Source organism: Saccoglossus kowalevskii, chromosome 8, assembly GCF_978046115.1.
Source record: "Saccoglossus kowalevskii chromosome 8, keSacKowa6.1, whole genome shotgun sequence".
Lineage (NCBI taxonomy): Eukaryota > Metazoa > Hemichordata > Enteropneusta > Harrimaniidae > Saccoglossus > Saccoglossus kowalevskii.
Window position 1 is genome coordinate 33021241 of NC_140648.1, and position 125778 is coordinate 33147018.

The window sequence follows — 125778 nt, forward strand, 5'->3', positions numbered from 1 at the left end:
AAGTATTGAAAACAGGGTCATTCGTGTGCGTATGAAATTTGTGTAGGACGAGTAAATTAAATTGCGAAAATAAAAATACTTGTTCTATCCAAAAGTGCATATAAATTTCATCTTTGTGCCTGTTTAGAACAAAATCAGTCGAGGTAAATTGGAAATGGTAGACAAATAAAACCAACATGGCCACCAATCGGTCATTTTGACTTGAACTTCAAACTGACATACATGAGTAACTCATCGTCTCACACTAAGTTTAGATAACATTACAACAACTAATCACATTTTTTATTTTCAATTTCTTTGCGGCCAATCGGTTAAATTGCACACTCCAAATAGAACTGAAATCCACTATGTCTTGCCTTTGTACCAAATTTCAACACAATATTTTAATGCGTATCTTAGAAATAGATAGAATACTTGAAAAGAAATGGGTTTCAGTCGACCATTCTTAATTGAGTCACGGAGCAAAATGATGTACATCTGTAAATGCTAAGTTTGAATGAAATCAACCAAAGCATGTACGATGAGCAGTGGATGACATGTTAAAATGTTAATTCAGGGCGGTTTTTCTATGACAAAAATGGTAGCCAGCCGCCATTATAACTTGTACCAGCTGTGCACAAATTCAATCCAGCCATGTCTGAGAAATGAAACCTGAATGACGAACACAGACTAACGTAACCCAATACATAGATTCAGACTTCATCCGATGAAGAATAGAAATAAGTCATTATGATGCTCATAAACTAAACTGTATTATATTTTGTCTTTATTCGGGACACTTTAGACACCCCGAATAACCATTTGCTCATGTACCAAACCTTAAACGCTCCCAATAACGTATTTCTAGACACCCTTGTACAGTGCATTGTATTTTACCTTCTCATCACACGCCCTCTAGAGTTCAAACAAGTCGAAACACGCTCACAATACTGACGTCAGTGTTCTATATTTAGGTCATTCAGGCACTTCGGCCAACACGTCGCTGCTTGTCGGTAATAACACAATAGTAGGTAGAGCCTATAAAAGACGTGTAGCCTATCAGAGTTAAATCACAACTGAACTGAATTCAGACAGTGAAGTACTAACTAAGCAAAGTGAACTAGAAACCCAACAATACCCCGTTAATATCAACATGCCTGGCGCTATCAAAGTACCCGACTTTGTCCCCCAGCCTTTACTGAAACAGCACGATGCATCGGTTTTAGATTTGGCTTTCGTCATGGACTGCACTGGCAGTATGGGCAGCTGGATCAATGAGGCTAGAAAGGTGAATGACCCCCAAACTAACATACTATAAAATATTACTATGACAGTATATTTAAATGCTTTGGAATATTTTGTTGACATTGAAACTCAAAAATGATACTAATATAAAGCTTTGTGTACCCAATACAGAATATTCAGAGTATCGTTGATGAAATCGTTGCCAAGGAGATGTCCGATATCCGACTTGCCTTAGTAGAGTACAGAGATCATCCTCCACAAGAGAGTACTTTTGTAACTCGTGTGTTGGATTTCACGCCTTCTTTGAAAGACATGCAGAAACAAATGGACAATATGAAAGCAAATGGAGGTTTGTGTAATATATTTCAACACCGTCGATCATAATATCAATATTTTTCCTTATTTACGACTATGATTTCATTGTAAATAATAATTACTAAATAAAGTCCACATGCCATTGCAGGGGGAGATGGTCCAGAAGCCGTCGCTGATGGTCTTCATGAAGCTTTAAATCTCAATTGGCGCCCGCTAGCGACTAAAGTATGTGTACTGATCGCGGATGCACCTCCTCATGGGTTACGTGACAGCGGTGACGGATTCCCAAAAGGTGAGCTAATTATTTATAATCCGAAAACGTGAAGAAAGTTCAATCTATCAGATTATGCATTATTGTTATGTTCTTATTAACATAATTATGCACAATATTTACAGGTTGTCCGGCTGGTCACGATCCAATGAAAATCGCACGACAAATGGCGGAACAGAACATCACTTTATACAGCGTAGTTTGTGGTAGTTATGCTGAAGGTTTCAAAGATTTCTTTATGGCTATCGCACACGTAACTGGTGGCCAATACGTGTCATTGAAAGATGCCAAGTTATTGTCCAAAGTTATCATTGGTGGCGCTCGTGAAGAGATGTCTTTACAACAATTATTAGAGGAGGTGAACCATGAAGTGATTAATGAATATTATGCAAGAGGAGGAAGGGTTGATGAAGATGCCATGGCGGATAGAGTGGAAAAGACATTGACCAAAAGAAGTAAGTTTTTAACAAAATATATTTGAACAATTGTTATGAACATTTCGTTATATATTAAAATATCTGTATTTTTCGAAAACCCACAGATACTAATATTATAATATTTAATTTACAGAACGCACCGCAAAAACCATGATGGCAGTTGGAACAAGTGAGGAACCATCGGAAAGATCAAAGAGGATAGCCGAATTTGAGAGCATGTCAGAAGTTAAAAGTGAACTTGCCAAACCAGAAATTAACATAGATACAACAGCTGTGACGTCACGAATGAAGAGAAAACGAGATGACAGTGAACCAACCGCCGCAGTGAGTACTGTGCGAAGCAAGAAACGAGCATTAATGATTTCAAGACGTCGAAGACATGTTAGTGACGATGATGCATGGTAAATCTAAATTAAGTATTATTCAAAATGGCTTTACATGTCCCAATTGAACAAACTGCAATAAATAACGAATAAACAATAATTGTACATTCATTTTCTTTCATCTGATTATTTTTTAGCGTTCAAACGAGAGCCAGCTCAACGTGCCCTGTCACCGGAGTGTGTGCTGTATGTAACCCATCTTCATCGCCACGTTCATGTTGTTCTGGTAGAAAATCCCCAGTAGTGTTGACGACATCACCTGTGGTAAAGCGATCACCAAAGAAAACAGTCGTACTTGCACCGACAACTGCCACATCTACGCCAGCTATCAGTATTACCGATCCGAGTGACATCAAAGTTCACGAGGGAAAGTCAGTCTCGAAAACACAAGTCAGACGTCTTGTGAAAAAATCAATTGCGGTAAACAAACTCAGGAAGTCATAAAAGGACTGAATCATGATGTATTTACTCTTGTATATTATTGTACGTGAATTGCACCTTTATTTATTATCTCATGGAACTTTGAAATTGTTTGAACATTTACAAGAATTCGTATTATCATATTATTTGCCATTAGTAAATTTTACGTGATCATCAACATGACTTTACGGTGTCGAGTTAATTTTGCAAAAAATATGTCACATGACTTACGCTAATGTTGTTAATGTTGGGTTACTTGTGGATTATGCAGAAATAAATGTAACTGTGTTATTAATTATTAATGAGGCAATACGTTATTATACCATAGTAATGTCCCTACCGTGTACAGCATATCGCATTAAACAGCACAAATCTGACAAATTACTCTTAAAACGCTCTGAAGGACATAATTTAATACATTCCCGCCCTCTATTGTTCATGGTGAGCACAGTGACAGTCAGTAATTCGCACAGTATTAGAAAAACTATTTATTTAAGTAGCCAATAAATTAATGAGAGGCAAGCCATGGTGTTATTAGCCTTAATTCCCATTACAAACTTCTGCTGAAAGGTTCAATTAGTTTTTGAGTGGATGGAGTTATTTCAAGCATTGAAGTCGTAAAGCAGGGGTGGTTTTGTGTGGTCAGTATCAAACGATGGTGGAAATTAAGAATAATTTTTTAGGGGGAAAGTTTTTTCGGGCTACACCCTCACAGCAACCGTTTGTTTGTAAATTGGGTTATAGAATGCATATAAATTTGGTGTTTCGACAAACGTTTGCCAAGGAGTATTCTGTAACCACTGGCGATGTGGAACCATTAATGCCGTACAATAGGATTGAATGACTATACAATATATGAAGAAACGAGTGTTTCGAAGTTGAAAGATTCTGTGGATACAGCAAGAGTTAAATGTTGTTGCTTTCTTGAAGAATAAATTGAGGTTAAACAAATTGGATTGAAAAATCGTTGCTTGCTTGAATTACACCTATTTATAGGTTTGTATACAATATTAAACTAAACTATTACAATACGTATTGACTTGCGGCATGTCGTAGACTAGTGTTGAACCATTTGTTCGGAATAGTAATCTTCGTCATAAGTCTGCCTTTTGACTATTGAGGTCAATGACGGTGATTGACCCTAACTGAATATATATATAAATAATATGAAGATCCACTAAGAACTTTGGTATTCACATTGAGATGCTGAATTGTTCGAGCTTACGTTCATTTTTGTTTTTGTTGAATGTCAATATTTTCAACAAAAACAAATATATATATTTTGCTCGTAACTCGAAGTTTTGTTAATTGAACATCGGATACAATTTGGGCGTGATTTCACAAAAGTGGGAGTGATTTCTAAAATATGGGCGTGGTCATTTGTATAACTCGATATTCTCGTAACTCGATGTCCGTAACCGACCAATCCAGCAGCTCATTAATATTCTTAATTGTTGAAATATACATCCATCATTATTTGAAAATGTAATCATGCTTTTTATTTCATACAGAGTATACTCATGAGTGAAATCGTTACCAAGGTGATACCAGATATTTCGTGGAATACACATAATAATATTTGTTAACTCATATCTCCCGCAGAAGATAAAGGAGTCATACATAACAAAACAAATAAAAAAAGGAAAACAACAACAAAAACACAATTAAATCTACAAACCTAAAACACAGTTACTGACTAGTATTTCGATTGGTCTTAATGAATTGAGCTATAGGTAGTGGCATATATTTGTTGCTCATAATTAAAATACATTTATCAAACAATTCTTATTATTTACATTTCAAACTTGATGTACGTATAATCACTGAGTTCTCTGAATTAACAATCAGACCTTTATTACGAAAGGTCAATGAACTGCGTTGGATATGACTTTTATATGGTGTGACGTCACGACACAGTGTGTTTAATAGCGAGATGTGCGGTCGCAGACTATCACCACGAACATTAAATCTTCCAGGGACAGAACATAATTTTGTTATTGTCACGCTGGTTAGGATAGAATTACGAAAACAATGCAGTGAGTGAACTTTTGCCAACAGAATCTCTTCTAAAAATAATCTAAATAAATCGTGTTCCTGTCAAAGTGACGTTATTACTGAGATGACTTCGCGGAAAGAAATTGGAGTTGGATCAAAATAAATGTAATGCATATATGTTGGAGGTCACGTCAGTGTTTTAAACCTTTGAATCACCACATACGACGGGACAAATACGATCGTAAAATTATTTAGTGCCCTTGTCTAGCGAATAAAATTCATCACAACTTGAAGTATACATTTAGTGTTTTTGGCATCATATGCACGGACGCATCCAACCGATCGTCTTCTTCGGCATTGTACAACATGGAACAATTGGGAAGGCGAATAATTTGTCTAGCTGTGTTCGTCGTGTTACTCCGCACAACTGTGAGTACTAACATTACGACTAATATTGTATCTTCACATCAGCCAACAGTGTTTTTTTTTCTATGTCAGATTTCATGTTATTTATTGTTTGACAAGAATCAAACAAATCAACCGTAGCACTGGGGACATTAATGACATTTGAATCGCACCAAACGCTAACTGCTCATTCAAATCACATTGTTAAGGATATGCTCTCGTATTTCTCGTATATTGTTCAAGTTTACGATTTGAGTAGAAGTTTCTGACTTGTCTTCACCTACTCCACGTATTATTGTGCATGCTATTGGTTTCCAACCCCTCGAGGCGATAATTCAGCTTTGTCAACAAGATGTGTGTTTATCTGTTTGTTATTGAGGAAATGACACATGTTAACATGGTGTTAATTACAGTGATAGATGAAACTCATATTTGCAGGCGTCCTATAGCATTTAATACGTAGCTTGTATGTCCGGAATAATACATGACATATTTTAAACAGTGCTAAAGGAATTGATGATTTGAAACGCCAGCCAAACGTACAGCCATCACTCAAACAATCTTACTCTACAATCGCAATTATTCGATAATCTATAATCAATTTTCGAATAAAAAGTTTTCTTTTTTCAATGTACATATGAAGTGTGTAATAGGAGTGGAAAACTAATAGTCTCGAATACATATTTTAAAAAGACTGACGTACAAATGATACTGAATTTCTAATTAAACGGTCTTGTTACACTTATTTTGTGTGAAAAGAACATTTCACTTTGTTTCTTAAGAAGACACAAAATGAATGGGGGATGCTGGAGCGTTTGTTGAGAAGAGAAAAGCAATGTGTTAAAAACATTTTATCTTTGTGCTGAGGTAGCGACATATTTCATTAAACTTACAAATATTGTCATTATCGGATGGATGACGTCATCTTACTTAGAACATTGGAGTACTTGTGATTCCGACGCAATCCTTTGCCATAGATTTCGGATAAGTAAAAAAATAACTGTTACTGTATCCTAATAAGGCCCATCACTCGAAACATCGAAAGTAAACACATGTGATATTGTATCAGAACTAAAAATAATGTTTTTGCTAGGAATATAGCAGTAGGCCATGGTATGCGTTCAATACGAATACCGAAAAAATAAGTTTTTAATTACCTGTTTTTAACTTCCTGTTCTGAAACTGAATTGTCGACAATTAAACATGTTTCCAGTTTATCTTTGGTCATAACGACTTCCCATTGGGCATATTGGCTCGGATTAATACCGTCCGAGTGAATTCGTAAAATCTTGTGATAATAGTCATGTCTAAAATCGTCCAGGGTACTAGTAATGTAACGATGCACGAGCAAAATCTAAATGCAGTAGCGAAAATGTACACTGGATGACATCTACACTGAGTACAGTGTACTGTACTTTATATGATAAATAACAGTCCCTCTGGGATCAAGGGACTGTAGATGAATGATACAAATAATGCTATGGATTACGTATAAGTCTCAGTATCACTGGCGGATCCAGAAATTCGGTAAGGGGGCGCTCCTATTAACATGGGCTGAGTTTGTCAATTGATTTGTCAGCTTTTTTTTGCGGGCTGAAGAGAGGGGGTGGCGCGCCTTCTCTAAATCCGCGCGTGAGTATTATTCAAGTTAACCTACGTTGATTCCGAAGTACTAAATGGTAATATTTTAAGACGAGTTTCTGCAAACGTCTCTCACCATCACCATAGCTATATGTGGGCACTTTGCTTGTATATGTAGGACATATGACTGTTCTGTAAAATCAAAAACAACTTCTTTCTATTGATTTTTAATTACAAATTTACCCCTCCCCTTTTTGATAAAATGTAGACAAAAATCAAAACACTGTTATTTTAAAGTTATTTTAAAGAAATACCAGGAGGATACCCTGTCTTCTAGTTCTGTTCAACCGTCTCTGTGTATTTGATGTGTTTGGTTCAGGTGGAACTTTCAAAACAAGTTCTTCCACTGCCCAAATACTGTCTTGTTGTCTTGTCCTCCTGCTTGACCTGCAAGTAGTTGTAAAACAATTTAATAGTACCTCCTTTTCATCTAGCAGTGACGTCACCACGCTGACATTCGAATGAGCTCAATTACTAATCGCAAAACTTGTTGGTTTCCATGTTTATCAACAGATTGCTGCATATCCGGGACTATACTGTGACACTGTGAGTAATCGTTGCCAAGAAATACCCGGATGTTACGATCAGCTGCAGATGGACATATTCGCTCTGTACAGCCAGTGTTTTGATTTGGATGTCGGTGTTTCCGAGTGTCCCGCCAAATGCTATCGTGCCTTGCAAGAATTTGTTGCAAAGAGTGAGACACATTATCAAATAACTGTCTGTGACTGCAGTCAAGAAGGCCGATCGGGTATCTATCTCAACACCCAAATGTGTCAGGCTACCCGGGGACTATACCAGCCGTGTGTTGGCGCACTTCAAGTTGAAGAGTAACGTTCGGCATGAACAATTGACTATAATTGCACCATATATACTTTTTTTTTTGTATTTGTATATCGGTCATTTTGTCAACAAATTATCATTTCTTTGTCTTAAATAATGAATGGTTTGAATTTGGTGTTTACACGAACACTTTTCAAAATAGTTTCCGTCGCGGTCCAGTGGTGCGAACCTTCATATAAGGTACACAAATGAAAATAACCAGAATTTATTTTGCAGTCAATATCGAGGATACTGACATTAAAAAGTTGAAGGTCACTAGCCTATTTATCAACTTTAACAACTTGTTGGTTCAATTTAAGTGAATGCCGCCAATGTTGTCCGTATTTATAACATTTTATTATTGGTTACTATGGTGGAAATAGTACGACATTTTAGTCTCAAATTGTAGGCTGGTGGGATAGGGTGAACACATGGGGTATATTTTGTTGTCGTGAATTATCATTGTTTATGAGAAAATCTTGGTTCTAAAAAGTAAAAAAAAATACAATTTTTCTTCAACACTGTTTTCATTGATATTGTTTTAAATATTAGAAAACATTTCTCAAAAAATCACAAAAGAATGCTGTTTCATGTTACCACGACTGTACTTACTAATTGCTACTGTTGTCAGTAACCATGTTTTATTGGCACATTTACTTGTACTAGAAATCCTGCTCTAAACATAATTTTGTACATTTCGTTTTCTTTCGAATTCTTTAGTGACTTTTGAAACCACTGGGGGCAGTGTTTGTTATGTATGAGTAATGGTATACAGGTTTTTATTCATGTAATTTAACTATAATAAACTACACTATTATATGCTAATTGGTGTTTTCACTAGATTTGTGTTTTCACTGAATTCTGTACGCTCGTTGTCTTGTTATATTCCGTTGTATTTAATTAAAGTTGAATAAATTGAATCCACCGTTCCATCAATTTGATCAGTATGCCTGAATCATAAAGTATTAATATATTATTATATTTAACCAATGATTTGTTGAGAGGTAGTTTTAAATAGAGGCAAGCCTGTCTAAAATATATGATATATCATGGTTTTCTGTGTTTGGAAGTAGGCCCCAAACGTGAATACCGCACAATAAGGTTAAATATTCCTGTCAACTGAAATCGACAAAAATATTATTTTGCGCTACTGACATAGCCAGTAATGAAGAATATTGCGACGATCCGGTACTTTGGGCGCAAAAGAGAAGCCTGGAAAAAATGCAGAACCACGCAAACGACGACAACAAGTTGTATCGTGTCACAGTTCCTCTATATGATAAAGCACCGTCCCTCTGCTGAGGGACGGTGGATAAAGGGGCTGTGATAGTGTATAGCGGCTCGATCGTGAAGTTGGAAGCGTTGACGGTCCTCAAAACGCAATATGGACATCGAGCTATCGCAGGTGTGTATATGTCGTGAAACTGGTTCAAATCTCGTGGCATACTGGCCTCTGGGGAGAGAGGGTATATAATAATGATACGGCACTTGAGAAAACATTCATTGCAATGTGCATGGCATTTAGAATTGAATACAACACAAGGTACTGGGTGTAAGTATTTGTATAAGCGGGAATGGGGCGATGGGGCATTGTTTAACAATTGTGATAACAAATTAGATTAAAGGCAATGTCCAACATTATATTACCGTAAACAGACAAACAAACAAACAAACAAACATGTCATTCACTAGTGACTTCTGACCAGTACGAAACCCCACACAATTCTCATCAACTGACTTTCTCCTCCATGTCTTCTATACATTTCACACTGAGTGTTATCGCCCCAATCAGCCTGGAATACAACCATTTTTTTTAGTGGAAATCGATTCAACGTTTTGTTTTGTTTACTGAAACAATAATTGAAAGCTTATCAAAAGCACACTGGCAGTCGATAAGACTGGTCGTTTGGTCGAGTAACACCAGACGGTGACTAGTCTGATTTTATTTTAGTCAGTGTGTATAATACTTTTTTTTGAGTCACAATCAAAAGCGGTATCTAATCGAGCGCCCTCAGTGGCAGTTATTGATTATATTATTTGTGATCACCTGACTTGTGAAATTGATTGACTTTCACGTGACACAGTAACCCGGAAGTTTGTTTGCATGCAAATTCGGCGCGAGTTGGGCCGAAAAATACTAGTATCTTGAAAAGTATTTTGACAACTCCTCGACATTGCAAGGTTGTACTGTATTGTCAGAATGTTTCGCGTTATCTTGCTGAGTATTGCGCTGCTGTCGGTTGCCGAGTCTGGTAAAGGTAGGTATTTTGTCTGTATACATGTGCGCTTGAAGTTGAATGAAGGTGTGAACGTTTGGCTGCTCAATGTCAATGATAACATTTTGTAGGTAATAGACTGGTCACGAAACACACAATTCTTCCTTGATAGTATTTTTCAATACGACCAGCAAGAAGTATCCAGCGTGAAATCTAAATTAAGCTCGGGACAATGGGATGGTGTTGAACTTGAAGTATGACAGTGTGGTTCCGGGAGGGAGGGGGGGGGGGCACTTATTGGTGCCGCCCAAATGGGTTAATTTTCTCTGAAATTTTCCCAGATATTGGAACTTTTTCGGGGAAAAAATCTTCAAACATTGGTCAGATTACTAAAAAATTAATATTAGATTTCCTTGGGGCCCCTCACCCGTAACTTTAATACTAACCCTGCCCCTCCAGTACCTTTCTCCATTTAAATTGTATAAGCCCCTTTTCGGAACACTATGGTTATTTGAAGGCTCTTATTAAATCGCATTAGGGGGCTGCAGTGTAAACTCTGTATTCTTGTTTTGTATATTGCATAGACCATACAAATACAGCAGAAACAATTCATACGAAAGTAAAAGTGCTATGTGTTGACTGACTTGCCGTTGTTGTAAAGCAGTCATGTGAGGACTCGAAAGGGGATTTTTATTTGTCACTCCTTGGACAGCTTTCACTTCTGTTGCTGTGATGCAATGATGCAATGAATTATTTATGTGCAGAGTGTAGTCTTGTTCTAATGTCATGGTTTTCAAAAAAAAAACATGTCTTTGGAAAATACATATACTGGTACATATTGCCAGTGTACAGGAACAACTATAACCATTGCATGATATTCACTGAATTAGCTAATTAAATCGTAATATCATTCACAATCCAGTTTTATAATGGTGTTACTAGCGGAATCAGTACAATTATTATTCTTGTTGTCATGGATACATGTTTAATTGCAGCTACATTTTACAGTATCTGATGTCTTGAATTTGAGACGTTTTTTTTTAAATTCATTGCAAAACACCCATTAATTACTACTACCCAATAGCAGACCTTTTTTCTAAATATATTGAAATGCTTTTTGTTTTCATTTTTACTTCAACACTAGTCAAACTCGGAGACCGTGAGTAGTTACAAATAAGCGAGGTATTAGAATTATTTCTTTTCATACAAAGGTGGTATTTAGTTTCTTGAAATATCCAGGCACCAGTCAAAGATGGCCACTTCAATTGCACAATCATTAAGGTTGAACAAGCACATGCAAGGAAATGGCACCACATAAATTATCTGGTCGGGTCGAGTTGGATGGGGAGGTGGGTGTTAGACTCTGTTGTCCAAATTTTAGTGATATACGGATTCCATGACTATTGATTTGTTCTGAAATTTGTAAATTCAGTCTGGATGGCCTATGCAATGAGTATACTGCATGTAACTACTATATAATTAGCAAACATAAGAACCCTGTGAGTTGTAGTAATCAAATCACAACTCTGTGTTCTCTCAGAAATTTCACATATTTGAGCTCAGTGGCTTTACCATGCTCAAACTCTCTCTCAAAAAAAAATGGAAGTTATTCTTATGCTAATGATATCATTAAAAAAAACCTCATATTTTTATGCAAATGAACCACCATGCTGGAGAGAACACTGCTCATATCAAAAACAGCATAATTTTCCACATAAATAAAAAACCTATATACATGTAAATGGTTTTTAATTTTCATATATTTAGCATATATGTTAACTAATAATTTGTTATATTTGCATATGTAAAGAACCTGTGGAAAGATAGGTAGGTGGATCACCTGTGTGTGTGTACAATACACCCAACTAGTTATTTCAATTTTAATTAGTGTTTCAACTAGGAGCTTGGTTATTTGGGGGAGGGGGGTGATTTCAAGATTGTATTGTAAATAATTGGAGAATAAATCTATATATATATACCGGTAATTTTTTTTGTTTATTTTGAAAATGCATTTTTTATTCTAGTCTTATTGTTTTTTAATTGTTACTGTTTATTTACATATTTGAATATATATTTAAAAAAAAATAAAAATAATGGAAATAGAAAATCAAATGAATTATTATTTAATTATTACATAAGACATATATAATTAGTTATTATTTAAATACTGATATAAGCATGTTATATATATGTTTTTTGGCAAATGTTGATTAATATGGATATTTTATAATTTATATAATCTGTATCTACCGGTATATCAGTTGTATTTTTGATATTTCTTCTCAGTACTCATTCAACAGAGGATTCTATTTACTGACCAACTAAGGGACGACGTCAAAAGATCGATGTCGGATAAAAAACTTAATTCCTTTACTTTTTATCCGAACCCCCCTACCCCCCACTGAAACTTAATTGATAAATATTGGTCATGGCGTCAGACTACATTCACCATTAAATACAAATTGATAATCAGACAGTAGTATTGCATAGCAGTTGGTTGTCGGGTGGGTGTAAACAAATTTTACAAATGCACCTCATTTGACGTACAGATTTACACTCGAACCAAACTATTTTTCTGTTTTTTTTTCTTTTTTCGGTTATTTCTGTCCATGATTGGATAGAAAAAACGAACTAAAAATACTCCAAGATTTTTTTGACTTCATTAAAAAATAAAATCGTTTTTGTAGGATGGGAACTTTTTGAGGTCAAAACCCCCCACCCCCAAACTAAAGGAAATAAGTTTTTTATCCGACATCGATCTTTTGACGTCGTCCCTAAAGGTTGTACAATGTACCTTGATTTTAGAGTGAAGATGGGCTTCTATATCTAGATTGATATGATTTAAAACAATTGATCTTTAATTAATTTGTTGGTGGCATGCGTTGATAATTGTTAATAATTTGATTAGTGTTTATTGTCTACATCTTTGAAGTGTTAATTCTCTCATACTTGATATTTTACTTCTGGATAATTCGGGTTTTATAACATTTTTATAATTATTTTTTGCTTTCATTCCAGCTCCTGTTTATCAATTAGACTCAAAGACATTGATTGCTGATGAATACATTGTGGTATTTCAAAGCAACACTTCAGTTGAAGCAGGTAGATGAGAAATTGACAGTCTGAATGGATGACTCATACACCAACCACATGATCAGATCAAATTAATGAGCAGCATTCAATATTTTTCCAATGTTTTTGTTTTATATTTTATGAAGAAATGGGGATACTATTTGTACAGGATTATATTTTTTAAAACTATGTTTTGAAAATAGCATTCATTTCATACAACATGTACATGTGGTTTGAATTATTTTTTGTACCCAGTAATTAGCAGTGCCTTCAATTTGAATTATTTTTATGTAACCAATAATTAGCAGTGTATGAGATTTGAATTTTTTTATGTAACCAATTATAAGCAGTACTTGTGATTTGAATTATTTCATGCATTGTATGCGATTTGAATTATTTTTATGTAACCAATAATTAGCAGTGTATGCGATTTGAATTATTTTTATGTAACCAATAATTAGCAGTGTATGCGATTTGAATTATTTTATATAACCAATAATTAGCCATGTATGCGATCGATTTGAATTATTTTTATATAACCAATAATTAGCAGTGTAGACGATTTGAATTATTTTTATGTAACCAATAATTAGCAGTGTATGCGATTTGAATTATTTTTATATAACCAATAATTAGCAATGTATGCGATTTGAATTTATTTTTATATAACCAATAATTAGCAATATATGTGATTTGAATTATTTTTATATAACCAATAATTAGCAGTGTGTGCAATTTGAATTGTTTTTTTGTCACCATTAATTTAGCAATGTATGCAATTTGAATTGTTTTTATGTAACCAATAATTAGCAGTGTATGCGATTTGAATTATCTTTATGAAACCAATAATTAGCAGTGTAGGTGATTTGAATTATTTTTATGTAACCAATAATTAACAGTGTATTTTGTATGTGATGCAATAATATTCAAATCTCTTCTTGTTTCAGTTGTAAAGCACTTTAAGAATGTCAATAGCCTCATCTCAAACCAGAACACGTCTTTTAAAATACTACGAGAATTCAAGATGAGTCATTTTATGGGTTATTCATTTCAAGGTTCTCTAAGGTAAAAATATTATTTCAAGTATAGAATTTATATATGTGTAAAAAATCACAGAACCAGTTTTGATTTTGTGTTTTTCATGGATAAGCAAGATTCGCTATCAAATTATTCACTATTAAATGAGTTGTGTGATATTGATGCAGTTCAAATAGAAAATAACTCAACTAGAGATAAATGCTATATTATTATACATCTGTCATCGTAACGCCATAAGTTACAGCGTGCTGTAATTTTTACAGGGTATTTTCATCCTACCATATTAGGAAATGAAAATTCCAAATATGGAATGATTTACCCGTGTAAGTTTCCTCTAATAACAAAAACAAACATGGCTGCCGCCAGAGTTTGACCGGACTCCATACAAAGTAGTTTGCTGATTTTGTTCTAAACATTTTTGATTGCCATGGTGTATTCTTGCAAGGAAAAGATGTATAAAAATAAGGTTATTGCGAGAATACCTCAAAATATGCACTCAGACAGTACGCCGCACATCCACCTCCGCTGCGCGTCGTTTGATATCCAGCTGTACTGTCTTCGTGCATACTTTGAGGTATCCTCGTAATAACCTTATATTATTTTATTGAAAACTGGTAAATTGTGTTATTATGCAATTTAATTCAAACGAATGTTATTATATATACAAGGTCATGGGTAAACAAAACCTCCTTTTAAGATATATGTGATAATACTGTGTGTGGGTTACACAGATAATACATGGGACTTTATGAAGTAAAATGCATTCTATTCATTAGAAATGATTAAAAAAAAATTTTCATATAAATTAGAGGATAATGCATCAATGCAGTTGAGCGAATGTGTTCTCACTTGAAGACTCTTGCACGTCGACTTCAAACCAACCATGTTCTAGAAAACTATAACACAAGTTATACATAATATACATGTATCACTCTCAACAAAACCTTCCACATCATCCGAATAAAAGTAACGATTTCTCTCTGTATGAAATCTAGTACTGTGAAGAGATTGCAAGAAATGCCGGAAATAGAATTCATTGAAGCTAACCAGGTGTGTAGTTGTATGGTTTGAAGCAGAAATATTGTTGTGTATTGTTTCATTGGCAAGCTCATGTGTTTATTTTTCACATTATTAATAACCTGATATTTCTCTTTTGTTGAGTTAATTGTTACCAGTAGCGTACCTTGCGTGATAATATAAATTGTTGTTTTTTTGCAAGAGAAAAAATTTTGTAAATTTCGCATGTCAATGAGTATCGTAAAATTTTTTAGCAGTGACAAATATAGAAAAAAAAGTATATTTGCTGGATTTTATTTTCACTGAATCATTTGTTCAGCGAAAATAGCGAAAATTTATTCCAAGCGAAAATAAAGTATTTTACAGTATATACATGTAGATATATCTATATGCTGCCAGAAAGGGTTCCTTCTTGTGCAAAATTGTTTGAAATTATAAATATAATGTTCATAAATTGCTTACAAGCTTCACTCAAGACAATGAAATTGGTTAATTCTGGTGGACTTGTATAATTCATCTCTAGTGTAAAAAAAAAAAAAACCAAGTCTGTGAAAGGGTGTACATTTTGAGAAAATTACATGCATCTGATATTAGAGGTATGTTTTGTCATGTTTTGGCTGTCTAGAAAGGTGTAAAGGTTTGGAAGTACTGCATGGTGACACATCTCTGCCACATTTTTAGTCCCCGTTTCGACGAAGTCCGAAAACAGGGACTTATAATTCGGTCTCCGTCCATGCGACCGTGCATCTGTGCGTCCGTCCAGAGTCATATTTCAGAATTTCTTGGACCGATTCTGTTCATTCTTTGCATGTGCCTAGTACTTTATGTGGGACATATGCACATGCAGTGGTTTAGCGATTTGATTCAAAATGGCTGATTGGCAGCCATCTTGTTTTTTGAAAATGTTGTATTTTGGACATGCTTTGTCAGTTGTCATTCAAATTTGGCACATACATGTACTTTATACATGTTAGGATGCATGTTCATGACAATTTGTTTCAAAATCTGGTCAAGGATGGCCGATTGACAGCCATCTGACTTTTTGGCCTTACTGCTATATTTCCACAATTTATGTACACATACATCATACATATCAGTGTGTTTCATAATCAGATCAAAGATGGCTGAATAATGGCTGTTTTTATTTTTGGCCATATTACTACTACAATGAACTCGTGTTTTGATGTAAATAAACAATCTGTTGTATACGCCACTTGGAACTCAAGTTTCAAGGACACGCTCGCGACAAGCACTCCGCTTTATTATGACGAGCACAAAGAGAACTTTCCAAAATTTAATGGGGACTGTGTCATTTTCAATGACTTGTATGGTAAGTAAAACGGGATGAATGTATAGGATTTTTGGAGAATTTTTTTGAAAATTACAATTTTGCCCCACTTTTTTGCAGATAATGAGAGCGTCACAAAACTGTATTGATCAACGAAATGCTGAATGGGTAAGTGACAATATATTCGCAATGCACATTGTTTCAATTCTCTAATTTCATCAACTATCCACAGTGTATATTCTAGCCAACTTTCTTTTACTACATTATACTAGAAAGATGTTTCTCCAAATAATTGCTAACTCATTCAACTCAAAACTCATTCATCCCATACTTTGCTATTGCATTAACAGTTTCTGATGTTACTGTGATTTCTATTTCAGGGTCTTGTTCGTACTACGGAGCGTGCCTTACGACTGGATGGAATTTACTCATATGCACGTAGGTATTCAAAACATAGTCACCAGTATTGCAATGACAAACAATGTTTGCAATTGTAAGGGTGAAAGATGTACACTAATATTTAATTTAATTTTATTTTATCAAACTTACAACTACAGTGTAGGGTAGGAAATGTGCGAGTTGTGATTTCCATATAACATATGGTCATATAACACTGTTGTGTATGAAAAAGTAAGAACATACACTAAATTTAAAATATGTTTACAATTTAGAAGATTATTTGATTGATTGTGTTAAATTCAAAACAAAGAATTTTAGTAACTATTGAAAAAGGAAGACACACCCAACCAAAAACTGTTAGAAAATAAGATTTATAGACATTGTTCATTGCATGACATAAAAGATGAAATACACTTTCTTTAAATATGTAAAAATCAAACCCAACAAAAAGAGGTACTTTTCAATATTATATTTTCCCCCCAAACCAACACAAATCTTCAGAAATTCATTTATTTAATGAAAAATACACTATTCATTTTAAGAAATGAATATTCACTTGATTTATAAAATTGACATCCTGTTTTTCTAATCCATTCATTTATATATTCATATAGCTATAAACTGATAGAAAAATTGTATTTTTAAAAATGTAATAAAGATATTATTACATTTGTATTATGTTTTGTCTAGGTGATGCTACTGGTGATGGTGTCGATGCCTATGTAATTGACACGTGAGTATATTGACCACTATTGTGCAGGTCTTACTCTATTATTAGATTCCCTATGAAATTTTATGAAATCTCATTATAGAGAATCTTGTACTTACAATTTGAATAAATGGTATCATAACTGGTAATATTGTAAACAAATTTTACCCAGTTCTTTAGATGTTTTAGTCCACTATTTCAAAACAAAATATTTATGTGTCATTTAATATTACCTTAAAATACTATTTAATAATATATTATCATTTGCAATGTTTCTAAAAATAGAGGGTTGTAGACTTGTATCATTACATGTGCTAGCACAATGCAAGTAGGGTGTTTACTGCTGTACATGTATGTGTGATCAGTATTTGGCTACAAGGTTTAATAGCTAGGAACTTTAAACTTGGCACACAGGTTTCCTATGTAACCCACATAATATGTCAATTTTTAGGGACTAAAGCTCAAAAGTGTCAGTATATGCATGTTCACAATAAAGCTACCGAATTTGGCACACATGTTCCTATCGTAATCCCAATACTTACACTTTAAGGTCAAAGGTATATTTGTATATAAGGTCAAATCTGTGGTTCTTAGTGTTCAAATAAATATTGAAGAAATCTAGCGCAGGTCAGCATTTTCAACAGATGTCTTGGTATAACAGCACAGATGACATGTACATGTGTGTGAGAAATATAATGTTGATACAGTACAGCATTTGCACAACTTGTGATTAATTTCGTTTTTCATTCACACCACTCATTTATCACATGAAGGTGTCGTACATTTATAACTATTGCGCCACACATTCAAGTACCATATTTTATTCATCACGCTTGCATCGCACATTTTAACCACCATAATGGCGACATAACCTCACTATGGGAAACCACAAACAAGACGACCTGACTTTTAGGATTGCCTACGTCTCTGCAACCATGTCTTTAAACAAATAATCCAGTAAAAAGTTTTCAGGACCCAGACTGATGTGGTAAAATGCATAATCAAAATGTGCGACACGAGCATGATAAATACACTACTCGATTGTGGATGGATCAAAAGCTGTACATTACATTTGTACGTGAGAATGCTAAATGACGTGTACTTGTGTTTAAATGACGTGTACTTGTGTTTAAATGACGTGTACTTGTGTTTAAATGATTCCATATATGGATATGATATTTTTCCATTTTTTTTTGTTTTTTTGTTAGTGGAATCTATTTGGAACATACCGACTTTCAAGGAAGAGCAACATGGGTAAGATATTACAAACATATAAATTCAATCAATGAAATTTTTTGTTTCCATAGATACTGTTTTATATAAAGAATTACAGAAATTACATATTCGTAGGTCGAAAAGAAAGTTAGTTTTTATCACTATTCACAAAATGAACCCAAGCTATCAATATTTTTTGAAAATTTTCATCTGGAACTGTTTGTGGTGAATTATTTGATTAAAAATTAGCAACTATTTTACAGAAAAATACATTCAAAACTGTACCGGTAATTACAAATGAATCCATCCTACCATTTTTATATTGTTTTATAATTAGAACTGATTCATTAAATGGCAAGTAGGTTGGCAGAGATTTGTACTTCTAGGTTTAACTACTGGTATGAAAAATTATCTTATGAAAATTAGTTTTCAAAATACATTTCCATTAAATACAAGTAAACGCTTCCCTACATTAGAAGGAAGTACTTAAAATGGAAAAATAAATACATCGTTGGTGGAATGACCATAGCTAATTTGCATAGAAATCAATATTAAAAAAAAAATTGGGTACCTACCTACCTACCAGGAAAAGTTTCTGGAGCAGAATCTGCTCTTTTCTGTGTGGACTGATAGTTGTTTTGAATTCTTATATGACCATTAGTGTTCATTTGTGTTTAGGGCATTGACACCATTGATGTGCCATCTCCTGAGACAGACGAAAATGGACATGGAACACACGTAGCAGGTAGGTGAAGTATTGTACAGTCTAACCTGTGTATAGTGACAACCCATGAGACTTCATTAAAAAGGTCTTTTATAGAGAGGTAGTTTTTATATGGAGGTTGGATTATTGAGTAGAAACCACTTAAAAAAAGAAACTGTTAGGTAACAACTATTTAATACTAAAATCTGCATCAAATAAAATGGTCAACAACTGATTTCAATATCAAAATTTATCATTTTGTGAGAGCGTCGTCTCCTCTGTACGCTAACCTGATTGACTGGGTCGCCTGACTGTGTTGATGAACTAAGGTAAGGCTGGGGGATTTATGCAAGCAAATGTGATAAGCAAAGTGGGGGTATGTCTACAGAGCATGAAGACAGAGAGGTTGATTCTGTTTTTTGTAGTACTACACTATTTATTGTTATAATAATAATGATACTTATAAACTATTCTTTGATTATCTATATAAATATGAAAATAAGAATATTGTACATGCAGTTTTGTCACATTTGTTTATTTTTTTCCCCAAGGCACCATTGGTGGCGCCATGTATGGAATTGCTAAAGATGTAAATCTGATTGCTGTGAAAGTGTTAAACAGAGATGGAGCTGGATCAACAGAGTAAGTACTGTAGCATTGACTCACAAAAAATACATCATCCATCTTGATATCACATGTAGGATACGAATTAACAGAACTTGTATTTATTGTGGTATCACAAGTCATATATCAAGCTCATCAATTATGAGAAATGATGAATTTTTAGGTCTCAATTGTTCAAAAAGAATGGGTGCGGCTTCTAATACAGATTTTACGGTACCTGAAAAATCATTGTAATTGTTTGAGAGCATGTTTTCAATTATTCAAGGCATGGTTAAGACGATAGATGATATACCTGGGTTTACTGTGTTTACAAGGAAGGACCTAAGTTTGCCTTTGGTATTTTGGTTTCAAATGCATGAGCATGAAAAAAATAATTTTTCAAATTTACCCGAAAGAGGCAAGAAAATGACTGCCATCTCCTCATGAACCCAGAAGATTAAATTATATCAATTGAGACAATTTTACATATACAAATGTATCATCAAGACTAAAATCAGTTGTATATTTATGTCACTGCTTGTTGTATCTGTAATCAGCGTATGCTAGTTTAAGAGTCAATTTATATTTATCACAATTGCAAGTGGAAAGTTTCACATGCTATCGCATGTACATGGTTTTTAGAGCTTTGAAGTTATTTATGTATCTTTCATTTGCATTTGCATTTTCTATTTAGTCAGTGATATTAGCCTTTGGCTAGGTATTTCAAACTGACTTTAAATAAACGAATTTAATTGAATTGATCTCAGAATTACCTCTAATGGTCGGTAGTCATCACATGAAATATTTGGTTCTCGTATGAACAATGATGACAACTTTGATCAACCAAGGTATCGAGGGAGTCACTAGTGGTAATTAGTGCAAGTCGCGCCCAGGTCAAACCTCATATTTGTGATTTCCATTAGAAGAGCGCATTGGATTGTGGGAAAATCAATGTTTATCAACATGGTATGTTTTATTATTTGTATCGTTTATTCTTGTGTGCAGTGCCATCATTGACGGTGTAAGATGGGTAGAAGACAATCACTTGACAAAAAAGACTAAAAGCACAAATGCTAAGGGGTCAGTAGCAAAGTAAGTAAACTCCCTAGTTTTGTTGGATATTGTTAGTCCCCGTTCGGACGGAGTCCGAAAACGGGGACTTTATGTTTTGCCCTGTGTGCGTCCGTCCGTCCGTCCGTCCGTGATCACCTGTATCTCGAACATGCATGGACCGATTATGTTCAAACTTCACTCATACATCACACATTATATGGGACATATGCACATGCATTTTTTTCATGATCCGATTAACGATAGCCAAATAGCGGCCATTTTAAGGCCGAAAATGCATCAAAATCGCACATTTTCACCATTCTAGACCCGGATCTCAGTTATGCATGGACGGATTTCGTTCAAATTTGGTACATACATTAAACATAATAGGACCTTGATGCACGTCATTTTTTTTTCGGATCAAGTTCGAAATGGCCGACTGGCGGCCATTTTGTTTTAAAGAATTCAGTTCTGGATCCGTATCCGAGACATGTCTGGATTGATCAAGTTCAAACTTCACACACACAAGGTACATCATGTCACAAATATGTATGTGCATTTGTTTCATGATCCCATTAACGATAGCCAAATGGCGGCCGCTTTAAGGCCGAAAATGCATTGAAATCGCACATTTTCACCATTCCGAACCCGGATCTCAGTTGTGCATGGACGGATTTCATTCAAATTTGGTACTTACATTAAACATAATAGGACCTTGATGCACGTCATTTTTTTTTCCGGATCAAGTTCGAAATGGCCGACTGGCGGCCATTTTCTTAAAGAATTCAGTTCTGGATCCGTATCCAAGACATGTCTGGATTGATCAAGTTCAAACTTCACACACACAAGGTGCATCATGTCACAAATAGATATGTGCATTTGTTTCATGATCCGCTTAACAATAGCTGAATGATGGCCATTTTAAGACCGAAAATGCATTAAAATCACGTATTTTCACAATTCCGGAACCAGATCTCAGTCATGCATGGATGGATTTTGTTCAGATTTAGTACAATGTGTTGTACATATGCAGGTGCATTTCGGTCATGATCTGCTTTGAATGTATATGTCACTCAAATATGAATGGAACGGGGACGTGTCATTGACAATGACTTGTTAATATATATTTCTATGTTTTCTGGGCTAATATAATTGTGGTTAAATAAATGTCCTTTTCAAATGTGGGTTTTATAATAGCAGCTTCTATGTATGACACTACAACCTTTAATAAGGATTGCCATATCGCAAAAGAATTGTTTCAAAATGTGGGTTTGTATTATAAAACGTGATTGTTTTTATGCGAGTACCAGTAGTAGGGAATTTGACAGTGAAATGACATAGTGTCATGATGATGGCTGACAGTGAAATGACATATGTTGACATCAAATCTTCCAGCAAAACATTTAATGTTAAAAAACTCATATATAAATGATCCTATTACAGCATGTCATTAGGAGGAGGGTTTTCTGTTGCCATGAATCGTGCAGTAGAAAGTGCTATTAGCAGTGTAAGTACCTTGCATGTATTCTGGGTGGGGGAGGAGGGGGGGAAACTGTGCAGGAGAGCTGTACTCCACAGCCATCTAATAATTGAAGATTTTGTAAAGCAAACCTGAGGGAAGTAATCATGCAAAAATAAATGTGTAGGTATTATGTATTAGAAAATAATATTAACAATTTAGAAAAAGTTGCACCAAAACTGTGGTTGAAATAAATGTGGTGCTCAAGAAGTATAAAACTCTTGAAGAAAACTTTAATTTCTCAACATATACAACATGTAATTTTCTTTTTGATTTTTGTCATCGGTGTGTAACACTTGTGCTAAATCACTTGAATATTCAGGTTTACTGAAGTTGTAATATTGAATACTAATAGATGTTACTTCCTTTGCAGGGCATTACATTCATTGCTGCGGCTGGCAATGATTACGGAACTGATGCATGTCTGGTTTCACCCGCCAGTGTGGACAAAGTGTAAGTTAATTAGTACACTCCACATGAATCATGAATTGTCATGGAAGTTCAGTCAAGTGTAGAATGCTAACTCAAATTTGATTGGTTGTAAAATTCATTCAACATAAAATGCACTTCTTGAGTAGATTGTTGGATACTGCCTACTCCAAATAAGAATATGATTTTTAGAAGTAATATCACTCGTATCTGATAATAATATTTGTGTCATGTGTGCTAGAACTTTTTTAAAATCATAGCATTTTTTTTTTCAGGATTACTGTTGGGTGTACAACAAACACTGACCAGTTCTGTGTTTTCTCCAATGCCGGAACATGTGTGAATATACTGGCACCGGTAAATATCATGTGTATCTTGTCAATTTCAGTGTCATTTGGTCAGCATTGTATCATGCATACCTTGGACTTTGAGGAGATGTGCAACAATGCAGCTTTATTTTCTGATTGCTATTGTGAAATATGTGGATCCGTAGCCATTATATGTGGATCCGTAGCCATTATATGTGGATCCGTAGCCATTATATGTGGATCCGTAGCCATTATATGTGGATCCGTAGCCATTATATGTGGATTCGTAGCCATTATATGTGGATCCGTAGCCATTATATGTGGATCCGTAGCCATTATATGTGGATCCGTAGCCATTATATGTGGATCCGTAGCCAATATATGCCTAATGACATTTTTTGTCATTTATGCATATAACATTCCCACCCAAATGTCACTATATTAGAAAAGATTTTTGTATCACTGTGTATTTCTTACATAGGGTGAGGGTATCACATCCTGTGGTATTGATGGACCCTTTGCTGATATCACTTTATCTGGTGAGTAAATTGTATGCACGTAATCTGGTAGTAAATATATGCAGACATTATCTTCATAATGCACATATACAAGTATACAATAGTAAATACCAAGTACAGATCTAAAATACACGAACAATCATCATTGTGTGCAAGACTCATTTACTGATAGTTAACAAACTGTTAAGGATTAAGGAGTCAAGAATCAAGACCATAGGTGACTATCGTTAGTGTCTGAGTTGTCAAATTACTGTAAAACATGTCTTTTTAGCGAATTTAGCGAGAGAACTAATTCACTAATTCAAGATGTCGCTAATGACTTTATCATAAATTCAAAATGGCCGCCAAACAACGTCTTTTTTCTCCACACACACTTTGTAACAATGCAAAAAAAAATTTTCTTTGTTCTTAGTAATTTTTGAGACCCAATATAAAAAGTCAATATTCTGGATGTAACGCAGCAACGATACCCGCTTTTTCAAATCCCTGTTGAATCAGTTTTTTGTCATTGCAAACAAAATCAAATAACACTTGACATTTTTTCTTTGTTTTATGGAGGTGATAACTGCGCAATTGTTTTGGCGAGCGACAGACAAGTATTGTGAAAACAGGAAATCAACAATGACAAAGATTCGCTAAATCAACATTTCGCTATTACGTCATTTTACCACAATTTGCTAAAATTACATGTCACTTTTTCAACATGTTTTAGTGAGTTAATTTTAGTCGTTTCTTTTTGCAGCCCATCATGAGTTGTTTTGTCACTTGTATGTGCATTTCATAGCTCCTCTTTTATAACAATGGGGACAATGGGTCAAAAACTGAATGAAAACTGTTATTGAATGTTAGCACACTGTTAGCACAAAGTAGTACAATATTACATAAAGTTTACAAAGGCTTATTCGAATTCCGAAAGTCTAGTTATTGTATAGGCAATGTTGCCATGGATACTATATGTAAAACCAAGTGAATCTTTCCATTCACACCAACATATTGTTATTTTCTCTAGGAACGTCCATGTCCAGCCCTCATGTGGTGAGTAAATATTTAGCTTTGGTGTTTCTAGCTTATGTTGTTGATGTTGTTAACTATTTGTTTGATTTTACCATGCTTATCTTTTGCTTAATGTTTCATTAGGCTGGTGTGGCTGCCAAGTACATCAGCTCGTTGAAGTCAACACCTACTCCAGCTGAAGTGAAAAAGTGGTTGGATATGAAGTAAGTCACATACCATGATATCTCATCTCATCTCATCACATCTATCCTCTTCATGTCTTCTGGCACATAAGGCCATATGATATGATATTGCTGTAAACCTCAAGCGAGTATGTTGGTTTCCATGGTATTATATTAACTGTGATATCTGAATTTCTTGGAAAGATAATTATGTAAATTTTTCTGACTTTTATCATTTTTATCATTAATTAACCCTAATAGGCAAGTTAAATAATACTCCATGTATATTGCCACCTGAGCTATTAATACATGGATATCTAATATTGTTTTGTTTTACTTCATTGTGTGTGTAGAAATGAGAAATATACTGTAAAACATGTTAAAAATGCGAATTGTGGCAAATTACGTAATAGCGAAATATTGATTTAGCGAATCTTTGTCATTGTTGATTTCCTGTTTTCACAATACTTGTCTGTCGCACACTAAAACAAATGCGCCTTTATCCCCTCTAGAAAACAATGAAAAACTGTCAAGTGTAATTAGATTCTGTTCGCAATGATAAAACACTGATTCAACAGGGATTTGAAAAGGCGGGTATCATTACATCCAGAACATTGACCTTTTGTATTGGGACTTAAAAATTACTAAGTACTACTAATATATCAGTATCACTTAATTTATTTTCATTGAAATAATGACCACAATAAATAATACATTTATTTTTTTGTGACGATTTACTTTTCAATGAAGTATATCTATCATGTCAGTACGTTTTTTTGTGTGTTGTTTACAAAGTGTGTGTGTAGAAAAAAGACGTTGCTTGGCGTCCATTTTGAATTTATAAAAAAGTCATTAGCGATATCTTGAGTCAGCGAATCAGTTCTCTCACTAAATTAGTGAAAAAGACATGTTTTATAGTAGTTTCCATAGTTTATAAACATTTGATGATGATGAGAATCACTGTTGTTCAAACAAGGTAAGCAAAGAGAAAACCTTGACAACCAGAAAACCTTGACGTCTTCACTTATACCATAATTTATGATTTGTATTACAGTGCTACCAAGGACAAGATTACAGAAATACCTGCTGATACTCCAAACAAACTCTTATTCATGGATTGTTCCTAAGTCAAGCTCTATCACGTCCTGTTGTCTATTAATCTACTCAAGTCCAAATTCATATGTGGCACAGTTGTTGTCTATTAATCTACTCAAGTTAAAATTTCAATGTAACACAATCATTGTTCTACTCAAGTCAAAATTCACATGACCAGCACATTTTTTTAATACATTTTTGTTGTTTTATGTGTTTATGATTAATTTTTTTCATACAATTATTTCCAGTGTAGCTGGGCTAAAGGAATGTTGGTTTGTTTTACTTTACTCCACTATATGCTTGGCAGGTTTTAGTACATAAATATTTTTTTTTTTAGAAATATTTTATCTTGTTGACATTTTGCCGTATTTGAGGATGTGTTGAGAATGGAAAGAAATAAAATCAAATGACTCCCAAGTCCCAAGTTATTTATTAAAAGTCATTTCTCAAAACTCACATTTCAAAAGCGATTTCTCACAGATCATTTATAACAAATCACATAATGTGTTCTCAGTATAATCAAATCAAAATAAATGTTTGTGCTGCATTATTTTAGGTTACATATGTACATAATTATAACTGACGACAGAAATGAAAAATTCTTTTTAGATCTCAAGCTAACACTAATATTCAAGTACGTACGTGTACCGTAATACATTTGTCAATGTACAGAACTTGCTTTTGCCATGGCGCAGTCTATGGCATGTATATAAATTGTTAGTGGTATAAATACTACTCAAATCAACCACTATGTAAGTGTGATGGCTACCATTTTGTTTGCAAGGTATCAACTGAGTTTTCTATCAATATAAAAATATATCAATTACATCTTCACATGAAGCACCTGAAGTGAAGGATGTGCTGCTTGGTCTTTTTACACGTTTTTATGTTGAATCAGTAAACAGATAGTTTATTTTTATGATTGGTTTTAATTATCTCTTATTTATTCAGATTTCATGCTAAGAGCTGTATTCAGTTTTTTGTAATGCATAATTGTCCAATAAAAACTGTATTTTTCTAGCGTAGAACTGTAAATGTGTTTGGTTTTTGTTGCTGGGTATTTTAAGAATGTTGTTGACAAGATAAGGTACATGTACTCACTAAAACAAAGAACCAAACCAAAAGGGCTTAAATGGGTATGACTATAAACCACTGATACAAATAACGTTGTTGAGTGATGTATTTGACCACAAATTATGCAGTAGCGATTAAAATTACAATAATTTAATACCCATAGCCAGGTAATAGAATATATATATATATGCATTACATGATGAATATGAGTGAAGGACCATGAACACTTGCGTCTCTATTCGAATGATTTCGGCATTGAGTAGTACGTATACATTAAACGAAAAGCACAAGATTAATAAAACCACATCTACAAATCAGACTGATGCTGACACGTATAATATGCCACAAACGAAATATTGGTAGTAATTATATATTCCAAGGGCACTTTACTGGACATTTGCTTGTTCTACAAAATCAAAAACAGTTCGTTTCAACTGATTTTTCAATACACATCTAACGACCTTTTTGATACAATGCAGACTTCTTGAAAATCAAAACACCACAAAATATGCCCGTCTCTGTGCCTTTGATGTGTTTTTATGGTAATGCAAACTTTTAAAAGTTTACTTTTCTCTCCACGACATTTAGAACACGCATGTGCATATTGTCTCGCATAGTTGTAGGAAAGGGCTTCTGTAAGTCTGAAACTATTCTCTTGCATTGTTGTAGGAATGTGTTCACGAGTTATTTGCTTGCTTCAGTGCCAGCAATTAAGAATTTGTGGGGGATTACCCAACATGTACAAAAGTTTTTTTAAAACAAATTTTTACGGCTACAGAGGTTTGATATTTATAAATTTGACTGGTATGTGTGAGAAGGGATCATCACCTGCTCATGTGAGAGAAACTAGTCTTGAACGATAACACTGCACACCAAATATAGTAAAGGCCTATGGGTAGACACTTGTTTGCGAGGATGAAAAGACATCTTCATTAGTATAGTATTTGTCACCCTCACATTGGTCGGTGTGCAACGCCTTTGAAATTTATGCAAATAACCATGTATTTGACATGTCTTATATGCAATGCATCTACATGTACCTCAACATGCTACGGTGATCAATGCACATCAAGACAATGTCAACATTTTAACAATGTATATTGTAAACATCGATATAGGTTCTACAATGAGCATGACAACCACTTACAAGGAAATTCAAAATAAATAGACATTGCATAGAATTAGTCTTTTTATTTATGAAACCAAACATAAAAAATCCACTGCTTAGAAATAAAATATATGAAATAGCTTTAATTTTGAGCAAGTACCACGAGGGCAATGGTCAAAACCATTTGTCATGCATTGTAACTCACTATCAAAAAATTGTGTTTTATTCTTGTAACAAAGCAATTTCCTTTTTTTTTTTTTACAAATTTCAGAATTCAAACAGGAGGTTTCTATAATTTGCAAATGGAATAACATTTGAAGACATTCAATTCATGCCACTTTGTACTGCATTTACCAATTGACTGGTTGGATTCAACTGCCATTGAAATTGGAATACATTTATAAAATAAATGAATGGATTTGCTGTGTTTGATAGCACTAGAAATATGCCGCAATCATAAACAATTTTTATATAGAAGAAGCCATGCATGACACAGTCTGTTAGTTATATAGTTTTGTTTATAGTAATATATTATTTGTCCATATTGAAAGTTATTACTCTAGAACAGCATTAATTAAAACAAAATGGCTACCGGTCAGCCATTTTGATCGTCAAACCAATACATCTGTATATCTATGACATGATGTATAATGAATATATAATATTTGAACATTAATCAAAGCATGTCAGAGATACATGTATGGCTCTCACTCAAATCACATTCATTAAAACAAAATGGCCACTAGTCAGCCTTTTTGAATCTTATCTGAAAAACAAAATGACATACATCAGGGACCCATGATGTCTAATGTATGTACCAAGTTTGAATGAAATCCATCAGTAAGCTAATGAGATCCAATTCCAGAATGACAGAAATGCTTGACTTTGATATTTCAACACAAAAATGGCCACCATTCAGCAATTTTGAATCAAATCGCCAAACCAATACATCTGTATATCTATGGAATGATGTTTAATGAATATTTCAAATTTGAACATAATCAGTCAAAGCATAGACCTTAGAAAGAGAGGGACAGGCAACTACATCATTTCTTTTGTTTTAACCTGGGTTATAATCCTCCAAATAATCTCACAATCCTATTAACGAATAAACAATCATCTGTTTATTTGTACTGTCGGCAGCACTCGTGAAAACGCGCGAGTTTCCCTGCGTGACTACTGAAGCGACGGTCATGTATATGCTAACTGTATGTTAATGGTTTTCCACTTAGTATCACACGTCTCCAAATAGTTTAGAAAATTCAGAATTTCGACTTTTTTTAAAGCAAGTAATCAAATTAAAATACCCAAATTATTTAGTAAACGCAATAATTTGAACAACGGATATTTTTATTTTTAGAAATTGGGCGAAAATACAGCGATCTAAAACAGACCAGGTCAGCCATTTCCAGTGTAAGCTGCTGACTTTCACGGTTTCAAACAGTTTAGAAAATTCGTAATTTCGACTTTTGTATAGCAAGTTATCAAAATAAAATACCCTAATTACTTCAAAAATAGCATGACTCAAGTAAAAAATGCAACAATTTGAACAATAGATGTTTTATTTTTGAGAAATCGGGTGAAAATAAAGCAATCAAAAAAAGATCGGGTCAGCCATTTTTGTTGTCGGACGATTGTCACACGTTGGAAAATTCAGAATTTCGACTTTTGTAACGAAAGTCATCAAATTAAAATACCCTAATTACTTCGAAAATTATACGACTCAAGTAAAAAATGCAATAATTTGAACAACAGATGTTTTATTTTTGACAAGTCGGGCGAAAATACGGCAATCTAAAATAAACCGGGTCAGCCATTTCCGGTGTAAGCTGCTGACTTTCACGGTTCTCTTTCTAAGGTCTATGGTCAAAGCATGTTAGAGATATGGCACTAGAACCACATTCAATAAAACAAAATGGCCATCAGTCGGCCATTTTAAATTTGATCTGAAAAACAAAATGGCATGCATCGTGGTCCCATAATGTCAATGTATGTGTAAATTTTGATCAAAATCCATCTGTGAACAACCAAGAAATGCTCGATTTTGACAATTTTTTCGTACAAAAATGGCTGCAATTTGGCCATCTTGAATCAGATCGTCAAACAAATTGATGTGTATATGTGTAATATTATGTATGATGTGTGAAGTTTGAAGTTTGAATGTAATCAGTTCAGACAAGTTTAAATCCAGTTCTATATAAAATATAAAAAAATACCATTAGCCTCTACTGAGTTAATAATCTGTATATTAAGTTTCTGTTACTTGTTAAAAAATACTATAAAGCCTCTTACTAAAACAATTAAGACTCTACTGAGTTATTGTGTACATTCAGTTTCTGTTACTCCCAGTGAAATACAAGAAAGCCTCACTCTGATACAAGATAGAATGCCCTCCACAGAGGTTATTTATACTTTACGTTACTGTTAATCTCAGTAAAATACCATTGAGCCTCTCTCTGATACAAAATAGGGCACCGTCTGTTAAGTATATATATATATATATATATATATATATATCAAGTTTGTTACGCTTCGTAACAATACCATAAAGGCTCACTCTGATACCAAACATGACACCCTCTAGCTACTGTAACTAGATACCATAAAGCCCCTTTCTCTAATACACGATAGTTAATCTGTATATATTAAGTTTCTGTTACTATAAAGCCTCTTACTAAAACAAAATAGGGCGCCCTCTACTGAGTTAAAATGTATATTAAGTTTCTTTTACTCTTGGTAAAATACCATAAAGCATCACTCGGATACAAGATAGGGCACCCTCTACTGAAGTGTATATAAAGATATTGTTATTCCTCACAGCACACAATAACACGCCATAAAACTACAAACGTTTGAAATGATAGATAATACGCGAAACATTGAACACAATTTTTAGAAGTGACATCAAGCTATTATCCAAATCAAGATTTAGTGACATCAAGCTATTATCCAAATCAAGATTTAGTGACATCAAGCTATTATCCAAATCAAGATTTAGTGACATCAAGCAATTATCCAAATCAAGATTTAGTGACATCAGGCTATTATCCAAATCAAGATTTAGTGACATCAAGCTATTATCTAAAGCAAGAGATTGTGACATCGAGCAATTATACAAATCATGATTTAGTGACATCAAGCAATTATACAAATCATGATTTAGTGACATCAAGCAATTATACAAATCATGATTTAGTGACATCAAGCAATTATACAAATCATGATTTAGTGACATCAAGCAATTATCCAAATCATGATTTAGTGACATCAAGCTATTATCTAAAGCAAGAGATTGTGACATCGAGCAATTATACAAATCATGATTTAGTGACATTAAGCAATTATCCAAATCATGATTTAGTGACATCAAGCTATTATCTAAAGCAAGAGATTGTGACATCGAGCAATTATACAAATCATGATTTAGTGACATCAAGCAATTATACAAATCATGATTTAGTGACATCAAGCAATTATACAAATCATGATTTAGTGACATCAAGCAATTATCCAAATCATGATTTAGTGACATCAAGCTATTATCTAAAGCAAGAGTTTGTGACATCAAGCAATTATACAAATCATGATTTAGTGACATCAAGCAATTATACAAATCATGATTTAGTGACATCAAGCAATTATCGAAATCATGATTTAGTGACATCAAGCAATTATCTAAAGCAAGAGATTGTGACATCGAGCAATTATACAAATCATGATTTAGTGACATCAAGCAATTATACAAATCATGATTTAGTGACATCAAGCAATTATACAAATCATGATTTAGTGACATCAAGCAATTATCCAAATCATGATTTAGTGACATCAAGCTATTATACAAATCATGATTTAGTGACATCAAGCTATTATCTAAAGCAAGAGATTGTGACATCGAGCAATTATACAAATCATGATTTAGTGACATCAAGCAATTATACAAATCATGATTTAGTGACATCAAGCAATTATACAAATCATGATTTAGTGACATCAAGCAATTATCCAAATCATGATTTAGTGACATCAAGCTATTATCTAAAGCAAGAGTTTGTGACATCAAGCAATTATCGAAATCATGATTTAGTTACATCAAGCTATTATCTATGTTACGTCAACAAATCAATTGGCAGATATAACTATATCTTCTTCGTAATACGCAATAAGAACCATGATAACAATGCCAAGAATGATTCCCATATTTTGTAGAATGAATGTAAGAACTGGTTTGTCACTTTGATAATGCAATATCTCTGGCATCTGAAAAATAAATTAAATAAGTATTATATAGTAAATAATTCGCTGGTTTCAAATTGTGCAATTTTGTTGATTAGTAAAATCCTCTGAATTATATCTATGTGAACATGTAGAAACAAGAGATCTCATTTGAAATGCTAAAAAAAACAAATGTAGTGTCATTGAAAAATAAAAAAACAAGCAGCATCTTGACTGAGATAGCTCCGCTTTTAGCAAAATGCACAAATCTAAGAGAGGTGTGCCCAAGGTACATATACACCAAGTATCAAAGCAATAAGGATTGTAGTTTTTAAGAAGGAGTCGAAAAAGTAAAAAGTTGACACGAACAACGGGCAATCACTCATATAATAAGCTCCGCTTGACAGCCGACAGCAGAGCTAAAAATAAATGAAATTGTGCATGATATGAACAAAACAAATTCATGGAAGAAAATGACTGATTCATGTGATACCTGTAGTTTGTTATGAAAGCCATGACAACACAATTCAAAGATTGCACTGAAAATATGTCATTGTTCACTTACCGTTAAAATCCTATTATAAACCGCATACCTAATAGTAACCGCACCCCCGATTTCGGCTTCAGTGTTAAAGAGTTCTCAACAAAAATTGAAAACATGAAAAGTACATATTACTAACCGCACCCCCAATTCAACAAGACCGTGACTGACTTTGTTTCAACCAGCTGGTACATTGTTCCTAATCCTATTCATTTGTTTCGACAACGTGCCTAAAAATATTCACACCTCTTTATTGTTCAGTAGTGTTAGGATGTCAAACACGCAGTGAAACTGCTTTTGTCTTCTGACAACTTATGAATACGTCCGCGTGTCGCAAATTTTCGACAATGAGCTGTTCTCACCGAAAAACTGTTAAATTCTTTTTCAAAGCTCAGTTTATCTTTTGAAAACAACTAATTTCTTGATTTAAAAAAAAAGTCATGTCGTTTTCCCATGGAAATCAAAGCCAAAAGATCACACAACATTATCGGTAAATCGCTTCCGGGTTTCTTTCACCATGAAATCGGTGACCTGTCATTAACATATTTAAATGAACTAAGGTAATTTGAACACGTGGGCACCATCCAGCATTTTGATTGGGTAATTAGCGACTTGACCTACCCGGTCAAGTAATGTCTCGTGTGCATTCAAACTACATAGCGGAAGTCGTATCGCTTCGATCGTTTAAATGTGACCAAAATAATTCGCTTACGGTGAAACTAAGTTGAATTTTACTTGCATTTGATAACAATTCAACGAGTTTATTTTTCGTGCGTTGTTATAATCACTACTGAGTAATAATCAACAATTTCAACAGTTTGAAAACAAGTAAGTTATTCACTTGTGAGCCGAAGCATGGCCAGATTGCGTTACCGTACCCACGGTACCGTACTTTTTTATTGCCGTACCATGATCATTTTCTACTAAGCAATGCATTAATGTTTGCTTTTATTTGAAACTCCTGTCAGAATATACTTTCCGTCACGAAGAAAATTTTAAAAATAAATGCATATTACATTAAATATACAGAGTATTTTTTTTTCATGTGAACATTTTTTTGGTGACGTGACGCTTATCACTCTTCCCTGACATCTAAATTGGAGTTAGCTTATATTCAAAAGATTGTACGGTGCATTGTTTGTTTTGTGCAAGTGACGTGGGAAAAAAATGACCACGCCCATTTAGTGATTGCAATATGTACCTAATATAAACCGCACCCCGAACTTGAGCTGTTGATCCCAATTTTTTATTTGATACATTGTAATATAAACCGCGGTTTATAATAGGATTTTAATGGTAATCATTAGAATATTCCAGCCAAGCTTGCTAGTCCTTCCTACTATACTGTCTCGGCTTTTAAACAAGTGAACATTATAGTAAAATATTACCGACTAGATCCAAGATCTGCTGTGATATCTTAGAGTTTTAATGTCACATGATCTATTCTGTGACCTTTGATTGGAGGTGATGGCACACGCCTGAACTTTGTTATCCGTGACCTCTGTGGGTACTTTCACTTACCAGATCTACTAGGGCTATGTAAAGGAATATTCCGGCTGTTATCGCAAATATCCACTGTCTTGCCGATTCATCAGCTCCGATTGAAAGACCAATGTACAAACCAATAAATGCACACATTGCAGAAAGGGAGTTACACAACAAAGCCATTTTGTAATTAAGACCACCATTCATTAGGATAGCAAAGTCACCTGAAATTAATATTAACAATACTAATTACACAAGTTGAACACATGAAATGAACATTAACTTTAATTTGTTATCATAAATATCCACCGATGGATCAGCCCCAATTGAAAGACCAATAAATGCATACATTGCAGAAAAGAAGGTAAACAACAAAGTCCACCATTCATCAGGAAAACAAAGACGCCTGAAATTAACATTAACCTTATTAATCTCACAAGTTGAACACCTGAATGATCATTAACATTATTAGTCACACAAATTGAACACCTGAAATTAACATTAACCTTATTAATCATACAAGTTGAACACCTGAATGATCATTATCATTATTAATCACACAAGTTGAACACCTGAAATTAAAATTATTAATCACACAAGTTGAACACCTGAATGATCATTATCATTATTAATCACACATGTTGAACACCTGAAATTAAAATTATTAATCACACAAGTTGAACACCTGAATGATCATTAACCTTATTAATCACACAAGTTGAACACCTGAAATTAATATTAACCTTATTAATCACACAAGTTGAACACCTGAAATTAACATTGACCTTATTAATCACACAAATTGAAAACCTAAACTCTAACTGTGTACAACAAATGTGCAATACAATATAAAACAAACATTATAAACCAGTTAGAACCTGACTCACCTAATTCATGAGGTAATTCATGGCAGAACACGGCTATAGATGTGGAAATACCGACAAATACGCCAGCAGAGAAGGCGGCACCGATAGCAAGTCCATCACTGATATTATGTAAGATATCACCAATTACCACCACAAATATAACAGAAGATACTAAAACAAAAGAATTAATTGTAAATAAAGTAATAAATAACTAGTTCAACCTTTTCACCATCACCAGACTTTCTTGCTCAAATTTTTCTGTACTTTTTTCATATATTAGTCTTCTAGTAATGAACCATAATTTTGGAACCAACATACAGTTCAAAATATTTGAGTATTTTTGTCTAGTGCAGACTATAAGTAGGACTATTTTGTGAATTTGTGGTGAAAAGTATATATGTCCATCAGTGAAATAATAAATTAATAATTTGGCGATCAAAAAAATCTATAAGAATCATAACATTATCAGGGTTCGTTGTTTCAAAATGGCTGACAAGAAAAATAAAATTGTCATTAATAAATTTTCATTAAAACTGTGAAATACTTTATTTTAGCTAGAATTAATTTTTGCTGAAAAGACTTTTGAAATGTTTTGTATGGAATTTATTTTCACTGATTTTTGATGAGTTGAATGTTAAATATAGGAAAAAAGGTATATTTCCTGGATTTTATTTTCTCTAAATCATAGGGAAATAGCAAAAAATTACAGTACAATGATGAAATAAAAATGATCACAAAATATGCAATACACAATACGCACATTATATTACATTATCATTTACATAGCACACACATTTATGGTGTAACAATTATTGTGATCTGGTGGGAAACAGCTTTTAATATTATTTTCATTGTTAAATGTTTTTGATTGGACATAAACTTTGGATGCATTAAAACAATTTCCACCTGGATGTATTTCTGCATCATGTGACCTAACAGGTAAAGTCTGTTTTTAACCAATCAGAATGCTGTGCCCTACTGTGTGACCTAACAGGTAAAATCTGTTTTTAACCAATCAGAATGCTGTGCCCTACTGTGTGACCTAACAGGTAAAATCTGTTTTTAACCAATCAGAATGCTGTGCCCTACTGACCAAATTTTTAGGGGGATCACCGAAAATTGGCGATAGCATTTTTTCATAGAATTACTGATGTTTATTGAAAAACAATCTGTTGGCATTGATTTTGGTATCTTGATTGTATTAACCCATGATAATGAAAGTAGGAAGAAAAGGATATATACATTATATATAAACCATCATTAGGCCAGGAAAAAAAACCCTCTGTTTCCTGTTTCATGGACGATTTTTTTTTTGAATACTGAGTTAAAATGGGGGAAATTTGAAACAAGTGCAAGCACTAGTGCATTTTGGAATGCTTTAGAAGGAAAAAAAACGTTCGAGGCACATGGTTCAAAATGATGCACACGTAAACGAGAAACAGAGATTTTTTTTTTTCTCAGCCTTACCTTGTTTCTTTTGTGGTTCATCTTCCTTGCTTTTCTGAATATCACCGTTGCTAGTGGCAGCCTCCTCTGGTGTCTACAAACATATATAACAATGATTTCAAACTGATAAAATGAGCAGAATAAGAAATTTACAACTTGACACAGTGTATCATCAGTTAAATGAATACACATGGTTTAATTTTGACACTTTTTTTTTTTTTTTACAAATTTCACCTTATATATATATATATGAAATGTAAATTATAATCTTTTGTAGCAGTGAAAACAAAATTCTACGACAGGAAGTGCTGTAACTTTCGAATATTGTGTTCAAAAAAACGTCAAATCGCGAAAATTTACCTGTTTACAGTTTCCAACCCACAAAATGACACACAAAATACGCACATAACCAATGTATGTATCAAGTTAAAATGCAATTCATACTTGACTGAGATCTGGTTTTGAAAAAAAATTTTTTTAGCCCAATATGGCCACCATTCAGCCAGCCTTGATTCAGATGTCAAATAGATCCCAAAATGTATCCCATGATGTATAATATGATGTATAATATGAAGTGATTTGTGGGGAACACATAAATTTTTAAACTTACCAAGTATTGCTTTGACTCTGATGGCTTTATCTGGTCTAGTGGTTTTGTTGTGTCAGCTTTCTTTGCATCTAATAGTGACACAGGTTTCTTTGTATGCGAGTGTCCATGTACGGAGTGTGGATGGTTGCCATGCTCCTCATCACATATATCCTACAGAGAGATAGATATAAGTCTTTTATATATACTGTAAATGCATTAATTATTCACTGGGTTTTAATTTCGCTGATAATAATCCACTAAATTAAATCTAACATGTAAAATAACGGATGCTAGTTAAGAAAACCACGCTCACATAATTGTAACTCGATGTTTTGTTTCCAGTAACAAAACTTTATCTTTAACTTTGATCAGGTTATATTAATTTTGGGCGTGGTTTTGTTGTTGTCATTTTTGTAGCTTGATATCCCTAACTTGAACAATTCAGCATGATTCAGTAATAAATACAATTTTGAGTAGTTTGAATGCTGTTTACAAAAACTGATTAAATTGAATGACACTTACATCAATCTTGTGTAATCTTGTCATATAGATAGTAGAAATCTTCTCAAAAAGAAACAATGCATACACCGATACCATAACAACCACACTTTTCCATATATGGTCAGTTCCTTCATTCTCACTTTCATGACTATTTGAGCCGTGGGAGGAGTGGGAGTGAAGACCATATGCCTGAAATAACAAGAAACAAACAAGAATGAAAACAAGTCATTGAAAAAGATACAGTCACTGTTGGTATTATCAACAATCCTTAACAAAGTCTTGCAATTGTTCCGTATATGCAAATTTTTCTAATTAATCGTTAACCAATTTGTATCCAAACTCATCAGATCTTGTGATTGTTCTATATGGAAATGTGATACATAATGGCTTGAACATGCAGAAACCCTAAAATATATAATTCATTACTCTACTGCTCAATAAACTTTTATAAAATTATATTTCATATTATATTGTTCTATATAGTATATGACTCTTAAGTTTCATGTGAATCTGAGCATTGGTTCTCGCAATACCAGTGAAACAAGAATTTCATTAATTTGCAAATTTCCTTAATTAATTGTTAATAGCATATGACTGCTAATTTTCATCTGATTCAAATTCTTGAGAAATCGCATTCATAACTCAAAATTGATGCATAAACAAACAGACGGCACTACGACATAGGCCCCTCTTTACTGTCAACATGGACTTAAAAATTAGAGACCGATTCTATGAGATGCAGCTACAAAAATTGAAACAACCATCATTGCACATAATACAGACAAGTATACAGGTATACAAGATCATGAATATTATTAACAGAATTTATCCCTCTTTATTCTCCTATTCCTTTTACCCTGCTACAAGAGGTCATTGCCAAAAAACTCACTAAAGTTGATCACTGTAAACTTGAAATATTTCCCATCAGTGCATCTTAAACTGAAATTCACCACCAGACAACATAATTACTCGAGAAAAATTTCAAATTTCATCACAGGCAAAAATAACATTAAAAGTTGTAATTTCAAATAGAAATATTTAGTTTTATTACCGTTTTATTTATTATTTAGTTTTATTTAGTTTTATATAGCGCCTCAATGAGTCACAATATCGACTATGTTATGGACAAACTGACAAGTTCCATTACTTTTTTTTTGTGGTAGTATTCACTTTTGTGACGTCATCTCTGGTTTGCAACTCCCTGCACAGATGTAACACTCTACGCTTACAATACAAGTCACTTAGTACCTATACCGAACATGTAAAATCTCCATGACGATGGATTTTCAACCATTAACTACTGCTCACCTGAGGCATAAGATGTATGAGAGCGTCGGCCGCCAGCGACCCAACACCGAGTGCTATAAAAAATTGCAAAACTTCTTTGTACACACGGTTATTTAGAAATGGAATAAATACTAAACCAAGAACAGCAAGTAGACTGATAATGAAGACAGATAATGTTCCATAACCATATTCTGTAAGCAAATAAAGACGGCAGATTTAGTCTACTGCAGAAAAAAAAAAATTTATTAAGCTGTCAGGGTCTGGCATATATTACTCCAGCAAAATAAAACATTCACTTTATTAGGTTGCACAAGACTGGCATATACATCACAAATGTGCATTAAAACATCATTTTTTTCTAGTCTGCCAAGGTCTAGCAAACATAAATACAAAATATAAAATTAACTTTAGTAGACCACCAAATTCTACATTTCCAATACCTTTATATTGGGTTTACTTACTTTGTGCTGTGGTGAGTTGTTGTTTCTCTTCCTCATAGTGGTGTACACAAGCATCTGACAAAACTTGTTGCAATAACGCAGGGCATATTGATATGAACTGAGACGCTGATATGCCAGTGTCATGGTCAATGTCATATATAGTCATCAAATCTTCCCCCGAATAACACTGCAAAGAATGAATACACAAATTTCTCACCCATATTATTATGCATTTTATGCATTCAAAAATTCCACCAAAATATTAAAATAAAGAAGAAGAAAAAACATAACCAAAATACCAGAAACAAATCTTTTATTTTTTTAGCCTCAAATCTCTGGTGGCCACGGTTCAAACAGAGCTTATTTATACATAAGAATAAGATGAAATTAATGATGATAATTATAGTCACCTCAGTAGTTCTTTTTTATGAAAGTCAGTTGGAAGACCGCCAGAACTGTACTGTACCAGTAGATTTGAAATATTTAAATTTGGGAAAAAAATACAGTAAAAATTAATAAAAAATTGATACTTACATCAAGTTCTTCAGCTTCATGATGATCATGATGATGATCTTCGATCACGGTAATGTCGTTCCCATGATGATAATGCTCTTCATCTGTGATGTGACGTTTGTGACGTGATGATCTAAACACCGGCATATCATCCATGAATCGTTTTTTACGATCGTGATCATGATCATCGTGATCGTCATGATCTTCATCAGTGTCCGGAGTCCCAATTCCAAGCTTTTCCAGAATCACCTCAAAATCTTGACAAAACAAAAGATGAAGGGTATTTGATTTACAATCTGTCTATAAAGAACAGTCAGTAGACTAAGCCAAAAAGTTCTTCATAGACAGGTGTTTTTTATAAAGAGTTGGCCTAATTTATTCATTTAATCATGAATAATAATTAGGGTGGGTATTTTAAGGGAGATCAAAAGCTAAACAAAAAGGCAAACCTACACATTGTACAATGAATAGGTCATTTTTAATGATAGTCACTTATTTTCATCTTGATATTACACAGCTTTACTTTTTTACTGTAAATTATATCATGTAAATTCACTGGAACCAAGTGATTCTGCCCATGGACTTATTTGAACCATGAGAACAATGCAACGATTGTTAACAATCAGCTGCATTGGTGTTCCAATTCTCAAGTCCCTTACACATATTCCATGACAGGCGGTAATCAGTCCAATCATTAGTATTGCTGATTGTACACTGTGACAAAATGTACGGGCAAAGTCGCTGTGTTTAAAAAAACAAACAAATAAGCAATATAAAAGGAGACGCATTGGTGATAAACAAAATTTACCAAACGTGAAACGATTGCTGCAACTCTCGGTGTTGAATCAGAAAGTCAAACGAAACAGAAATTAACCACGATGACAGTACATAGTTGTTTGTTGCAAGCAACAACGTGTAAAACTAACCAAACAAAATGACTTTTTCTCATTTTGATTATGTTGCAAATTTAACAATAGGTGTTGCCTATGCACAAGCCAGATTAGCATAATTTAGAACAATCAACAACAAAAACATGGCAGCCAAAATTGATCAGAATTTGCAACCCCACAATAAAAACTAATGTTTTATTATTTTTTTGGATATTTCATATCAAAACATCTTTCATTATTATATCTCTCATCTGGTCATATTTTAACCTTCTCACCACCAGTTCCCTCTTTTCATCACAAAATTTTCCTTTTTAAGTTTGTTAAGTAAAAATTGATCAAAATAATGAAGAAAATGATTCAATTCCATTAAATTCAAATACATTATTGTCGCAGGCCATCATGTTGTAATTGCCAGTTGCAGGACAAGCGTTTTTTACTAAAATTGGCATTTACATTATTTCCAGAGTGTACTAAATGGCCAAATAGACCGATTTAAATTGCATATCACCAAGTACAGTGTCAAATATTAGTTTAAGCCTTTGAATGCAGGTGAGAAGACGTACAGTACAGATAACTTTTTGGCTTGCAGTCTCGCAGTGTGTGAAAATCTTGGAGGGCAGTCAAGTAATTTTTTTCAGTGAGAATAAAAAAAAAATGCGAATCTTGCAGGTGTGAGGGAATCAGATAATATTTTGTGTCTGGCCTAATGGTGCAAACGTGATATATGCAAACTTACTGTTTTCATCAATGGTTCCATTAATTCCATAACGTTGATATAAGTCATCCAGGAAAGAATCTGGTTCCGGTAATTCCGATGTCCCAATACAGTGTCCTTGTAACAGACTCCATATGATTAATGTTGACAAGCTTTCTACCTCGTGCCAGTCTGTCACTTCAGTCACTCCAATATTATATAGCAAGGAATCAGCGTCAAAACACTACAAAATACAGACCCGCCAGAAAGTATTTATGCACATGTCGTTTTCGTAATCAAAAATAACAGTTCTGGGTAACATTACATTTTGTCTTTAAAATATACTGAATTTAAGACAGACTAGTGCATTTTAGTAAAAATAAAATGATTGATTTGTGTTTAGTTTTTATGCACATAGACGTTTTTTCAGTGAGCAAAAACCCATATGGTTATGTGCTCTATGGGAGCGTGCTCATTTGAATTTCATTAAAATTTTGCACCATAAAATATGTGGAACAGTCGTGTCCTTTCTCATGCGAATTTGAATCGATTGAAAAATTGTAATTATTTCAAAATGTGCTTCTGGGCAGAAATACCTGTCAGTTGTTGTTCATGAATATTCCTACCAAGGTCATTATCAGATGCTTAATTTGGTATTTACAAATATTGAGACATGCCGAAAGTTAGGATTGTGGCAGAGTTGCTAAAACGAACCTAAACTACATCCTTGACACATTACAGCAGGGTGGCAATTTGCTAAGCAACACATCGACTGGACTCCGGCGCAGAGGGCTCAAGTTATCTGGTTAGATGAATCAAAATTTACAATGTTTTGTAGCTATGGAGGATTATTTGTATGTCGTAGACCAGGTGGAGAGTATGAGATGAAGTGTAATAAACCTACGATAAAATTTTGTGGTGGAAATGTCTTGGTGATTGAGGAGGTATTTTCGGCTACCAGCTTACGATCGCAAGTCCATGTACATACGACCATGAATTGATGGCAATATTTGGATATCCTGCAAAACTCACTGTTTCGTTCAGAATGTCGTTTTTATTCAATCTTGCACAACAATTGCAATTTTTTATTTTTATTGTGTGTAAGAACCCACATTTTATTCGATATAAATATATTTATTCAAACCATTATTGAGTTTATTTTGTTGAATAATATTGTAGGTAGTAACTGCATGCAGTGTGGTGCATAGATAATTTATAGAGGGTCTGTACGATACCACATTATAGCATTTCCAATATCTATGGTCTGTAGAAAACCTCTCACTGACCACTGTAAGCACCATAATAATAACTTTCGATTAGGTATGCTGTAAAATATTTCTGCTAGGAATTTTTAATTATTATTATTATTATACATCTGTCACCGTAACACCATAAGTTACAGCATGCCGTAATTTTGCAGTATTGAACTGGGTATTTTCATCATACCTTTAGGAAACACGAATCCCAAATACGGAACGATTATGCACGTAAGTGTCCTCAAATAATGAGAGGACATACATGGCTGCCCCCAGGGTTTGACCGGTACCCACACAAAGATGTTCACTAAATCTGTTCTAAACGTTTTGGATTTTGACATTTCCATGATGTATGTATATATAATAATAAGGTTATTATTAGGATACTGCAAAGTAATAATAATAATCTTTATTGATAATTGTATCCTTAATTGAGGTATTGTTCGTGATACAATAAAGTTAAAATGAAAAAAAAACACAAAAAAAGCAAATAAGTTTTATTTTTTTTACGAGGCAGCTGATAATTTAGATTTAATGACATTTTCTCTCATTAAGAAGTCTTGGTATACAAATTTGTCTAAATTAATAAACATGTTTTTGTCTTTTGTTTTAAGTAGTACTAGTTTTTCTTTTTTGTTTCGATTGGTCGGTGCTGCAAGAAATTTGTTTAGGCTGTCTTGTCTTAATGCATCATAGTGTGAACATATTAGGAGGAAGTATGCACTCAGACTCACACACCTGTGAGATTCATTTACCCAGTTCCATTACGTCTTGGCATTGTTCCAATTAAAACATAAGTCTGTGAAATTTCGTCTGAGAAAAGCGTAGGAGTGTTGAAAATACACAAAAAGTAGGAATTATTCAAGTTACATAAAAAAAAAAAAATATGTGCATCAGTAACCCAACAGGAGTAATGTTACTACCTAGTTAACCAAGGTACATCTGAGAAATGGTAAACAAATAAAAACAGGTTACAAAAATTAATAAATATGTGGATGTCTTGTCAAAACAATTGTTGGCTGTTAATTTGATAGTAGCTGACTAGTACACTGCTAAGATATTTGATTGCATACTTTGTGTAGCCATGGTATTTTTATGATTCATGTGGGGTTAATGGCCTTATAAATAAATCATGGCGCTGAACTCAATGTCCAAATTGTCCGATTATTAATTGCATTGCAAGTTTTATGGAGCTCCTGACGTCCACTTTAGATAAATATTATAGGGCAGCAGTCGTCGTGCCGCGTCCTGTTCGATATGGGACTTATTAGCGACGTATACAACGCGTGTAAAATACATTGTTTATTTACGTGAAATTAGAACACGCGCTGCGGGGCGACTACCGCGCTTTATTTATCAAGAAAAATGTTGCAGCCTCCCTCAATTAATTCCTTCAAATCTAGTTTATGGGTCAACCATTTAAAAAGGATAGAAAGTTAGTTGAGAAACAAATTCAAGCAAGAAAGAAGAAAAAATGCACACCAGGTATGCAGGAAAAACATTGCTATTCAAAACATCACCTCATTGAGTTTAGTGAAAGGACAACTCTAAGTCACGTCATGGAAGGCAAATGGTCACGCCCACTCAAAGCTCGTTTGATGACGCAGGTAAATTCTTTATGAATACATAATGAAACAGGAACAAAGAAAACATGGCGGCTACCGCGCTGAACTTTCCTTGTTAAAGTATAAAATAAAAAATGGAACAAAAGCTAGATATTTTTTACACTGCCTTACCTGCACTGAACTATCCGATTTATAGTATACGCTGATATTGTGCAGAATACCGACCAGCTCCTCTTCGTTTATACCGTTTTCCACCGAGTTGTTGAGTAGTTGACCCCAGTACCGCTGGGCGAGTTTTGCACTCGGATCGCTCGAGTCTTTGCACACGGACTCGATGTTAGCAAACTTATAAACCAATACGACGAAGGCATTACGCAGGTCTTCATCGCTCAAACTCGAACTTGTTCCCAACGATGCGGTAAAATTGTCTGCCTTGAAACACTGGAAAAAGCAGAAATTTCGTATTTGCGTTAGTGTTTGTAACAAAAGACGCCATTTTTGTTACTGTTAGTACGATGTCTTTAATTCACGACGATAGAGGAGTTTGAGTCGACTACGGAAACTTGGGTGCTAGTTACCGTCGGCGAATTTCTTCAAATTTGCGAATGTTTCCAAGATAAGTCAATAAGAGAAACAACATGGATTATAAATTATGTGGAGACTCGGTTTAAAAAAACAAAAAAACAGCAACGACAGGTACAGTCCCAACCCGGATACACTGAGAATATCGCAATCATGGCGCAACAAATCAGTTTTCAGGATTTGAGAACTGAGAATGTGATATTTTCGCAGACTTCCCCGCCATACAAAATATCGGTAAAGTTACAGTCCTTTTATAGAGGTAAAGTACGCATTATTAGGTCGATTTTAGGCGTAATTTGGTTACCTGCTCGCAAAACTGGAGCAATCGTACGTGTCTTTCTTACCTGCGTACACTGCGTCATACTTTCGAATGGGCAATCGAACTTCGCCACGAGGGTATCCAACATTAAGTCAACCAATTCGAAACTAATCGTTCTATTTACACCATTTTCCTGGCGTATCCTCCGCTCCAAGTCGTCCAGGTACGAAACGATTCCGTCAAAGACATCATCGGCGTCGTACGGCTGTCCGTCATGGTGTTCGTCATCATGCGGTATCGGCGTTGTTTCGCCGAATGCAGCTGTGAAATGAGAGGAATTCACCCAAATGGCAACGAGGAAAATGTAAAAAAACAACCGGGCCATAATAACAATTGAGAAAAGATCGATTGCCAATGTCGGGGAAATTTCAATTATGATCTAACGGTGACCAACTGCCAAATAGTAATGAAAGCGGAAAGTGAAGGGTCACGTGGTTTCAGGGAGAACCATTGCAAAAATAGGGGTAATCGTTAAAATCGTTTACTTTTTGGAAAATATTGTTTTTTCTCCACTTGAAATATTTTTTGAGTTAGATATTCTTTCTAATGTTGTATTATTATATTTTTTCTGTGCGTGTTAATCTATTTTTACCCCAAGACAATTGGTTCCTGCGTTATCGCCATCGCTAACACACTTGTAAAAAATGGTCTGGGGTAATATACATTTTTTCATTGTCCAAAGTCCTTGAGCTGAATAATATTATTTTACATAAATATTTTATTTCAGTGAAATTAATAAATTTATGAAAAGAATTATAACTTGTGATACTTAATCAAACATCTCTGATTAAATCTACTAACTCTGAAAAGTGATGTTATCTGAAGTATTCCAAGCGTCAACCAAACGTTTTATCGTAACACCATATTACTACTTTAGGGTTCGGACAGTTACTTCGGCCTTTTCGGTGGATCAGTAGGTGTGGTTACTCTGTTTTTGATTTTGCAAATAAGGGGGTCACCGAGAAGAGACTTGAATGGGATCTTGGCATGATGTCACCATACAATACTATGTGCGTTGCAAACCTCAAGTGATGTACCTCTGCTATTACCTATATTGCCTATACATTTGTTGATGAAAAACAAGTTATAGGCTAAATTTTTTGGGATTGAAGTTGCCAAATAATTAACAGATTATGCAGATTGAACCCCAATTATACTGTTAAGTTTTAAACACATCCCAAGTGCATGTGCTGCTGATATTAGATTATTTTATTTAAAGTCTGAAGTAACCATTGTATACGATATTTACTGGATTTATCCAATTATAACAGGAGACGGAAAGACAACACATCAATTAGTACAAAGAGCAGTTTTTGTTCAGCAAATCAAAAAAGTTAAATTTGCGAAAATGCTGATATATAAATTAAAATAAATGATGAAAAAATAAATATTTGTTTTTTTACTTTTAAATATGCAAATTTTGATCCGTAAAATGCAAAAATCAAACACAAATTTATGCAAAAATCAAAGTTACTTTTGTTTTCATAAGCACAGACTGTGCTTCGGGTGTAAAGCATTTCTGGTCTATAAGATATACATTTTGTAATCATTTTTCGGGGTCAGAATGTTTTAAAATATAATGATGGGGTGGGTCAGCCACTTTTTTTTTTATTTGATAGGGGTGGGTCAACAGATTAACAGCTGGCAAAATAGAATCTGCCGACCCCCCAGGCCGAAGTAACTGACCAATCCCTTACTGTAACTTGAGGCCATTTTGCCTTTGGTTAAAGCGAAGGGGTCGTCATTTGCGCAAGGTCGAGAATCGAGTCCCAAGCGACGATGACAAAACACGCTAACAACGCAAAAGCTCATGGGTAGACGGTTGTTTGTAAACAACGAAGCGCTAAATATGGCCTTCTGCCCCAAGCGCGGGGGGGGGGGGCACTCTATATTAAAACCTTACACCATGTGCGTTTTTGCTATAAATGCTATAATGCTATAAAAAAACACCCCCTATTCCAGACATATATTGAGAAAATCCTACCCCTATTGCGAGCATTCACTGCCGTTTTTTTGCATTCAAGTCAGTGCCGGTGGAGCGTAATCAACTCATGTTGGTGTCATTTGTTGTTGACATGATTGTGAATATGATCATTTATTTTATAGTTTAAAACACAATGTACACGACTTTGCCAGGATTCTTATTCCATCAGATATCATTACGCAATTTTATGTTCAGCTCCAAGTGACTTTGGCATGAATACAGGGTAAAAAACCCAGAAAAAAAGTGGGAGCTGGATGCAAATGAGACCGAGGCGCGAAAGAAGTCTCGGAAGTGTGGATGACTCTGGCGAATGACTTTCTGTATGCGGCTTATTGTAATCGACGAAACGAAATGAACAAAACGGGATAACACACATAATAAAAATTAAACTGTAATCAGTGAAAATGGGTTTTATACGCACAATATTTACAAAATATTTGCCGGAAATAATAATATTTTATACGTATATGGCTCGCTTCGCTAATTACAGATAATCAAAAATCTGTAATCAGCGAATACACGTACAATATTAACAGCAGTCGGTTGAAACTTAACCAGTATATTCCGTGACCTTTCAGTAGTGTATATATAACAACATAAAACATATTCAAAAATCTGTAATCAGCGAAACAATGGTCTGACACGTACAGTAACAATTGTCGGTCAAAACTTGACCAGCATATTTACCTTTCAGTCGTGTATCAATGAAACATTTGCTGAAAATAACGTGATTTTATGATTAGTGATTGGCTCGTTTCGCTAATTATAGATAATTGTTTTATGAAGTTTTATACACGACTGAAAGTTAAAAATACTGGTCAAGTTTCGTCCGATATTTGTGATTATTGTATCTGTAATTTAATAAGACCCTGTTTTCGATTATCTGTAATTAGCGAAACGAACCATTTACTGATTATATTGTTATTATCGGCAAATGTTTTATTTCGTTATATACTTTTACTGAAAGGTGAATATACTGGTCAAGTTTCGTCGACAGTTGTGAATATTGTACGTGTCAGAGTGTATATAATAACATAAAACATTTGCCGAAAATAACGGGATTAAAATTACTAATTAAAATCCCGTTATTTTCGGCAAATGTTTTATGTTATTGTATACACTACTGAAAGCTAAATATACTGGTCAAGATTCCACCGACAGTTGTAAATTTTGTGCGTGTAAGAACCTTGTTTCGCTAATTACAGATTTGTGATTATCTGTAATTAGCGAAACAAGCCATATACGTATTAAATATTATTATTTTCGGCAAATATTTTGTAAATATTGAGCATATAAAACCCATATTTACTGAATACAGTTCATTTTTTATTATGTGTGTTATTCTGTTTCGTTTCGTTTCTTCGATTACAATAAGCCTTCTCCGTATGCTTGTGTTGGAAATGCCGGGTAGATCCCAGTGGGAAAGTTCGGGCGGACGTTTGCGGCCTAGTCGGGGCTATGGGTCCGCCAATTCGGGGCCAAGGGCGTTGTATGAGAATGGTTGTTGCGAGAGAGGGCCTACTGCGGGCGCATCAACCCTGTGAGTTTATTTCTGGGGGCCTATTGCAGACATTAGCATTTTAAAGGGGCCTATTTGCCTCCCGCGCGGGCTCGCTCTGGAAGGTGAAAAACACCCCGCTTTCCCGCTAAATTTGGAACGCACATGGGGTAGTAACAACATATAGAGTGAACCCCCGGGGAGACTACTCCCCCGCTTTAACAAAATAATGAGTAATAATATTCGAAACATGTACATTGTTTTATTGGGCGACTTTATCTCAGTTGCTAAGGGGATATCATGGCTGCAATAGACAAATCAATTCAAATCATTCTTTTCATACATTTTTTGATTTTTGGCAAAAATAAAATTTCCTTCTGTTCGCAGTATTCTCGGGCGGAAATCCGGGCATTTTCACCGCATAACCATCACAGTGAAAACTCTCAGAAAACGGTACTTTGGGATGATAGCTGAGACTCCTCTGAACAGTGTAACAAGATTACCCCTGCGTGTGTAACGTATATAAATTTGATTGTTCAGGATTACTTCAAAGTTGAGTTCCTGTTGTTTTCTCGAATTTTCATCGGCTCTTCGCTCGGCCACAGTCCCTCAACACCGGGACTGTGGCTCGGCGTTCCGCGTTCATGTAGTCCCATCTTTATGTTAAGCAGTGCCGTATTTATGTTATGTAGTCATGTATTTATGCCATGTAGTTGTGTATATTACGCAGTCCAATTTTAGTGTTATGCAGTCTTGTATTCATGTTATGCAATCCCATCCTATGTTGGAACTGCATAACATAAAGGTGGGACTGCATAACATGAAGGTGGGACTATATAACATAAAGATGGAACTGCATAACATAAAGATGGGACTGCATAACATGAATATGGGACTACATAACATAAAGATGCAACTACATAACATAAAGACGGGACTATATAACATAACGATGGAACTACATAACATGAATACGTGACTATATAACATGAATACGTGACTACATAACATGAATACGTGACTACATAATATAAAGGTGGGACTATATAACATAAAGGTGGGACTACATAACATAAAGACGGGACTATATAACATAAAGATAGGACTACATAACATAAAGGTGGGACTACATAACATAAAGGTGGGACAATATAACATAAAGGTGGGACAATATAACATAAAGACGGGACTATATAACATAAAGGTGGGACTACATAACATAAAGATAGGACTACATAACATAAAGGTGGGTCAATATAACATAAAGACGGGACTACATAACATGAATACGTGACTACATAACATAAAGGTGGGACTACATAACATAAAGGTGGGACTGCATAACATAATGACGGGACTACATAACGTAAAGGTGGGACTATATAACATAAAGATAAGACTACATAACATAATGACGGGACTATATAACATAAAGTTAGGACTACATAACATAAATGTGAGACTATATAACATAAAGGTGGGAGTACATAACGTAAAGACGGGACTATATAACATAAAGGTGGGACTACATACATAAAGGTGAGACTATATAACATAAAGGTGGGACTACATAACATAAAGGTGGGACTACATAACATAAAGGTGGGACTATATAACAGAAAGACGGGACTACATAACATAAAGGTGAGACTACATAACATAAAGGTGGGACTACATACATAAAGGTGAGACTATATAACATAAAGGTGGGACTACATAACATAAAGGTGGGACTACATAACATAAAGGTGAGACTATATAACAGAAAGACGGGACTACATAACATAAAGGTGAGACTACATAACATAAAGACGGGACTACATACATAAAGGTGAGACTATATAACATAAAGGTGGGACTACATAACATAAAGGTGGGACTATATAACAGAAAGACGGGACTACATAACATAAAGGTGAGACTATATAACATAAAGGTGGGACTACATAACGTAAAGACGGGACTATATAACATAAAGGTGGGACTACATACATAAAGGTGAGACTATATAACATAAAGGTGGGACTACATAACATAAAGGTGGGACTACATAACATAAAGGTGGGACTATATAACAGAAAGACGGGACTACATAACATAAAGGTGAGACTATATAACATAAAGGTGGGACTACATAATATGAATACGTGACTACATAACATAAAGGTGGGACTATATAACATAAAGGTGAGACTACATAACACAAATACAGGACTGCATAACATGACAGAACATCACATAAGACAGTTACAGCGTTCCATATTATCTATACTATATGCAACTAAAGAGCGGCCATTTTGGAACATTCCAGCATTGTGAACTATTTTAAAACGCATTTTTCATCGATATTTGATGCCTTTTTTTTTGAAAAAATCGATGACCCTATATTTTTTCAGAATTTTGAACATTACAGTAACCCGACCCCTTACTGGGTTTCTGAGTATTTTTAATGATAGCAAACTAACCCAAGTGGGCATTATTTTTTTACTCCGCCCGGAAATCAATTATCCAGGGTACTTAACTAAAATTAATCTTGATAGTACTATTACTATCTGATAAATAAGCATGTTTCTTTCAAGCATCGACAATAGTATACTATATTCTGTTTATACTGAGTATATAAACAGGTAATAGCGATGTATACAAACATTTGAATTACAAATGTACTCACACGAGAGAAATGAAAAGACTCACATTGACATTTTATTTGCCTCTAAACTCGAGAGTTTACATATAATGAACTATATAAATTGTCCAGCATATTAAAACCTCTGAACAAATAATCAAAGTCATTCACTGCCAAGTCAGCTAGCTACAATCAAACAACCACCAACCCAACTTACTGAACCAACCAACATCGTGTTGTGCCCTTTAAAAAAATATAAATTTTAAAATGTTAAATAAATATAAATTGATAGCTTGTGGAATAACTACATGTTATGAGATAAGCATATAATACGTGAATATGTAATGATTTCAATTATTGACGAATACAAGGATGACATGTCTTTTTAAGATCACTTGGTTAATTAAATAATTGAAATGCTGGAAACGGTTTCAATATTTCAGATATTCTGTAGCTTCCATGTCAAATAAAGTAAATTAAGTGACGTTAGTTGGTGGTTTGTGTCATACCGGCTTTTAATGAAATGCGGAGCGACTTTACTCTAATGGAATGAATATATCGCTTGGCTATTTATGTAATTGAAATGTTCAAAACGATTATATAATACATGGTATTACATCAATTTTGAAGCTCCCATGTCGAATAAAATAAATACAGTGACGATAGTGGGTGGTTTGAGTCATACAGGCATGTAAGGGAATAAACTTCTGTATATTCATTGATCGGGTGTCAGGTAACTGTTTTACAATTTAGGTAGCAAATTTGATAGGTATCTTGCCAAACTACACTTCATGCGCATGTGCCACACCGGTAACTCTGTGACGTCATGAAATGACTTGTTTTGCTATTACTTGCACACTAGCTGACGGTAACATATTGTTACACATACTAATAGTTTTCATTTTGTATGATTATGAAATATTTGCTCAAATGTATGCCAAGCACGCTGTATGTTATCGCCTTGAAACAATACAAACTATCGGTAGAGGATTGACGTTTGTGTCCTTCCCTGTATTGATTTTCTTCTTCGGAAATTCATAATTGCCAGCAGAGTTGTTAATGGTCTATCCTTAAAGAGCGCTGATCAACGCGCTGCGCATGTGCGACATTTTTGTTGATAAACATTCATTTTCCCACAGTCCAATGCTCTTCTAATGGAAATCATGTAGAAGCTTGCAATTATTACCGCCGGTTACACCTTCGATACCTTCCAATCATCAGAAAAATACTTAATTAAAGCTTGGAATCGTCTCAGTTTGTACTCGTTGATTTGCAGTCAAAGTCGCCATGTTTGTTTATATGAGACACATATATCTCGCGCATGCGTGGCGCGACGACTACCGCGCTTTAAATATACAGACTAAACGAATAGTTTATACTCGTACATTGCTCTATATAATCATATGTACCCGTGGTGGCGCTAGAGCAGTCGCTATCTGTATCAGCAAGGATTGCATATGAAATGGCGAGCAAAATTTTAACAGAAAAAACTATGAAGTAAAACCACCTGAATTTGTACTAAGATTGAATCATATGACATACATTTTATGTCACGTCCCTGGTTACCATTGTTAAGTTCAACAAAAACAAACGAACATATTAGGAATAAGTATAAAGGAAATGTTATACTATAACCGGCTACATATTCTGCTTTGGTAACTTTTTATTGTAACGTTTTCTCGTCGAATTTCCTGTGCAAGCACTTATTAACCGTTTGACGTTTGCGATTTTTTGGCTTTATTTAAATGCTGCGTGGACAAACTCGCCATATGTATTTATCCTATTTGCCACTTGGTGGCGCAATATAGTCTCTAAAAGTGACAGGAGTAGTAAAGTTCCCGGATGTGAGCTAGCAAATCCACTGGGCGCAAGACAAGTACAACGTGTAATTACATCTTACTGAACAGACATCTCGTATACAAGAATGATACGCACCGTTTTCATAAGCTGTGTCTTTGTACTGGTCTTTGGAAAGGGTATGTCATTATTTAGTGTGCTTTGTTTTGTGTGTTTTGTTTCTACTCGAAATAAAATGGGGGGGGGGGTGCTGATGATACTCGCCATGTAACCGACATGCTCACACAAACTTTCAAAACAATTGAACGTCTAATTATATGTTGGAGGTGGAGGGGGCATGATAAGAATAACTAATTTCGCTAAGATTTGAAAAGTAAAATAAAAAACGTGCAGTCGGATGGCTAGGAACGGATAGCGTCGACATTCGAATCGCTTCTACTGTATCACAACATATAGTCTTGAATCATCCTGCGTTAAGACATATTATCATCCATGTCATCAAGGTCCATTTTACTGTGCGATTTGTCCATATCGGTAGTAGTACACCTCCTGCCTAATTCACGCATAGTTGACAGACATGCTAATAACACCATAACGTGACTAGACGAGACAGTTCAGCGGGAAGTCGTGTACTAATGATAATCCGGAATAGAATTCTGTAATGGCAACAGCAAAATGTCGTAATTAAAATTAATTTGATCAATTTTTTTCTAGGACATTCCATTAAATTACTGACCCGGCTAAAATTGAATGATACCACAAATAATATAAAACAAACAGCAAACATAGATATCCAACCTGATTAATATCTGAAGTATTGTACAGTGTAAATTTAATTTAATTTTTACTATATATATATAAAAGTATTTGTAATTGTTACGTACACGACAGTAGTAGACACCCTTCAGTAATGAAATATAATATGTATAACACTGTGAATGCATCTTCCGTCATTTTGTTTGCATTTTGTTGTTATCGCTTCATGACGTCGAATAATAATAATACATGTATTAATATAATAACACAATAAACATAATAATAGCAATATTAGTTCGCAAAAAAATATTTAAAGAAGTTCAGGATTATCCACTTATCCTAAATTATCTGTCATCATAGTTACCAAGTTGTGATGGTTGGTTTAAAAAAAAGTGATCCATCCTCGACAAAACACGTACATTATTTATATATACCTCGTGACCCTTGACTTGAAATTAATATAAATTAATATAAATTAATATCGATTAATATTGACATTGCGTCACAATTTGAAGTCGTGTTATAAGACAAGTGACACCGTGCATTATAAATGTTATTTTATACTTCTTTGTTAATATAATATTGATTACATATCTGACTGATACGGAGTCATCTTCATTTACTTATTTCCCTGTATTCTTCAATATGATTGCAAGCAATAGAGATGAAAAAAATATGTTTCATATGTCACTTCTGTAATATAATACTCACATATAATATACAATCACTGTTCACTGTATGTTTGCTACTAAGATGGGTGTAAGTAATATTCCGATTCAAGGTTAACTACCAAACAAGTATTTTCTGACAGATTGTTATTAGTTATCGACGATGATAATAAAAATAATAACGCAAAATTCAGTGTTGAGATAATTGATACTTTAAACCGAAATATAACTGCGTCAGTAAAATTCAAATTATAGTACTTGAGTCTGTGTATGTATATCTAAGTCGGTTTAGACGATAAACCCATTGTGAAGCTACTTTATAATACATGACGTGTTCCATGTGAAAATGTGTTTTCTCTATTGTAGCAACACAACAAAACTAATTCTTTCTTCGCCGAATAACTTTCAAAGGAAAATTATGAAATTTCGGAATTTAATTTCCCGCCTCCCATTATATTATTCTGTATCTGTTCCTAGCCGTGTCATGCTGTGCAGTCTGTATACACCAAATCAAATGTATATTACACTGTGCATTAATAGTCATGCATGCAGTCATATGTATTCTGGTAGGCAATATTTCTAGTGCACAAACAAACAAAATGTGAGAAACAGTACAACTGATAGAGCATAACATTCAACCATGTCAGTACTTGACTTATCCAATTTTGTGTAACGTACAACTCCAATGACGTCATACCACAAGGTCAGATTGGTAATTTATTTCACAACGAAAACATTTAATACACGAGCGAAATGTTTCATCAAACCACCCGTCGTTTGGAGTTTATAGGTTACATTTTGTCTCGATGTTTGCGCTTCAGTTGGTTAAGATGCCATACATAAGCAGACGACATACAAGATCTGATGCCTGCTGATTTCTGCCAATTACCGCGTAATGAACATCTTAAAATTATGAATTGATGTCATTGCATTGCGATGAACCAACGGACATGGGGTCACGTTTGCACGGCTAATTGTTTAAGAATGATGTTGATAAATCTTATAGCATATTTTATATCAAATGGTGCATTAATAATGATATGTTATGTTTCCCATTACTGACCTAGTATGCGAGTCAATTTCAACTTTTAACTGACATACTTCAACGTCAAAGTTGTTATTTCCCAGTTTGCATGACACCATTTTGAAAGTCACCTACACTAAAAGGTGTAATATACTTTTAGGTGTAATCTCGAAATTCAATTCACATAATAAAATAGAAAAATCGACATATAGATAGCTATCGATAGACTGAAGTATGTCTTTTGTATTTTCTGGGTGGTAAATGTGTATAGAATAAGTATAGAATAAAGTCTGATTACTATACTGGTCCGACCAATGATGATTTTAGCGAATACTGAAATTTATATCCCAGAAGACTCCGACTTAAAACCATCATCACAAACCATCTATAGATTATTTTTTGAGAAAAGTCTCATACTTTTGACGGAATTCGCTGAGTTCTGCAACTTTCTACATAAAATTCGTATTGTTAAAAGGAGACAATGCCCCCATTGTATAAAAATACACGTGTGCGTATAATGTGGAATGTGTCATTTTAGTCATAAAATGTGTATAGTAGCTGGTGTATCCTAAGGCATCTACATAATAACAACTTATGAATATTCATGATGTAACTCCTAAATTCATCTAGCCCAAATATGGTAAATGATGCTCATCTATATCCAGGTAGCTCAATGTCCGCCTGGCCGATGTGTGATCCTAGTGCGATACCCAACTTCTGTGTTTTTCCCCTAATAGTTCTGATGTCACATGATCTGTATACAAGTTTAAGAATGTTTTAAAAGCTTATAAAATACTCTAAAACGTTTATATAAAAGTTCTAGAATTCTTTATGGAAACAAAGAGCTTTAAATCGAAACAGGCGATTCAGTGTCGATGAAGAAGCAGGAAGGGGACAGCGTTATTTTAAGTGATGTGTCTGCACCAGTATCCACCATCGGTACCAGTGTACTGTGTGTTTGATCTACGCATGAACCTGCTGCTCCTTGGCCCAACCTAATCTGAACTTCTGAAACTGCAGCAAAAGATGACGAGTAACGGGATAGACACATTGTTAATCATGACCGTTTTAAGCAAAACATATATTTCCTTCACTTTATATTCGATCTCTGTCAAAATATTATGATGACCTAGTTTCCTTTTTTTAAATGTCATTAATCATTACTTTTAAATTCTTGTCATCACTAAAAACACGGTTTTATTCAAATATGTGTCTTTGTAATTTGCCTTCCTCCATCTCAGTCACAAGTATTCGCTGGAATAGTAGTATTCATTGGCTTCCATATTTGTCATTTCTTCAAAATTATGCACTTTCAATTTTGTGCTTCGTTCATTGCGATATCGTCATCATAGAGTCGTAGTGGCATAAAAACATCGCGTTAGATTCGATAAACAGGTAACTATATTGGGGGTATATTCACACTTAACAATGTACTATACACATATAATGATAGTCAATTTTGATGAAGTAAAGAGGTCTTAGCGCCGTATTCCTCTATGTAAGATAGGAATTGCGACACTGAAAAAGAAAAGAGTTCAAAATCAAAGCATTCGATTTTGTCTTGCATGCATTACGCAAATTCTATTGAAGATATTATCAGGGGGAAAATCCTTCTCCACGAGGTTCTCCACACTTGCCAGGGGGGAATCTCGTCTCGTCTCTCTGTCGCGTCCCCTTGAGGTACGGGATCGGGAAAGTCACTTTAACTTTACAGTCAAATAAGACACACACAACGAAATACGTTTTAGCTCTCGTCTTAGTCGGTCAATCGAGCACTCTATAAGACACGGCGCCCTGGGGAAAAATCCCCAAGACTATCGCAAGGCTGACCCAAGACTCTCTTAGACTGCGTCAACACTCGCCCCAAGGCTCTCCAATACTGCTCTCGACTCTTCAGGACTGCGTCTATCGTGGAGTACTTGCCAAGACCAACTCAAACTCTCTTTATTCATTTTCAAAACTCTAACCAATTACAAAGCAGTAAAAAGACTCTAAGGCGTAACTTTCAATCATAAAGCCAATCACACTAAGTACTGAATACGTCATATCTTTTGATTAATCGTTCACTACATTAATAACTATGAATATAAACTGTCAGAATGAGTAGTTTGAATAGCGGCGGTTATCTGGTAATTAGTTCCAAATCACTGAGCCAAGTTCCGTCCAAAACTTCAAATAGGCCTAAACGATGACAGACATAACACAGCAATTCAGCTAATAATCAACTAATTTAGTCGGTTAACAGATACGCAAAAACAAATTCATGACAATATGACCAAGTTTATAACGCATTATCATTGGTAGTTGATGGATGGATAATATTTTCCACTTATGCAAACTATAACATTTAAATCGAAGTGTTAGAATTACGTTTCAAATGCGTCTAATTGATGAGACTTGGAAATAAAGTGTGAAATAAATGCATTGGAATTATATTTATTATCATTTTTTTTCCAGTAGTTGATGAGTAGATGATATTTCCCGCATTGAGAAACGTATTTGTTAAAACGCGTATGTTATGATTTTTCACGAAAGGCTTAACATTATGGACACCATTCACATTGCAATGCATACACCAGCCTGTTTTATCGTGAATTATTTCCTCATCAGCTCCTGTGTACCAACTTGATTCCGACACAATTATTCCCGATGAATACATTGTGGTGTTTCACACCGACACTTCGTCCAAAACAGGTGAGAGATTGTTGTTTTAAAATTACATAAAGTCCGTTAATTTTAGACGCTGTTTTTTTCTTGTAGCCAAGTGGGTGCGACACGAGAAATGCCACAACTGATATATTTGATAGTTTTGTTGTTTTCTTGTACAATGTTTGATTTTGATCTCAGAGTTCATCTTTCGTAGCGATTTTCGAACAGTTGTCTTGGCGCATTTACTGTGAATTGTTGTGATCCTGATCGTATGTACTTGTATCGATGCCATGTTTTTCAGAAGGTTTATAAAATAACCGCATTTTCGGCGAAAAAACACACACAAGCATTCCGAAAATTTCTTCAAAAATAAATAAATAATATTCCTTGCTAAAAGTATTCTGGAATGAGCTCTGTTTTGTATATAATTGTCTTTTATGTGTAAAATAAAATAAAAGAAAAGATGTGTTCTTTCTCAGTCGTGCAGCACATGAAGAATTTTGCCGATTCTTTTATCAAATCTAAGAATTCTTCAACTGAAATATTAAGTGAATTCAACATGAAGAACTTTACCGGATACGCATTCCGTGGTCCAATCAGGTAAATATGTACCTACATATTAAGATGACAAATGACGACCTCTATATCAAGGAATACAATTTTGGAGAATACATTTCGAATCTTAATAGTGTGAGAAGGAAGTATAATGTATTTTAAATCTATTCAGTGTGTGATATAAATATACTTTATATTTGTCCCAGTTAGCTTCACCTAAACCAACTTTCATTGTTATTGTTTGTTTCTACGAAGAGGATGCCTTATTTTTGACAGTACGTCACATGTGAACCGTGGCGATTCAATTCATTGCTAATTCTTATTTTTAATTGTAACTTTTTTTCTTATGTATTACAGTGTTGTTGAAATATTACAGGATATGCCAGAAGTGGAATTTATCGAAGCTAATCAGGCAGGTTGTTATTACTGTAATATTGTGTAATACCTTGCATTGTTCCTGCCCTCTGTGGCTATGTGTCTATGTTCCAGCCCTCTGTGGCTGTGTTCCAGTCCTCTGTGGCTATGTTCCAGCCCTCAGTGGCCATGTTCCTGCCCTCCGTTGTTATGTGCTTATGTTCCAGCCCTCTGTGGCTATGTTCCAGCCCTCTGTGGCTATGTGCCTGTATGTTCAAGCCTTCTATGGCTATGTTCCAGCTCTCTATGGCTATGTTCCTATGTTCCAACCATTTATAGTACAAATCTTTGTGTCAGTGTTCTTATGGTACATATTTTTTCTCTATGTACTTATGGTACACACTCTTGTGTATGTGTTCTTATGGTACACACCTTTGTGTATGTGTTCTTATGGTACACACCTTTGTGTATGTGTTCTTATGGTACACACCTTTGTGTATGTGTTCTTATGGTACACACCTTTGTGTATGTGTTCTTATGGTACACACTTTTGTGTATGTGTTCTTATGGTACACACCTTTGTGTATGTGTTCTTATGGTACACACCTTTGTGTATGTGTTCTTATGGTACACACCTTTGTGTATGTGTTCTTATGGTACAAACCTTTGTGTATGTGTTCTTATGGTACACACCTTTGTGTATGTGTTCTTATGGTACACACTTTTGTGTATGTGTTCTTATGGTACACACCTTTGTGTATGTGTTCTTATGGTACACACTTTTGTGTATGCATTCATATGGTACACACTTTGTTGACAGACAGACCAATGTGTATAACCTGGAACAATAATGGTTTGAACATTTCAGGCACTTTTCTCGAAAATAATCAGATATTCTTAGATAAAAACTGGGAACACTTAATCAGAAGAGTTGAATCAAACCTCGAATGGTGCACAAAAAACGCCCCTGCCATGTCTTACAGAGGACGCGCTTTAGTTGTGAACTAACTAATAGCATCGCCGATTTGTTTGTCTTTGTCCACCCAAGGACAAAATTTATCAACTTCGACAAATGTTTCTGAAATTCGTTTGGCAAGGTCGCCATTGGGTTACTGCCGAAACGGTTTACTTGCTCATAAGTGAAGGTGGTCAAGGTTTGATACACTTGCCCACACGTATTGCTACTTTCCGTATTCTGTTCATCCAAAGGTATTTGTATGCTAATTTGAAAAACAGTTTCTCATTCATGGAATATTTTCTCAGGCAGGTACATGGTTTGAATTATGATAAACAGCTATTTATCACACGTCTTAACAAACCCATCGTTGGCCTTCCAGCATTTTATCATGACATTCTTAAGACCTGGTTCTCTCTTACAACATTAAGAAAGGACAAACCATCCACATTTGTGGAAGTGTGTGCAGAACCATTGTTTAATAACCCACTGGTCTTGCATCCAATTCAAAACACACCACTTAATTTGTTACATTTCCGTGAAGCTGGCATCACCAAAGTTGTTGATCTGATAGGTTACGGTAATAATAATTGGCTACAAGTTGATGATTTACATGAAATAGTACCCATATATTCAAAGAGACTGCTTGGTATGACCCTTAATGTCCCATGATACAAAACTATGTGTCTTAGTTTCTATAGTACAAATATTGGTGTAAATATGCTTTTAGTACACACCTTCGTGCTTATGTCGTTATGCAACAAACCTTTGTGTATATGTTTTATAGTACAACGATGTATGTATGTGGTCGCATGCTACTAATCTGTGTGCATACGTTCTTATGATACAAACCTTTGTGTATATGTTTTATAGTACAACGATGTATGTATGTGATCGCATGCTACTAATCTGTGTGCCTACGTTCTTATGATACAAACCTTTGTGTACATGTTTTATAGTACAACGATGTATGTATGTGGTCGCATGCTACTAATCTGTGTGCCTACGTTCTTATGATACAAACCTTTGTGTACATGTTTTATAGTACAACGATGTATGTATGTGGTCGCATGCTACTAATCTGTGTGCCTACGTTCTTATGATACAAACCTTTGTGTATATGTTTTATAGTACAACGATGTATGTATGTGGTCGCATGCTACTAATCTGTGTGCCTACGTTCTTATGATACAAACCTTTGTGTATATGTTTTATAGTACAACGATGTATGTATGTGGTCGCATGCTACTAATCTGTGTGCCTACGTTCTTATGATACAAACCTTTGTGTATATGTTTTATAGTACAACGATGTATGTATGTGGTCGCATGCTACTAATCTGTGTGCCTACGTTCTTATGATACAAACCTTTGTGTATATGTTTTATAGTACAACGATGTATGTATGTGGTCGCATGCTACTAATCTGTGTGCATACGTTCTTATGATACAAACCTTTGTGTACATGTGTCTATAGTTAAAACCTAAGTGCATATGTTTTCGTGACACAAATGCTAGTGTATATGTACTGATGTTTCAAACATTTGTGTATATGTTTTATAACGCGCATATGTTCTCATGGTACACGTGTTTATGTGTACTTTCATGTGTACATTTATATGGTACGTGTAAATGTTCGTGTTGCACATGCCCTTATGTTTATGTTCACGTGAATGTTCTTGTAGAACAACTTTTTGTAAATATGCCTTTATGGTATAACCAATTGTGTATATGCTTTAATTGTGAGGTTTGGAGAATAAGACTACATGTCTCATAAAGCACAATTGGTCGAAATGACACACTATTAACATTTCTATTTCGAATTTAGAAAATTGTAGTTTCTGAAGTTTTACAATTATAAATAAAGTACCATTTTTATTGAAGGTAGCGAGTGTTATGCAAAGCTGCATTGATCAAATGGAGGCACAATGGGTAAGTAATTTCCTTGTGCTTTGTAAACTTCAACGCATACTTGAGTTTGACTTTGTATAGAAAATTATTGGGATCAAAACAATAGTTGAGAAACAAACATAATATTGGGAGTGGTGTCGGGGTCATTACATTATCTTGAAGTTGCATTTACATATTGAAATGTCAGAATCTATCCTTTTGTCAATAAAACGCCATAAATAAACATATTCAGTCGGCGGCATGGAATACTGTGTACTGAGTAAAGCATGAAATATTTTTTTAATATTAGCTATTATTTTAAAATAAAGATTTGTTAATATAACTATACAAATCACTACAACGATATAATTACCACAGAATATAAAAAAACAAACATGATATGTACACCCAAACTCTCGAACAATAGTTGTTTTAAAATACATTTCGTTTTTTTAAACATAATTTCAGTATATATTTTCTAAAAAAACTTAAACGACTGACAGCGACCCCTAAATAATGAATGTCTAGTGCAAACTAATTGAGAGAACAAAGCCTGTCAACTCATCCTCTATAGTGCCACGCTTTCAGTGCAATGTAAGCTAAAATAACGTGTTAGTGTTGAAATAAAGACACAATATACCCGCGAGAATCATACAACTTAGTAATCGATATTTTAGAACAAAATGTAATTTACAGGGTCTGTTGTTTACTTTTCACACATCAGGGTCTTGTTCGCACAACAGAAAGAGAGTTGAACCTGGATGGCATTTATTCCTATGGAGGTATGGTCATCTTCATATTAGTAACACCATCCTTATAACAGTTTTCCATTTACAAAAGATGTTGCAGGGTTGAATGTTCAAAACATAATATCAAATTTCTAAAAGAAGTATAAAATGAAATTACTACTAACTACTGACGTGCTCAAATGTGACATATGATAACAGAACAATGGAAAGCAAGTTAAGGTCACATTTTCACTTAATAATAAATATTATTCTTTTGTCAGTATTATGTTACCTATACACATACCAATCTCAGTATCCAATTCATTGAATTACAAGTGAATTTCTATTTTCAATGTATTTGTTCAGCTTGTTTTCGACCTGTTCGCACTGTGGTTTATTTGGTGAATTCAAGAACTGAGGCTTTGCATTTCATCATGTAATAGGCTAATCGTAAATTGTATTGCATATACTCGTAGTCCTATTATTATTGAAACAATGGAGTGAACACTCATGTATTATTTTTATCCAGCTAATTCGGTGGGTGATAATGTCGATGTGTACGTCTTTGATACGTGAGTATAATCAATACACTAAGGGAACTTACGTAACTATTGAACTGATTTTAACGTGTACCGCACAAATTGTATTGTATGTATTAATATGAAATCAAACAATGTTGCAGTGACATTACGTAATACACCCAGGTTGACTGACATATTATTCAAGAGTATTTGTATTGCTTTATCAGGGGGATTTATTTGCAACATAAAGACCTCGGAGGAAGGGCGAAGTGGGTGAGTGTTGTCCATTACATGTACGTTTCTTAAGTCATACTCTGCTCATCGGAGATAAAAAGAAGTACAGAATAGTGTGACAGTTTTTTGACTCGTAAGAGTAGGGCTGAGAGTAAATAGCAAAACACAATGAGAAGTATCAACTTGTGTCTCCAGACTGTTGGTGCAAATGCAGAGACATCATTATTTCTTTTGTTGTACGCATACCACATTTGAAATAATATATTATTGCCCATGAAAAGCATCAACTCTAGGAATTATCAATTTATGATCATAGGTGACGACTCGTGAGTTCTTACATTCAAGCACAATATAATGATTTTCTTATTAATTCATGTCTGCTGTCATGTTTTCATATTTAGGGCACTGACACCATCGATTCACCATCCCCCTTAACAGATCAACATGGCCATGGTACACATGCTGCAGGTGAGTCTGAATAGTACATCATAAGTTAAATGTCCTACGTCACTTCCTGCTTCTGCCAATATACGCGACCTAGGGTATACAATTAAACTAAATTTTCGAAGATGCTGCTGTCAAATCCTGAAATCTATTTTTTTAGAACATAATTCAAATATATCATTGTCGATTGATATTCAGTGTGTACATATTTTGTAAGCATTGCGTGTTCTTTCAACAAGGTACTATTGGTGGTGCTATTTTTGGGATTGCAAAGATGGCAAATCTAATTGCAGTAAAGGTATTAAATAGAAGAGGAAAAGGATCGACAAAGTGAGTCCATGTATTTACAATCTATTATGAAACTAATATTCGTTTCAAGATATCGATTGTATTTTTAATAATATTATTAATGCTGTTACACACTATGTTGAAGGTCTATAATTAAGGGTGCAGTATGGGTTGAAGACCAGCATCTTAAAAAGATGTCTAAAATTACTCGAGCTAATGGATCAGTTGCTAAGTAAGTGATTTTTCGTCATCTTACACACAGTAAAAATAATTGATTTTACCATTTATGTGTATATGTGAGATGTGTGGGCAGGTGTATGCCTGTGTTTTATAGTTTATCGTCGGATTTCAAATCACAGTTGTACATTTTTCTTTCAATTGATGTAACATGCACATCAATAACCGTTATATTATTTGAAGACCATGTTAAATATATCAAGCTAAGTAAGTTTTACTTACCTTATTGACCTTATACTTTTGCTGTCGAGGTTTCGTAAAAACATCTGAACCATTTAACCATATATGGTCAAATTCTCTAGACACACTCTTGTCACGTATAGGGGAATGTACAATGCAAAGACCAACTTAAAGTTGAACGAATTGACCACGATCATTTCCATATAATATTAACCAATTGTCTTCAACCTTGGTCACAATTTGTGTGAGAAACCACGCAATATTGGGTTATTTGATGCACTTCCGTCGAAATCGTACTCGATTGACAGCATCAAGCCTTTCAATGGAAATTCGTTTCTACGAGGGTTCATAATTTTTTACTTCTTTTGGTCATGTGACCCGTCTGGACTTTGTCCTCAATTGTAGAAAATTTGGAAATGGAAGGTTTGGAACCCACAACAGCAACCACCTCAGATAGAGCCTCTAATCTCCTAATTTCCAATGAAGGTGTCGAGGAAAAATGGGTTTTAGGAAGGTCACATGAATTTCAATTGCATTGAATTATTCATGAGCAAATGACAAAGCTGGTGTCGTCGTGCATTTGACTCGACTATGAAAGTTTCTCGTGGTATTTTTAATACTTATTCTCCTTAACATTTTGAACAATTGTAATTAAGTTAAAATAATACCTTTTTTTAATTAGAATATGAACTCAATACAAATTTAAATAAACAATAGGCTAGTTTTTGTTTTCAATTATGTTTGAACTTCATGTGTTTTTTTAAATCTAGCTCCAGTCTGCAGACTTCCTTTAAGCTTTTTTTGAAATTATTATTACTTACGTCGAATACTGTGAGGTTATTATGATGATACCGAAAAATATGCTCGAAGACAGTACAGCGGAAGTATCGACCGACGCGCAGCAAACTTTTCGGTATCCTCGTAATAACCTTATTATTATATACTTTTCCTCCCAAGTATACATCATGAGAATGCCGAAATACAAACAGTTTAGAACAGAATGAGCGAACTTCTTTGTATGGGGTCCGGTCAACATCTGGGGGCTGCCATGTTTGTTTTTATTATTACGCTTACGCGCGTAATCGTTCCTTATTTGGAATTCGCATTTCCTAATATGGTAGGATGAAAATACCCAGTGCAATACCGCAAAATTACGGAACGCTGAAGACGCTGTAATTTATGGCGTTACGGTGACAGATGTATAATAATATCCTATATTAAAGAACATTGAACATGACGTGCCAAGCATTACAATAATAATATATTTTAATAACGCATATTTTTCTCACAATTATAGCATGTCCATTGGTGTAAGACGTTCGCATTCTGTGAACCGAGCTGTAGAAAGTCTGATTGGCAGCGTGAGTTTCTTAGATAGATAGATAGATAAATAGATAAAAGAGTTGAATTTTCGGGAAATGTCAGACTTCCATACTTCCATATGTTACGTATTATGATAAACAATACATGTATAGAGATTATAGACTGTTTAGATATTCAAGTATCGTTGACTCGTATAGTGACCATGTCAATAATAAAAGTCCGTCATTTGGATTTTATTTTATTTTATGTTTGCTTACGTTCTTACTGGATTACCTATACTATTGAACGTAGTGGGTATTCGCTCGTCTCGTCTAGAGTGTTGTACATGACACGTAAAAAAAACACGGCAACTGTGTCGTAAAGACGAGTCGACTCTATACGTACTGTGACTGGGTTCGCCATAAGACGCCGTAGCATCTTCTAACCAGAATAATCACTCACCGAATGATTTGCATTAACCAATTTCTATCTTTTCGTCGTAGGGCGTAACAACGGTTGTGGCAGCAGGCAATGAATTCGACGATGCTTGTAAACTATCACCAGCTAGCGTTAAAACAGCGTATGTATGTCTAACAGTATATTCAACAATTAGTGCCTGTCAGATAGAAAAAAACAGACAAGCTTTTAAAAATGCATTTATAAACAACCAAATTAAATTGTATTGTTTTTTTAATTAAACAATACGGGAGTTGCATCGCTATGCAGTCCGGTTGTGTCTAAACATTTTAATTGACAGATTAATAATTTTACGTCTGTGTCGTGTTGTTCATAAATAATGCGTAAATACTTAATAGAGGCATATAGTTGTGATATGTTTATATATGTATAATGTAAGTTACATATACATTGATACATGTATCTTTCTACTCGTGAACTTCTGGACAAAAGAATATATTTGATTCTTGTTTTCTATTTTGATTAACGAATTTAAAATAATATCAAATTGGTATAGCCATATTTATTACAAATATCAACATATTGTTGCAGTCCTTAGGAGACTTAATTTAACAGTAATTGTAATTATATTATATATTATATGCAAATTATCGTCATCATTATACGATGACCAAACACTGCTATCTATAATTGTATGGCGGACAAATTGTGTTATCTACGATTGGATGACGGTTAATCTAACTGATCATCATTGGTTGACAATCAAACTCCACTATTATGTGATTGGATGACGGCAAATTTTCGGGGACCAATGTTTGTTTACACGAATTGGAACACATGCATTGCGACAATTGTAGCATTTCAAATATGCTTTATCCTCGGGGGCGGACATCCGGGCATTTTCTACCGCCTGGCAACCCTCGCGGTGAAAACAAAGACAAAAAACTCGCAGAAAACGGTACTTTGCAATGGTTGTTGAGAGTCCCCTGAACAGTGTTACAAGATTAGCTCTACGTGTGTAACATATATGAATTTGGTTGTTCGGGATTACTTCAAAGTTGAGTTTGTGTTGTTTTCTCGAGTTTTCACCGGCTCGACCGGCGTTCCACAGCAGCGCGCACAAAGCCCATAGAAATACGTGGTACAGTGGTGCGCGTCTTAGCAACGTAGAACGTCCGTGACGTAGCTCCGCCCCCGAGGATAAATACTTTTATAGAATTGAGCACCCACAAAAGCATTATTTGCGACATATTAAACGTCGTCGCATCGCTTCTTGATCGACACGAGTCCCACGCGAAGTATACAACGTTATTCGCTTTAGTTGGGCATACATATCATACAAATTATTATAAAATAATATTGTATGTGGTGCATAGGATAATGTGGGTTTTAGATTAATTTAACGCTAATAACGCTATACGTCGGCGTTGAGGACGTTTGAATTAGATTCGTATAACGGATATTTTTTTCTGATTGCAGGATAACAGTTGGCTGCACTACGTCTTCCGATCGGTTCTGTGTTTACAGCAACGTCGGCAAATGCGTGAATATCCTTGCACCGGTATATTGAGACTTTCTACTTTTCTCGGTGAACATTTCGCAGCTTATAGCGGCAAAATACTTGAAAAGTAGTCGAAAAGCAAAATATATGTTAATAAATAAATTGCAATTCCATTGTGCATACTGCATTCAATGGGTGTGTTGCGTTCAGGCAGCTATTTCTCTAAAAATATTCGTCCAACCAAATAGCGCGTCTTAAGTTGTAAGAAACAGTTTATAACACGACATTTGATTGGTTACATTATTTGGACTGTTTAGTCATTTACACACCGAGAGATGAGCAAAGCCTCTACCGTGTTAAGACGTCGAATTCATCTCTTCACTATTTTCCCCTTCAGGGTCAAGGCATTGCGTCATGCGGAATACGTGGTCCAGTTTCAGTCACCACTAAATCTGGTAAGAGACATCCTTGTATCACAATGTGTTGATGTTTCTGAACAAAATAACGCATCAATAAATCGTTTATTAGATTCTTAATAAACTTATATTGTTGTATGTTGCTGAATGTATCTCTAAAGTAAAAGGGGTTCAAGATCTCTCCGCTAAGCGAATAATTCTTTTATCTGGACAATCGGTAATTTTCGGATGGTTTCGGTATATGCGACGCATGACGTCATATATGTGCAGGGCTTCACATGCATTGTACTCCTAAGCGATAGTATAAAATTAAGACAGTGGATAATTTGATTGATGTTTTAATTGTGTGATTTTTGTCTTCTAGGAACGTCATTCTCAGTTGCACACGTGGTAAGTAAAACATAAAGAATCGTATTCTTGGGATTTGTTTGTTTGTTTGTTTGTTTATAAAAGCTGGGATGTATGTGAAAGGCTAGTATCAATGGCTTAGGACTTTTTGTATCTACTTACCACATAACCACATAACATAACCCACATAACCTACGAAACTACTTCCCGTAATATGGCCTATTCAAATATGGTGGCGCAAAACAGAACACATGAGAAAAGCAACAGTTAGAAATTAACATTGACCAACATGTCAATTCTGCGTTCGGTTTATTTTTTCAGACCGGGGTGGTAGCCAAGTACATCAGCTCGCTGAACTCACTACCAACGCCAGCTGAGGTGAAAAAGTGGATAGAAAAGAAGTAAGTTTAGACTCTGGCATTATTTATTATTGTCAATATTTTCTCTCTACAACGCTGTGGTAAGTTGTGACCGTGACGCACTCATTTTAAAATTTCATTTTGAAGTTTTAAATTTATAAAGTTAACAAACTTATTTTGTCGCGATGTCGACAAGGACGTAGTTACTCACACCGACCTTATCAGGCCTAACATTTAGAGGAATCACCCAATGTGCGATGTTATGTAATATGTTGATATATTGACGATTTCATAATATTTTGCAAATATGCAAAGTTTTTCATATGACATCATAAATGTAAAGATCTGATATTCAAATTTGTGGTGGGGTAGTTTCCAGGAAAACCACGCTTAGTCACACCTTATGGAGCTAAGAAATTAAATATCTGCTAACATGAAATTTAATTGTAGATAATTATTTGTTTAATTCGATAATTAGTCATTAAACAATTAATATTTTGACATAAACCTCACCTAATGGTTTGGCATTTAAATATTTTTAAGACTGGTTGTCTGTATTTCAAATGGGCATGTTGCCATGGAAACAAAACATACCCAATAAGGCGGCCGTGTTTATTTAGATATTCCATCTTTTCGTGTACCAGGAAGCATTGCGATAATCCATGTCCAATGTGTGTTTTTTTTCGATTGGTAGTCACAGTCGACTACGTTTGCTGTAGACTGTGAGTTCATTATATCATGTTTAAATTATGTTATTGTCGTTACAGCGCCACCAAGAACATGATTGCCAAAGTACCTAAAGGAACTCCTAACAAACTGGTGTTCATGGAATGTTACTAAGTGACGGACTCCTCTCAGAGAGAACGTGTTATTATTATTGACGGTCACTTCTTAGACCTGTTTTCATTATTTGTTTCATTTATCTCAGTATTTACCTGTATCTTTTACAAAATGAATTGAATTATATTCTTAGCTGGCTCATAATATATAGTGACTTGTTTTAGTATTACGCGCATCTCTACTGCGCACTTGACGACAAGTTATGCTGCCCTCTAGCAGCGAATTTCTTGAAAGATTAGTATATTCTAGATGAAAAACGTCTACACCTCTAATACAGTTGTTGATTGACGACATTACCTTAACCTGTTGTTCACCACCAGTTCTTTTCATCACAAATTCACAAAATACTCGCGTTTATAGTCTACACCTTCTTCCATCAAAACATTTGGACAAAAATAGCCATTTTTTTAGGGTTCATTTCCAAAAATTATTGAAGATTATAAGAAAAAAGTGCTGAAAAATTTGAGCGTGAAAGTCTGGTGGTGAAAGGGTTAATAATATGAGGTTATTACCGTGACGAGGATACCGAAAAGTATGCACGAAGACTGTAAAGCGGGAGTATCGACTGACGCGCAACGGAGGTCCATGCGACGGCGTACTCAGGCTGCCAGAAAAATGCCAAAATCTAAAAAGTTTAGAACAGCATCAGCGAACTTCTTTGTGTAGAGTCCGATCAAACTCTGGTGGCAGCCATGTTTGTTTTTATTATTAGAAGACGCTCACACGCGTAATCATTAAATGTTTGTAATTCCTATATCCTTATATGGTAGGGTGAAAACACCCCGTAAAATACCGTGAAATTACGACACGCTGTAACTCATGGCGTTACGGTGACAGATGTATAATAATAAATAATACTAATAATTCTTATATAGCGCATATAGCGATAGTTTCAAAGCGCTTTACTGAATCAACCAGGAACAAGGAGGAAAAACAAATAGATAATGTTTTTAGTTGTGACTTAAAAATAAATAGAGCTGTAATAGACTGGGTGGCTGTGGGAATTCATAGTATTTAGTTCTTGAACAGGATCCTCGGCTTAAAAAGAGTTGATTAGAAAAGCGAGATGTATATAAGATAATGGGATCAGTAATACAAGCCTAATACAAGCAGGGAAAATGTTGTTATAGGCATGAAATGTTAGCAGTATAGTATCTGTATTTTGTATATACAATCCGTTTATGGAAGTGTTCAATGTAGGTGGTGTAATATTTTAGTTATGGCGTGTTCTGGGTACGTTGTAGAAGTTCAAGCTGGGATGACGGTAACCCGTATAGAAATGAGTTAGTTAATGAAATAGTATAAATGAGATGTAACAGTTGATTTCTGGTCCAGATAATTGTGGATTTTTCCAATTTTGCAAAAGTTAGCTGACTTGCAAATGTTTTTGACGTGCGTGTTTAATTGCACACTGTTGTCAATAATGACTCCAAGATCTTTGACAACTTCAGGCTAAGACATAGAGATGTCAGTGCGATCTGTATAGATGGTTGATGTGGTATTTGGAGCTCACATGCTCAAATTACTTTTGTTATGGCATCGTTAGTCATAAATTTGTTTATGACAGTCCATGTACGGATATCTGGGATGTATTCCTCCAGTTGTGTATTATCTTCACTCAGAGGTTCAGTGTATATAATGACAGCTTCTTCCCAAGGAAGCGAGAAAGCGTCAGAAGCACATTTTCAACTTGTTTGTAGTTCTGCACATAGGGTTTATTCACTGCAGAGACGTTCCACTGATTTCTTATCTATTGCGCAGTCGTAGTACAGAATGTCATGGTCGATAGTGTCGAATTTTGACTGTGACGTCACAGAAACGTTCCGGCATTAGGTATTTAGAGATATTTATAGGAAAAGAGTACTAGTATTATATATTAGTAATTGTGACGATAGCCAGTTTGAAATACTGATGGCGCTGTAAACAAAAAGATGGCTTGAATCCAGTGACCATATACACGTTAGTAGTTTAGAGTTATGATTTAATTCAGGGTGTTTAAACACGCGTCGTGTTTGTGGGTCCCATGCGACATTTGTTTGCAGGAAATTCGACGTACTACATGGCTGCATATGGATATTTTTATGTTTTGCGCAATGAATTGTAATTTATTTTGTTTCTAATTCTTAATCATTTCCCTGGCATTCACTTTGACGAAGACTATATCAGGGATGCCCACTGTTTACGTAGGTTGACAACAGGCCTAGGGACAGTATACGAGACAACATATACATGTAGTACGCTGCGAGCCTCACTACTGATGGGGGGGGGGGGTCGGAAACATAGTCAACAATCTCCCAGTTGCTAGGCAGACATGCTAACCATTATGTCATCATTATGTACCAGTTATTCAGTGTTCAAGTCATTCTGATTTCGATATTTATTATCATGCTTTATGTATGCGCGAACAACACTTTTTAGTTTTCGATAAACCATACCCAGCGCATATCATCATTTTGTTTTAAACATACACATGTTTTATTTTTCTGTACGGTACATCCCATCTTCACGAGTGTGTAATGAGCTTATCCCTAATGTGTATTACAGTTAAGACGTTTGAATTTTCCCGTTGTCATGGACTCTGATACATTTCCCTCATTTTTCATTTCCCATAAATAAATTAATTCGTTATACAACGCCCTCTATCAATTACAACAATATACGATTCGTTGGACCAACCTCTCGAATGCTGGAATAGGAGTTTACGTCAAGGCGGATTAGTATTTCTGTTGCAGAAATTGGTACATTGCCAGTCAAAGGAATTTAATTGATATTCCTCAGAATATTTTGTGCTTTTTTTAACGATTTACAATTATTATTATGTTATTTCTCTCGTTGGAAATGTCTGACAGATAGAGGAAGTTAACTGGTTGATAGTATATACGAGTTAAAAACAACATGACCGATTTAAACCTTGTGGTGAATTCCATTGCTGTATTACGTATTTTCTACAATATGTCGATAGAGGGCCTCGAGGGGGCTGCAGCTAAATGTTGGCACATGATGCAACAGCATAGTTTCGATATGTTATATTTATTTGTGACGCAGTAAGTTCACGTGATAGAGTACGTTCTATGTAACGTGAACGATGAATAGTGTGAGAAACCTGCATAACACCTACCCAGCCACACCAACTCATGATTAATGATCGGTGAGGGCGCATCAACTCGCGCCAACCATCCCTCCAGCGGCCAATTATAAATACAGCGCAAATGTGTGACAAAAGACGACCAGTTAATAATAATACTTTGTCACCTCGTATAAGCAGATAATGTGAATACAAGCTAATAGGGGAACGAGTATTATAGAACGCCGTATTTCCAAACACTTCCGCCTTACATCCACATCCACCCCCTGGCGTGGTGCGATTGGGGTAATAGAAACACTGTACTACAATTTCCAAACACTTCCGCCTTACATCCACATCCATCCCCTGGCGTGGTGCGATTGGGGTAATAGAAACACTGTACTACCATTTCACAACACTTATGCATTTAAGTTGATGTCTGTTTATTTTCTCCTTCTGCCAATGCCACCAAGAAAACAGATTGACAATTTTCGTACATAATTTCAGAATGGACAAGCGTAATATTTGAACACAATTGCCAGGCGTTCAGACCGTAAAAGCAACAGAAATCCATACACATCGGCAACAACACGGGAAACATATACCATTCACACAACCAATATCCGCGATGAATAGTTGTGCATTCGCAGAAAATAAATATACTTTCACGGGCTTTAAATATTGTATTTCGATACACATATGTGAAGTAAGTACCATGTAAGCTCAGGTGAAGTGTAACAATTATACAAATCAACGCTGTTGTTACACTGCACAAATGTATAACAAACAGATTGATGCATGGCAATTCACCTTCCAAGTTACCCGGAAATCAGGTACGTTATAATTATCAGTACATTATTGTATGATGCATTGCTTAGCCGTAGTTGTTCAAGTTGGCTCGTGACGTCATTTCTGGTCATTTGACAATTTTGACGGTCTTTCTATAAGCACGACTCGTTTCCATCCGGGGTCTGTGCGTATGGTTTTTTTTTTCAAGATCACTCACAGGTTATATTCAAAACATATGTTAATACATTTACTCTAATACTTCCCATTGTCCGTCCATAGAACTTTGCAGGTTCTTTATTGTATCCCAATTATATGTATTTTAAAAGAAACTACTCGGAATACATCGTTTACATTACACATATTCGTTTAAATTAACGAGAACGTGCAGTCTTTTCTCACTATCCATCCAACTGATTCGATCCCGCGTGTTTCAAAATAACAAAAAATATATATAAAAAAAATATATAGGTTTCTGAAATATGGTTATTGTTTTTGTCTCGCACATTGTATTTGTGAGTAATAATAATAATACACCGTCCAAGCAGTGACTAGTTACAACGCCAATTCCCACCACAACCAATATCGCGTCAAACATATCAGGCCGTTATTGTTATCAATGGTTTACAAATTCAAGGCCATCAGCCCATAAAAGTATTTACATGTACAAGTAGAATATTCGAAAAATAAAAACACTTTACATGTACAAGAAGATACTTAAATAAAATCACATATCTCGTTCCCAAGTTTCAATGCATGAAAGATGTATGTAGCCAGTGGTTGTAAAATGTCAGAATTTTGAGAACTTGAAGTAACAAGTTCTATAAATTTATCAAAAGACTGGGTATTATAAAATGTATTGGGTAAGTACGAGGTTCGCAATTCATGGTAATATGGGCAAACACGGAGAAAGTGAAACTCATTTTCAATTTCATCTATGTCACAAAGAGGGCAAATACGTTCGTCTCTCTCAATTACACCACGATCTCTTTCAATGCGAAGGCAGTGTCAAATATATCAGACCACACTGTTTGTTTGTGAAATGTATTTACTAAAACAAGCCAGCCTTGAAACAAGAACTGATTTCAATGTTATATATATAAGTTATATGCATAAGTTATATGCCTATGACATCGAAACATTGGAGTGAAAATACAGTTATAAAAGTATACAAAATAAAGATAATTATGAAAAATATAAATATACATGAATTTAAAGTAGCGGAAAAATACATTTGGATAGTAGCATAAAACAAAACACTAAGTTGCTTTTACTTTAAGTATCCAGTCAAATTGGGTTAGTTTTTACAGGTAAACACTACGATAAAGACTTTCCGTTTTAGACATTGTGAAATTCTTTCGTTTTTAGAAGAAAATCCCGAAAAACCTGACTTTGACAAGATTATTCAGAAACTTATATTAAGAATAACTCATAACGAAATGTATTCCCTGTGCACGAGTGAATAATTTCCATAATTGCCGATTACACAAAACCATTACAGAAAATAAGGTAATTATATTCTATAGCTACATTCTCTATATTTTTGCCTTTTAAGAAGCTGAATAGAATTACAAACTATGTAGAAGGTTCAACAACACATGCATGAACAATAAGTTTAATAAATATGATTTTACTTGTTGAAAATACGATATTTTTCTGTATAAAAACAAGACAGTTTCACAATGTCGAAATTAACGCAGTTGCGGTGTTAGGCACGAGAAGTTGAACAACTAGAAATCCACTTATTTGTCCTTTGGGATGTGTAGTATAGTACATGTACAATTGACTTGACATTAGCAAAACGATATGACGGCAAATGTTCATTATTATTTTAAAATAAGTGTATGCCTTGCGTAAATCGACTCACACTTTACTTGATAGCCATATCATTCACACTGGAGAATAATCGCGGCATAATATCGCGAGATCATTTACGAGACGTTGGTATTATGACGCAAATGATCACGTGATACCTGAATTCCAAATGACAGTAAACTCCTTGAACGTGTGTGATATACAATTGTTGTTATTGTTGTATAGACATCACTTATAAATCGTGGACTAACGTCACCGATGATTTGGATACTGAATGTCGATTGTGTCGACTTTTTAAAGGGACTGGAATCTAGAAAATTGAAACTGGCACATACCTTGACGGTGCGTGCCATGATCACGCTCACACACAGCCTATGCATGTCTTAATGCCAAACACCGCCAATTTGAACACTCATTCATTAGTATGTACTGAAATAAACATGATTATCAGGAATGTAAATCATGTCGGTTTCACTCGGGCTAGACTGTTTCCATTCCGTATATAAATCTCTATTCGAACCATGATTGCATATAACTACGTGCATTTTTTTGCAAATTTGAGCTTGTGACTTAATCGTCACTAGTGCTCCGGTGTAAGCAAAGATCTTCTCTAGTGCCAATGTGTCAGTGTATATTTTAGCTACTGTAACGCAAAATATAAACACTAAATGTGTGTGCAATAATTCCTTCAATTTGTCGGAATTTTTGAGTGAAAACTACTTTTGCAATGATCAGAAAACAATTTTTGCACGTAAATTGAAACTATTTTAAATCTTGTTTAAGACGAGTGCTTGATCACCCGATAACGTGTTTTCCTTATGCGGTATGCGAGAAAGAAATGTACGTGCAATGCCAATTCAAGGCGTACAGAAACACATATTGCAGTCGTTGACCGTGAAGACCCCAGTAATACAAGCACACAATGAGGCTTAAGCGTATTATGTAGTTTACAAAATACTTGAAACCACCTTTCTCCGATAATCTAACTTTACCCGGTGCGTATCGGTCTACAAATTATCCAATTTCAAACGGCGAAACGAGGTGTAAGACAAGGCCGCTACAGCGTTCATACACATGTAAATTCGTATCGGCCAACGAGCCTGTTTTCACAAGAACACAATTTCCCATGCCGAGCTGGGAATCTAAGAAGCAGGGTGTCAGTGCAGGTGGATGGATTTGGGTTACCTTCGTGTCCAATCGCGGATGCTCGTACCGGGTCGGGTTACCGTGTCGTTTCTATTTGCGTTGTTTTGCTGTCACAGGTAAATGACATGGATGGGGAAACCGAACGCCGTATGTAATTATATGGCTACTGCTCCGCGGTGTCACTTGGATGCCAGTGACCAGTGAATAGATGGAGACGTAAAGTCTATGAATGCGAGTGGGCAGTATTATGTGTCTATGGTAACCCGGGTAAATTAGACACGAAATCTAACAAGTGTCCAATTTGGAAAGTAATCACCGCGTTTGGCAGTTTAAGATTTACTCTTTAATCTACAAGTAGCATCGCTTATGTTTGATCTGTGTTATAATATGACTGTATCTGAATACACATTTAGGGACACAATGTAATATTCCTTTAAACACGTACATTGCATATGTTTCAGTTAAAATGTACGAGTCGTGAAGATATGGTTTTACTTTCCTAATGAGATCATCAAATGTTGTCATTTCCCTACGATAGGAAGATATATAGTTATTGACAACTCAATGCAGGTGGTCGGTGAAGCGCTTGAAAAAGCTACAAGCAATGAATGGTCCGGTGCCCAATTTGGTATTATCCCTCGATGGTGATAGTTGCGAATGATACCGAATTCACAAAAAAACACTTTGTGAAAACCGCTCTTATCTGACAGGTCATTCTTCAACCAATCTTATACTTGCTGGTATTTACCACTCAGCTCCGCGTGGGTTCCGAGTGTCCGAGACCCTCCACTCTGTTTACAGTGTTTTCATTTACAGGGCCTGGCAAGCGGTGATCGGGTGTCGCTACTGAAAGCCTAATTAAAGTTAATGTTACGCGATTCCTTTTAACTTATTGTTGCCAATTTGGAATAAGTCCCAACCCAAAACATACGTTGCAGTGCATTGAGGTTGTTCTGAATCTCGTGGTTGGACGGAGCGCAGTGTAGTAGCCGTAGGTGTCAGTCAGGCAAGCAGCAGTCCATCGACGTTATAACGTAACCCCAAATTCAGCCGGAGAGAGAAAGGCAGAAACATGTTTTGTTATTGATCATGTTCTTCTGAATGTTGTTTCATGTGAATGAATTTGATTTTTTTTAAAGAAAAGACATTGCTTGGACAAATCTATAATATAGTTTACTTAGGACATACCTGCAACGCACTGCCCCAAGGGTACTGATTGACAATCGCGAGAAAGACAAACAAGAACCCTTTCGCTAGTGAAAGTAGTATGAAAGTGACTTTTCGTACTTCGCCGTGAATTACAACGTCACAGATATGCGAGAGCTGGTGCTTACCGTAAATACACCATGGACTTTATTGAAAGAGATACCGCTTGTCGAAAGTAATGACCCTTCACGCGGTTACAATACTCCGCATTTTCAAATTGTTTACATAGGTACTAAACTAATGAGAAAATAGTAAAGGAATAGCTGTCAGATTTCTCTGGTATACAAATAAATCGTTCAATGTCACTCCAGCGGAACTGAGCAGCGGGGAAAATACGTTTCGAAATCCGATCAACTTTTTTTTCTTGTTTGTGCGCCACGAAGAGCGTCAATCTTCGCATTCGCATCCATCTCGGGTTGCTCGTCCCTGGGTGGCCTTACTACCGTCATTGTTGTTATATTCTGTTAATTTTTTAATTGGTGTTGCAACAAAACTGTATCAATTTGTTTAACTGAGATGGGTGGGTGTCGAGTTGCTGTTTTTGACGCGGGCCAGGGGGTTTTCCAAACTGACTCGTTCGATGACCATCTACACAACAGAGGCTCGGAGTATCGGCTTTGCGACCGTTGTTTAGTAACACTGTTTCCCACAAGTCTATTTTGCGGTATTACACCGGCTCGAATTGCCGCTATTAATCAACCTGAAAACACTGAACCCTTTTTTTGTAACAGAACCAATCTATATAACAGGAGCTTTTAAGTGGGCTTTGTCCAGTAATTAGCTCTACATATTATTGAGACAACCGAAATCCGTGTCGTACCAGGACCTATTCATGGTTTCAGTTGCAGATTGTCCTTACTGATTTGTTACACTGTGTCAGTCTAGTGACGTAGTCATAGTAGTTAAGTACATAGTTGTGTTTGCATCATGGACGATACTAATGTATAAGCAAGGTCCTGAAAATAATAGTGGTAAAACAGAAGCATTTATCCCCACGGCCGTTCATCGAATATGACCGCATCTTACGAAGTATTGAACACTAATTCTACGCCACTTACACGTTGTACTTTTGAAAGCGACACTGTTGAGTCGCGTGTTTTTATGAATTTACGGTTCATTCGTCGTCATTTACAGTAGCAAATCGAAAAGTTTAGTATAATGATTACAGTTGAATGTTAACTAAAATGTATGTTGCGTGCGACCGTTGCAGTTCAGTCCATGGAGGTATAATGTTTAGTCAAAGCTACAGTGGTTACAGAAGTCACAGTTATAGAGTTAGCATTAAAGTTCGGTGTGCGGTATTGCATCGTCTTACTTGTTTTTGATAATCCAGCTGTTATTAAGAATGAACATTTGGGGAAAAATGTGTTTAACCATTCTTTGCTGTTATGGTATTCAAAATCAAATTTTGGAAGACAATATTTAACAAAATTAAACAATCCAAAAAACCAAAAATATGCGCACAATTTTGAAAGCAAAGAGGTGTATTTTATATAAGGTCACTGTGTTTCCGGCCGTCGAAGGATTAAAGCATGTGAAATTATTTATAAAATTAGCTCAAAGTCCTAACTGAAAATTTGAATTGAACTTTAAGAGAAATTTGGAATGAAAGTCAATGTGTCTAGAGAAATTACATTAGATGTCAACGGAAAGATAGGGAATGAAATCTAGTGCGATAATTAGGTTTTCTTGGCCCACTACTTTTAAAGATTATAAACACGTGTGGTACCAAGAATACCTGGTTGAAATGCTGTTGTTGGGAGACATTTTTAGAAGACACACGTATCCAACAAAACACGGTGTGGTTGATACAGAAGGAAAAAAAGCCCACGAAACAGACACTGTGTATATATTCACAGTCCCTCTATTGTAAATGAGTGTGCATTGCCTAAGTCCTGACTTCATTATATACATAGCCGCTTCGTATTGGTCGTTACATAGAGGTACACTCCACTGGCGGATCCAAAAATTCTGTAAGGGGGCGCGCGCTCCTATTGACGTGGCCGAATTAGACCTCCGGTGGGCTAGGTGTGTCAATTGATTTGTCAATTTTTTGCGGACTGAAAGGGGAGGGGGCACCTGGCGCGCGTGCACCCCTGAAGAGAGAATAGTATAACGCGTTTTTTTGTAATAATTTGGAATTCAACTCAGAGTTACCTGTTCGAACTGTTAGTCCTTTCTCCCCGAACAATGAAAACATTAGATCAAACATTTTGTGCAATAAATGTCCTCACACTATCTTTAACCGTTCGTTCGTCCGCTTTCGATTTCACGAAATTTGGTCCTCGATCTCGGGCGATTTGCCCTCCCTGATCGCTTGGTATTGTCAAATATTGATAGTCCTGTTTTCTTGAAAAAAGAAGAAGAATTGATGTATTAACTTGCAACTTGTTTGACCGGCAACTTTGAGTAAACTTTATAATGGTGAAATGTATTCACTTCTTTTTCAAATACCGCGATGCCTCATGGGTTAATAAATAACACTGAATAATCATGAAAGATCCTGGTTCGAAAGTTAAAAAGTAACAACACAAATATTGGAACGATCAATCAAAGACCGCGGGTAGTTCAGTAATACCTATTTGATTAAGGCTCGATATAGTAATCCTATCTGCGAAAATCCAGCGGCATTGAAGAGAATTTAAATAAATAATCCTCGTACTAAGGACAAACACACCGATGCGATAAGCAGTTAGTGGGACACCCGGCGGAATGTAGCTGGACGAGCGTACGTCTCTCCTCGCCCGCAAAACACACGTATCTCACTGAAGGCCAATAACAATTACGCTATACTGAGATACTTGTAATAGTTTAATATATTCATAGGCAATTATTATTTTGAATTATTTCTTTGTAGAATTACCTTGATTTATTTATTTCCAGCTATATAGTTATTGTATTAGGCACAATCCATTTATGTCCTAGGGGCAAGGTAGAGTAGGAGGGACGAGGATTTTGTGACCGTATGTTGAAATTTGTGTGAATATTAAGTTTTCGAGCTAGAATTTAAAGTAGTACAAACACAGAGCCGCGGACTGAAGATGTCCGCTATTACTTGTTACGGGAACTTTTGTCCCACATCACTCGTACTTTCAGAATTTTAAACTTTTGAAATAAATTTTTTCCGCAATCTAATTTTAGTATGTTGATTTCCCACTCCGCATTTTCAGAACTCTCTGCGCAACGATACGGTATGCACACCAGAAACGTTAGTGTATCACTTTCCACCGTTAAGCCGATACCTTTTTGGTGATGGATCACATTTTTTAAAGTTAAAAGACCAACACAACTAGAGCGTACCAACGACTTGATTAAAAAATCCGGCGATACTGGAATGTCGAATGTCCCCCTCATGTTAAGCAATGACTTGGTGTACAGTGTTACACCAGCGCAGGTTGATTAATTGCATACTCTCGTCGGCTTCGAGTGTCAATCTTAACGCGGCGGAATGGTGCCACTGTGAAACATGGGGCCATAAGCCAATGGGTATGTTCAGCGCACCACCTGTCACTGGCGTCAGACCGACGGTAATCCGGACTGCCCTCACGGTGGTTCACTGCTAATCAGCTGAGAAAGGCCGCACGATCATCACGGGGTAGGCACGATAAACGTGAGATTTGGACGTTTTGATCGGAGTCGGTCGGTCGGTGAACTATGTTCCCGTCAAACTGAGTACTGACTGTTGACGTTTGAGTGAGGTCACGTGACCACGGGATCGCCACCGTTGCATTACTTATTTTAGACGGTGTAACAAAAAATACGCATTGTTTACTTTCCTCCACTGAGACCAACCACCGAGACCGAGCGAAAAGAGTGTTTGATGTGGGAACTACAATATCACGGCAAAACTATCAAGATGAACCCGGCCATATTCGGCAGTCCGCCATACACTCCGCCACTGACGGCCAATTTTCAGTCATTCGCCGCCTCTAACGCTTTCGGTCTCCCCATTGGGACATTGGCCAATGCAGCCAGATGTAGCGCCGATTTTGACATCCTAGCAGCGGCCGCGGCCACATCAGCTCTGTATTCCCCGGGGCCCATGTGTCCCTACCAGAGTATGCTGAGCCCTAACTATGTACCGTCGGAACCTTGTCGACAGGCGCTGATGATGGCATCCCAAGCGGCCGGTCTTACCGGAGCAACCGAGTATTCAGGTGAGAGGTTTGTTTATCGCATACACCGACGATGGTAATTAATTTAATTACACGGGTGGGTAGATAGTGTGTAATTGAAATGGACACTGAAAACCTACAATAGAACCTGAGGCAAATTTGCTGATTTAATTAACTTTTGTTTATGCTTTTTCTTATGTTATTGTATTTTCCTGTAAACTTTCTTCCACATACGTACACACGGTGACGACATCCGTTAGTTACACCGGACATGAGTTTCATCACCTCCACCGACTCATGTTATGTGCAAGTTGTCGGTTTCCCACGGATAACTGTGTGTGAACGCAGTCTTCACGGCTGGGATCGGTCATCAACGGATCTCAACCGTGTCGTTTTAAACTAACGTTTGCGTTTCATACACATGGAAAAAAAATTCATTCAAGCAAAACAAAAAATCGTATAGAGGGAAAAACACTTTCGCCAAGTCAGGCAACAGATTAAATGTAAAGCCGTAAACTTATTTTGTTTTGGAAATAACAAAAAGTAATTACTTAAACAAATCAATTATGCTAATTGCTATTGTTCGTTTCATTTTAATAATATACGTATGTAATAAACAGAGAAAGTATCATACGACGTGGTTACAGGTTATGATGTTGTAACTTCAATTTGATTTAATCTTTAACAATTTTTTTTCAGTAATTTTTGTTGAGTTAAAGAAATTAAAATAGCGGTTCCACGGAGGCCATACCTCGTTCTTTATTATTTTTTAAACAGTAAGGTACACAATGAACGCTGTTCATAATTCGAATATTAATATGTACGCTGGTGACACAAATTTTGATTATACTGCGACCTCGCAGATGAAGTGCAGCATAACATTACGTAATACCTTATAAATTTGTCACCGTAATTTGATAAACATATACCAAGTTCAAACGTAGCAAAAACGGAATTTATGATGGCCATTGCGTAAGGTAGAAACAAATGCTAGTCTACGTGATTTAATAAAACATGCAAGGGAAATTCCATAACAGAAGTTGAAAGTTTTAAGTGTCTTGGTCACTTTATTATGAAAACATAACATACATATGATATGTAAGACGATTGTAAGTAATAATTGGACGCTTTGTTCCGCGCTCATTTCTTTCAACTGTTTTAGTAGATTTGTATCAGTGTGATAGTTAATTAATATTACCGATGCTGGTAGCCCTCACAGGCTGAAGGTACTCCTGAATCAAGCAGGTTGAATAATTCTGGGGTGAATATAGTCACACATAGAAACGACATGTTTAACAATTCAGTTGACATGCTTAGTTTAAGTAATAGAAGACATTTGCACCAGGCCACACTATAAATTCATGAATGGGGATGCTCCATCTGTTAACAAGATTCACAACCAATGACCAAATGCACAGATACAGAGATCTTCATCTCAAAACCACCCTGTTGAAATCAGAACGCATTATATGATATATAGTTTTAGCTACACCGGTCGCACTTATGGAATCCATACCCATCTAATATTAAGTATTTCCCCACTGTCACGTCATTTGAAAACCTGTGTATGCGAAATACTTAAATTGAATTTTATATTTTGTGTAATTTTATATTTACAAGTACTGCTATTTTGTGTATGTTGTCGTGTAAAGTGTTGTTATGTATATATTGTTCTTTTCTTTCGGCCTTCTTGTAAATAAGTACTAGCTACTTGAGGAGCTACCGAAATTAAATATAATTAACTGGAATAAAATTGACCTGAGTTTGTTTCATCTAAAATGAAATGCCCACGCATCTTGTGGTGGTGGTTGTGGTTATCGTGCTTGTGGCAGGGGAGACTATTAAACTCCGTTTCACAAGAATATAACATGTAACATCATAATCAAAGTATACCTGGCGGAAAAAAACAGCGATCAAATAACAGGAAAATTAACCTTAACAGTGTTGTTGAACATGCACTAGTATCAGGCCACATTCGAATAACGCAATTACATGGATACTAAAACATGTAATAATATATATATATATATATTACATATAGAAAACTCTAGTAGGTAATCACAGTACTTGGTAATTAGTTAACATAACCAGACGGTTGGAACTAAGTTTTCTTTCAGTCTCAATGATAGATTTTTAAAATTAAAAAAAAAGTATATTAATAAGATAAAACAAGACTCGTGCAAGCATATTAGCAAAGCCGACCGCCCTACATTGCAAAATTAGGTACGTGTACCTCTATATTAGGCATAGTTTTTATGTTGCCGTTATGATACAGCTGTTAAAATGTAATGTTTACATCTAGTAAGTTTTCACTTAACTTTCATTTGAAACATGTTTGATTCTACCATTATCGAATGTGTGTTGCACTTTATTTGTTTAATGTTTAGTCGTCTGATTCAAGTTGACGACGAAATGCTGCCGTGTTCCGTTGTTTGTTCAACGTATATTTACCTACCAGTGATAATCGGAAAAAATGACAGTTTATTCTCATTATATATATTCTTGCTATATTCCAGAGTGTCGACGGTTGTTAGGTTGAATAAGTGGGTAGCACATACTAGTATTGTGAAAAGACGGCGTGTTCACCGAAGGCGTCGTCTTGAAAATGTGCGATCATTTAACATGAAATAACTGCTTTCAAGCCCTACCCTGTGTTGACAGCGGAGACAGTTCCCAAGTACCCTCTGTCTGACATAGTGTAGACATTCGTAAGATGCGTAATGATTGGCTTAGATGAATGGCTGTCGATGAATCGAGTGAGAAGGGGAACGGAGAGAGACATATTTGAACAATGCTTTTATGAGTTTAATAATTGAGGAAATTAGCTTGCATAGTAATTCCATATCTCACAGTGGCAATATCCAGTCTTCTCGTTAAAGTCGGGTATACCACCGTTCCTTACGTTTCACCACTTCGTCTCACAAGGCGACGTAGCCACACTGTACGACTCAACACATCTCTAACTATATACGCGGCTTTCGATCCGCATTGTGTAATATTTTTTTTCGAAATTACCGATATTTTCCAAAATCAGCCCCTGGTCCGAGGCATTCATCAAATGTCATTAGCCCACCTTATCCCAGTTCAGACCCGAACCTACCCGTCCCGTTTAGCTTTTGTGGACTTCTTAGAATGGAGCTGCACGTGCATGTCTCGAATGAGGTTGCTTCTCGGTTATTCCTGACGCCATCAATTCCTGTTATGTTTACTCTAATATGAAAAGAAACAACCTACTATGTTGATATTTGCTAGAATCTTAAGATATTTAGATAATTAAATCAATATACTTGTTGATGAGATTACACTGATAAGGGTAAACTCTCTGAAACTGATGATGACAGATACAATACATCATATGGGTTTTAAGGCAGACTCCGTGGGAACTTTTTGCTGTCGGGATTGCCTCCGGTAACACCGAACATATTAGTGCAGACACGACGTTACTTGGGAATATTGCTGGCAAATCTAAAAACAACCCCAATCCCAAAGACAATGTCACAAATAATAACACTACTCATTTTCAATAGAATATGATATAAAATTTTGTATAAACTGTTCCGAAGCATACGTCGTTCTTTTTTATCTCAATATGTACTAATTTATTTTTCAGTTGACTTGTTATTCGTGTACAAACACAGCGATCGTTTCTCATTGCATTCTCCCCGGAGAAACAAACACTCATCTTCTCACCCCGCCTGTCAAAATAAACTTGACTCACTCTGCAGCGCTCGGATGATGCCTTAAGTACTTTTAATTTGAAATTATCTCGATGTTTGTTATTTTGCTTTCATTGGGCGACCTCTGTGTTTGCCATGGCGGTCTTGCATTGACGTCATATCAGCCCACCGACGTTACGTTACTTTGGTAGAATGCAAATACACGTTTGTTTCTGCAAGATGCACTACCCTACCCGTTTGTAATAACCACTCCATGTTTTGTCTTCTTGATACCCATCTAATGCAGTACCCGTAATTGAAATTATCACAACCCCTACCCATCGTATACCCATCGCAATTTCCAATCACTGTGCACGACGGAGAACACCTACGGTGGTATCAATGGTGCTGGAAAAACAGAAACATCCTCGGCGTTAGTGTGATAGCTCATTTCACACTGTGGGTGGTATTAATCGATAGTGCTAATAAAAACCATATTGTCGGTATCGTTACAACAATACAGTAACATTACCCCATTAAAACTAACGATTTGTTCTACGACAGCCTTGGCGGGACATCGACATTTGACTAATTCTCCCTAGTGCGTTTCTCACATCCTTTAATTCACAGGCGTTGTTGACACTTGGCTCTACTCGAGACGAGTGGGCTTGTGTGTGTTATTATATTTACACGAAACCTGGGCGTGTTGGGGTAAGGGAAACTCAACATGTCTGGTGTATGTTTCAACAGAAAACAACTCGAGAATTTACATCACCTCACTCAAAATAATCAGAATTTTTTTACACTTGCATGCGTTATCATTAGCGTTGTTTTCAGTGTAAACTCTTTTGTTAGTACGGCGGTGTGAAATACAGACATCATGGGGGGGGGCATCATGGGGGGGGGGGGGGGCAACCGAGTAAAAACATTGTACGTAGCTTTCAAAACTGGCACGTGTCTGAAACAAATTTGATATATATTCTTAAAGAATTTAAGACTTGAATCAAACTGCAAATATCAAAATTTGATTAATGAGTGCCCTTGTCGTTGCAATTTACAACCAAATGTTTGTATGCTACCTGTCCATCCATTAAGACATCAACCCCGTCTACTAGTACGTTTATATCATCATACTGGCGTGTGTACATACGGGCACTAACGCATTTAGTTAAATATTATATAACATGCACTGAAAGATATTGATTTTTGTCACTTTTCTTACATCATTTCAGCGGAGGAGAATAAGCCAATAAAACAACGCAGAAATCGCGCTAACTATAGCGCATGGCAACTAGAAGAGCTAGAGAAAGCCTTCCAAACTACACACTATCCGGACATATTCATGAGGGAAGCATTAGCGTTGAAGTTGGACCTGATTGAAGCACGTGTACAGGTAAGATAATGTCACCAACTAATGTCGTTTATATGTATAACACTGTACAAATAGCATTAAACTTTTACGAATCTTTCCGAATATATGCTCTTTCCACGACTCCAATTAGAAGGTGATACTCGATGTGTGGGGACGGTGTGTAATTTTACTATTACCTGCCGATTTGTATTCACTAGTAGTAAGATAATATATATATGGAATAAACGGTACAAAGCGATTATTTATATATATATATATGTTTGTGGACAAGAACATATTCGGCGAGCGTGATCAGTGCCGCCCGAATCATGGTAAGCAATTAAATTCAGGCGATATTGGATTTTTATTGACGGAAAAGATGAGAGCTGTTTTAAAACTACCGCTACTGTAACAGTTGAAGCGCATTAACTAGATTCAACGCTGACATGGATGGAGTGCAAGGAGCTAAAACAGTTCAATGCGATACCGCCAATCAAACTAATTACGAAAAATAGCATAAGCGAATGTGAGAGGATCGTTCCCACATACTGGTGGTTTAAATTTATAACCGTTCTTTCCCCGCTCGAAATGTCTTTCACAATTCATACGTTTCATGATTGTGGTTCCATTTGTCAGTACCGTGATGAGATCAATACGAGTTTCCGTCGTTACAAGTGTTTGCTGTTTACCCAACTGATTAATAACAGTTTCCCAGAGTTAATTAATCTCACCCTCAAGTGGTCACCGGCTAATTCGCTTTCTCCGTCGTATTTGCTTGTTTGCTCCGTCCCAACCGACGGTAGTAAATATTTGTTCGTCCCATGTTGGGCGCGGAGAAGGATCTATTGTCGCGACTGTTCTAATGCCTTTGATGAAAGGAATATATAAATTGGCGGACTTAGAGGTGCCGAGAGTTTGTGACAGATTCAAAAGGCTATCCTCACGCTGTTATCTTAAGGACTTTATAAATTTTAGTTCAACCAAAAAGAGGAGGTATGTTTTTTGCCGCGTCGCACGTTTTCCCGTGACAGGCCATGCGTGTTTCAAAAGAAAAAAAAGTATACGACGTACAGTTCTAATTTTTAACATTCGAGTATCTGTAAACACACACTTTGCTATCGACACGCGCAGATTTACTGCATTGTAATTTGACAATAAAAACTAGCTTTTGGAGGTAAATTATGTCTCTTATTTGACCCCTAGTGTCATGGTCGAATGTCGTTTTTTGTAAGTATACAGTTACAGTCTGGATGAAATGCACAGTGCTGAACACTTAGGCACTCCTCGTTGGTCAGAGTGTGGTACTCATGGAAAGCCGAGTAGTATTTTACACAGGTGCAAAGGTACGCCAGTCACTGAATCGGAGAGATGTCAAAGACACTAGCAGGATCCTGTCTTCTTGTTTTTTATTAATGTGATCACTTTTCTTAAAAATTAAACTTTAACATTGTTTGAATAGCATCCATTTGCGACTTTATTAATACATAAATCATCTCCGCCCCCACCCAGTAGAGAGTGCGATGTCGTTATTTCCACTGACGGAATGATTGAATGACCCGTAATCAGCTTACTATTAGAAGCATTAATTATACGGAACTTTCCCGGAATACAGTGGCAGGATTTACTTAAGTGCAAAGTTACACAACTATGATGCAATATGACTCTCTGTTAATTTAAAGATCACAGTAGATGTGAAACTAGAATATGTGCTGAACATCCCACGGAAAACCATGAAATAATTTTGTAAAGAAATACTAGTACTAATGCAAGTGTATTTAAATGAGTCCGAGTCGTTTCAATCGTTTGTTAAACTGTATCATCGGAAGCTTATGTTTGACAGCTTTTCATTCATTCATTCATTCATATTCATTCATTCATTCATTCATTCATTCATTCATTCATTCATTCATTCATTCATTCATATATTGTTTTTTAAATAGACATTCGAACGCGGAAATGTTAAGCTATAAAACAGGACACACCAGAGCGATAAACACTTACATAGGATAGCCGTTGTTTTCAGTAAGCGAGAAAGACCCCCCCCCCCCAACACACACATTGTATACTGTGAATATAGCCGGTAATAAAAAAAACAATGTACGTATAGTAAGAATCACGTAGTTGTGGTCCAAATTATACGAAATTGAGAAAAGTTAGTACGACCATGTAACTTTGTGGGTAGCCAGCTGAGGATTGAAGTTCACACCATCTTAACATGATAATGCTGTTTTGTTGTAGGTGTGGTTTCAAAATAGGAGAGCAAAAGAACGAAGACAAATGAAAATACAGGGAAAAGATGTCACATCAAAGACAGGACCATCAAAAATTCCCAGGCCCTTAAAAGAAGCCTGCAGCGAAAAAACGACAACCCCAAAAGAATTTCCATGGCCGGGATCCAGAAGCGACGGCGAGAAGCCACACTTAGCGCCCCCATTTGTCGATATTTTGAAAGCATCTGACAATTGCAGTAAATTGGAGGAAAGAATTAACCCGCTAACAATAGAATCCGATGATCGACGAAACTCAAGTATTGCCACTTTGAGGCAAAAAGCGAAACTGTATATGTCTGAGTTAGAGACACACAATAACCGTGACGTCATAGGGTCATTCAGTGTGGAGAATTTGAGTAAAGAAATAACGAACGTTGCCGAAAATAAAGACGACAGGAACAGAACATCGCCGATTGTCGTAGTCTGCTGATAATTACAATATCACTTACTCATTATGTGGTAAATTGGGTTCCAGTTCCACGTTGTTAGTTCAAGGTCGTAAAAGTTTGAAGACAATAATAATGCATACTATGGTTACATTCAGTCGAGTACTGAAATTCGAAATTTCGCCATACATTGAATATTTAGTTTCGAAACTGAAAAATAATGTCTGCTGCGACTCCATATTATGTTAATTTACATTAGTAATATCAGGACGTTTAATTTTAATCAATTTCCATAAAAACAAAACGAACTTCTCAAACGACCTATAGATGGCGTTTATATGTTTATTATTATACAGCATCGCAACCTTTAGAATCGGCCAGTTCTTTATGTTCGTATCCGACATTCATCTGTTTTTTCTCCATGTAAACTATAGAGGGCAATATCATGACATATCACATATACACATCAATGAATTTCGTTGCGTGTGCTGCATGATCATTACATTTATTATTATTATTATTATTATTATTACTATTATAATTAAGGTATAAAGGTGACAAATAAAATATAACGTTTTTTAAAAAAAAAATACTAATAGATTCTAGATTAGATTATTCTGGTTGTTCGCCCCATCCTGACTCAGGTTACGAACAGTGTAAGATGCCATTTATGTGACATGATTCACTGATAAAAAAAATGATACATACAATTACAAAGTATTCCGTTATTTTACATCACAACACATTGCACATGTTACGTACAAGTTGAGAACAGGCCAGGGAACCATCATTCAGCATTTTAAATAAATGTCGCTGAAGAACATCACATCATCACCATCACATCATCGCACAGGCGAGATGAACGACGCAAGGCCGTGACACGCCACAGTGACCTACCGCATCACATAGGTACGGTGAACTTAACCCTGACCCACCACATTACACAATCTGATTAAAATCTGATGTAGTGTACGGGCTTTACAATTATTTTGGCTATAAACTTATTTTAATTTTATTTTTTATTACTTTTGTTATTAATGCCCTTTTATTTTATTATTTTACTTTGATTTTGATTTTGTGATTTTTTTTAATTCCGCCCTACCTACATCTGATCCGACGCCTATGTAACGAGATTTCAATGAGACCCACTATCGACGATTTCAGTCAACGAATCACAGACCTCCTTCTATAGCGCACATGATGACGTCACCGGGCGGAGTCGGGTGGCAAACACACTCAAATAAAATGGCGGATTATACTGACGTTAGCGACCGAGATTAACACGGCTTTTCGGTAAGTTTATCATTGTCAAATGCAACGAAAGTCATTTTTATGTTAAAATTGTGGCTCGAATGGTTTGACTTTAGATCGTTATTTTGCATAGTTATTCTGGGAGTGACGATTTTGTTTCCACCGTTTCGACCGAACACCAGTGTTTTTTTCCAGTCGCCTGCCCTGGAGACGGGTGATGTTTTGTTGACGATCGGGCCAACATCGTCTACGGCATTGAAGCAGAGCTGTAAATATTCATCAAATTGTATCAACATTTTGTACATTATGCAATAACTCTTTATTAAAGTAATTGAGCTGATTTGGACTGGAATAAAATATTTTTTATTGGAACACAACGCAATTGATCAGGAAATATTTTTTGCTCCAATTTTCTGCGTCGATGCCGTGGGCCGGTGACCGTTATACAATTTAAAATCAGTTTGCATTGTTTACTATAGCTGTTTACAGTGTTCTAATCATTACGATTTACTTATTTTTTTGCTTCCATTCTAGATAATTATGCTCAGTGATGTAAAATTGAAGCGATGACTGAATGAACGAACCTTGGCTGGCGAAGATGTATCTGGAAGTGTACACATTTGTTGGAAGTGAAAAAAATATTCAATGTAATGACAAAAATTGTAAAATGCTGTGGAATTTCTTTTGCAAATAAAAATATACTAGCAATTTTCTATTAATGGTTTATTCAAGTGGGCAAAATATAGTGTACAAAAAGATTGCCCGTAGAGTGTCGCTACACTGAAAAGTAAGCAACCGACAGCCTGTATAAAAGGAGGGCTGTGATTGGCTGTTACTTACGCGAGATTTGAACGGGACTTACATTGGCGTCGGATCAGATGTAGGTAGGGCGGAATTAAAAAAAATCACAAAATCAAAATCAAAGTAAAATAATAAAATAAAAGGGCATTAATAACAAAAGTAATAAAATTAAAATAAGTTTATAGCTAAAATAATTAAAGCCCGTACACTACATCAGATTTTAATCAGATTGCACATTACACAGACACAGTGAACTTCACCATGACTCACCACATCACATAGGCACGGTGAACTTCACAGTGACCCACCACATCACACAGGCACGGTGAGCTTCACAGTGACTCACCACATCCCACAGGCACGGTGAACTTCACAGTGACCCACCACATCACACAGGCACGGTGAGCTTCACAGTGACTCACCACATCACACAGGCACGGTGAACTTCACCATAACCCACCACATCACACAGACATGGTAAGCTTCACAGTGACCCACCACATCACACAGGCACGGTGAACTTCACAGTGACCCACCACATCACATAGGCACGGTGAGCTTCACAGTGACTCACCACATCACACAGGCACGGTGAACTTCACCATAACCCACCACATCACACAGACATGGTAAGCTTCACAGTGACCCACCACATCACATAGGCACGGTGAACTTCACCCTGACACACCAAATCACATAGGTACAGTGAACTTCACCCTAACACACCAGATCAAATAGGCACGGTGAACTTCACCCTGACACACCACATCACATAGGCATGGTGAACTTCACAGTGATACACCACATCACACAGACATGGTGAACTTTCCCTAGACCCGCCACATCACATAGGCACGGTGAACTTCCCCTAGACCCGCCACATCACATATGCACGGTGAACTTCCCCTCGACCCATCACATCACATATGCACGGTGAACTTCAGTATGATCCACCACACCAAACAGGAACGGTGAACTTCACAGTGACCCACGTGCACCCTATCACACAAGTTCAACTTGAAATTGAAAATTTGGTCAATCGTTTTGACATACAAATTCGTTCACAATTCAAGCCCATGTCACATGCCACAGGCACGGTGAACTTCTCCTCGACCCATCACATCACACAGGCACGGCGAATTTCACCCTGGCACACCACATCACACAGACATGTTGAACTTCACCCTGGCACACCACATCACATAGGCATGGTGAACTTCACCCTGACACACCAAATCACATAGGCACGGTGAACTTCACCCTGGCACACCACATCACACAGACATGTTGAACCTCACCCTGGCACACCACATCACATAGGCACGGTGAACTTCACCCTGACACACCAAATCACATAGGCATGGTGAACTTCACCCTGACACACCGGATCAAATAGGCACGGTGAACTTCACCCTGACACACCACATCACACAGACATATTGAACTTCAAAGTGACCCACCACATCATATAGACACGGTGAACTTCACCCTGACACACCAGATCAAATAGGCAGCGTGAACTTCACCATAACCCACCACATCACACAGACATGGTAAACTTCACCCTGACACACCACATCACATATGCACGGTGAACTTCACCCTGACATACCACATCACACAGACATGTTGAACTTCACCCTGACACACCACATCACATAGACATGTTGAACTTCACCCTGACACACCACATCACACAGGCACGGTGAACTTCACCCTGACCCACCACATCACACAGACATGTTGAACTTCGCCCTGGCACACCACATCACACAGACATGTTGAACTTCACCCTGGCACACCACATCACACAGACATGTTGAACTTCACAGTGACCCACCACATCACATAGGCACGGTGAACTTCACCCTGACCCACCACATCACATAGGCACGGTGAACTTCACCCTGACACACCACATCACACAGACATGTTGAACTTCACCCTGACACACCACATCACATAGGCACGGTAAACTTCACCCTGACACACCACATCACACAGACATGTTGAACTTCACAGTGACCCACCACATCACACATGCACGGTGAACTTCACCCTGACACACCACATCACATAGGCACGGTGAACTTCACCCTGACACACCACATCACACAGGCACGGTGAACTTCACCCTGACACACCACATCACATAGGCACGGTGAACTTCACCCTGACACACCACATCACACAGGCACAGTGAACTTCACCCTGACACACCACATCACATAGGCACGGTGAACTTCACCCTGACACACCACATCACACAGACATGTTGAACTTCACCCTGACACACCACATCACACAGACATGTTGAACTTCACCCTGGCACACCACATCACATAGGCACGGTGAACTTCACCCTGACACACCACATCACGCAGACATGTTGAACTTCACAGTGACGCACCACATCACATAGGCACGGTGAACTTCACCCTGACACACCACATCACATAAGCACGGTGAACTTCACCCTGACACACCACATCACATAGACACGGTGAACTTCACCCTGACACACCACATCACACAGACATGTTGAACTTCACCCTGACCCACCACATCACACAGGCACGGTGAACTTAAGTATGACCCACCACATCCCACAGGCATGGTGAACATCACAGTGACCCACCACATCATACGGGTATGGTGAACTTCACTGTGATCCACCAAATCACACAGACATGGTGAAATTCAGACACTCAGATGTAGTAGTGAACACATTTGTAAACAAACTTTTACTTTCAAAGTTTCAGAACCGAAGGGGTTGCCAAACTCGTTTCCACGGCAACAACGTTTTTTTCTCTATTCTCAATAAGCATTATGATTCAACAAAATTCATAAAATTGTATATTGATATGATGAGCGGCAAATGCATAATTCATTTACAGAACGAATATTTATACTTTTCATTCATCCTTAAAACATTCTGATTCTTAAAAAAGAATATGTGAATGACAAAATATTTGTAGAAATGTTCAAAAATTATTTTCACAGTCTTCCACAACTCTGGGCAGAGGGGTGTTGCGAGCCTGAGGGCGTAGCCCGAAACGACTTTCCGATGTCCCGCCGTGATGTTAGCTACTTATGTAATTGCTTCTTTAATTCAATTTGAAGTACTAGACAAGGTCAATATAATTCGCCTATCGAAGAAATCGTCCTCTATTTGTCTGTTATTGCCAGTTAAAAAAAATGCGGGATCTGCTGGAGCCTTCATCTCTTGTCCTTCCATCTCTTGTCTTATACTACACTAGATACCAGCCCATACCCTGCCCCTAATACATGCTAGGCGTACAGTGTATTATAGTTCCTAGACTCCCTGTGCTTCAACCGATCAACTTGATATTTGAAATGTAGCACGAAAGTCCAAACCTTCTTAAGAAAAAAGAATTAATTTTGACAATCACGCGGCCTGGACACCATCTTGGAATTCAATCAAAATTGACCTGAACCTCAAGTAATTTGTTCAAAGCGAATTGTTTAACATATTAATTTGCAAATTGGTTTGTAGCGACATTGGCCAGAACTCATTATGAAAACAATTAATAATTGACATTACTTTTTGATTGCTTGCATGCATGAACTGGCTTAAGTTGGATGTATCAGTGTACAAGATTACCATATATGGTCATGTGTACTTTTATATTATTTTTAAAACTTTGTAGTCAGACTATATTGACCATCCCACCTCCCAAATATATAATGATCCATTATAATCTTATAATTTCAAAACAGTTGATACTCCCCGGCAGTATCATGGCAAAGTAAACGTTCAGTACATTGGCTCTTTACATTGGGACGTAAATGTAGTCCAACTTTGCCCGATAATTCACGATATTCATCGTGAATCAACTTAAAAATACATGTTCCAAGTAAACAATTAACACGCTATGCATTATGGTATATTTATAACACACTGTGCATCATTGCTCAGTGATAGAATGTACATGTAGATTAAAGTGGTCAACATAACGTTAATGAATAAACAAATTGTCAGGTTAAAACTGGCTAGATATATATTTACGTTAGACCCATTATGTGCCCGATATCTACGATAGAACTACACTACCGGAAATGTCATGTCGCAGAGACTTCGGTATTCAAGCGTATATATCGGATCACTATTTAACTATGTCACGTCTGCATGTACGTCAAATCATGTGACCTTCTTCCGAGTGAAAATAAAATCTGTACACTGGGATTTGGAAATAATCATTACTGGGAATATTTTCTTAATTATTTCACCGGACGAGGCTTTATTGAAATTGCTCTCGGCAAAAAGGTGCGCGACCTGGTGTCGGCACAGCCCAAGGGTCGTGATGATGTCCATTACCATCCATCACAAGGTGTCGATAGAAGCCGGAGTCGCAGATGTGAATCAGAACTCCGTCAATATATTCTCACCTTTATACAATGGATATCCTCATTAGCTAGTCATGGTTTTCAATTTCATTTTACAACCTCGCGATTTACATAAATAATTGAGTGGATCGTATTAAAATGTTAATTGGCAAATACTAAACGATTGTTTTCAATCAATCGGTGCCCTAGATATGTGCGTTTTGTATTAGATGTTTTTAGGCTAATGACGCTTAAGTTTTCTATTAATCATCGTGTCGCAATAAAAAGAAAAATGTATGGAAATTATGTTTTAAAGTAGCACGGATTTCAATTTTGATGACGGAGGTTAATTAACAATTTCGAATTCTGTTTTTTATGAGTATACAAACGACACAATGTGTATCTTATAGTATACTTGTTTAGTATCTAAGGTATCTATTAATCACCAGATATCTATTAGTATATATAGTTTATGTATATAGTCTACAATAGGTTATATGAGTGTGTCAAATGTTATCAAAATTGTACACAGTCACGTGTCTTCGAATGAAAACGTGGCGTAAAACATCAACTAACGAACCAAACACAGAACAAAGCAATATTGAGGCAATTGTTTATTATTTTATAAACAACAATAATACCATAGCACATGTTACACACGCTGTCAGCATACTGTGATTTCAATAATACTAATGCATGCTGTAGCTGAGTCGTTCTGTAGTATCAGGCACGTACTGTGCACACCACTAACTAACAATATGAAACTCGTGCTGTCAACACTCAAGCGCAAAACCCATATCAACACCCGGGCTAGTTCTACTATATGATGTCATATAATTTGTTTATACTTAGTACTCAAGTATCATCTTGATCTAGGCATTTATAACAATCATCTTCTGGTTTATTCACAGAATGAACGATATAAGTCAATAATAATTACTCCATGTGTTTTATATAGACAGTTATACCATACTCCACTGGGAAGCACACGTTGTGCAAGCCTGTATACAGATAATAAGATATTAAATGAATAAATATTTCACGATTGCAATATTGAGTTTAAATACCTTCTATTATTTTAAAGTAACTAACATAATAACTCTTCATAAAAGTCATGTTGGAAAATGACAATCGCGATGATGTCATCGTTTTATTTTTAAATCCAAATTTATGTGAATACATTTGTTCACTTGTAACACAGCTATTGAGGTTAACATAACTGTCTGAATGTAATACTCCGAGTACTCTTGACCATGAATATATACCTTAATTTATTTATCGCTTAACGTTAGTTTGCATGCACAATTTATTACAAAATACGTTGACACATTGAATGGCTTTCACAGGACCCTCCGTTCTAGTACAAGACAAAATATTGCAGTAAAGAGCGAGTGAGATCGTGGTAGGAGCGTTAGTCGAAAAAGCCACATTTAACGTTCAACTACAGTGGCAATGCGACGACAATCTTGTTTTTGTTACAGCTTTTATTCCCGCATGTTTTAGCGTTGGTCTTTTCGAATATACTTTAGCGTTACAGTCGTTTGTGTTCCCGTTGTGTCTCTGTATATAACAACATACATCGTAGAGGGCAGTATGACAAACATGAACGGCAACTCCTACACGCAAGAGACAGAGACTGAAAGATAATAGTAAGATTTCTATGGACATCCATTTGTTACACCTAGTATGTACCTAGCTCCCAAAAGGTACAATGCTTTTTGTTAATAATTTGTAAAATGTGTATGAATGTTATTTCACATAGAAATTTAAAATGTATAATTTTGTGAAGAACATTACTATGATATCAATCCACAAAGGCACCGAAAATCCCAATTCGTCCACTCAGCCAATGTCCAAGGTAAAAGGAAATTTGAGCATGCGCAGAACTCAATACATTTGCCCATATTTTTGTTCCAATTGAGAACAATATACATTTTACAAATGAGAACCAACGCAAGCCCTCACCAATAGCGGAAAATCTCCACTATGGACAAAGCACTTGACTATAATGGACCCATTATGAAGGAATTCGAATTCTCGTCTAAAAACAAATACATTGTATATACATATTTTGCGATATACATATTTCAAGAAACAATTCGACAGAAAAGGTTAAATGGTTTTCTGGAGGCAACACAGTACTGAGAGCACTTTGGTTTTGGAACAGACCGTCAAAAAAGAACAGATTGCGATGCCTTCGAGCGTTGTTGGTGTTTCCGTATAATGTAAAAACAAATAAGGGTACTTGACCGCGGGTCAAACGCAAACATTGATATTGACGTACAATACACGGCGAATGACTAACTAACACATATCCTTGTCTACAACACTATCGACACATTTACATAGATTAAGTTCTGGGCATAGTACGTGTATATATGCGCTGTTGTTGTTGCTACCACCACGCGGTCACTCCTCTGATAGCACACATGTTTTGATTAGTATTATACTAAATACGGATTGCAACAGATACAGCTGATACCACTACTAATTACGAAAGAATACCGAATAACCGTATATTGTTGCCATGGTGATCATTGCAACGTCCATCATAGACGAGTTGGGTTGTTGCGCACTAAAAAAACAATGTGTTGAGAAGAAGACAATAAAAATGATCCCTTATCATATTGTTTGAAAATAATCTCCAAATTATTATAATACTGACTGCGATCAAACAACAACACAAGACGAGATTCCCAACGTAAATATTATTTGTAAAATGTGTTTGAAAGATAAACACGTGACATGATTGGTGCAAGAAAAATTCAGGGTTATCTTTGTTGAACTATCAACGTTTAATTACTTTGTGTTTAATCCCCGGTAAGTCCGAGTCAGGGGATTCTTCTCACCTTGGACCGATTTATAATATATCGGCGTTCATCAGATTTCTGAAATCACAACATATGGGGGAAATACATCAAGGTTAAATACTGTGGCCAGCTATAATGATGTTTTCGACTACCGCCTAGGCCGGGGTAACCGTAAATCCATTCAAAGTATAGAAATAAGAGAATGGACCAAACGTAACATTCGTTGTTAACAACAACAATTAATAAAGAAATCTGTAGCGCCAGTGTTTTTTTTCACTTTTCGTACGAGGTTGCTATGAAAAACAATAACAGTATTACAAAGTTAGTTTTGAAGAAACGTTCCAAAAATAAACACCCATGCGAGTAACTGACACATTGATAACTATCGATTCGGCTTTGAGCGCACCCCTTCCCTCGATTTCTCCGAAAGTCGCCTCTCGAAGCATTCGAAGTCCGAATGCAATGAAAACGAGAAGATCAGAGAACTGCGTTCGAGCATCCGAATAAAATGTTACAATAATTTCAACCAGACAATGAAATCCCCATGGCGATGGGTTAGGCTGCGCTATTGAAAATTATATTAATATGTTTCTTTTCTATTTTCCCCTTGATTGCCGAACCTAATTTCATTTACGGTACCCAAGGGTGTGAAGTTCGGAGACGAGAGTTCTATAGAAACACAATGGCATGTTACTCTAGTGTCGACTCGTTAAAGATTGAACTTGGACTATGTGTATCGTATCCCCCAATGACACGAACAACAATCATGCCTCGGTTTCGTGCGTGGCACACCGTATCTAAAAGCATTAACATCTGTAATATGTGATATAATTTATCCACACTTTTAAACTTTTTATTATGATATAAATTTTATGGATTTAGTTCTGTTTAAATTTGGAACTTGTCTTGCTTCTCGTCTTGTGAAATAATCAAGGGCACATGTCATCATAGTTAACACGCCGGACGTTCACATAATATGAACGATGTACCCCATAAGAATAGTCATCAAGCAAGCCACAATGAAGTTGACACTTTTCTAAGCATAGTGTAAATTATGGCCAGCTTTGTGTAAACAAACAGGGTTCTTCGAATGTTCATTTTTTTATTTGAGTACTACATAAAACCCAATTATTCTAAAACAGCATGATTCAAAAGTCAATAAAACACAACGCATGGTTTTGTTGATCTTTGCTTAATTCAGTCATATTTGGTTTACGTTGGTTTGACTTGTTTTAAAGTGGTTAGTCGTGGTTTAGTTCATTTAGGCGTATTAATACTTAGGATTAGTTTAAGGTTCAAGATAAAAAAATGAGATTATAATTCAATCTGAACATTTAAAAGTAATGATGATTACAAGGAATAATTGTCATTGTTGTCCACCCAGAATACCTCGTTTTCACGCACGTTTTGCTCCACTTCAGCGACAGCTGTTAAAACTATCCATGGTTATCAATTCGTATAGCCACAAGTACGTGGCTATAAATCCTGACGTGTCCGATAGCCAGAAAACACTTCTTGCAATTTAAAAACAATGGATATCGCTAACAATGCTAAAACGTGGTATTTGCCTACGCTATTGCATCGTAACACACCCAGGGGGTGTTACAAACAATCGTAGATTGGCGCACCAACATTTCGTTTGCAATTATGAACAGGTGCCTCTTTTAAAGTGTCCTTGAACGAGGGGTGCGTACACGTGCGGATATGAGCGATCGGCAATTATTTGGTGCATAATCAACACTGTATCGCACCATCGCGTGAAAACAATGACAGCATGCGCCCATAGGCCAATTAGAAAATTCGACTTTGATTCTAAGAAGCATTGCCGCAAGGATGAGCTTTGCATAATGGCAATTCAATTTTCAGGAGTACCACGGTTAAAGCTATCCCATATTGTTCGGACCCACTCCACATAAACCCTCTACGTATACACCACTAAACTTCTTAGTTTATTAAAATAACTTTATTTAACGAAGCATACGATAACTGAGATTACTGTATTGTGGCAGCGGAGAAGTGCGTTATTAAGACCAGTCAGGTAACAAATGAGGGAAAACAAATTTGAATCAAATAGAAAATCTGAAGAAGAAAAAATCGAATTAATTTTTGCTGTTATTTGTTTTTGTGGCTATCTTATTACACGTGCAATATTTTTTGGGGGAATCAGAATGCATTGCTTGCAATAAATTTACGGACAGTTGTGGACCTGGGGGTTTACTCGTAAGTATCAATGTGAATGCACTATGTTAACTTTCTCTATTGCCAAGTTTACCGACCTGGATCATCAACAGTACGTTTTTTTTTTAAAAAAAAACAGAAATAAAACATGAATGGGAATGAGAATAAAAAGTAATCTAAAATTCGGTGACGACTATATGCTACAGATCTGTGTTATCAATTACCTGTGACTTTCCAACATATTATGTTTGGAATAAAGCGGACAGCGCCCTCATTGTTATTTCGTGTAGAGTAGTTTAGTTGTTCGATGATCACACAAAAAGTCAGATATTGGAAGACCCTATGGATTCTTACATCAATAATTTGAAAAACGAAAGAATTATAATTATCTAAATGATTTAATCATTATTGATTAGCTCCATCATGGAATATCCAAGAGTGGATCACTATAGCCATACAAGGAAGGACTGAATTAATTTTGCAAATACATGTTGTTAGGATGTCGACAAATGAACTTGTACCATTCCCGTGTCTTGTGAGAAAAGAGAGAACGTTATTAGATTATGTTTTACAACTGAGAATTTACGTAAACGAGTGTCGATATACTCAAAATGTTTTACCAATATTTGTGCATCTATTTTAGGGTTAGTGCATCCATTCATTGTGTAGATTTCACTTGCTGAAAAACTTTTCCTACAAATAAATATGGCTGGAAGATTTTATTGATGAAAAAATAGATTTAACTATTTTTTGCTGTTATGGCTTTCTAAACTCAATATTGAAAGACAATATTAAAAGAAGATTAACAGTATACAAAACCCAAAATAGATGCACAAGAGTTTACGTTACACAACTTCCTACATGAACTGAGGAAAGTCAATAACGGGTCATTCTCATTCAAAAGCAGAAATAATAATGATAATAGACTTTATTTTTCCTCAATAACCTCTCTTCTACCAGTGAGTCGAAGAATAATGAAATTGTCATTAAAGAAAGAACGACATGCACCAGGACAAAACACAACGCTACAAGGTTATAACCTTCTATGGATTATACTACAACTGATGTAGTACGAACAAAATATTAATTTTTCACTTTTAACCTATTTTTTTACGATACCAGTGTTGTTGAAAATGTTTTCAAAGACTGTTGATAAGTCAATTTTCAGCGTTTGTCAAGATTTAATATTGCAAAATAACAAATTACAAATGATACTATAATACTTCCTGATGTTAAACTATCTATGTTAAGTTTTAATATATAGTATATTAATAAAATATCCTACGGTATGTTTTGATTATGATTTTGATTTTTTTGTATGACCGTTTTTTTGGAACTTATTTGATATGGACATCGGAGCAAACTATCCTATGAACTTTTTTGATATGGAACATCTGAACAAACTATCCTATGAACTTATTTGATATGGAACATCTGAACAAACTATCCTATGAACTTCTTTTATATGGAACATCTGAACAAACTATCCTATGAACTTCTTTGATATTGAATATCTGAACAAACTATCCTATGAACTTATTTGATATGGAACATCTGAACAAACTATCCTATGAACTTCTTTGATATTGAATATCTGAACAAACTATCCTATGAACTTATTTGATATGGAACATCTGAACAAACTATCCTATGAACTTCTTTGATATGGAACATCTGAACAAACCATCCTATGAATTAAACTTATTTTATATGGAACATCTGAACAAACTATCCTATGAACTTCTTTGATATGGAACATCTGAACAAACCATACTATGAACTTATTTTATATGGAACATCTGAACAAACTTTCCTATGAACTTCTTTGATATGCAACATCTGAACAAACTATCTTATGAACTTATTTTATATGGAACATCTGAACAAACTATCCTATGAATTAAACTTATTTTATATGGAACATCTGAACAAACCATCCTATGAACTTATTTTATATGGAACATCTGAACAAACTATCCTATGAACTTCTTTGATATGGAACATCTGAACAAACTATCCTATGAACTTATTTTATATGGAACATCTGAACAAACTTTCATATGAACTTCTTTGATATGGAACATCTGAACAAACTATCTTATGAACTTATTTTATATGGAACATCTGAACAAACTATCCTATGAATTAAACTTATTTTATATGGAACATCTGAACAAACTATCCTATGATCTTCTTTGATATGGAACATCTGAACAAACTATCCTATGAACTTATTTGATATGGAACATCTGAACAAACTATCCTATGATCTTCTTTGATATGGAACATCTGAACAAACTATCCTATGAACTTATTTGATATGGAACATCTGAACAAACTATCCTATGATCTTCTTTGATATGGAACATCTGAACAAACTATCCTATGAACTTATTTGATATGGAACATCTGAACAAACTATCCTATGATCTTCTTTGATGTGGAACATCTGAACAAACTATCCTATGATCTTCTTTGATATGGAACATCTGAACAAACTATCCTTTGAACTTATTTGATATGGAACATCTGAACAAACTATCCTATGATCTTCTTTGATGTGGAACATCTGAACAAACTATCCTATGAACTTATTTGATATGGAACATCTGAACAAACTATCCTTTGAACTTATTTGATATGGAACATCTGAACAAACTATCCTATGATCTTCTTTGATATGGAACATCTGAACAAACTATCCTATGAACTTATTTGATATGGAACATCTGAACAAACTATCCTATGAACTTATTTGATATGGAACATCTGAACAAACTATCCTATGATCTTCTTTGATGTGGAACATCTGAACAAACTATCCTATGAACTTATTTGATATGGAACATCTGAACAAACTATCCTATGATCTTCTTTGATATGGAACATCTGAACAAACTATCCTATGAACTTATTTGATATGGAACATCTGAACAAACTATCCTATGATCTTCTTTGATATGGAACATCTGAACAAACTATCCTATGATCTTCTTTGATATGGAACATCTGAACAAACTATCCTATGAACTTATTTGATATGGAACATCTGAACAAACTATCCTATGAACTTATTTGATATGGAACATCTGAACAAACTATCCTATGATCTTCTTTGATATGGAACATCTGAACAAACTATCCTATGAACTTCTTTGATATGGAACATCTGAAAAAACTATCCTATGATCTTCTTTGATATGGAACATCTGAACAAACTATCCTATGAACTTATTTTATATGGAACATCTGAACAAACTATCCTATGAACTTATTTGATATGGAACATCTGAACAAACTATCCTATGATCTTCTTTGATATGGAACATCTGAACAAACTATCCTATGAACTTCTTTGATATGGAACATCTGAACAAACTATCCTATGATCTTCTTTGATATGGAACATCTGAACAAACTATCCTATGAACTTATTTGATATGGAACATCTGAACAAACTATCCTATGAACTTATTTGATATGGAACATCTGAACAAACTATCCTATGATCTTCTTTGATATGGAACATCTGAACAAACTATCCTATGAACTTCTTTGATATGGAACATCTGAACAAACTATCCTATGATCTTCTTTGATATGGAACATCTGAACAAACTATCCTATGAACTTATTTTATATGGAACATCTGAACAAACTATCCTATGAACTTATTTTATATGGAACATCTGAACAAACTATCCTATGAACTTATTTTATATGGAACATCTGAACAAACTATCCTATGAACTTATTTGATATGGAACATCTGAACAAACTATCCTATGATCTTCTTTGATATGGAACATCTGAACAAACTATCCTATGAACTTATTTTATATGGAACATCTGAACAAACTATCCTATGAACTTATTTTATATGGAACATCTGAACAAACTATCCTATGATCTTCTTTGATATGGAACATCTGAACAAACTATCCTATGAACTTATTTGATATGGAACATCTGAACAAACTATCCTATGAACTTATTTTATATGGAACATCTGAACAAACTATCCTATGAACTTATTTGATATGGAACATCTGAACAAACTATCCTATGAACTTATTTTATATGGAACATCTGAACAAACTATCCTATGAACTTATTTGATATGGAACATCTGAACAAACCATCCTATGAACTTATTTGATATGGGAAGATCCGAACAAACTATCCTATGAACTTATTTGATAAGGAACATCTGAACAAACTATAATATGAACTTATTTGAAATTGAACATCTGAACAAACTATCCTATGAACTTATTTGATATGGAATATTGGAACAAACTATCCTATGAACTTATTTGATATGGAACATCTGAACAAACTATCCTATGATCTTCTTTGATATGGAACATCTGAACAAACTATCCTATGAACTTCTTTGATATGGAACATCTGAACAAACTATCCTATGATCTTCTTTGATATGGAACATCTGAACAAACTATCCTATGAACTTATTTTATATGGAACATCTGAACAAACTATCCTATGAACTTATTTGATATGGAACATCTGAACAAACCATCCTATGAACTTATTTGATATGGGAAGATCCGAACAAACTATCCTATGAACTTATTTGATAAGGAACATCTGAACAAACTATAATATGAACTTATTTGAAATTGAACATCTGAACAAACTATCCTATGAACTTCTTTGATATTGAATATCTGAACAAACTATCCTATGAACTTCTTTGATATGGAACATCTGAACAAACTATCCTATGAACTTATTTGATATGGAACATCTGAACAAACCATCCTATGAACTTATTTGATATGGGAAGATCCGAACAAACTATCCTATGAACTTATTTGATAAGGAACATCTGAACAAACTATAATATGAACTTATTTGAAATTGAACATCTGAACAAACTATCCTATGAACTTCTTTGATATTGAATATCTGAACAAACTATCCTATGAACTTCTTTGATATGGAACATCTGAACAAACTATCCTATGAACTTATTTGATATGGAACATCTGAACAAACCATCCTATGAACTTATTTGATATGGGAAGATCCGAACAAACTATCCTATGAACTTATTTGATAAGGAACATCTGAACAAACTATAATATGAACTTATTTGATATTGAATATTGGAACAAACTGTCCTATGAACTTATTTGATATGGAACATCTGAACAAACTATCCTATGAACTTATTTGATATGGAACATCTGAACAAACTGTCCTATGAACTTATTTGATATGGAACATCTGAACAAACTATCATATGAACTTCTTTGATATTGAATATTGGAACAAACTATCCTATGAACTTATTTTATATGGAACATCTGAACAAACTATCCTATGAACTTATTTGATAAGGAACATCTGAACAAACTATCCTATGAACTTCTTTGATATGGAACATCTGAACAAACTATCCTATGAACTTATTTTATAGGGAACATCTGAACAAACTATCCTATGAACTTCTTTGATATTGAATATTGGAACAAACTGTCCTATGAACTTATTTTATATGGAACATCTGAACAAACTATCATATGAAATGGAACATCTTTTATTGATACAATTAACTTTACAATTCTATTTTTTAAATATACACGAAAAGGAGAATCTTCATTATGGACCAATACTTTGAATACCCTACTTGTTCCTTGAATTATGCACGTTCTGGTCATGTTATTTCCTTCTGGCCACTGATGATTTGAAGAAATTTCCACCTAATACACTTCAAAAGATTATATAATATTCACCAATCATGTACTGATCTGAATATGTACGGAATGTGCTTGATTATTGTTTGTCAGTCATTTGTTTAGTGTTGTGAACTTTTTAAATTTCTATTTGACTATGAATTTAGATATCGCTTGGTTTAGTGTTCTTTCTAATATGCTGCTAATACAGGGCACGAATGATGGAATGATGTTTTATTTATAACTCTGAAAGTTATGGATGGACTGTATCAATCGGTCGGGAGTTAGTTGAAATACGAATTGATTTGTATTTCAAACATAAACAAAGCGATTAGATTTCAGGAGAGATGTTGTCTCATTTGTCGGGGGGACAGCAATTTTGAAGGATTCTTCACCATTGCCACATAGGGTCGTTATAAACTCTTCAGCGTTATTTTTGTTACCTCCTTTTAAAAAAGGAATTAGCCTGATATGTCAATCTGATAATTGTGTTTTTTTCAGAAGGAAGCATATTCATACAATAGGGAGAATATGTAATTCGGTGGAGGTAAGCCCTCTGTGGTTGCCAGTTTTGCATGTGTTAATATTAAAGAGATTGACAGAATGTTCGTATGTCAATATATTATACAGTTTCACGTATAACATAATTCCATTATATTGTTTATGTCTTTAATGTGCGTTGATCACTCAGGGTGCAAAAACACCTACTATCGTCAATTTGAATGTATTGCACAATTAAATTCTAAGTTTGTTTGCCATGTGTTTTCAGAGACTATGCATTCTACCTTAAAATAGATTTGAATTTTAGGCTCGGTCAAAATTAGAGTCCCTTGGCGTGTGCATTAGTGTGTGGCCGATGGAGTACAGATATTGTACCAGTATTGTACACGTTTACCCAGAAAATTCCAATACAATAAGTACATTCTTCAATGCAGCGTCAATAATCTTATTGTACAAACAGTGATCGTCTTGCTGTGCTTTGAAAAACTATAAAGAGTACCTGGTTGCAAATAAATCATTACAGTAACGCGCACTCAATGTAATGTGGTTACGATTGTGACAGAGCTAATGAACACTCGTAATGTAAACTGACTCACATTATGCAGTAGCTGTCATTAAGTTCCAAACCTGTTATTATTAATATGGGGATGAGTAAAAAAAAACAGTTTCTTAGTTCCCATGGTAACAGTTAAAAAAGTGATGTTGATGTGGGAGAAAATTTCTCAAACAAAAACGTAAATAACCTTGCAAATTTCATATTATTAGTATTTTGCAGAGAAATCAGGACTTGAATTGACACCGTGTTTACCGTGGGTCTTATGCGACGTTTGCAACTCGTGTTAAATTCACTGTTAAATTTATTGTTTGTTTACACTGAACAATATTTCATCTACATTTCGTGATGGAAAGTAATATCGTTTCAAAATTTCAAAAAGATAATTTTGTGGGAAATGTCGGGGTAGCCTCGATGGGTGTGAACGGAATATCTGATTTGTACTTCTCAGTTTAATTAGACTTCTAGACTTCTGACAGTATTTGTTCAAGATACACTGCTTGTTAAGAAATCAACTATTCGTGAAAGATACAATTCGATATTGTAAACTGGAGTATTTCCTACACATGCACTCCACCCTGTTGAATTCCTCTGACACCGTGAAATTTCAACTTGAAGGCTATTTGTCTCAAATTGCAACTTCATATGACAAGACGCTTCAATGTTGGGGTGAACATTCAGTATCGTCCTTCGCAAAAGAACTATTTACTGTAGCCTGAATATAGTTCATGTGTATTTACATTTAATAATTAAAAAAATAATAATAATATTTACAATCTGGAATCGTTTCATGTGATTTACTATAACCGATGTGATTGTGAAGTTACTGCTAAGCATAACGTGATAAAATTCAATACACTTCGGTAATGTCACACGGACATGTTTTGTAAATCAATGCGCATGTGAAGATGCAATATTAATAACAGCCTACAATTCATGCCATACATAATAATGTACAGTGATATGTGTAATGGCTGAGACGTCCGATGTGATGAGGAACTCGTGAAACAATAACATTTACATAAAATATTGTCCACCTTACTCCCACGGGTGACACCAACACATATGCCGTAGTTACTCTTCCACGTTTGTTTCTAAATTAAATTATTCACATATAGTACAATATTAATAGTAGTGTACACTTGTCCCCTAGATAATGTACACAGTGAGGACGGTGTAATTTCACTCGCAGGGATGATTGATGATGCAATATCATACTTGGGGAATCCTGTTTTATCATCATAACAAAACGCGACAGCCTGGCAATCAACATGGTGAACGGCCACGTTTTTATAGCTCGAGCAATTTTATTTCAGCACACATGAAAAGCGAAATGTACATTTTGTGTTCTCATTTCACAGGTGTTCCTATTTAAATACGCCCACACCCACAGTTGGTAACCGGGTTTGGGTTTAACTTATTCGTGCATTGAGAATGGGTTAATCGGGGAGATTCCCAAGACAAATCGAGTTTGTGTTTATACCTTCCAGCGTTACGCATAATCAGTTCTGGAATCAAAATTTCTACGTGTAAGTTGATTCTTGGCATATTACGCCTGTTTTTTTAAGATACCTATTTTCACTGTAGTGAGATCGTAGGCTGCGCAAATCAAATATACCAATATAACATATTATCACTTTCATTAGTATAGTCACTGTAGTTGAAAGAAGATTTTTTGATCGGTGTTATTTTGACCTGGATCAGTTCAAATGAGAAAGAAAACTTTGCATAACCTTTATTTTATTGTGTAATTTATCATGTGACAGTTGCATCATAAACATGTAATTTAAACGTTGTGAACAGTTCATGTAAGAAACAGAGAGCTGAATAGTATTGTACCATTGGTCACAACTGTACACAAAAATTGGTTTGTTGTCAAAGTTGTGTACTTTTGTGCAGATGGCGTACTTACTGAACCAACTTACTTACTTACTTACTTACTTACTTACTAACTTACTTACTTCATTTATCTATTGTTTTTCGTAAATGGCCTAAAAACTGATAAATCAAAGTCACGTACTATATACTTAATTTTTATAATATTTTTAAAAATAAATAAAAAAGATAGATCGAAAAAAAACAGTTTAACGCTTAATCTGATATCATCCACGCGGAAAATGGAACAGAGTGGAAGTGGTGCTCATTTAATATTTGATATCATGTGGCGCTAACAAGAAAATTGTCTCAAGGAAAAATAAAGGCTGAATATTATACTTGTATCAAAATACGTATACGTATTCAAATGTAAGTTTCCATAACGTAAATCAATTAGGAAAAGAAAATATTGATTTTTTTACCAACAGAAAATTGTTTTAGCATGTTTCTTCACTAGTAATCATTGGTGCGATTTCTCGTGTGTGTTCTCGGGTAGCGCAGTCACAATCACACTTAAATGAAGCGTAGCAAATGAACAGCGTCCGCTTTGCTGTCACTTCAGAGCCTGCGATCAGTCACCGGGGACGCAACGCTCGGAAATTTGACGCGCATGTTTTATTGAAAAAATAATTCGTGAAGGTATTAAATGTTGTCTCGATGCATATTTATGCGATTGGAGATGATCTTGAGGGTTATCGGAAATTTCCGTTTCCGTAGTAACCGGACGGGAACGTTTCCCCTTGGTTGAACAAGTATAGATAATCGGTGAGCAGCCAGTGCATCATGGTTATTATGATTTATGATTGTTCTTATCGTTTGTCGTTTCTTTTTGTCATTTTTCATTCTTAAGCAGGAGATTATGTCAAATTCAAGATTTTCTGATCAGATATGGTAGGTATTTGAGGATCTGGAAAACATCAAAAAATGTGTTATCACATCGAAACGGACCGGACACCACAAACGCTTATTTAAATCAGCATTATGTAAAATATACCAAAAGCAGTTTAGTCGCATGGTGTTTTAAAAAATGTGCGTTAGAAATGTCACAGTGTGCTTCTTTAACTACAGTGTGGATTCTGTTGTTGGTGTCGTTAGTGTTACTTTGATCGTAGTTCCGACAGTGGTCACGTGAACAAATGTAAGTAACGTATGGGTTTAACACACAGAATAGAACACACGTACTGGAAGCGATAAATTGCTAATGACCAAAACACGCTCAGTGTTTCTTTCAACGCTTGTCATCGTGGCCATTCTCGTCGTTAACCTGTCGCACTGTTTTTGTATATTCACAGTCATATCAAATTAGCTCGGCTATTTCATTTTCCGAAGCGGTGGCAACAAGATTCCCTCTGAGAATCCTCGCAATACTTTATTACTCCTTATCGGAGATAACAATCAATTAACAAGTGCGACTCCTCAAATGCAATTACTTGCGATGGCGTACACTGAGTCGGTGTCTGTGATTCACCGGGCCCATCTCTCCGCCTTGCTGTGCTCGTTACATGTTTTCTCATTAAGCTTGATGCGCAGGCTATTTCGGGGTGATTTTTTGCACAGCCTATTATATCTGCAAAGGTTGTTTTTGGCGCGGAGCCCTCCCAGGAATTGGGGTAACCTGTTCTGTGTGTGCTTCATACAACATACATGAGCAGCCAAGACACCACATAGTTCCCCCGGGAAATCGAAAATTCATGGAAAGCAGTCACAAGTGCGTGGCGCTAAATCTGATGTAAAGTCGGAAACAAACTCCATACAGATAGATGACAGTCCCAATTCGACACACAAAGCGTCAGTAGAAATTCTGGGAAAATCTAGAGATCAATATTTCAATATTGTCGAGGACGTGTCAAGAAATCAAAATCGTGATTTGTAGTATAGTATACGCAGAGCGGTGGTTCGCTGAAAATTATTTGTCGAGTCCGCTGGAGACGAATATTATTTTGCAGATCTATTTAATATTGAAACCTGAGACCATTGCACAATTTCAGTCACATGTTCAAGTAATTGGAACATAAAATAGTATTGTCCAATACAAATTATATTTTTACTACTCGTGTTTTTGTTTTTTCTCGACAGAAGTTCATTAAAATTTGTGGTTGGCCATCTTGGATTCAATCTCACTACAAAGAGGTCATGTATACGGCATGTACATTATTTGTGTAGAAAATAAAAAATACATTTAATTCAGCCTTGGAGGTGATATAAAAAGGGTATAAACGTAAAGAAAGATAAACCTATTCTGCAAATGATAGGCTTAAGAGTTGAATCGATTGAAATCGTAAAAAATATCAGCAGCACTGTAGGCGATGGCCGTTATAAAAACTTGACAGAAGGGAGATATGCAAATGTCGCGTGGATATGCAAATGATTTACTGGGCGACAAGTAATCCCGTCGACGGTTTAATCGGGAAACATATCCACCACAGATGAGGCGAGTGAATAAAAGTAGCATAAATATAGAGATATGAGCTTAACTTAATATACTTGCGTTAAGATTGAGGAATTATGTCGTCTGATGATGCAAGCAGACAAGATCGGAAAATGCGCCTGTCTGATAGTGTCGTCTGCGCAGGTGCGTTGATTTCGGGAAGCCGTTCTATTATGAGTTACCCACTTGCTCGATGCAGCAGGGGGACAGTCATCCAAGCTGCTTGTATGATTTATAGATGGCATTACAGTGAATCCTACGATTGAATTAAATTTTCAATCTGATTTGTGCCAACAATAGGGACTCGTATATTTGCAAATATTCTTGATATGACTGCTAATCCCCTAGTCATAAAATATGGTTGTTTATGGATAAATTATGACCATATTTTGCCGGTGAAAGTGGTCGTTTAATCAACAAAAGCTTACGGGCACGTGCAATGTTTGAGTAACGAGCCGGCAATGAGTGGAAATCGAAGCGAATAACTAGATTGTTTCCCTGCAGTGCGTGTCAACAAGAAAATCACAACATTACCAATTATATATGTGACTGCTACATTACGACGGCAATCAAACGAAGCGTAACGTCTAATCACTTTTTCCTATGCAAATTACATGTCACTGAGTGTACCGGGCTGTCTGGGCGCGAAGCTTACATGTTTCAAAGGATTGTGCACCTGCTTTGCAGCCTTCGAAAACGATGTGTAGTTAGGAATCTGTTTTTTTTTTAAATTATTAAAATACCATTCCATGGGCTTAGATCACGTGATTATATATATTCAATCAGGTGTATGGTTTTAAATTTTCTTAATTTTGTTTATCGATATCTAATGATTTTTTTTACCGAATTAATGTAATTTATGTTGATAGAATTACGACCATTTTGCGATGTAAGCATCTTTCCGACATTTTTCTAATCCATTGTATTTGCATTTTTTTTCAGTACATAAAAATACTTGTAGTCGGTGTTTGGTTAGTGTAGATGGCCTTCTGTTAGCAAAATACCAAAAGCCACTGTGACAATGCATCGAGTTGTAGCTAGACTTGTTATCGTAATCTAAATGAAAACATTCGAGCTTTCATTCAAGTTTTTCAATGAACGTTAATCATAAAAGACGTCTTTCAGAACACATCGCAACATTCCCTAGCATTTTGTTGACGCTATGCAGGTTTCGTTTGGGTATCAATCGAACGCCGTGGGCGGGACCAGGCGACTAATTCGCCTTTTTTTTTTGGTGTGTCTCTATCGATCCGAGCACCGGCGTGGCGGGTGTGAAAAGACGCGTATTGAATCGCAAAGAAAACACGATTGTGAATCGTCTTAATAGTGTATTTGGCTGTGTTTACTAAATTGATCGGTTTTCTGTTAGGCAGATTTGTTAGTCCACGACTATTCAAAAGAAACAAATTAGCTCAGTACAATCAAATTTATCAAATTATGGCCCTATCAATACGTCAAACAAGAAGCTCACCCGATAAAAAAGCGCGCTGAATTGATTCACATAATACAGTGATCGTGGTTCCCTTAATAGCATCATAATCGGTTATTTTTTCCAACCAATTCTCGTCTTAATTGATATAAATTAGGCACAACTTTCAAACGAGTTCGGCGTTTGATTAAATCCAATTCGTTGGTACTGATTTAATTTACAACAATTAGGAGGCTACCGAGTAAATTTAATTTGCGGGACAATGGACAAACTTACAACTTTTTTTTTCAAAAGAAACTTATGATTAAATACGCCATTGTTGTAGGTTCGTGATGTATGTTATTCAGCAAATATCAATTTGTTTGAGGTGTTTGCACGATTTATTCGTCACTCGCAGCAATTCTATTGAAAGTTGGCTACAGTGTTTACTCGCTTTCAACGCGCCATCACTAATTGCAACGTACGGATTTTTTCCTCGCTACACACAGGAAAGCCCGGATCAAATAACGCGCCAATGCATCAAACTTACAGTGTTGCTTGATTCCTGTTATTGTAAAATTTGATATATGTCATCGATGTGAACTACTTTAAATGGATCGCTTACTCCAGCGTAGCAGATGTCAGGGAAAAGATGAGATCGCACTTTGGGCGAGAGCATGTTCTCGTATTATTATAAAATAGGTTTTAATAATTCGAGAAATGCGTAATTACAATATCATGATATTTATAACAAAAATAGTTTATACATGAGTTTTGGGTAGACGCTTTTGTTGTTGTTGTTGTTGTTGTTGTTGTTGTTGTTGTTGTTGTTGTTGTTGTTGTTGTTGTTGTTGTTGTCTAGCCAGTGGTTTAAAACACTGACTGAATTGTCAGCTCTTCGGAATAACAATGTGGTACATGTTTAAACAGTTCTGTATTGTCCGATGTAAACTGCCACCACCTTGAAGTTATTTTTTTTATTCCTAGTGGAAATCAGCACAATATGTCTGTTGTTATAAATATACATCAATGACGATGGCTTATAAAATGTTTTTACTAATGGTTATAATGTCACCAGGGTAAGGTGCTGAAAATCAGTGGTGATACTATACACTGGTGTATATAGCTTTGACATGTGTGAAGCTGAACTGGTTTTTGTGAATAAAAATCATTTTTTGTGTATTTGCATGTTTATTTCATTATTACCCTAACCCTAACCCCCATCAATGTTTATTTCATTCAACTCCACACAATAGACATGACGGCATACGACGATCTTGGCTACAGGACATGTACGATGAGCGTGATTGTCTCCATTCATGCATTTCGACCAACTGTTTGTGTCGAACTTGAATACCAACAGAATAGAAAATAAAGCTATGTTGTTGTTGATTTTAGAAAAGCTTTAACGGCAGATTTCCATAACCATCAAGTTTTGGGGCGAAAACCACCGCTGGGTAAATGCCAATATGGTAGTAGGTTGTTGAAGTATAATATCTTGAGTCAATTGAACGCATAATGAATTTCAAAGAGAAAATATAACCTTGCACAATTAATTTAATCAAGTAACATGGTGTACGATATATGACGAACAATAGAGAGTTTGAAAGAAGCTGTCCGGGAAATGTATGTGAACTCAGACAACTAAATTGTAAGACAGTCTAAGAAATGAACTACTGCTGCTATGCGGTTAATTTCTACCGAAGAAGTCCCTGAAGCAAGCATTATAAACACTTGATATTGGTTATATTGTGCGGATTCACAGTGAAAACAATAAGCTCTCGTCTGTAGGTTACACATTGAGGAAAGCATAGAATAATATATATATATGAACGCCTGGCTAGGAATTGTTAACAAAAAGTGATCAGGTGTGCGCGATTCGAGTACTTTGTGTGACATAATCAAGTATATGCTTCATTCCTAACGATGCGCAGTGTGATCTGCGCACTAATCAGGTTGACACCACATAGTCCCCGTGTCTGAGATTGTGTTTTCACAGTCACGGATTGACAGCAACGTAGAATACTGAGAGATAACGTGGCAAATACCATCGTGTAGTTAATTTTCTCAAATCTTTGTGGCAACTTTTAAATCGTGCCGAATGGTTAATTCTTTAAGCGCCCCAGGAGATGTAAATGAAGAGAAAATAAAGGAGAATATTGGCGCAGATAACGAATTGACATCGTAAAACTAATACGAAGCTGGTCGGCAGTGGTCGCCCACTACGGCGTCATTAGCAAGCATCCACGTCGTAACTTCAGACGATAACCGAAGCGGCTTCTTCTATTTTTTTATTATCATCACCGACGTCTAATTGAGCATTGTTTTACAGATGGTCATCATGTTGATGGGGAAGCTGTAAAAGATAAAGAAAACAACACACCTTTGGGGAGTTAGCTACTCTTCATCAGTTTAAACAAAATTTGATTTGCGCTCGGTGGTACGAGCTAGGGTCATAAGCAAAACCCGCATTGCGTTCATTTTGCTATAATTAAAGATGGCGATCACGGATTCATCTCGTCTAGGTGGGATCTCGTTGTTTAGGAGGTTCCGTCAGCTCCCGACATACTTTGCGGCTTGTTATAGCAGTTTAAAGCCTCGGGTCCCGTATAAACAAAATGCAATTCAATTTCGGTTAAATTTAACGGAGAAAAGGTGGCCATGAAAGAGTAATTACATTTGGGGAATAGAGACCAATCGATTGAGAAATTAAAACGAAAAAACAAATCTCCGAACGCCGTCGGGCAATATCTCGTTAGTTGCGTTGGCAGCCTGTGCCGGCGCACATCCGTTAGTTTTGAGACACCCCCCCCCCGCCGTCCACGCATTGCCAAACACCTTACATACTTCTCCAGTCCGAATGCACTTTCCGTGATCCACATTTACGTCACAGTGTCTATATCGACGCATCTACTGACCGATAACAAAAGAGTCAAAGTCGGCGCCAAATCTAATTTGGATAAATATGGCGTTTGATTTACAGTGTATGCAGATTTATGCTGTGCCGTGAGGTTAAGCAATCAGGCGAGGCTGATTGTGTGTAAGACTATTGGTTTAATTGAATTACTCGTAGCCGTCAGCCTGCCGTGCCCCCTCAAGAATCCATTGCACTGCTTTGATGTGGAACAACTTTGATTTGGCGAGTAAATTAGACCAGGTCCAAATTTCAAAATCTCATTAAGCGGGGAATGATTGCGAAATGCCAACTAACTAGACATAGGAATAGCGGACAATCAATTTCCTTGCTATGCAATGTACAAGCCTGGCAGTGATTCGAGACTGTGTCGTTTTTATCGCATGCATATGTTAACGGCTTTACCTTTTTGTATTTCTGAACAGGTTTTACTTTATCTTGTTTTAAATTGTAAAGCTCATTACTGCTTAAAAAAAATGTGAGTGAGACTTCATTTTACATCTTGTAGGCGCTTTACCCCCCCCCCATATTATAGAAATCTGATACACCCTAACGCGATGTGTTACAATATTTTTATAACTGTAATTTAATATTATATATTATATATCTGCTTCGAATTGGCAATTTATTGGGCCATATAATATGCCTTATCTATAATTTCGTATAATTTGTATCATATTATTGGCTGATCTATCTGCCGTTTGTTTTAAATTCAATTCAATAATACGGGTTAGGCAGTTAGACAGTTATCATTTCAGTTAATCGGGCAAAATAAAATTGCCACGTGACAGTACACGATAATTTGGCATACATACGTATATGCATATAAATATATACAAAAATTTTTGAAATATTATATCATTCAGAAAACAAAACAAAAAATGTTACCATGGAAACAGTGGAACGTTTTTAATAGCCGTAATCAATATAGTGCCGTAGCGTAGTGATATTTTGAAAACTGGTGACACTAGCAAGCAAACAAGTTCTAATGTACCGCTGCAGGCCTAATGGCTTGAAAATCGAGAAATTTAATAAAAAGCCTAGAGTAGAAAATTGCGGTGTGACTTTATAACTGATTCACAGGGTATCAAAATACACTGCAAAGCTAACACACCCCATTGCAGAGCGATCCCGAGCAAACAATCCTGCTGAAATTGAAACACAGTCATCTCTCAGTCGCTTTCGGGCAAACACGTTGAATGGAACTGTGGATAAAACAGAATGCTAGCGTTATGTCTCCCGCTAAAAGAACGTGATTACACCCCCCCCCCCTCCACACACAGACACACGCGCCCTGGGCTCATAGTCCAGAATAATCAGACCAAAATTTGAAAAAAATAAAATTAAAAAATGGTATAATATAATTAAGAACACAAGTATATATTTAATATTAATCCGAACAGAATTTATACTGCTATAATTTATGGAGTGTAATCGCATTACGTAACGTTAAAATCGACGTAACTAGCATATGCACGCATACGAATACGTTCTAGTTCAAACACACTGGGGCGAGTATCTCGTATGGCTGTTTATTTGAGTCGTGTATTTATCATTCATTTTAATGAAATCATGATGAGAACCGACTTTGCCCTTTTTATTCTAAAATGAATCTTTTTGTATCCAAAGATTTGCTCGAGAGATTTGTCGGAATTAGTTGATATATTTGACCCGTCAATCATTGGCGTTTCATGGGAACTACGAAGTAGTCGCCCAGCTTGCGATAGATAGTGGCGACACAGTTTTGACGTTGGTGAACACAGGCGTTATTCCCAAAACGACATAACTGCAGGTTACATCGTTACTTATCGCATTAGAGTGAAATGTTTGGCATGTTTACTGCAAGACATGGCTTCAGTGTGCCTCGGCATCTGACTCCGTGCACAGCGACATATGGTTTCTGTTCGGCGCCCGGGCTCGATAGGACCATGAAGGTAGAAAAGTACTTCCATGATTGGACGTGGCATCTATTCTCGGTAACTTGGTTATCTTAGTAACCGTGTCGGCAACCATGACTCGAGAAGTGACTTCTGTGCTCGATACCCGGGTTCGGCAACTCATGATCTGGTCTCAGACTGAGCTACATGGTGTTTTATGCTCGGCACCCGGCCTCGGCAAAGCGTGGCGAGATATAGATAGATCGAGAAATGATATGAATGCCAAGTCAATTTAGAAAGAAAATGTGTAAATGCTTATCTCAGTCACCCCTTTACGGCTGCATCGCCGTATCTGGTTACCGAAAGACTGATATTCCCAACCGTCAACATTTCGATTTAGTTCTTCGTAAATTGGTTTTGAAGGGAACGCCTGTTACGACTTCTAATTGGGGGTTGTTTGGGGAGTAATCTTCGACCTCCCTGTTTTGGATGATGTAGTTTGAGCCGATATACATCACGAGAATTGTAACTAATGTCATAGTCACGTGACAGGAAGGCGGTATTTAAACGGATTGCTATGATGCGAGAACGTAACTTGTTTCTCGCAACATAACACTAGTCACCGGAACCTATTTTCCCATGTAGCTGTTCAACAGTATATTTTATTACGTCAATTTAGATATATTGAATAGTTGACAAATTATAAATTAATATGACAACGCTAATGCAACTGTTGTTGTAAGGTATGCTAATATGCTAATATGCTCTGGTTTGGGTCATCCCTTACCATTGGCGCTATAAATTATAACTGCAATATGAAATATAATTTATTTATTTATTTATTTATTTATTTATTTATTTATTTATTTATTTATTTATTTATTTATTTATTTATTTATTTATTTATTTATTTATTTATTTATTTATCAGACACATGGATATATATTTTTTAAATATTGATACGTATTCATCAATATAGCGGATTTTATACGATATTTGTTAGACATATACAGCGGACAGACAGACGATTTCACTAACAAAGGTAACACAAATGAAGAACTAATAGAATATTTACTAATCACTTGCAGTTTTTACAGGGACTTTGATTAAATATAAATCACGGTTTGAATTTGTATAGAATATTGGCGGCAAAGGAGTTAATGATCCGAGACCAGTCCAATAGTTAAGTTATTTCTCTACAGAAACAATCTTCTCGGTGCTTATTTGGTCACGGTACCAGGGTACGTAGCTGCTTTCATAGGTTTTAGTGTCATCCCTCAACACGGGCGCCAATTTCCCACTCCTTAACGGTCATAACACGTGCCAAGTTTCTCCGTAAGAAATTGAGAAAAATTGACGGCAATGATTCTATGGACACACAATGTGATCGATTTTTGAGTTTGGAACGATTTCAGCCGTACGTCGTTGTCCATCGATCCCTTGGCGCCCATTGCCAACAGTAGCGCCAGATGTGCACCCTATACGAGAACACGCTGTAAAAACGTCATTATTTAACAAACCCCGATTCCCACTATGCATATTCTTTGCAATTATAAGAAAAAAAAGTTGAATTATTCTGTCCGTGATGCCATTCTGTACCCACGATGACGGTCACAAGTTGTCCCCGTGAGCACCATCACAGTATTCTAGCTTATATAGATGCCCAATTTTAATTAAATAAATCTAATAGCAGTATTATAGTAATGTCAACATACTTCCTTAAAATATTACAACGGCGACGCTGGACAGATTTAAATTATTTCCCCGAATTTTAATTCTGATTTAAATAAAATAGTCGATCAATCGATTTTTGAAAGAACAAACAACATAATCACCTGATTTTACCTAAATCACCAGCAATAAAATGTAAGAATGAATAAAAAATGCATTTAAATTGAGACTACGATTTGATTCATGTGATATTATATAAATGGATTCCTTAATAACATTTTGATTAAATAGATTAGAAAATTTAAAATTCACTGATTAATAAATTTGAAAAATGATCAGTAAAGTGTTAAATTTCCCCGACGCAATACATTAACGGCGCTGTGAATCGCGTCACAGTGGTCAGTCCTCAAAAGATTGTAACTTAATCGGAGGTAAATAACGGACTCCAAATTGTATGGGAGAGTCACGTCGGAAGATTTCCTGTGAGTGCCGTAGATTGGAAGTCGTGAAACGAACACACTGTATACAGTTACAATTATTTCAACATAGCTTTAATACGAATGGCAATTTCAATCACAACGACTGATGGCCTTTTAATTATAGTAATATTCGTGTATGGGAAATGAATTCCGTGCAAGTAATTGTTCGCCAATCTAATTTCACTTCTAATAAGAGACAACATTGACAAAAGCTCGTTTAAAGGTGGTCTTCCCGTTTTCACACATGGATGGTATGACGATATTTCACCCACAGTAGTGTTAAATTGCATCAAATTTCCGCCTGAGGGCAATTTTTCCATTGGTCTAAATATTCCAACACAAATGCTTTCTCATTAAATATTAGACAGTGATAGAAAAATTAAAACATACACCCAATAATAATGTGTACTGAATTTGGCGGGAACAAACAACGCGCAGACGATCGACTCAGCTATCAGAATACACAGGAAATTAAAGCATGTCGCGGCGGTTGTTAACGGTGTGATGATAAGGCGGAAAATTTACTGCAAAACGAAAACGAAGGAAACTGATTCGAACATTATCTTGTTTGAAATTTAATTCGCAAGATAACGCCTGTGAGCTCGAAGGGCTCAGTAGCGCAGAGGAAGTGGATGTCTCTAATTACCCCTTCACCTGAGTCACTTGCAATTATTGAGTCGCAGCTTTGGTATCCTAACAAAATATTTCTTTTTTCAAGTCTTTTTAAAACTGCCTTGGGTGGGCCGTAAAGGGTGATTTATGTGGCCATATCGGCCAATCTGTCCAGTGATTTATATTCAAGATTTTAATTATTCATGCTAATGCGCGGATGAATTTATTAAGATTTATGAAATACTCGTTAGATGGTTAGGGTAATTTGCAGCGCGCCATCCATCCATCAGTGTGCAGAATTGGATGGCGTATTGGGCAAATGAGAGCCGGATGAGTTGAAGCCCATTCCCTTCACTTAACTCCCAATTCAGTCCAAATGCTCATCCTCATTCGTTTCCGTCTCTCCAGTCGGTTATATTATTTTCATTTGGACGAGGTACGTGTCCCCATTGCACAATAAAGACACTCCAAATAGTGCATATTAAGTACATGAGGTGCCTCGCAGTGACAACTGACCGGTTGTCCAAATGCTCATGATCATAGAATTTGTAATTTCTCCGCTCCTGTGATCACTAAGTTCAAAAAAGTGAATTGAAATCCAGTAGATGTTTACTCAAATATCCGGATCAATCAAGTAGCCGATCTTTCAGCTAATTGTCTTACTCCCAAGACGTAAACTTCATTGGCTCATTCCCCCGAAAACCGGAATACTTACGAAAGGATTTCACCCTCCCCAATCGTGCATCGTGGCGACACTTTTAGTATTTGACACACATATTACGAATATATCTTCTCAAAATTTTACGCAAATAAATAGAAGAGTTCCTAAAAGTGGTAAAAATTGGTGACCTGCCGGCGCGGAGCTTCAACAACCTGACGCTCAATGCAATTGTGTATGTGTCAGATTTGGTTAACGGGCGAATATGAAGTGCCGTTTACGAGTTCCTCTTGCCTATTATCACTCTCTCCTCTAGCAATTTTCCGAAGTGCGTTTATTGTTTGTTTAGATCGGTATAGATGGCTTTTACATCTCGAATGCGACAGCATCGCATTCTTCAAATGTTAATGGCGTTCTCCTGTTCCTCAGTGTCGCCATCTTTCTTCGACCACCACACAAAGGGTTCCCGACACCACCTTTCTGTAAATTATCACACTTGTTACCAGAGCGAATGAGTGTTTTTTTTTTTCTACTGAATATAGTATATATTAAAATGCAAATTGATCACGTACATAATTTGGCATATCTTGTTTGAAGAAAGTCAGTTTAACTTGACTGTTTCCATGGTGATATATTTATCCCCAAACTTGATTCATTTAAATATCAAGTAATTTGCTTAAACTCACAGACCAACCAGTATTTTTGTAAAACTACGATGGTCCAAAGTATGAAGAACAATTCGTTGGGTAATTTTGATCGTCACGTAGCCAACGTGAATAATTGTGACGGATAGATAAGTGACAAAATTAAAAGCTTTCTTGGTCGTCCCGTTCGGCGTGAGCAAACCAAAGACAACACGGCGCGACAATCTTTACTCTTTACGTTTAACAAGAATTGCCACTCACAGTCCCTATTCTGAAGAATTCGATTAACAAAATTGTGTTTGTTGTTGATGTTTTATTGTTTAATACCGAAAACCAAAAATTTTCGATATTGATCATGATAACAAATATTTTTGTTTGAATATTCGCCAGTTTCACGAATCTTCCTTTCCGTGTATATACGTTTATTCTAGTTGATTTGATTTGATTCATATGATAAGCTGCATTTGGTCGCGGGCTGTGCAGTGGCGTTGTTATATGTAGTACTGTCTACACCAATTATCCTCACTGTATAAGCGTGGTTGCTTAACGCTACTGAACTAAGAGCCGTGGAACGAACAGGTTCCTTTGCACCCCGCCGTCAACACCGCGCGCCTGCCCGTACAACACCACCCAAATAGTAGATGCGTCGTTTGTCACGTGGGTGAGGGGGGCAGATGAAAGCGAAAGCAATGTAAGTGCAAAATTCTGTGTTTTCCTCATAAATCATTCATGACGTAACCGGCGCGGTGCCAACCTGGAAGTCAGTGCGGTCCCAGATAAAGATAATCTGGTTTCAAAAGTTTAATGCATCAAATCAATAGCACACGTAGGCATTGTCGTCGCAGTGCAAGTTTAACATGTGTGTGTATAGAGGCAAGTAAAAGCTATTGCATTAACTATCATTATGGCTATTGTTCACACTTCTTTTGTGGGACCTACTTAATAGCAAACTTTCCACTGTAATTAAATCAATGTTCTTCTTTGTTCGAGCCTGGACATACACCTCAGTCGAGCAGCCTCCCCGCGCGTCGTCACTGTTATAGATAAGGATGGCGCGCGCAGGATAGCCATCATTGTCTGTTTTAAGATTCCAGGCGGCCAATTTAAAATAAAAAGATGGGTTCATCGCACACGCCAGACAATGCACGAAGAGTCGCGTCTGCAGAAATCACGGACAATTCGCGTCCTTCTCCAGACTACTATTTACAGAGTGGTGTGTTTCTTTTTACATCGTTTGTCAGAAACACTTGGTTGGCCACTCCTCGGATGTATATTGAGGCATGTTTGCCGAGTCCCATACTACAGTAATCCATTACGAGACGTGAATAATTAATTCGTGTTTTTGATGGCCTGTATCAGGATTCGCTATCTCGCACTCGTCAAAAATATATCGCATACATATGAAAAAAATGACTCTTCGGCAGCCGCTTGGGACAAATGTACAAATCTCTTTTCAGCCTGAGTCTGAGTAAAATATATGTCCTTAAATCCCTCTTTCTTTTTCTCTTTTTCCAGCGAGATGACGGTATTTTCACGAGCGCTCCACAGCGGCCCAGCTGTCGTCGATAACTTGATAACATATCGGTAGCGAATGCCGAGCACTCACCTTTAGAAAGATTGATTCGGCGGGCGAGTCACCGCTCCGGGAATACGGATAGTTTACATTGCGTAAATGGGCCATAAATCGGCCACGATTGAGATCGCTCCACCAGGATTTTAATCAAGGGAATTTCCAATGGAGCTTTGCTAACGCCGAAAAAAAATCAAATTAACGATAATCTTCAAAATATACGATAATATGACCGTGAGTGTCTCGACGCCAGATTTCATGAACTTGGAGTTATGCTTGTTGCTATGCTATGCTTGTTGCTATACTGAACTTTAAAACCATCAGTACATCGTGGACAGCAATGCGCTTTGAAACACATTATGAAATTTAAACAGATTTCAATCACAAAAAGAAATTAACTTCGACAGGCACTCCGAGACATGTTTTTTATTTCTTGTTATTTTTGTTTGAGTTCATCTAACAACGTCTCCACCATTAAACACCGCCGATTTAACGAACAAAACTGCCTTAGACGCGGGTTAAAAAGGTCCACTTCGGCATTCATTGAAACAGGGGCAGTCTAGTTTGATTGAATATTTTCCAAATGTTTTATGCTAGCTAATTCTATTAAGCGGGCCATCGTGTGCCAATTTGTATTAATAATTCGTATGCTGATAAAGGCCCTAGAGATATCGCATAGAGCGACAGAGCACTCAAAGTAGTCATAAAAATTGGCATTATGATGAAGTAAAAAAATCATTAAAACGCCTTTGTTTTAGGCCCGCTCGTCCGAAATTGGTAATACAGTTATTATGGAATGTATGTTCAAGAAAAATGACAAACTGCGATAAAAGCACTGATTTGTCCGAGCGTTTGCCGCAAAGTTATAACGCCTCTTTATTAATAACAAGCTGTCATATACGTATAAAGGGGGTAAGTACATAATGGCGGGAAATGGATGTGAAAAACTACAAGCAGCCAAACTGTTGACACATGTATTCTGTGGCAAAAGCATGTGAGCTCTGTCATTCCCCAGTGCTCACTGCCACCGTCACGATACCGTCTCGAGGAGCCTCTTGGCTACGTTATCAATTCTTTGTGTGTCTGGCTGTGTGATACCGTGGATGCCACGAGGCATGTCATAAGAAAAAAACATATTTGAAAAAATGTCTGTACGAATAAAATACAACGTACTTAAACCTTCGAATAAGTTCAAAATACTGAACGCTATAAGTGATAAGCGAATACTCCTCATAAATAAACACACGCGACCGTGAAGGAAACACGAACGCTCGATTTGTTTGAACTTGATTTGTTTGCTCATAAATTTGGTAATTCTTACAAACGACTTGCCTAATAATAAGCACGCCAAGTTATTTCAGTTACATTTGGCGATTCCGGACTACCTCTTATTGGAATATGCCGCCGTATAGACTGATTCACGTAATTAGCTAAACACGGTGATGTAGAGCGACTTGGAATGCGTCGATGTTTTGTTTCAACGTTCCCCCTAA

At 35.8% G+C, this 125778-nt stretch overlaps 6 protein-coding genes and 1 long non-coding RNA gene across 7 annotated transcripts; 6 read left to right on the top strand and 1 right to left on the bottom strand.

Annotated features, from left to right (window-relative positions):
- Window positions 1-1053: 1053 nt before the first annotated feature.
- LOC102807614 (uncharacterized) lies at window positions 1054-3352 on the top strand. The gene is made up of 6 exons (XM_006816697.2): window positions 1054-1267; window positions 1396-1573; window positions 1688-1831; window positions 1936-2265; window positions 2381-2648; window positions 2768-3352. Exons 1-6 carry the CDS (start codon window positions 1133-1135, stop codon window positions 3072-3074), a joined length of 1362 nt encoding a protein of 453 aa, XP_006816760.1. The 5' UTR covers window positions 1054-1132; the 3' UTR covers window positions 3075-3352.
- Window positions 3353-5285: 1933 nt separating this feature from the next.
- LOC102806666 (uncharacterized) lies at window positions 5286-8212 on the top strand. The gene is made up of 2 exons (XM_006816695.3): window positions 5286-5474; window positions 7605-8212. Exons 1-2 carry the CDS (start codon window positions 5412-5414, stop codon window positions 7923-7925), a joined length of 384 nt encoding a protein of 127 aa, XP_006816758.1. The 5' UTR covers window positions 5286-5411; the 3' UTR covers window positions 7926-8212.
- A 1801-nt stretch (window positions 8213-10013) lies between these two features.
- Window positions 10014-27298, top strand: LOC100367213 (uncharacterized). Its single transcript, XM_006816694.3, has 18 exons — window positions 10014-10171; window positions 13148-13231; window positions 14149-14266; window positions 15235-15289; window positions 16665-16712; window positions 16925-16982; window positions 17634-17676; window positions 18861-18906; window positions 19546-19612; window positions 20122-20212; window positions 21179-21265; window positions 22670-22733; window positions 23119-23198; window positions 23450-23531; window positions 23964-24021; window positions 25010-25035; window positions 25138-25217; window positions 26230-27298. Exons 1-18 carry the CDS (start codon window positions 10114-10116, stop codon window positions 26300-26302), a joined length of 1218 nt encoding a protein of 405 aa, XP_006816757.1. The 5' UTR covers window positions 10014-10113; the 3' UTR covers window positions 26303-27298.
- Window positions 27299-28520: 1222 nt separating this feature from the next.
- Window positions 28521-45966, bottom strand: LOC100367064 (metal cation symporter ZIP14-like). Its single transcript, XM_085502846.1, has 12 exons — window positions 45667-45966; window positions 44912-45181; window positions 41962-42163; window positions 40357-40592; window positions 39844-40009; window positions 39404-39573; window positions 38117-38284; window positions 37616-37765; window positions 37027-37099; window positions 35581-35730; window positions 34730-34917; window positions 28521-32712 (listed from the first exon to the last, which is right to left on the bottom strand). Exons 1-12 carry the CDS (start codon window positions 45964-45966, stop codon window positions 32575-32577), a joined length of 2211 nt encoding a protein of 736 aa, XP_085358972.1. The 3' UTR covers window positions 28521-32574.
- A 7624-nt stretch (window positions 45967-53590) lies between these two features.
- Window positions 53591-70355, top strand: LOC100366912 (uncharacterized). Its single transcript, XM_085502999.1, has 18 exons — window positions 53591-53725; window positions 58605-58688; window positions 59123-59243; window positions 59556-59614; window positions 62395-62438; window positions 63121-63178; window positions 63654-63696; window positions 63873-63918; window positions 64281-64347; window positions 64563-64653; window positions 64757-64843; window positions 66326-66389; window positions 66834-66910; window positions 68227-68308; window positions 68646-68703; window positions 69029-69054; window positions 69334-69413; window positions 70139-70355. Exons 1-18 carry the CDS (start codon window positions 53674-53676, stop codon window positions 70209-70211), a joined length of 1212 nt encoding a protein of 403 aa, XP_085359125.1. The 5' UTR covers window positions 53591-53673; the 3' UTR covers window positions 70212-70355.
- An 11290-nt stretch (window positions 70356-81645) lies between these two features.
- On the top strand, window positions 81646-90534 carry LOC100366756 (retinal homeobox protein Rx3-like). Its single transcript, XM_002734923.4, has 3 exons — window positions 81646-82385; window positions 87232-87392; window positions 89589-90534. Exons 1-3 carry the CDS (start codon window positions 82049-82051, stop codon window positions 90048-90050), a joined length of 960 nt encoding a protein of 319 aa, XP_002734969.2. The 5' UTR covers window positions 81646-82048; the 3' UTR covers window positions 90051-90534.
- Window positions 90535-91135: 601 nt separating this feature from the next.
- Window positions 91136-91970, top strand: LOC146739527 (uncharacterized). The gene is made up of 2 exons (XR_014930218.1): window positions 91136-91299; window positions 91792-91970. It is a non-coding gene; the product is annotated as an uncharacterized LOC146739527 (long non-coding RNA).
- The last annotated feature ends 33808 nt before the right edge of the window (window positions 91971-125778 follow it).

Excerpts from the sequence above, each read along its gene's own strand:
- LOC102807614 (XM_006816697.2), top strand. The coding sequence starts at position 1,133 with ATGCCTGGCGCTATCAAAGTACCCGACTTTGTCCCCCAGCCTTTACTG. Across the intron at positions 1,574-1,687 it reads CAATATGAAAGCAAATGGAG|GGGGAGATGGTCCAGAAGCC; the intron begins GTTTGTGTAATA and ends ATGCCATTGCAG. Across the intron at positions 1,832-1,935 it reads CGGTGACGGATTCCCAAAAG|GTTGTCCGGCTGGTCACGAT; the intron begins GTGAGCTAATTA and ends CAATATTTACAG.
- LOC100366912 (XM_085502999.1), top strand. The coding sequence starts at position 53,674 with ATGATACGCACCGTTTTCATAAGCTGTGTCTTTGTACTGGTCTTTGGA. Across the intron at positions 59,244-59,555 it reads GCATTCCGTGGTCCAATCAG|TGTTGTTGAAATATTACAGG; the intron begins GTAAATATGTAC and ends TATGTATTACAG. Across the intron at positions 68,309-68,645 it reads GCGTGAATATCCTTGCACCG|GGTCAAGGCATTGCGTCATG; the intron begins GTATATTGAGAC and ends TTTCCCCTTCAG.
- LOC100367213 (XM_006816694.3), top strand. The coding sequence starts at position 10,114 with ATGTTTCGCGTTATCTTGCTGAGTATTGCGCTGCTGTCGGTTGCCGAG. Across the intron at positions 23,199-23,449 it reads CCCGCCAGTGTGGACAAAGT|GATTACTGTTGGGTGTACAA; the intron begins GTAAGTTAATTA and ends TTTTTTTTTCAG. Across the intron at positions 24,022-25,009 it reads TGCTGATATCACTTTATCTG|GAACGTCCATGTCCAGCCCT; the intron begins GTGAGTAAATTG and ends TATTTTCTCTAG.
- LOC100367064 (XM_085502846.1), bottom strand. The coding sequence starts at position 45,966 with ATGGCCCGGTTGTTTTTTTACATTTTCCTCGTTGCCATTTGGGTGAAT. Across the intron at positions 40,593-41,961 it reads TGGAACCATTGATGAAAACA|ATTTTGAGGTGATTCTGGAA; the intron begins GTAAGTTTGCAT and ends TGTTTTGTCAAG. Across the intron at positions 37,100-37,615 it reads CAGAGTCAAAGCAATACTTG|ACACCAGAGGAGGCTGCCAC; the intron begins GTAAGTTTAAAA and ends ATATGTTTGTAG.
- LOC102806666 (XM_006816695.3), top strand. The coding sequence starts at position 5,412 with ATGGAACAATTGGGAAGGCGAATAATTTGTCTAGCTGTGTTCGTCGTG. Across the intron at positions 5,475-7,604 it reads TCGTGTTACTCCGCACAACT|ATTGCTGCATATCCGGGACT; the intron begins GTGAGTACTAAC and ends GTTTATCAACAG.
- LOC100366756 (XM_002734923.4), top strand. The coding sequence starts at position 82,049 with ATGTGGGAACTACAATATCACGGCAAAACTATCAAGATGAACCCGGCC. Across the intron at positions 82,386-87,231 it reads CGGAGCAACCGAGTATTCAG|CGGAGGAGAATAAGCCAATA; the intron begins GTGAGAGGTTTG and ends ACATCATTTCAG. Across the intron at positions 87,393-89,588 it reads TGATTGAAGCACGTGTACAG|GTGTGGTTTCAAAATAGGAG; the intron begins GTAAGATAATGT and ends GTTTTGTTGTAG.